At 41.0% G+C, this 104,966-nt stretch overlaps 10 protein-coding genes across 11 annotated transcripts; 3 read left to right on the top strand and 7 right to left on the bottom strand.

Annotated features, from left to right (window-relative positions):
- Positions 1-26,063: 26,063 nt before the first annotated feature.
- On the bottom strand, positions 26,064-33,236 carry prox2 (prospero homeobox 2). The gene is made up of 4 exons (XM_075448045.1): positions 31,689-33,236; positions 29,827-29,934; positions 28,246-28,440; positions 26,064-26,537 (listed from the first exon to the last, which is right to left on the bottom strand). Exons 1-4 carry the CDS (start codon positions 33,234-33,236, stop codon positions 26,370-26,372), a joined length of 2,019 nt encoding a protein of 672 aa, XP_075304160.1. The 3' UTR covers positions 26,064-26,369.
- Positions 33,237-36,183: 2,947 nt separating this feature from the next.
- On the top strand, positions 36,184-44,611 carry dlst (dihydrolipoamide S-succinyltransferase). The gene is made up of 15 exons (XM_075488017.1): positions 36,184-36,317; positions 37,282-37,315; positions 37,401-37,440; positions 37,611-37,672; positions 37,784-37,858; positions 37,944-37,999; positions 38,194-38,302; positions 38,395-38,568; positions 38,760-38,845; positions 38,976-39,073; positions 40,399-40,529; positions 40,918-40,991; positions 41,089-41,172; positions 41,297-41,464; positions 43,904-44,611. The coding sequence occupies exons 1-15, from the start codon at positions 36,255-36,257 to the stop codon at positions 44,036-44,038; spliced, it is 1,389 nt and encodes a 462-aa protein (XP_075344132.1). The 5' UTR covers positions 36,184-36,254; the 3' UTR covers positions 44,039-44,611.
- A 392-nt stretch (positions 44,612-45,003) lies between these two features.
- rps6kl1 (ribosomal protein S6 kinase-like 1) lies at positions 45,004-51,107 on the bottom strand. Of its 2 annotated transcripts, none has more exons than XM_075488015.1 (12): positions 51,027-51,107; positions 50,230-50,340; positions 49,880-50,045; positions 49,525-49,649; positions 48,662-48,754; positions 48,418-48,465; positions 47,890-48,022; positions 46,284-47,744; positions 46,112-46,201; positions 45,850-45,932; positions 45,661-45,756; positions 45,004-45,550 (listed from the first exon to the last, which is right to left on the bottom strand). In XM_075488015.1, exons 3-12 carry the CDS (start codon positions 50,013-50,015, stop codon positions 45,440-45,442), a joined length of 2,376 nt encoding a protein of 791 aa, XP_075344130.1. In that variant the 5' UTR covers positions 50,016-50,045; positions 50,230-50,340; positions 51,027-51,107; the 3' UTR covers positions 45,004-45,439. The 2 variants fall into 2 exon arrangements, with proteins under 2 accessions (XP_075344130.1, XP_075344131.1); XM_075488016.1 differs by lacking the exon at positions 51,027-51,107 and adding an exon at positions 50,848-50,920.
- A 1,532-nt stretch (positions 51,108-52,639) lies between these two features.
- On the bottom strand, positions 52,640-54,375 carry olfm4.2 (olfactomedin 4, tandem duplicate 2). Its single transcript, XM_075448733.1, has 5 exons — positions 54,319-54,375; positions 54,050-54,217; positions 53,748-53,960; positions 53,520-53,661; positions 52,640-53,433 (listed from the first exon to the last, which is right to left on the bottom strand). Exons 1-5 carry the CDS (start codon positions 54,373-54,375, stop codon positions 52,640-52,642), a joined length of 1,374 nt encoding a protein of 457 aa, XP_075304848.1.
- Positions 54,376-56,304: 1,929 nt separating this feature from the next.
- olfm4.1 (olfactomedin 4, tandem duplicate 1) lies at positions 56,305-58,051 on the bottom strand. Its single transcript, XM_075448651.1, has 5 exons — positions 57,998-58,051; positions 57,748-57,915; positions 57,448-57,660; positions 57,213-57,360; positions 56,305-57,137 (listed from the first exon to the last, which is right to left on the bottom strand). Exons 1-5 carry the CDS (start codon positions 58,049-58,051, stop codon positions 56,305-56,307), a joined length of 1,416 nt encoding a protein of 471 aa, XP_075304766.1.
- A 396-nt stretch (positions 58,052-58,447) lies between these two features.
- On the bottom strand, positions 58,448-62,298 carry lrrc74a (leucine rich repeat containing 74A). Its single transcript, XM_075448652.1, has 13 exons — positions 62,196-62,298; positions 61,749-61,942; positions 61,566-61,673; positions 61,374-61,467; positions 61,102-61,151; positions 60,920-61,001; positions 60,628-60,713; positions 60,361-60,555; positions 60,172-60,267; positions 59,885-60,028; positions 59,609-59,713; positions 59,371-59,456; positions 58,448-59,063 (listed from the first exon to the last, which is right to left on the bottom strand). The coding sequence occupies exons 1-13, from the start codon at positions 62,296-62,298 to the stop codon at positions 58,448-58,450; spliced, it is 1,959 nt and encodes a 652-aa protein (XP_075304767.1).
- A 624-nt stretch (positions 62,299-62,922) lies between these two features.
- angel1 (angel homolog 1 (Drosophila)) lies at positions 62,923-75,812 on the top strand. Its single transcript, XM_075448210.1, has 10 exons — positions 62,923-63,007; positions 63,500-64,225; positions 64,367-64,581; positions 64,674-64,743; positions 64,835-65,277; positions 66,084-66,225; positions 66,350-66,460; positions 66,570-66,603; positions 66,795-66,958; positions 67,075-75,812. Exons 1-10 carry the CDS (start codon positions 62,941-62,943, stop codon positions 67,233-67,235), a joined length of 2,133 nt encoding a protein of 710 aa, XP_075304325.1. The 5' UTR covers positions 62,923-62,940; the 3' UTR covers positions 67,236-75,812.
- On the bottom strand, positions 69,621-74,920 carry vash1 (vasohibin 1). The gene is made up of 7 exons (XM_075448211.1): positions 73,985-74,920; positions 73,529-73,617; positions 73,067-73,123; positions 72,603-72,677; positions 71,885-72,266; positions 71,146-71,255; positions 69,621-70,955 (listed from the first exon to the last, which is right to left on the bottom strand). Exons 1-7 carry the CDS (start codon positions 74,204-74,206, stop codon positions 70,883-70,885), a joined length of 1,008 nt encoding a protein of 335 aa, XP_075304326.1. The 5' UTR covers positions 74,207-74,920; the 3' UTR covers positions 69,621-70,882.
- Positions 75,175-77,966, bottom strand: fcf1 (FCF1 rRNA-processing protein). The gene is made up of 8 exons (XM_075448212.1): positions 77,868-77,966; positions 77,348-77,412; positions 77,123-77,194; positions 76,888-77,036; positions 76,285-76,357; positions 76,077-76,164; positions 75,563-75,657; positions 75,175-75,439 (listed from the first exon to the last, which is right to left on the bottom strand). Exons 1-8 carry the CDS (start codon positions 77,868-77,870, stop codon positions 75,391-75,393), a joined length of 594 nt encoding a protein of 197 aa, XP_075304327.1. The 5' UTR covers positions 77,871-77,966; the 3' UTR covers positions 75,175-75,390.
- On the top strand, positions 77,948-90,673 carry arel1 (apoptosis resistant E3 ubiquitin protein ligase 1). The gene is made up of 22 exons (XM_075448209.1): positions 77,948-78,012; positions 78,848-79,068; positions 79,318-79,486; positions 80,541-80,761; positions 81,341-81,412; positions 81,679-81,905; positions 82,063-82,300; positions 82,400-82,569; positions 82,732-82,912; positions 84,778-85,022; positions 85,133-85,210; positions 85,292-85,433; positions 85,527-85,648; positions 85,773-85,848; positions 85,962-86,071; positions 86,169-86,348; positions 86,658-86,783; positions 87,289-87,418; positions 87,526-87,584; positions 87,671-87,760; positions 87,846-88,021; positions 88,422-90,673. Exons 2-22 carry the CDS (start codon positions 78,921-78,923, stop codon positions 88,522-88,524), a joined length of 3,063 nt encoding a protein of 1,020 aa, XP_075304324.1. The 5' UTR covers positions 77,948-78,012; positions 78,848-78,920; the 3' UTR covers positions 88,525-90,673.
- The last annotated feature ends 14,293 nt before the right edge of the window (positions 90,674-104,966 follow it).

Genomic DNA, 104,966 nt, shown 5'->3' on the forward strand with positions numbered 1-104,966 from the left:
TGTTACTATGTGTGCCTGCAAATGCATATATGTAAATAGATGGGGTGTGTCTGCATAAGTAAGTGAGTATGTCTGCGTGTGCACATGCGAAGAAACGTTGTGTGCTTGATTTTATTGGCGGCTGAATGCGTGTGCATGTGTGTGTGGCAGTGCCTGTCTCACCAGTAGCTCCCCTGTCCTATCTCCTGACCCCTCTGTGTTCCTGCTGCCCTGCTCTGTTTGTGTTAATTCCTCTACATCTCCAGGGTGGCTTACATTAGAATATCTTAACCACTGGGCTGCATTAGCATAGTGTGATGGATGCCGCTGAATCTCCATGCCAGATAATGTCCACATTTTGCATTTTAAACTAAGCTACGCTATGGACGTGCTATCCATTTTCACAGGGGGAAATTAGGTCCTGGTGGGAGAGCGCCTGGCACTCTGTCATCCCAAGCAAAGCTCCCTGCTCGGGTTTTATGACACCTCTGGGGCACCATACAGAGACAGGTTGAGGGTCATTGTCTAGCACTGGTCAGCTGTGATGTCACATAAGCACTTAGTAAACTTGGGTGTCAGCTTACTTGACTTGTTTTTTTAAAAGCTTTCCAAAGTTGGGGATGGAGTGTATGCGTAGTTTGCAATATTCATGTATTTCTGTACATCCACCTGTCCACCAGTCTCCCTGCAGTACATGCTGTATTTCTTCTCATGGACGTACTTTCCAGTGAAGCGTGATAAATCATGCATAATTTCCATTTTAATCCTTATAGCCCAGCCGACAACTTGTGTGCATATGTCTCGGTGCGGTCAGACTGCTTTGGCTGTGAGGGGGTGTTGATTTCCGTTACAAGGCTGTCTTGGCCCCCGGCAGTTGATCAATAGGAATAAATCAGTGGGCTCCTTTATGAGACATGAGATAGTTGTACATTTATAAGTCTCTTTATGAGATAAGATCTCAACACTCAAGCTTGCGTCACACACAGTGACACACACTCACATGCAGAGTCAAGTCATTGATGCTTATTAGGCAACAGAATAACAGCATGTCTGTATACTTTGCTCGAGGTGGGACATTCCTCAATAAATATCCATAGACAGGTTATTATTTTTTATCCTTATTGACAGTAATAACAATACTCAGATGGGGAAGTGCCAACTTCTAAATCTGACTGCGTTGTAAAGCAAATGAATGGCAAATTACATTGGTACTATAATTTTAAAGCATAATGTTGCTTTGCAATAAAACAACTGGAAGGTGTGCTTCTGTGTAAACATGACCCATATCAGCTGAAGGATTTGCTCGCTGATAAGTCATCTCCTTGCATTTTCCTCACACAAGCATGAAAGGCATCGCTGTGCAGCCTAATAATTCTGTAATGTTCTGCTAATTACGTTTGACTAATTATGTATCTTTTATGTGGTAATTTAAGCTGGGAGTTTCCCCTCCTATTACAATATAAAGTCTTGGCTCTGCTTCATTGATCATGATTGGAAACCAAGGCCTTCATTTTCTGTTTATTTTCTAATTAAATATTAGCTTTAACCATGCAGGGGGGGTGTGTAATTAAACTGATTCGCCCCCCCTACCCATTGACCACTCCAGAATGTGATCAAGTGAGACTCAATGTTTAATTAGATGCTTGGACATTAGTGTTTTTTTTTTTAGGTTGGGTAAACCAGGCAGGATGCTTTCAACACCAAGCACATTGACTGAGCTCAAATTACATCCGCCTTTAAGTAGTGGATTGATTGGGGAATGGTGGACTGCCTTTACGAGCTAAGTGTTTCTGAATAGAGCTGCAGCACATACCTCTCTCTTCTGTCCTCTCACGCGCCCCGTGAAGAGAGCTCCACTGGAATGGAGTGTGGAGTATGTGAAAAACAGGAGAGATAATTTAACAACACACGTGTAGATGAAAAGGCGGGGGCCGGTGCTCTGGCAAAGACAGGATGTCTCAACACTAAGAAAGAGAGAGGAGTGTGCAGGGAAAGGTGTGTGTGTGTGCGCGTGTGTGTGTGTGCGCGTGTGTGTGTGAGAGGGGGGTTGTTGGAGGTAGAAAGCAAAGTGCCACTGCGCTCTTGTTCTCTTTCTCCACAGATGATGGATAGCAACAGTAGGGAGAACAAAACCAAGCATTCCTCATGCTGTCACCACAATGAAACAGGGACATAACAGGATTTGGTCACAATGCGAGTGGAGCACTTCAGAGAGATGCCTGGCCATCATGCCACTTCTACTAGAAGTCAAAGACTCCATCCATCATGCATAACGTCCCTTTAGCATTTGACTGGGGCTGCTGCTGCTGTCTTCCCAGTCTAACACATGAGTGTGTGATGATTTTTTTCACTTGCCCATTGTTTTTCTGTTGTTATTCCAATGTGGAAAGGGCTTTGGGGGGTTGAATAACATTTGATATAATGTGTCATTCAGAAAAAGCTCATTTACTGGTATAATGAAGTAACTGAGAGATATGGTGACATGCAAAAGTTTTGGTACCCCTACTCATTTTCTTTTCTAATATTTTCAGTTAGGTGTAGTAACAGGCTGAAAGTAAAAAAAATGAAATGCTCTTTTCAAGACGTTTACAAAGTAGAGGAGGGATATAAAGTGGGAATTCAAAGCATATTCAAGTAGCTGTTTTAAAAAACGCCTTCTGAAATATTCAGCAGAATCTGGAGGTGGAGCAGAAGGTAGATGGGATAGGCTACATCCACCCTGAAAAGTATAAAACAGGTATGGAATACCAATAAATATATAAATGGAACAGGTGTGCACCGTTGTATTCTGCAGCCACATCTTCACAAACAAAATCTGAAGGAAGACTTTCCTGAGTCCTCACAGCCTGATACATTTTGGAAGCAAGTGGCTGAAGCTAAAATACAACATTTTGACCACAACTGGTGAAGTATGCCTGGAGAAAAGGGGATGTGGAATTCCAATAAAATAACATGTCTCCAAATGTTAAGCACAGCGTTTGGTTGATCATGCTTTGGGCTTGTGTTGCAGTCGGTGGCACTTTCACTTGTAGAGAGGACAGTGTATTCATGTAAACAGTGAGTTCTAACTGCTCACATTATACAGTCTGTAAAAAATCTTAAAATGAAATTAGGATGATCCTAAAAACACCTTACAATCCACAAAGGCATTTTGCAGAAACAGTGATTAAAGGCATGGTTGGTAATCCTGTTCAGAAACACATTTTGTAATACTGGGTGAAATGGTCCGTCTGTCCTGAGAGAAATCTATACAAGATGTATTTAGAAAAAGGGACGAAAATAATCAGACCTCTGTGGCAGCTGCAGGACTGAGAAAAAGCTGACCAATCCGAGATCAGCGGGACTGTTGCGCCTACGACAAACCAATCAGATGCCTCTGCTTTCTGCCTACGCCCCCCTCTGTCGGCTCCCTGCTCCGTGTGCGCATGTGGTTCTACCGGCTTTGGATGAAGCACTGACGGAATGGGGAGGGGGGGGTGGAGCTTAGAGGAGGGGACACTTTCGAATCTTGTTAGCTCTCTTGCTAGCTCTCTAGGATTACCTACCATAGCTTTAAATATCCCCGAGCAATAATTGAAAGACTTGGCTTTGACAAGTATTTAATGCTGTGATACTTACCAAAGGGGGTATAAACTGTGGTCATGCAGGAAACTACGTTTGGTCACGTATCAACTAATGTATCATCTGAAACTTAATTCCTTTTTGTTTAGCCTAAAGATTGAAATCTGCTCTATCCCATTTTCAAAGAATTCAAAATATAAGCAAGGCATTGATCTTGCTTTGCAAATCTATCTATAACTTTATCCATAAACTATTTTAAAGTAGATTTTCAGGCATCAAGAACAGCTCATTTAACATGCTTGAACAGCATAAGACACAGCTAAGGGGCGAGGATATACTTGCTTTTTGACTGCACTCACGTAAGCAACCTACTCCTTTGGTAAACAGGGGTCATGGAGACAATAAGGGATGTTAATATTAGTTTTATGTTAAGATGACAATAGACAAAGCAGCAGCAGCAACATTGTAGATGCTGTTTGAGTCCCCCAATTCAGGGAGGCTGGATATCTGTACACATTTGCCACTACACTGCCTCTGCTGGTCTTCCCCATATTGCATACGCCTTGCATTGAGTTATGAGGACTTGCACAACCAATTCTCGAAACAAACATAATGCGTGAAGTAGCCATCATAACCACACAAATGCGTTATTAAAAGCAAATGTACTCCTGTCCTAATTCTTGCTATGTGATAATAAATGGGTGCATTTCACTACGTCTTACAGCCTCTTGATATAGACATTTAGCTCCCTATTATGTTGGTCAAAACATCCGTGTTCAATGTGCAGTCACGACGATTTAAACATTCCACAGTGGTGATATGGCAAAAATAAGAAGGTTGGAATGGTTTAGACAGGCGTGTGAGTCCAAGCAACAGTCTTTTTAATTTTTTTGATTCACTCTCATTGAAAATTAATTTGGGTTACAATTAATTTACATGGGTAGCTACAGTTTTCTGATGAGAGTGGGCTAATTGTGCCTTGATAACTGGTCAATTAGTTGACATAATAAAATTTTGGGCTCTTGACTCTCACTCACTGAATGTAAGAATAAAGTAATTCCCCCTTTTATCACACTCTCACGACACATATCCATTTTCTCACAGAGCAAAAAACGAGAGAGCAGCACTATGCAGCAAAAGGCAGGTTTACAGACCAATCAGAAGCTAAGTGAGAAAAATTTGGTGTAAGCGACTGCTGGTTAATTCATGTACATGTGACTCCAGGGTTCTCAGAGCTGTGTACCCTGGAACCTGCATAACTTACCAGAGCTGTTGTTGGCATCCCTTATATAGTAATCATTTGCTTTTTTTTTTGCTTTTTATATATATATATATATATATATATATATATATATATCAAAGCTGTAGAGCTTTAAATGTGATCTGAATTAAGTTAAAGCTAAGCATTTCATGTACAGCTTATTTATTTTGTTCAAGCTCTGTTGACCCTTGGCTGATATTTCTATTTCACATCCAGGAAGTGTAGCTGTAGCAGGTAAGTCCTCCCCCCGTGTCCAGAGCATAAAAATCTGCTCTATCTATAGTGGTGGGCTGTGCTCCTGTCTGTAACATGAAGCCCCCCAGTCACACTACACAAAACCAGGACTATGGGGGAGGACAGCACCTAGAGTCAGGCTGTTGGCTGGCTGGTATTTGGTGATAAACCTGATTGTGCAATGTTCCTGTATGCGATCATGTGAATTTTTGCTGTGAGGAGCAGCAGCGGGTTGGAGGGTGACTGGAAAATGAGGGATTGGAGGAGGGGAGTGTTGAAGGGGGAGTTGCATTCTCAAAATTAAAAGTTGTAGCCTATTAGTTTGTGTTTGGTAGCTGAGCACGCGCCCATGCCTAGCACGGCTACTAATAGGAAAAGATGTGTGGAAATGTATGATTTATGGTTGCACGCAGGCAGGGGTGGAATAATTTGGTGCAGAACGGGTACTTACTGAACGGCAACAACTCGGCTACTTATCCGTACTTTCTGGTGATAAATTAGCTCTTGTTTAAAGTAGCCGCAGACCCATTTTTCATTTTGATTACTACACTTGATATCTCTTTCTTTCTTACTCTCTCTTTGTCAGCAGTGGTTCGTAGCATTTCTTGTATACGGTTTGGTGTATGGAAGATGTGTGTGTGTGTGTTTTCAGCTACTGGTCCTTAACCCCTCAGTGACTACACACTGCAGCACACTTCCATGTAAAAACAAGCTAGCGTTGTTCATTGTGAAGAGACCCAATATGGTCAGTGTGACATGGCTTTTCTCATTGACCATGAGGTGTCCTGCTGCCAGCTGGATGGTGGGCTCCTGTCAATCAGCGGCTGACCCCTGCTGGGACCTTCCCTTGCACAGACAAGGTTCCCATTGATCCCTCCCTCACCCCTCTGACAGGAAGCAGCTTCAGTGGGGGATATAAGCAGGTAAAATATTAAGTTATAAGTCAGTGTCCAATCAATAAACAGAGCCAGGACGAGGAGCAGCAGGGCCAACTCCCCACAACAGGGGCCCCACTAGCCAGGGGGTAATGTGATTGAGGTCTGTGGATTACCCCAAAGACCTGCAGGCAGAGCCGAAACTACTTTCCAGCTCCCTGACTGGGGTATCACACTGCGTTAAGTGCCAAGTCTTGCAGCACTAGCTGGCACCCACTCTTCTTGTCCTCTGTTTGGCACTGCCACCCACGTCTGTGCCCAGGCAGAGCTGGACACTCTACAAACAGCATAAATAAAACATATGAGAGCTGTAATGAGAAAACAGCTACGGAGCCAAACAGAGTCAGAGTTCAGTGTCCATTGATATACACAGACAGACAGCTCGAAAGGAGTCCGGCACAATTACAATGGAAGGCTACAGATCCAACAGCTCCACCTTTGGTTTTCACTGAGTGCTGCAGTGTTACATTGATCACATATCTGCCTGTGTCTTAAGTCGATTGTCCTGAGTAGCTTGCTCAAATTGGTGAGTCTCGCCCTGGGGTTGAGTAGCTTGGCAGGTGTCAGCGGTTATCTTGGTCTGTCTTCTGTGGACAGGACAACTGAGGAGGTGGAGCTGAGCCCCTGTCAGCCGCCTCCCTGTTAGACCTGGAGGGGCTGGGGCATAGGGGCAGTAGGGCAGCTCAGAGAGAAGGCCTTTCTCCTGCAGGGCTGCATCTCCAGGGCTTGCTCATCCAGCCCCCTCTCCACTCCCCTCCATGCTTGTGTTTCTGACTGACAGCTATCTTCCAGCTGCGGGACATGCACTCCAGCAACCCACTGCTGATAAAATGTTAATGTAATTAACAGATAATGGCTGTTGTTTTTAGCTGTCAATACTTGGACTGGGAAGGGATAAAGGATTGAAGCTGTACAAAGTCACATTCAGATATCTGCCAACCATTGTAGAATTCAATTATTTTGGCAACGCTTCCCCCACCTGTCTTCAGCTGCTAACCTCCACACCACCATCACAGTGGCCCTGTTCCTTCCATTTTTGCACAGACATACACATCAGGTTGACTTTTTGTGATATTGACAGTATTTTCACTGCGACAATCATAGGGTTATATGATTAGAAGCCAGGCATGCTCGATAGAACAGCTATTACAAACTTTTTCGTATTCAGCCACATCTTCCTTCTTGCTTCTTTTAGATCATAAATCATGTGACTGAGGCAGGCAGCCACAGGCCTCCTCTCACATCGGACAGCACATTGGATACAAACAAACCCAGCTAGCCAGCCTGCCACAAGACAAATGTATTTATATTTGTGACCAAAAAAACACGCCTATCAGGACATGGTCAGTGCTGCTTTGGACATCTCCTGCCTGACTACTCTGGTATTTTAATAAGTATCAAGCCCAAACAAGATTAGGTGATTCCAGTTTACGAAATGTCAGTAAAGGCAGCACTATCACTCATAATAAATGGGCTTATGCAAACAGTGGGATTTTTGCCATGCATAAGAGCTTGTTTGGTGTGCACCACGGTGATGCTGTATGCTGATATGCAATTATTCTAAAGAGTATCAAAGTTCAGGTGTGAGTCTACCATCTTGCTGTAGCATTGGGGGATGCTCTGAGCAGCTACAGATTACCAAAAGAATATTCCATGAATAAAGAGGAAAAAAAACTTGGGGTGATAAGGGGGAGCCTGGAATATGATAAAATACATTCCATAATGGATGGTTCTCCTCGTATTCATGTTTTGTTTGTGGTCCAGCTGTATAGCTGATGTGAGTGATAATTCTGCAGTCCTACCCTCAACTGAATATACTCCAAACAATGTCAGACTTGAACTTTGATCAGTCCATCTAGAGTGTTTGGGATTCTGCTCGCTAATTAACCCAGTTTGTATGTGCTAATGACACCTAATTATCATTTGTGTAACAAGATTGCTCTCGTTGCCATAATGAGAAAAACTCCTTCAAATGTTGCACCGCTTACAAGCAGCTTTCTGCTGTTATTAGCAGAGTGTTTATGCAATCACATCTAATTGAAGTGTTAATTAAATCAGGATTTACATTTTGCTGAACAAAGATGCTGAATAGTGGGAGTTTACAGCTAAGGCTAAGAGGCTAAACACACCCTTCCTTGCTAATCATGACGGTGGGACACCCCCCCCCCCCCCCCCCCCACACAACACACATCCACAGCAAAAGACAGACATCATCTCACCCGTTCCCTGGCAGCATCCAGAAGAAGGAGAACCAATCAGAGATGATTGGCACTTTGGCTGGCTAGTAAAATCAGACCTCTTTCTCTCTACAAACAATTCAATGATAATTGCCATGCACAAGAATGAAGGGCCGCTGGCTCTTGACCTTGTCCACTCCTCAAAATCCATGCAGTGGATGAAGGACAATCTCAAGTGACCAGATGCACACAAGAGAAAAAGAAAAAAGGAATATCAGTTGTTAGTATGCAGATATAGTGGATGGTGCACATTGTCAAGACATTCAGTAAATGTGATATGTGGAGACAGAGAAATGTGTGTCTTTTTTTAATTGCCTAAGAATTTATCATTACATTGTGACAGGTTAAAGAAAAGAACATGATAACTGATATTTTCAAATGCTGACTGATAAATTTGCAACATTTTTCCAGTTTCGTTTAAAACTGACGTGATTGAAAAAATATAGATACAAATTTGAGAGGAGTCAAAAGGCACATTTTGACAGCCAACAGCTGTAAGTTTACTCTGGTTGAACATAACGGAAATCGTTTGTACTGTAAGTACATAAAAAAGCCATCTGCTCAAGTTTACATACTTCACACTCTGTGACATTTAGTTTCTCAGAGTGGATGGACTGAAAAATTATTCAGCAGAGGCAGAGATATCATCATTTATATTCCTTGCATTTATCCTCCTTGTCAAAACCTGCCACCACATCACATATATTTTAGCCCAAGCATCAACTATTTGATCTGATCTTAAGCTGTGTTATGGTGGTGGAGCCAAATGTAGCCTTTATGGCATATGTAGAAGTAGTCTCAAGTTCTGCTAATAGGCTTATTACCGATCCTTGTTTATTATTCACGAAAGCAAACCACCTGTACCTTAAATACAATGAGAGCTACTGGATTACCTTACCCAAAATTCCCAAAAATATTAAATCCCACAGGCCATTTTTCTTTGCTGGCACTGAAATGTTTAGACATTTACAAATACCTTTTTTTTTTTAATATATAGCATCAGTTGTTACATTACATACTTTGTTAAGTTGTTATCTAAATATTGTCAAAAGTAAAAAAAAATGCTTAAATCAATATTACACAAAATTTTTGTAATTAATTAAAGATGATGAAACTATTCATATTAAAGCAAACTCCTTAATTTCTTGTGTTTTTCTGGCTGCCATATTTCATATTCTGCTGTGGTTTTACAATTTTTTTCACCTCAGCCTCCTTATCTGGCAGTTTCTTTGAATGTGGTCCGTCTCAATTCTCACAGTGTATTTCAAACTACAGGATTGTGTTATTCTTTATACACTTTATATACCTCCTAATGACCAAAGTGAACACAACAAAAGAGTAAGGAAATTTGAAAAAAAAAATGCAAATGAAATGTTCCAAATCAAGAAACAGTTCCAGGTTTGCATTTTTTTCATACATTTAGCTATTATCCATAAGGCTGATGAATGTGCTAAAGCCCATCACAGTTGCTGAGAGGCAAGATATTCCCAATAAGGATGCCATTCACAGTTCTGACATGTGGAAACTCATATGTGCACTACTATGGGTTATTTTGGTTGATGAATCTGTTTTTTTTGCACCTGAAGGACTTGCACAACTGTTGTGAGGATACAGTACTAACCCCTGCACCGCCATAACACGTTTCTTCAAACTATCTCAAATATATGACATTTAGTCTGCATTGGTTAAGGTATTGGAACATCATTAAAACATTTAATTTATCACCTTAAAACCATGAAATTGTAATGTAATTGTGCATTTTCACTGTCTGAGTTTTAAATTGATCAATATCCTCTTGCAAAAATTATAAATCCTACAGCAGGATGAACTGTAATATGTTTTCTGAAATGCATCACATGCACAATCACTTAAATAAGGCGATTGCAGTATTTCAGTAAGTGTTGCCCAGAACGCATACTCATTCACTACCCCTTCTCTTACCTTGCTCTGCCTCAGCAGGATGATCCATTTCTCTGTCTCTACGTTCCTTTCCTCCTCCTCTTCTCAATCTCATTTCATACCCTAGTCATTATGTCTCTCCCCCTTCTCCCATCCTGCTGCCTCTGAATAGGATCCATTGGCCCTGATTAATCTGCTGCATTTGACTTAATGAGAGGTCATTCACATATCTGATCACAATGGCTGCAATAATCGATGATAGATGGCCTCTTGGCAGAAATACCGAGGTGTTGAAAAAAGAAAAGAAAAAACAAATGAATCTGTTAGGACTTCATTAGATATTCCCCCTTTGCACCGTGTACCCGAGTGCGTTGCATTACCGAGTGTAAAATATCAATTTCCAACCTTTAAAAGCATCTGAGATCGCTTCTTTCCACTCCTTTGATGTTATAGTCAATGCCTGTAAGACAAGTGTCTCAAGTGTGTTATTTAAATTCTCAGTGCAACACTCTGGAGCTAGATGAGGTGAGTCTTGAAATGTGTGTTTGTGTGGGTTAAGACTAGATATACAAAAGGTCACTTAATAATATAGCTCTGTGATACACACATCTACAAAGAGACACATATTGCCGGCCTTGGCACACACACAGAAAAACCTTCAGTTAGGAGATTATGAATTGATTTCTTCCGCCCTGTAAAGCCTGTGTCTTCCTCTGTGAATGCAATAATGTGTCCACTTGACCTTTCTTCGTGCGCTCCTTTCTGGTGAATTGACTCCTAAGTGTTTGGCCCTGGCCTTTTCAGCACTATGGGTGTCCTCCATCTGTAGTGTGGCCTGGCAGACAGACATCAGAAGCCTGTCAGGGCATCACACTCACTGCTACAAATGCAAACATATTTCTCTCATGCACAAACAGCAGTGTTTGTGCAAACTGCTGAAGCATGACAGAGGATGCCTAGTTGCAGATTATTCTGTCAAGCAAAAACTGTAAGAATGAATGCACCTGCATTTTATTCACACTTGCAATACAGTGAGGTGGGAAACAACATGTTACATAAGAGTGCCACCTTAGATTAAACTTGGTTAACCTACACAATATATGCAGACTATCAAACTGCATTGCATATATAATATATAATTCCACACAGCATACGTAATATATTGTGCAGAGTGAGATGTGTATAGAGTATTTGCTGCCACTGAGTTTCCTGGTCTTTGTCCAAGTGCCATCTCAGGTCTGTGGAGTGTGGAGGCAATAAGAATGGTCAGTGACATCGTGGTCCTGGGCATCTGAACTAGCATCTGTTGTGGATGGGAGCTGCACAGCGGCCGCCCTGTCCTCGCTGTTGGCCTGACACCATCCCATTCTATCCACTGTCTGTCACACCCAGCCCCATGCAAAGTTAATTGTGAATTAGAGTGGCGCGTTGGGGCCCTCTCACTAAGCAGCCCCTAATGACAGGCAGAGAGACAGCTACACATGTTCGCTGGCTCTCCCTCTGGAGGAGGCTACAGATAGCGCTCCGGCACAGACACTGACCTGTCACGGTGCTGTCAGCAACCAGCCTGTCAGCCACGCAGCCCAGCACGCGGCCTGGCTATCCCAGGTGCTCGGCTGACAATCTCCGCACCCTGTTCTGTCGGCTTCTCTGCCAAGCCTGCTGCTGTTAAGATTCATTAAGGTTTTATTCAAAGCAGCCTTGGTCACTTCGTAATGAACACAGCTCAGTATGTGTGGGACACAAGGAAACAGCACTTTTCATGCTTTGAATTGCTGTTCAGAGTTTTCTTCTATCGATGTTGTTGAGTCATCTTGTCCTAATATTACACTTTTAGAAAACTCTCAGTGCTCTGTTCCACTCGGTCTCACTTGTTAAGATGACTCTTGAGGTGTGCGTTTTGTGTTTTTGAAGGGTTCTCTTGGTAGAATAACGGGGCTCAGCACAGACGTATGGAACACATGCACTAATATCTTCTCATAGGAGCCCAAATGAGCCATTACGGGAGCTAATCTGACAGGCACACTGCATTCAGTTCCCCATCTGCCAGACGTGGAGCAGAGAGCCACAGTTTGTTCCTCCTGACTGCAGAACTGGATGGGCCAGATGGAAAACACTCTCATTTAGAAGCAAGCAACTGACCATGGATGCAGAGATACAGGGAGAAAGGGGACAACCGGGAGCACAGTCACATCACAGACAAATCACCCAGTTATGGCACGATGTTTGGAGAAATCAACAACCAATTAAGCACTTTTATTTCCTAGGTTGTAGGAAATTCTTTCTCAGGAGGCTCATACACCATCTACTTGGAGAAGATGACCTTCCACCTCTGCTCTTTTCAAACAGTTTCTTAGTTTCTTTCCCATTCTTATACCGTGGAGATCAGGAGGAGAAAATATGAAGGGAACAAAGGGGCAATACAGGCGGCTGTCTATCTCATGGGGAAGAAGACATATAACATTAATGGTATCCGTTAACATCTCCTTAACCTCAATCCCCTTTGCTTTTGCAGCACCTCCTATTCCCTTCTTTCCCCCCTGCAGCCAACCGCAACCCACTCCCAACCTCACGATAGTTCCCTCAACCTCCACCCCCTCCCAGGCTCCGCTCCCTGGGGGCCTGTTTGTTTCCCTGCCAGGGGCACAGGCGGCGGAACACTGATGAGGTGCTCAGGCCACCGTGAAATGCGCCATAACCTGCCAGCGCAGGGGCCTGGTGAGATTGCCGTATTTACTTTTTAATCTGGCCGCCTTAATACATGCGATAAAAACTTTGTCACATTAGATGGTGACAGATGGGCCCGGAGATGTTATTACTGGTTGGGGGGAGGTGGGAGAAGGGTGGGTGTCGGGAAGAGCGGGTGAGGGCTGGGGAGCACAGGGCGGCAAGGGGTGGGGGGCAATGCCCCCAATCACGATAATTTTTCATCACCCCAATTACATTGTTGAGTGCGTCTCGGCGGTGGCATGTGCACACCCAGTCCTGCTGCTGGGAAAAGAGCGAAGCACAGAGACATAAATAAAGATAAAACGAGGTGCCCTAGGTCTTCTATCCCGCTGACTATTCCTCTGCCATCTCTCCAAACTGATGGAGGCCCTGTTTAAATGAAGGCTAAATCTTATTTAGATAAGAGAACTGAACTGCTGCCTGGGATGAGAGCATCATTGTTTGTTACTGATGGCTAGAGAGGAGGGGAGGAAGAAGGGGAGCTGGGGTAAAGTGGCTGGTCTTTGCATGTTCTTATGCTATAAGAGAGATTGAATGTTGTTTTTGTGTTTGCAAGAGTGCAGGCGTATAGACCACGTGAAGCGAATATCTGTCATTATACAGAGAGACAGGTCTGTTTTTTGTTTTCTAAGTGTGCATTTGTGAAGTCGGTCCCTTGGTAATAAAATTGTATCGTGGTATATGTATCCTAATGTCATTTCCTCTCTGGGGGCTCTCTGGGTGTGTATTATATGAACTACTATATCGAAATAGGCTGTAGCTGTTGTTTAAATTTTATTTTTATGGCCGAACATCAACATGTGTTTTGGTGTGTGTGTATTTGTTGCACAAGAATTTGTGCCACTGAACACGAAGCACTCAGCTGCCTCAAGCTGCACAAGTTTAGCAACTGTTTACCTTTTTAATTGTTGTGGAAATTTAATAAGAGTGTTTGTGACATGAATGTTGTAGGTAATGAGAGCTTGAGAGCAGCTGGGAGGCTACGGGCCTGCGTGTGCATCATTAGGAGCTCAGAGGCTCCCAGGCTCCACGCTAGCGTAAGCCACTAATGAAAAGAATGTAGTCACAGATCTCATTTTTCAGGCAATTCTTGTGTAAACTGGAGATTTTCCAGTGTATGCACAGTGGAACAGGGGCCCCACATAAATCACACAGGCTGGCTGCCTCCAGTAAGAGACAGAGGGGGTTTCAAGCACACGCTAACCACGCAGACATATGCTGCAGGAAACTGGGAATCTACAATGGCACAGCTAAAGGGAGAAGCACTCACAGCACCTACACCTGTCTACCCCTGCACTCACTTCTCCCCATTCTTTTCTAGTTCTCTATCCATCTAAACTGTGCTGTCCAACAGCCCAACCCCCCCGACACACACCCCCTCTCCAACATCCCCTCCTACCCGCAGGCAAACCAACCACCAACGGCTGCACGCAAGCCATTGAAATGGGTCATTTTTTAATTAAATACAATATTAATTACTGTGAGCATCATTACCGATATGTGAGATTTGACTAATTAGTGTAATAGTTTTGGAGTCACGCTCATTAAATATGAAAATTACAGCAGTAGAAAGGATTGGTTCCGTGATCAATCTTGTATGGACAGAGAGGAAATGATTTAGAGAATAGCTTTTATTGTACAGTTAACTCCATTACAACCTGCCAGACAAGAATAAAGAGAGTGGGGAATTTGGTCGATGTTAGGTTTCACACAAGTGCTGCCTTCGGGTGCTGGCTCTGTCTCTTTTCAAATGCAATCTTTTGCCTGTGACTACAGAGACACTTGCCAAAGAATACAATATCATCCAGAGAAGCCTCAATGCCATTATCACCCACTCAATTAGGACAGCTGCTAAATGGGATACTCTTTGATCCTCTCTACCTGACACCCTTTAAGTTCATTACACTTAAGTCTGTTAGCGTTGCACCCAAAAAAAGAACACATCTTTATAAATTGGCAGAACTGAGATGTTCTGGGGTGCTGGGATTCATTTAGAGGTTCACCCAATCTGAAATATCAACTGTAATTGGACACTGAAGGAAGACAATGACAACATGAAGAAGAGAATCATGTTGAGATGTGTAAAAAAAAGAAAAGAAAATAGACTGTTGTACAAAATGAACAGTTCTCATGCTAGAAATGCATTATGGATGGTCTCCAAGGTGGCCAGTGGGTACTGAGCTCCACTGTTATTTGTGTTCATCAGGGTCTCTCTCCGCTGCTCTGGTAAACACATTGCATAGGACCACAGCCAGTGCATAAGAGCTGAACAGAGCTCCTCTATGTCCTCACCATGTGTACTGCTAAACACTGAGCAACAGAATTTGGCCCTTCTGCTGGAGTGGGTTTTGTGTGTTCAGCATATCAAAGCTGTGAAAATAACCATGTTTGCACTGCCTCTTCTCTTTCCAGGTGTTCTTTCATATCTGGGCCCTCAGACCACATGGCAACTAGTTGTGTGTGTTGATCAATATGGCATCTGGGTAAGGGGAACACCCCTGGCTGGCACTGCAAGAGTGTTAGTTTCAATAGAAGTGATGGCAGCTGTGGCTAAACAAGCAAGTCACAAAGCTGATTCAATTTCTAGTCTCATGTGAAAATTTTAACAGATAAACGCCATCAGGAACAGTGATAAGCAAAGATGCCTTTTTAGTTCTTCTTTGATAAATTATTAATATACTAATTCAAAGGATAAATCCCTATTTTCATCCATAATTGAGTTTATTTACATAACTCACTGATCCATCATCAAGCATTTTAACAATCTTTTTCTGTCTGTATTTTCTGCTAATTTTTTCTGCTTTTTGCTCTCAGTTTCAATGAACTGGTGATATCCTCATGGGGTGAAACTGCCCATTGCTTATGACCTTGCACATTGAATGTCTTTGTGAACCTCTTGTATGTACATTTCCTCCTCTTTGAATATATGCAATAATCCTATCTCCAGCCACATGAATACTGGCCCTCCATATTATTGTAATGCTAACCTCCAGACTACATGCCTGATAGCCAATTCGTTATCACAGCTTTGGCTTTTTTATGGGTCTGGTGTCTCTTTAAAATGATTGCCCCTGTTTTGATCTGATTAATTTTGTGTGAGCACAAACAATTACTTTTCATCTTTATCTGCTCGAGGAATCACACTTTTTTATGGGCATCATTTATTACAGGTGGACAGCTACTTGTTTATTAGAATTTCAAGCAGCATATCGCAGCTGAGATCTCCCACGGTCTATATTTACATTTCAACTTCAGCTAAACAGGTATGACAAACACACATAGCAGCGGGCCAGCCGTGGCCACACTTCATTTTCATATTGCCACCTCGCAGGCCAGACGGACTGGACTTAATGCAAAACTTCCTGACATGGAGGCAGAAGGTGCTGAACAGGAGGGGGAGAAAGGGAGAGGGAAACTGAACGAGAAACGAGGTGAGAGAGAGAGATGCTGAAGACGTAGGAGGTGGTGTGAGCAGGTTGACTGAGTATGTATTTGAGCTTTCAGGTGAGTGTCCATCATTCGTGGTAAGAGGATGGGTTCATGGCCTCTGAAATCCATCCATGGCAAGGGGTCTTCACAGTGAATATAAATATATGTGTGTGAGCCACGGCCAGGGCCACTCTTGACAAGCCAACAGCTGTTAATTATGAATTGGCCTGCAGAGAGGGAGACAGGCTAGTGAATATGCAGAGCTGAAGGAGCGTGCAGAGCCCATGCAACACAAGTGTCAGACCCCCACTGCACTCAGAGAGGCAAGGGTTGACCTGGGTGTCAATCACTAGCACCGGCCAAGCAACAGGACTGGGATTACTTGGAATAGACCCAAAACGCTACGTTTTGGCTCACATAGAAATGAACTTTCTTGTTTGATTATAGTGCAAAAAAGTTAAGCATATTCCTTTTCTGACAAAAGTCAGATTATTGAAGGTAAAAATTTTGTAAAATGGTGACATTTTGTATGATGTATGATATCTGTATGATATCTCATAGTTTCCGGTGGCTGGTTGATACAGTAAGGGGCCATTTACAGTTTTTTGTTTTTTATTTTTTTTACTTGGGTTAGGGTTAATCCATTTGCTTGACCACCATTCAAGCCACAAACACAACCAGTTTAAAAGTATGAGTAAGTTTACAACCATTTTAGCAGCACTGCAAAGATGTAGAGACTGACACCTTTGCACAATGCTGACATAACATTAATATTATTGGCATTTGTTATGCCAACAATGACAACGGCATTTAAAATGTATGCCACACTCACTGTTTTTATTTAGCATGTTGGAAAGCTAACATTTGGTAATTAGCATTAATCAGGCTGACGTGCTGATGGAATGTCATTAGTTTTGCAGCTTTGTGCTTGGATTAGACCAAGTAAAGTTTTTATCTGATTCTGGCACAAGATTAAACGTTGAAAGAACAACTATGCAGTGGACGACTATACTATGTAAATTTCATGACTAATTTTCTGTGGTATGGAAAAAAAGCAGGATAGCTGACTGCCATTGCTAAAATGGTCTGGAAAATCCAGAAATAAGCAACAAGTTATATTTATAACTGTGATGGTCTTGAGTTTTTTGTTTTGTTTTGGGCCATACATTGCTCTAGAAATAATCATACAAATATATTTGACTGTAAATTGATTTTTACTTTGAGGAACTCTTTGAGGGAAAAAGCTGATAGATTACAAAGACTTCAGGGAACAAAACCCTGTAAGAATTGTTTTCAGGTTTATTTGTCACCCATAAAAAACCCACATATGTCCCATATTTTAAGTCACTGTAGTGAGCCCCAATGTGTACACACAAAGCTATTCACAGAAGGACCAGGGTTAACAAGGCCTGTGCTTTTAATGACAGAAATATCTCCAGGAATTATAATTAATTTTCCACTCTTAGCAGCTGAATCTGCGTTAATTTCCCCCTCAAGGACTTTTATAGATTTCATCATTAATAAAATCAGACATTCAATTAGTCCCAAAATCCAGATTACCAACTGTTTCATAACAGTCCTGGTCACATTTTTCCTTTTTTATTAGGTTGGGTGAAAAAAAGTTAAAACTAATTTCATTAATCTAATTGTCATAACTTCGAACCATCTCTTAATTAGTTCAAATTAATATGATTAATCACAATAATGACAAAAACTCATTCAATTACAGGTTTTCAATGGCAAGTGGATGTGTTGGAGGTGATAGGGGCATAAAGGATGAGGGCGGGAAGCAGAGCTGGCTGTGAGAGACGGGATTGGTCGTTATTATTCCGATGACTGACAGGTTATCAATCATCCTGCACTTTTAATAAAGGCTGTTGGAACTTCAGTGGAAGGCCTGGCTCAGTTGGCTTCTTTCTTGTTTTATTTCTTCAAAATCCTTTGGAACTCTCCTTATTCCTCTATGAAATATGATCCCTCTTTGAATGACTTGAGCTGCACATTTTAATGAAGAGAGTGGTGTGCATAAAAACAAAAATGGACTCATCCATATGTAAATAAAAAGATGGCAGTGCATATGCTCATCTCCGCTACCCCCATTATTGCAGAAAATTGCATACGTTTATGTGCTGGAATGATATCACTTTATTTTCATTTGTCTGAGCATTCATTGAGGCCGCAGATGAGTCTGCCCCCTCTTGCATGCCTTTCCATTTCTCTGCAGACATATGGATCAGAGAGATGCCTGCTGCTTCACTTTCAATCAGGGCCACCGATCTAACAAAGCAGGGGAGCAGAAGCATGTCACCATTTGTCACATGCCACCGGGGCACAAGCTGAGCAGCAGGTACACCCTCGGGTGTGTTAGGCCAGGAGGGAGTGCTGCAGCTGCCAGTCTCAGGCAGGTTCCCTCTTGTCCCATGCTGTCCCCCTGGGACCAGCCACCCGAATGTCCCCACTCAGTTGTCTGGGAGGATTTGACCTGTGATCCACCCATCTGGAGAGATGGCTGCATTCAAAGGGCTGCTTAGCTTCTATCACCCTGAGGAAGGAGTCAGATGATCAGCTAGCCCATCTGGGAATAGACATCCCCCCTGGAGATTCCAAACCTTGGAGTCCTAAAGATGCCCCTTCACTGTATCTCTGTTGGCTGCTCATTCACTGCATTACCACAGACAACCTGCTTTGATCCTTTCGCTTTGGCACTGAGCATGGGAATTCACCTGCCACCCCAGGTAAAGTCAACCAAAGCCCACTGGAGCGTTAAGCAAAGCATAGGACTGATACATATGTTATGTCTCTGTGACAGTGCTTATCATCAAGCTCAAGGGCTTCCATCCTTTACTCAGTGGTTATATCTCACACAGATTTGGATCCACGTCTGATGCATATCTTGCCTGACAACGTAGTTGAAAACCTGGAGCACGACAGACATGCAAAATTGCATATTATTTATACTGCAGCCTTTAGGTTTATGTGCTCTGCTGTGGAATTTGTTTACAGAACCCAGTGATTGGAGGCTACAGGACGTGTTGCAGAATCCAGTTAGTGGTGCCATACTTTCTGGGCGCTGTGACCACATGGGGCGACATATGGAGCTATTTCTTCTTTTCTCTCCAGGACTTTTTAGACATGTCAGTTGGGCCTTAATCATGCATTTTTCTGCATGAGGGGAGAACTGGAGTATCTGTGCCGAGCTGGCTTTTGTGGCCATGCAGTTAATCAATAGTGCCCAGCTTCAACTGTGTACACAACCCACATGCAAACAAACACACTTCGGGACAAACAAAGTAAGACAGATACACACATACAGTTTAGTTTACCTCTTACCCTTTTAGGAGCCTGTGCTTATTCTGTCTGTTATTCAGGCCACCATGCTCTGACCAGTGCCTTATTGTCATCATGCTTTTTAATTAGAGGAGAGTGGGAGCTGGTGGACGGGGGACCATACCTCAGTACTTCAGCCTTCCAGAGACTCAGGGACAAAAAGGGCATTTTTCAAGGTCTAAACCCACCCTCCCCTCATATGCACAGCCATCTCTGAGTCCCCAGCCACCCTTGAGAGGGAAGCATAGCCTTCCATGTGCATAAAGTTGAAATAAGCTGCAGTCTGTATTTTCATTGGGGAAAGTGAACCCAATTTACACACTGCTCCATTGGAGATGAGCACTCTACCGTACCCTAGCCGGTAATCTTGCCCAGATTCCCCCTTTGTGTCCTGCATTATTGTTGAAATAAATAACCTTTCACTGCAATCAGTGTGGGGATCTTCACTTAAATTATCACCCCACAGATAGCTCACTCATGATCTGCTTCTATATCCATTAACTATCCAGGAAAGTGATTTATTGGTGAAGGGTAAGAAAAAGGGGATAAGGAGAAGTGAAGGCATGGGTTTGGTTAGACAATAGTGCCCTCTACTGTTTACAAAGTGGACCAGAGACAGATAGGGGAATATGGAAACTGGCACTGATGCTCAACACTGCTGCTTTGTAGAAGGTTTGGAAAAGGATTCAAGTTAAAAGATACTGCTTCCAATTCAGTCTTAAAGTATGCAAATCTTAAACTGTCAAAAACCCAAAGAAAGAGAAAACTGAGTAATCAGTGTAAATACAAACAGAAACAAAAATAAAACACATATTAACACATAATCAAACACCACAAAAACCATTTCATCCAATTATCTACTACAAAAAGCACAAAAACACAGAGCCTTCAATCATAAGGATAGGCATGGACATAATGCCCTCTTTCAGTGGCAATTTAAGCTAGGGCTCCTGCACCTACTCCCCCCTCTTCATCACTCCATCCACTCCTCCACATTCCCTCCTTCCCCACACTCCTGTGATGTGTCGTTACACGCTCGGCTGGCTCCTCTTCCATGACAGACTGTTACTTCCTGGAGCGGAAACGCATTTGATTGTTAACATCTGGGCCATTACAATTGCAAACTAGGGCTCTGTACATCAATCAGGAAGTGATTTCAAAACAAAGAGACCGTCCTCCAATCAATCTATTGGGAAGCGGGGGCATTACATGCTCCTGTAATCCCGGCTAATTAGCGGGATAATGGGAATGAGATTTATGAATCTGCTGAGGAGAGTGGAGGTGCGAGGGCACACTCAAATTAGCAGGGATGCACGACAGCCAGGGCTGCAACAAGGAAGATGTGCCATTGTTTTTATCAACTTCTTGCTGCCTGGACACCTTTGGCATGGTGTCATTGTAAAAGGAATATTATAGAGTCATGTACACGCTCTGTGTGTGGTAGTGGTACAGTACATTAAATCTCTGTTTCAAAAGACAAGAACCAAGACCAGAGAGGCATTTCCACTTTCTAAATGTGTCTGTTAAACATCTGGTGCTTCACAAACAAAAGGAATCTGATGAACATAGTTTAAACAGAAGACTGCTCTAAGAAGTATTCATACCTATGGATGCTTACTTCAGTTTGTCTCCTATACAGACACGTGGTTCCCAAATCTTTTAAAGAAAAGAACATCTCCAAAGTAAATTTTTCTGTGCCCAACAACTGCATGTGCAGTCATGTGAAAGAGAAAGCACACCCTCTTTCCATTCTATGGATTTATGTACTGGGACAAAACAAACAAAAAATATCACCTCGTCCCTACCAGGTCTTAATATTAGCTAAATACAACCTCAGGTTAACAACACATGAACTGTTACATTGTCATTATTTACTGCACAAAAATGACCTGAAACACAGAAGCAATGTGTGGGAAAGTGAGTACACCCAACAGGTCGGTAGTTTGTAGAGCCACCTTTAGCAGAAATATATTGAAGTAACTGTTTTCTATATTATGTATCAGTCTTTCAAATCGATGTGGTGGAAATTTGACCCACACTTCTTTACAGAGTTGCTTCAGCTCATTGATGTTTGTGGAGATTAGTTTATGCAAAGCTCTTTAAAAGGCCCAGCTTTAGCATTTTAATCATGTTGAAGTCTGGACTTTGACCTGACCATTGCAAGACCTTGATTTTTTATTTTTTATTTTTACAGCCATTATACCATAGATATGCTGCTGTGCTTGGGATCATTGTCCTGTTGCTTGAGTCAATTTTGGCCAGACTCTGGCTGTCGGACAGATGGCATCACATTTGACTCAAGAACACTTCTAACAAATCTTGATAAATGGAGAGGTTCAAGGTCAACTTAATGACTGCGAGGTGCACAGGTCCTGTGGCTGCGAAACAAGTCCAATTCATCAACCCTCCAGCATTGTGCTTGACAGTTGGTATGAGGTGTTTGTGTTATATGTTGTGTTGGTTTTTCATCAAACATGGTGCTGTGTGTTATGATGTTATTATGACCAGGCCACTTTGCTCTCATCTGTGATAAGGACATTATTCCAGAAGTGTTGTGATTTGTTCAAATGGGCAAACTTATGACATTTTGCCATGCTCTGTTTAGAGCAAAGGCGCTTTTTCTTTGCAGCTCTTCCAAAGATTTTTTTTCTAATTGTGCTGTCATGAACTTTAACATTTAACATGCTAACTGAGGCTTGTAGAGTCTGAGATGTAGCTCTAGGGTTTTCTTCAGTTTCTCTGACCATGACATAGTCTGACCTTGGAGTGAACTTGCTGGAACGCCAGATCGATAGATCGTCAACTGTCTTGGATGTTTTTCACTTTTTAATAGTCTTTCTCACTGAAGAAGGATGGACTCCAAATTCTTTGTAAATGTCCTCATATTCCTTCCCAAATTAATGGGCAGGACCTGTTTCTCCTTTAAGATTGTTGCTGATGTCTTTCTTCATTGGCATTGTGTTAACACATGTAAATGCCACGGACCAGCAAATTCTCAAAAACTGTGTATTTGACTAACAGAAGCTGGCTGCTACCCTTATTTTTCCACTGGAACCACCAAGAGTGTACTTAGTTTTTCACACATCGGTTCAAAATGTTGGCTTATTTCTTAGTTATTATAGTAATTAATGACATGGTGTAATATGGCATGTCTTCTTTTGTTGTCTTAACTGAGGTTGTATTTACCTAATTATAAGACCTGGTAAAAACCAGGTGATTTTCTTACGGCATCCACTTACATAAAACCTTCGAGCTGTACTTCCTTTTTTTTATGTTTACTTTTTACATGACTGTATGGCCCTCTCAGTGGAAAAGCTCCCCCTCTGTGAACCACAGTCATAGAAATTAGTCAGTGTTGAGGTGAAGATGAAGGGGCCCTCATAATTCCAAAACTGATACGACATCCTGCGGCTTGCAGAACACAGTTTGTATTAATACATTTAGGGAGTGTTGAGTCAGTTGGGAAAATGAAACCTCACTCACTGGGGAGATGAATGAAGTGAGACTAGAAAATCCAACATTTGTATTTTATGCGTTTATTCAGGCAATGACTCTTTAAGGAAGCTTTCCAACACCATCATTTTTTTGGGGGGGAAACTAAAGAAATTACAAAACTGTGTATCAAAGACTATTAGTGAAAGGTATCGAGAAGAGCTATAATGCGAGAATGTGATACATTTTTTTGTGAGTAGATGAGAGGGACCGTTGAGCAACACTTGCTGTGTGGCAGCGTGCATGTGAGCCAGTGTTTCCCTGGAGGTGGCTATCTCGGTGGTACCCCAAAGCCTCTTCCTCCCCAGCGGCCCCAGGCCTGACCTTGCTCCGCTGGCAGGGGGACATCTCCCATTAAAGCATGCATTGTGATAAGGCCATTTCTTTTCCTTCAGCATCCCTTTAATGTCATCCCTGAAATATGAAGTCATTAAGAGATATTAAAACAGTGCTGACAAACTAATTAACAGAAGACATTATACGGGATGGGCTCGATTAATCCGCTTTAATTGCTCTTTTAAATGGGGGCTCCAATTAAAATTAATAAAGATTTACTGGTGATCACACCAAACTACACTAAGAAGTGGTTGTCTGAAGGGCAGCCTAAAGTCAGCGGCCTCCATTCTCAAGTTACAGTCCCTTTTGCTCTGAGCGCCCTCCCAGTGTTAGGCTGTCAAAAAGCCCATATCTATGAGCAGGAGATTAAACAGTGGGACTGTCCCAGTGCCCCGAGTCCCACGGCTCGTATTGTCTCTCGCTCATGAGTGTTTGATCTTGCCTCTGTCTTTCCAGGACCCTCCCAAGTAGACACCAGCTCAGTTTCTTTTTATCCATAAATGTTATGCCACACACACTGACTGCAACATCAGCCATGCTTCCCAAACACCCAAATATATAAAACACTACGATAACATATTTGTGAAAAAGCCTATGAGTGTACAACATTTCACAAGCTATATCAATGTCCACTGTCTTTAAGTTTTTGCTCTCAGGATTCTATCTGGAGCCTCTCAGTTTTTACTCAGTGACAAGTGCACCCCTGTGTGGGGATTTGTGTACATGACAGAATATGATGCTGCATACTAAATGGGCTGAAACCCTCATTTTTAGAGCATATTCATTTTTTTTCCAAACAAAGTGTAAAATTAGTTCAACATGTAATGAAAAAGAAAAAAATAATCACGTACTTTTAATTTCAGTTGCAGAGTTGATTCTGTTGAGGCACGCTGAGATGTGTGTGAGTTACTGCAAAGGTTCACTAGATGATGCTGTTACTCTTCTGTGAAAGTGTTCAAATATCACCAAGAACAAAGCTCTGATTTTCTTTGTATTCCCTCTTTCAGCATTAGACTCAGAAAACTCACAAACAGCAGCAGCATTTTTTTACATTGCTGTGAATTTCCAAAAGGTCAAATGCGTAACAAAGAGCATCTGCTCAAACCGAGTGTTTTTGTTTTAATTTGATCACGTTCCGTTGCCTTTTACTTTTCATTTCATCTTCATTACAAAGGATGCTCTGTTTTATCTGAGTTTCTCTAATACAGAACATAATTTCATATCGTGCTGTTTAAGTTGAAGCCTTGTCAGCCGGAGGCAGTTAAACAACTGAAGGCTTTTTATTTGTTTTCTTTCATTATATTAGAGGTTACCAAGTCTTGTTCAGAAAATGTCACACAACAAATTAATTTGAGCAAAGCACTTTGGTTCATTCAGAGGCATTTTAATTGAGTTGAGAATGTAAATCAATTTACTGAAGACGACTGATCTAATTGAAAAGAAATGTCTATTAAAAGATTAGTGAGGTTTATTGTCTCCAGTTTTTGTCGTTAACCAGTCCAACAAATGTTTTAATTTCCTTAATGTTATCATTTCTGATGTAATTGGTGCTTGGATGCTGAACAGGTTTTTCAATTAAATTTTTGGTTTTAGGAGCTGACATTGTAAAGTCACACAGTTACTGAAACTTCAATAAAGTACTCCATGTGTGATGTGTGCAATATGCCGTCCTCTTTATTCTTTTACTTCAAATGCATTTTGTCACCATTTGGTAAAAGTTTAAATTAACTTCAAAGATTCAATTAGTGGTGACACAGATTTATGGTAAATTTGTACTGACTTTTACTTATTGCATTTAATTTACTGTTGTGATTGTCTGGCTTATATAACGTCCAAAGAATCAAGAGTTGCCTTTCTGTTATTTTCATGACATCGCCAAACTTCCACGTGTGTTTGCCATCAGATTGCTCTGAGTATGTGCCTGGAAGAAAGAGTCAACGGGTTTGTGGAATTTTGCTATGGTGGCACAACTGTGATATGAGGTCACCTCGGGCATTAGTCATGAGGAGGGAATGCATTGTGGCTGTTTTTAAGACATGGCAGTTGTCTGCATCCGCAGCGGCCACACAATGAATGCAGGCCTTAGAAAGTTGACTTGAATTGGCTTCGGTGAACAATGTGAGCAGCATAGTTTGGGGAACATTTAACAGCTGGCTGCTGGACGTGGATTAGAGGCACCTTAGGGGCCCAGCACTGGGACGCAGTGTTTTCACTGGAGAGTTAAACATTTGCAGCCAAAAATAAAGCTTTCATCAATTGGATCTTGTTCCTTATAGACACCAAAAGATGCCACGTGCGGTGGTTATTCCCAAACAAAACCACAACACATCCGTTTTGTATTATAATTTAGTGCATCTTTAATTTCAATAATCATCCAGTACAATGCTTGTGAGCAAAATATCTAAAAATGATTGTACATTAAAAGACAAAAGCCTTTACACACGAAAACCGTGACGCATGCATTCAGTCAAGCTTATAATATACAGCAGAACTATGATACATTATGCAACATAGAACAGCAGTGCAGGTACATTTACACAACACGCACACACACACACACACACACACACACACAGCTATGAAATTAAATTCAAAACAAACTAATATTGTTTGACAGAAAAAAATCTATACTACAGATGATTACATCTTTGTAAACATTTTGGAAACACAACTACAAACTAAATAACTGTCTAAATACAAACACTGAAAAAAATCCACAAGAAATTTACTGTTTATCATTATTAGCTGTTAGAGCAGAGCACAATATTTCAAATTATTGATTTGTGACTTCTAAAACGTTGTGTGTGGGGTGTTTTTTATACATACGCAATCTATATTTCACCGCACCAAAATGTACTACAAGAAAAAATGAAATAATACTGTCAAATGACTCAGTTAAAAAAAAACTAATTCGTTCACCTGCAAAAAAATTCCTTCATCCACTTCAGCCTATAAGTAGGAGGATGTCTTGAACTCCTCTGGAACATCGCTGTCCAGCTTACAGATCACCTTGTAAATGGCCTTTTTCCAAGAGGGGTCCGAATCTTTGGCTGCGGAGATGGCATTGTAAAATTCATGCAAGGTGATTTCGGAAACCTCCAGGAACCTGTCGGGCACCTGGAAAACAAGAAGAATGCACTTAAATCATCACTGGCTCTAAATAAAACTTTATTCTTGCGTTCATGTACAGCAGTGTCAAAAAAAGAAGAAGATTTGTCTCAGATTTTCCAAAATATGTGAAATGAGGACCAGTAGTACTATACTTCAAACACTCTAACTGATGAAAGGAAGCTCATCTCTTTGTTGTCTGAATGAGTACAATAAATGCAAGATAGAAATCATTAACTTCCAGTTAGAGAGGCTACCTTGTTTTCTTAAATCTAAACTAAATACAGGGAGCTTTCTTCCAAGAGATTCTCCCCAACTCCAAGGAACAAAATATGAATATAATTCCACCAGGAATATGGCAGGAAGCTTAACATCTAAATGACTGTGTTCAGGCATGAGACTCCTATAGGAATAAATTAAACTGAGGAAGGGCTTGTTGTGGTAATTGTTACGTAAAAAAATCTGGGGGTGGTCCACACCTACAGCAGAATTAAAAAAAAAAAACCCACAGAAATAAATAATAAATAAAGTTTAGATACAAAGGAAGGTGGGAGAAAACCATCCCACAGCACTCGTTTCCCATCCACTGCCAGTTCACACAACAGTTGTTGGTATAAGTTATTTTTCTTTCCCCTCATCTCCTGACACAAAAGCATCCCTGGGAAAGGAATGTCTTGGTCCCAAGGTAAAGAAAACGGTCTCATCCCTTTCCCACCAAACAGCCTTCTCCCTCGGAATCCACAGCGTCTTTCTCAGCATTCCGCATCAGTAGCAATCTCGGTCTCGCTCAGGCGTACTGGTCCTCTAATCCTGAGTTGTTTTAGTGGGATTTTGCGGCTTCCTCTTCCCACAGTTTGATAAAGCATCTCTCTGGAGTTTAGATAATGGCCGTAAGGGCTGGCCAGTCACAGGTGCAGTGTGACACACAGGTCAACACACAAACATACATGACCACAGCCATATGGTGGAGGTCTGACAAACATCTGGGGGCTCAGATGCTTTTAATCACTCGTTTCACACTTTGGGTGTATTAATTTTCTGTTGGAGACTTAATGAGAAAATTGATACAACTCTTATATTTGTCTGGTAAGTATGAGGCTATGAGCAACAACTGACTGGCTTAGCATTTACTGAGTGCTGGAAACAGGGAAACAGTCAACTTCTCCAGATTCAACAAAATCAGCAAAATGAAACCTTTATCAATTAAATTGATAAAATATGTCTTGTTTTTTCTATTCTTCACAAAAGCAAACTAGCTAAATCAACAATATGCAATGAGATAGGAGTTTACATGTTTGTTGGCTTGACACACTTTCTTGTCTGAGTCTGCAGAGTAAAAAAAACAAAAAACTCAAGCATGCAACTTACCCAGAAAAATGGTATTATGAACAACATGAAACCGTCCTCTTCTAATCTATCTCTACAACAGAAAAAAATCCCTTGATCTGGATATTTAGATATTTATGTTCAGGCAAAAGTTGTCCCCGGATTATAAATGTGTGTTATTACAGAGGCATTCCTTTATGGGGCAGGGATGAAGAGTAGAACTCAGAATATGTTATTATTTAAGCAACTCTCATTTGTTCATCGCACAGTGTCCACAATGTGTAAAACCTGTTAATAAAAAAATAAAAAAATCTGCTGCATCTGCCAAACAATACAAACTGCAATAACAACAACAGAAAAAAGAGAGGGATGACTAGTAAGTGACACTTACATGGAAGTCATTGGCTTTATTGTAGTGCATGTTCAGTGCCCGGAACAGCTCTGAGTCCCTGCTAACCGTAATGTCTTTGACGTTGCTGATTCCGTCAACAATGGCCTGGCGGGCAAACTTCTCCATCTGGATGTAGTAGAACTCCCTGAAGTTACTGAACCACTTGATCAGCTGCGATGTGATGCAGCGATTGAACTGGAAATGGAGAGAAAATAGTTTTCGATTTCATATCATTTTGACCACATTTAGAGCAAAAAACCGAAGGGAGTGTGCTGCAACTACAGCCCCTTCACTGAGAAGAATCTGTCCAGCTGGAGGTGACGAACACCCAGAGGATACAGACATTGTTGCTTGTTGTTAACTTTAACTTTTACCCTAGCGTAAGGGGCAAATAATTACAGAGGCTATTCTTGTATTTTCAGAATACAACACAGGCTTCATTGAGAAGTTTGAATGCTTTCTAACAGAGATTAAAGGCTGTGTGATGCTTTGGGATTAGCAAACCCTCAGCATTATTGATTTAAAATCTGGATTTAGTATCGGTAGGACAAAATCCCACCTAACAGTCAGTCACTCTATGCAACATAAATTGCTCTGATCTTTTCCCACCACTGTCAGGGATGAAAAAACATCTGTCAGGACTTTGTGTTTCTAAACTCAGTCTTGACATTAGTCTTGTTATTCTATCTTGTCACCCAGAAAGACAGAAAAAAAATGCCTAAGGGCTGGGCAGGCATCAAAGACGCTTCTTCTCTCTGGTGTGGTGGGTGAGAAAGCGGCAGCATAAGGACAGAAGGAAGCTTCCCTCTCATTGACTCTGGCTGATAGGATGGAATCAGACACTGGGATTATGGGCTCTTTTGTTCAGTGCCACTTCCCACCACAGGATCGTAAGCTAGGAGGAGACGTTCACTGGGCTGCAGCAACAGCATCCTCCCCCTGACCCGGGGGGGTCATTGCAGATTGAGAAGCAGGGGCCCGCACAGGCTCAAAGATCCAGGAGACGAGATAGGAGATGTGATGGAAGTAAAGGCTGAGAGGTGTTTGGAGGAAATTAGAAGGGAGGCAGGAGCCAGGGAAAAAGAAAGCAGCAGAGGCACATGGGTTGAATGAAAAGAGCTAACAACGGGAGGACACAGCGAAGGAGACAAAAAGAGGATAGAAAAGGATGACAAGGCCAAAAAACACAGGATGTTGTGTTTAGGACCAGCTCATCACTGCCTGGTTGCAACAGCACAAGTCTCTAATACCAACTCTCTGTTGACACTCAATAGCAATGCCTTTCCTACAGAGTCCTTTGTCACTCCATTTGCTGACTGGAGAGGCTTTTTTAAAGAGAGAATGCCCCTGTATCTCCCTCTGCCCCCAGGACATACTAGCAGCTCAGTGGCTTTGTTATTTAAACCCTCTGCGTTTTTGTTTATCTCCTCCGACACACTGCTGATTTTTTTTCTGTCCAAAACGCACAGTGACAGGTAGACACGAGGGGGTAAAAAACACTGCAAACAATTTTTTTAATTGTTAACACGTGAAGATAAAATGATTTTTTACGTTTTTTTCCCATATAAAAATATAAATTACCTTGACATCAGGGAAGAAGGTCTTCAGGACATTGGAGCTGGGGTAGCGGGTGTAGAAGAACATGAGCTTTGCCTTCTTCAGATGACTCGGAGTGAGACCCTCCTGGATGTTCACATTAACGTTAAGAAAAAGCTGACAATTAAATCTAACACACGGCTCACAGTCATGTGCAAAGTGATAGTGGACTAGAGTATTAAGTTGCCGCAATCTTCGGCTAAATTGAATTTCACTAAAGAACAGCTCGGCATTAACTAGGGAGTCAATAATGATCCTAACATGTGCTTATTGGCAAAACAGAATTACGAATTAGATTAGGGATTTTTAATTAGAGAGTGAAGCACTTCATGGCTGAGAGTTAGGACAGCTTGTTTTGAAATGTTTTGAAAGGAGATGCTGATTTTCAGATGTAACTAGGTTGATTTAAAGACAACATATGTCGCTGTATTTTGTTTTTCTGAAAAGCCTCGCAGTAATGATAGAGTTACAGATTAAACACATTTCAAATTATTTCCTAGCTTGTGCCCAACATTCAAAATAATTTCGTAATGAAGAAATCAATTTACTATTTGTTCAACATGCCGTATATATTGAAACATATATTTCCTTTGCTGCGGATTTTAATATTTGCAGTTCTTTCACAGGTTTTCCCCCCTGTGGCAATGAAGGTGTGCAGGACCAGTTCCTCTGTAGCCCACCGCCTCGCCTTAGGCCACAATATCTTCTTATCAGGTCACCACACAACACATTTATCAGGGAACCCTACCTTTGAAATAAGGAAGTTTGGATGAATGATTTATGTGGTATTGTTCAAAGAGAAGCAGAGCTCATTGCACTGTAAAGATAAAGCGAATCCTGAGAGGTACCACTAATATTCCTCTCTGAAACCTTGCAATGGGAAGCTAGAAAAGACTCATCACCCCATAGGTTCAGATTTAGGTATATTTGCTGCATAATGAGCAATATCAAGGTATTTTATCTTTCAGTTCTCTTGATCAAGGAATGATGGAATGTAGGAATTATTTTAATCCTGTTAACTGAGGATGTCAGTAAGAACTGAATCTAAAAAAACAAACAAATACAATAGTCTCTTTGTCTCCTTAAAAAAACTACTTGGTTTACAGTGAGTTTCTCTGAAGAAAAAATACTGTTATCTTGCACTCTGTTTCAATCATATACCTTCTGACAAAGGTATCCAACAACAAATGCTCAAGACAAGAGCTCAAGTGCTATGGTTGGGAGGCACTTGTGGTTTCCACCAGCACTCAGATGTGACCTTTTAGATGCACCCCTATCACTCTGATGATGGAGAAATAGATCCTGCACCTTTTCAAGTCTGAAAAAACTACGCTTCCTGAAACAGAAACCGAAGCTTTCTCTGCCTTTGAAAAATTGGCTTTTGTTCCTGGCAATTCTTATCAAAGCCTTGTATTCCTTTTTATTTGTCTTTTTCTAGACTTAAAGTCATTACTCTGCTCAGATTAAAGAAGATGCTATAATTTTCCATGGGGTAAGCAAGATCAAAGGAAAAATTCTCCTTGAAGTTGGTTACTGAAACTGCCCCTGTTGAAGTGAACCTCAACCAGCTATTGTTCAAATAGAGGAGCCGAAATATGGAGAGTTATACTATAAAATAAAAAGGTAAATATTATGTATATAAAACACTATCAAAGAGTACACATTATTACAGTGTCACATAAGGTTTTCACTGCAAACCGTGCAGACATATTAAATGAAAAGAAGATGGATAAATAAATTCTAAAACGTTTTCATTCAGTTTTCTACATCGCTATATGTTCAACTTTTATATGTCAAATACAAACATGTGACTATCTATTATCTGTATTTAATAAAGCAAAGGATATGCTGAGGGACATGTAGGGGTTTCGTTCTGCCATGCTCTGGAGGTCCCCACACTCGATCTTGACGTGGGGGAGACACAGATTGTCCACTGCCACTGCCCCCAGGGAGGAGGGACGAGGATGGTGACCGAGGTGGCTGGATGTCACCTTCGACCTCATGGCGATGGTGTCCCAGTCCACTGAGTCTGGGGAGGTCCTGTCCATTGACGGGGGCATGCAAGCGAGAGCCCCAAAGTTGGTATGCGGCCCATACTTGAGAAGGTGCTCCAAAATGTGGTTCTCATGCAGGGGGGTGCTGTAATTGAACTGAAAGGGCGTCTGGTGTACAGGGTAAGGTCTTTTCACTGTTGGGGTGACTGAGCTCACAGTGGTTACAGTCGGCTTACGGACCACCAGTGACAGGGCCTCTGTCTGGTCCTGCGGGCTTTGACCCTCGGAGTTTTCATAGTACTCCAATGATCTGGATTTAACTGCGGTCTCCTCGGCTTGGGGCTGATCAAGGGCGGTGGTGACCTGCTGCCTCTTCCTGTCTGCACTGACACTGATCTGCACCTCTGGTGATGAGCACTGACGCTGCTGAGGGGACAAATCCATCCCTGTGGAGGACATCCTCTTAAACACCCTGTCCACACAATCATCAACAGCCCTAGAGAGCTCCTGCTTCAGGGTTTCCTGTAGGGTCTGACTTTCTTTTTGGTGAACCAGGTAACCGGCTACTTTCATTTGGTCCTTACAGTCTGCAGTCACCCTGCTGTTCTTCCTCTCAAATTCATCTTCAGTACTCATGTAGAATGACTCTGTGCTTTCCCCCAAGAGGTCATGCTCAGGATCGACTTCTGTTGCATCTGTTTTTTCACATTCAGGATCGTCCTGGTTGTAAACTTGCAGAAACTTTTCCTGGAGCTGGCGCAGGAGTCTCTGCATGCTGTGGAGCTGCTCTTTTAACTTATGACACTCCTCTTCCTTTGTGTTGCAGCTATCACCGTTGCTACTGCCGGATTTTCTGCCCACCTGTCCAGCAGCACTGTGTTCCTGGTGCTGAGGCAACCTCTGCTTACGTTTGTTCTCCCTGTATGATTCTCTGCACTCCCTGGTGTCTCTGGCGCCTGTGTCAGACCTCTCAGTGTCTCCGTGCTGCCTGCTGTTGGGAGATCCAGCCATGACCCTGATAATGTTCTCCACTCTAGCTCTCTTGGCCTGCAGGTGATCTGTCATTGGATGCTCTCCATCTGGGCTGGCTCCCGTGGAAACATGACCACTGGGGGATGCAGCCTCCACCGTGCTGTCCTTTGAGGAGACGCTGCTCTCGTCCTCCTGGCCAGAGTCAGCGGCAGTGGAGCTGGAGAGGTAGAAGTGGCTTTCATCCAGTGCCCTTTTGTTATGAATTGTCTTGCGAAGGAGTTGAGAGATGATGGATCCGTTTGAGTAGGAAGCCAGAGGCTCGTCATACATGTTTCTGCGGAAGCAGGGCAACATGACATCAGGTTTGTCGTCCTCTAGGCAGCTTTCACTTGAGCTGTGCAAACTCTGATCAGGAAGACTGAGGTTCATGCTAAGTGTGGGTCTTTCTACTATACACGTTGAAAAAATTTAGTTGTGTGATACACAAGAATCTGAAAAGAGAGAAATTAAAATAAGACTCAGATAATAAATATTTTTTAAAAACTTGCAGCATATTGTTTTTAAATTCGGTATTTGCTCTTTCTTATACTGCCTTATTTTATAACTTAACAAATTCTTTTTTTTTTACTAATTTCACAACAACTTACAATGCAAAGTTGCTGTATGATGGCCATACAAACACGCCTTGCTTTGTCATACAGCTATGACAATGGCATTCAATGTCTGTTTAAGTTTTCAGCAAGAATAAAATATATTAATGTGTAAAATGAGTAAATGAACCTGACTGAAATAACATGCAATGCTGTCATTTTGTCTGTAAAATCTGAAATTAAATTTGTGATTTTACTTAACCTATCAAATGAATTGTTACCGTCGATGGAAAACGAAGGAGCCTTGGAATATTTCTAAGATCCTCAGTTTATATATAAATGAATGCTAATCTTTAATGGAGGAGTTTTTGTATCCTTTCATCTTTGGTTTGCAAAAATAATTAACCCAGAGGATAAAAAGAATTGTGATAGAGCAATGAAAGGTAAATTTCAGCTCATGGCAGCCATGGAGCTCGCGATAGAAATGTCTCTGTGCATGAATTATTTACACGAGAAACTACGATGAGAAGCTTTTTTTCAGGTTTTCATTTCATGGAACATTCTAATTAAAATGTCTAACCTGTACCCAGTTCCGTTATTATGCTCTTCAGTCCCTTTAATTTTGCATTTGACATTTTTTCTAAGCAAACAAGCCGAATTAAATAAAATAAAATCTACACATGCAGTAAAAGTGTAATACAAGTACTAAAATAAAAAGACTATACTATATATTTCATGGGGATTTGATGCCAGTAATTAAAAGAAATCAATAAGTTCAACTTATTTTTCTGTTTTCGTTACTATTGTACGGATACATGTTCAGGCAACTGTAAGAAAAAAACTGACTTGCCTTACAAATTCCAATGAGCAACGTCTTTTACAACACAAATAATACTAGTATTTCCAGCTCAACTATAGTAGTAGAAATGTTAAATTAACTAAAAAAAAAAGGATTGAAACTGATTTTAAGAACTGGAACCTAAAACCTATATCCTGAAGAGATACAAGAATATTGAATTATAAAACCTGGAATATTCTCATTTTTAAAAAGTAAATAAACACATCATTACTCCAGTAAAAAGTCAGTAAATATCTGAGACAGCAAGTTGCCAAGTGATCTGCAAGAAAGAAAGTCACAAGTGTAACTCCTTCTTATGGAAAAAAAAAAAAGCAAACAAACAAAAAACCACCACACTGACGTGCTGGGTTTAGAAACGATGTAAACTGCACGCATGCACTTTATAACACTTCTTTCGGTTATGCGGTTTAATCACGGTCTACAGAGACAGAGTGAGAGACAGCATTGGGACCTTACCTGTTGCACTAGGATGTGGTGCCGAGCTGATGGCCTGCGCAGACTGTGTGTTGGGTGGTGGGTGCATGAGAGTCGATGCATTAAAGCTGGGGCGTGGCCATGTGAAGGCGGCGAGGTGGTCAGTGGCTCATCAACACCCAAAACACACTCCTCTCAGAAGTGACAGCCTATTCGAGATGGTTCAGTGTTGCGTTTCAAAACGGATGCGCTGAAACCTACTCAAAAGATAAAGACGAGAGACAAGAACTGATTCATGTTCATAGCTCAAGTGTCTTGACAGAAAAAGTTTCTCCCCCCCCCCCAATCAAATAGGCTATTCGTGTGTTTGACTTTCACACAGGTAAAAAAAAAGACAAGAATGGATGGAAAATAGTTCTTTTAATAGTAATAGAAAAATCCTTACCTGCACTTGCTTTGTCATTTGAAAGGGTAACCTGGGACATCTGGAGGCAACGTCACAGATTCTTATTGATCTTGGAAATCCTGTGCAACGGAAGAAGGCAGTTGAACACATCATGTTTCAGTTGCCACTAAAAAGGCTTTTGCAGTACACTGAAAAAAATGAGGAAGAAGTGGTCTTTTATCTCAGCACTCAGGGTTGTGTTTTATATTGTTAAATTACTATCTGCAAGTGTAGCCGCACGTGTAGCACACTGGATCTGTCATTGTTCGGTGCTGGGTCGGATTACTTTGAAATGTAGTGTTAATAGGTATATTTGATATGTCTTTAAGTGGCCTAATCAACTACAGTATATTACAAGAAAAGGCAGTTTACCATGAATTATTTTGGATTACTTCAAAATCAACACATCAAAAAGGTCAGTTTTTCTCTTTTGACATTTCAAAACCTTTTCAATGCAAATAAAAGGTGTGTTTACTATTTTGCGTTTGCAGATGTTTAAATGAAATTTTCAATCCTAAAAGTGCAGGGAGGCGTGCTGTGTGCATTCTGTGATATATGCCTTTTTCTTTTGTGGAAGTTTTTGTCGCTGCTCTTTAGCCACATGGAGTACTTCGCTCTTTGAACACAAGAGGACACTTCCTCAAAACAGTAAGTAAAACGCAATAGATAATTTATCAATAACAAAAATCTGAGAGGGGAAATTACTTTGATAGCCTTTGGTAGTATATACTTAACATAAAAAGTGGTCACATAACTTTACAAAAACACGTTGACACCTACATATGGTACTGTTTCTTTCGTCCATGTCTTCATGGTCATATTTCAAATACGTTGTTAAGTTGGCCTAATCCATAGCAATTTAAGAAAAATGTTATTATATTTAAAAAAATGTTTCTTGTTTTTGTAATCTGAAAATGGAATCGCTTTTGCATGCAATCCTTCGCTACCCAACCATGGCCTTTATAGACTGATGGAGACATCTCAGCGTTGCATAATGGGTTATGCGCTACTGCCCCCCCTCCATTTGAATCACTTGGTTTATCCCACGCGGCTTCCTCCAGTCTTGCGCGTGCCCAGCCTATCTTGACGGTGTGACCGGAGTTTCCCTTCCGCTGACAGGCTGCTGTCACACAGCGACCATGTTATCTCATTCCCGGTGTCTCACCAGGAATTTTGGCCGTTCCCTCTCTGCCATCCGCCAGGTAGGCAACAAACAAATGAAACGTTGCCGCGCGCGACAGCACTCCTCGCTGTCTCTTCTGCGGATGAAGCTGCAGCTTTTGCGAGCCCAGCTTTACCCGTGCTAACGTTAGCATTAGCCAGCTCGCTGCTTCAGGCCACGGTCAGGCCGTAACATTGTGAGCCAAGGACAGTATGACACTTCCCTTCACAAGTCTGTGCAACAGTTTCTATTAAAGGTTTTTACGTCAATCTTTGAGGTGTTTGACCTGAGCAGAAAGTAGTTACCTCATGTTCATGTGAAGTCAATGTGTCTTTTTATTAATATAGATACATATCCTAAGATCCTGCTAGCCATACAAAGCTAAAAGTATGGTTAGGCTAGCTAGCCGCTAGTTGTCAGTATGCCGAGGTCATATTGTAGTGAATAAGAGAAAGCGTGCAGTGAAGTTAAGGTCATTCAAATATTGATTTAAATTTATAGTTGTATTAGATGTTTCATTGGCTGTATTAAAAACTTGCACTGTAAAGTCAATTGTCACACTTAGTTTGAGTCCAGATTCACTCCTAGCTTGCTGTTAAGGTTACAAGTAGATGATTGAACCTTAATGTAGCTGTTAAATTATTTGATTAGATATACCTGTCGTTATGTGTTTACTGGTCAAGATAAAATACCAGACTATTTTATCCACCGTTATGTTAGATAAATATATTGACTATGTCAAAGGTCACATTTTATCCGGTGGAAGGGACTTTTGACCGGCTTCACTTACTTTTCTCTCTGTTCCACTGACATTCAAGTGTATTCCCAACTGTTTCCCAACAAACATTGATAGTTGACTTTATGTTTAAGCTAATCAACATTTTAATGCATATATTTAGCACATTTACATTAAATGTTGTGACTCTGAAATGTAACTGCTTATGTTATATGCGTATGATATAGGTTGCAGATATTTTTTAATGCTTCTCTGTATCTTTTCACAGGGGAATAATGTGTTGGCTCGTCGGGCCCCAGCAGGTACGTGTGCTTAATGTTCAAGTGTAGGCTCACCCCACTCTCTTAAAAAGTTGTTAAAATGGTTCTCCTGTCCTTGCTTTAACAGCTCTATCATCTAGCCACCCTACCACTTTCAACAGCAATGTGTAAGTACACGCACTCGCTCAAGTAGAAATAAACTGTCAGAAATCAGAACATGTTTCACACCATGAATATGTAATAAGAGCATTTGGCTTTGACAGTACTCAGCAGTAACAGTAGCATGACAAAAACAATCAAAAACTACTTGTCTGATATTTGTTTCTTTTATCTTTAGAAAATATGATCCCCGATCCAATGTCTTCCAAATCCAGTACTTCAGGACATCTTCAGCCTACAGTATGGTTTAGCTTATCTTAGTTATTTATTTATACACATGTTTGGATACAAAGCGCCGTCACTGACGTGTGTGGAAGAAACAATCTTATTTGGCATGTCTTTGCTCTTCAGGGGATGAAGTTGTCACCGTCAAGACCCCTGCATTTGCAGAGTCTGTCACAGAGGGGGATGTGAGGTGGGAGAAAGGTAACGCTTATGATTGATAAACAGACATTAGTTGCTTTTAATACAGACTCATTACGGATTTTAAAACACGGTTTTATCTCTACAGCTGTTGGAGACACTGTCAGTGAGGATGAGGTGGTGTGTGAAATTGAGACGGATAAGGTAAAACAAATGTATAATGTTTGTGATTTATGTTGCGTAGCTGTTTTGCAATTTATTGTTCAATTTACTTGTTTAATTTACACTTCAGTAGGCGTGCTGTTGTTTGACACAAGCCAAATGACAAATATTTGATTGAATGCTTTCCATTTTGGTTTTAAACTTGAATTTTTAAAAACATTTTTCCATGCTTTTAGACATCGGTGCAGGTTCCCTCTCCTGCTGCTGGGGTGATTGAGGAGCTGTTGGTCCCAGACGGAGGGAAGGTTGAAGGAGGAACTGCGCTTTTCAAGCTTAGGAAAGGAGGTCTGTTGGACTGGATTTCCACTAAAAACGCAGGCTTCAAATGTCAAATTCAAGCCTGTTTGTCCCCTAACTTTTCCAGTTTAATTCTTTAGCTGGTGCTCCCAAAGCTGCGGAAGCTCCAAAAGCTGATGCTCCAGCTGCTGCAGCCCCTCCACCACCTGCTGCTGCCCCACCTCCCCCTCCTCCTCCTTCAGCTGTGGGCCCCATCCCCACTGCCATGCCCCCTGTTCCACCTGTGCCAGCACATGCTATGGACACCAAACCAGGTTGGTAGTCATCAGGTGGACATTTTGCGTCATGTCAGTGCTGATTTGCCTGACATCTGTTTCCTTAACCTCAAACTTGCATGATCTATCATTGTTAGGAAATCTGTTGGTGGCATCTTTCAGCAGTTCCACTAATATTCCATTTCTAGATGTAATGACTGCTTCTTTCCTCTTCAATGTCTTTCTCATAGTTTCAGCCATCAAGCCCACTGCTGCTCCGTCAGCTCCAGCAGCCCACGCAGACGGAGGGGTTAAAGCAGCAAGGACAGAAAGCAGAGTAAAATGCATAACTCATACTGTTGTGTTAGTTGTAGATGATTTACTTTGATTTGTTTTGATCAAATAGTAGTGTAGAAAAGGACATGGGGAAATGTTTACTGAGGTTAATAATCAAGGTGTTTTTTTAGGTTAAGATGAACCGCATGAGACTGAGAATTGCCCAGAGACTGAAAGAAGCCCAAAACACCTGCGCTATGCTGACTACATTTAATGAGGTCGACATGAGGTAGGAAATTCTCAATTAGTTGACCCACATTATTGAACCCTCAATGCTATTTTAGATTATATATGCACAATGTTCTCTGCTACCCTGACATTTAGAATAGTGGCGACTGGAGAAAAAAATTTGCTCTCATCTTTATACTTTTTTGTGGTTGGTATATGTCTATAACACTAGAGGCATATCCAGACCTCCTGGGTTATTTCCATATATATCAGAGTTAAAAGCCAAAACAACACAGGCACAAATGGTTATAGATTGGAATCTGCCCAGTAGGAAAAGCTTTTTGAAACCTTATATCCTCTTAAACACTGGAATGTAAATATTTGGTTGTAATTCCATCTAAAACGAAGATAAGAATTGTTAAAACAGGTTTTATTAATTTACAAGGAAATGTTATTGTCTGCACTTGCCCCCTGCACTGAAGAGGACACTTTGAGGATTTCTTTTCCCCGCAAATGTGTGGTGTCAGCTTTCAGCTATTCAGGGTTTTCTATGTAACCTAATTGGATTGACATTGACGGTCTGAACGAAGACTTCCCAGGCAAGGGCTCATCTGGAGCCGAAGGAACTAGTCAGAACAGGAGGCTGGAGCATCTGCAGGGGCCCACAGAGACCTGTGCTCTGAGTGGAAGAGCTGCCTCAACCGATATGGGCTTTTATGACAGCCCAATAAGATTTACAGGCTCTAGAAAGTGAAGATTTTTATCGCTTCTTCTCTCCTTTCTCGGAGAGTCTGTGTCTTGGGAGGGGCTAATTATGTTAGGGGAGAAACCCTAGAGCTTCAACAGGGTTAGAGACAGGAAAACAAACAATTAAAAAGAGAGATATAAGAGAAAAATGAGCAATAGTGAAACAATTAGCAGGCCCATTTCAATAACTTTATTCACCACCGGCTGCAGCAGCATTATTTTATAGCCATGAACAAATACGTATTTTTCCTCCTGAAAATTAGTGCAAAAGTACAACAATATTTTAAACCAATTTTTATGGATCTTAAGTTGTGTCGTCCCCTATACCTCACGAGCATGAGTCATAGATTGCTGGCTCAGAAACACCTGTTTGTTCTGCAACAAAAAAGTAACCAGCCTCACCAACTTGTTAATGGTGCTGGAGTACAAAATTGGCAAAAACAAACAGAACAGTCACAAAGTATTTAGCTTCTTAGAAGATTTTTAACGAGTCATTTTTAACAAATGAATGTAGAATTTTCTTGAGCCGGTATCCTATTTATTAAGTTTGTCAACCTGTTCATTCAACCCTGCTCGTTGTCTTAATGTCAGTTTTTTTTTGTTGTTGTTGATCTACACATTTCCTCTGTTTTTCTGCAGCAACATCTCAGAGATGAGGAAGACGTACAAAGACGCCTTCCTGAAAAAGCACAACATCAAGTTGGGCTTCATGTCTGCGTTTGTGAAGGCTGCTGCCTACGCTCTATCTGACCAACCTGCTGTCAATGCCGGTATAGAATTAACCACTTAAAAAAACTGAGCACCTTCAGTCTGCCAGTGTCTTTACGTGTTTGGTATCCTGTCATGGCAAGTGTGTGTGGCGAGGAAAATGTTTCGGTGTCGTTCATTGCCCAACCTCAAAACCAACTTATTTACTTCCTCTAGACTACCCTGACCTATTTAGATTAACCACAGTGAAAAGGGGGTGGTCCATGTTGCTGCCTTTTAAAGATCTATAATAGTCTGTGGGTTTTTCGGGCCACAACTCTGTACTTGCATGTGACAGAAAGTGGTTTACAAGAAAAGAACTTAGTCTTGGCAGTAAAATAGTAATGATTTATAATATGATCTGCAGAAGCATTTTCCTCTGTAAGATATTTATGTTTTCTGCGTTTCCAGTAATTGATGACACAACCAAAGAGATTGTGTATAGGGAATATGTTGACATCAGTGTGGCTGTAGCCACGCCAAAGGTAAGACAAATGGATTATGTTATACACATATAAGTGCTCGATAGCCCTTTTGTCTCTAAAATGAAGGCCAGAAAATTTAATAATCCTCCTCTTTCAGGGTTTGGTGGTTCCTGTAATTCGAAATGTGGAGGGAATGAACTTTACCGATATTGAGAAGGCAATCAATTTGTTGGGAGAGAAGGTAATATCTCATGTTACATATTGAGACATTTTAAGTGTGTTCCTCTGGTCATTCCTCATTCTTTTTGCCCACACTTCTAGACATTTCCTGATTATGTGATTGGATTGTAATTGTGCGTTTATAGGCCCGTAAGAATGAGCTGGCTGTTGAAGACATGGATGGAGGAACCTTCACCATCAGCAATGGTGGAGTGTTTGGCTCAATGTTTGGCACACCTATAATCAACCCGCCCCAGTCTGCCATTTTAGGCATGCACGGCATCTTCGACAGGCCTGTTGCAATCGGTGGCAAGGTTTGTGTCTTCACTGTTACACAGGCACCTGCGGTCCAGAAGGACCATATGATGAAGTGTGCTTGGTTTGATACATTTCCGTTGGAAATTTAAGATGTTTTAGTTTGTCAGTTTTCCCTGTTTTACAGTGATCTGATCAATGGTACAACCAGTTTAACATGTTTAACATTTCAACTTGTTCACAGATACTGAGCATTCAACTAGTATCAATGTTCTTGGCATGCTGCATTGGGTTGTTATGCTTGGGCTATAATTTTCCACACTGGTGATACAAACTTTGTTGTAGTTGTAACACAAATGCAATCACTACATGTTGATATGGGTTAGGGTTAAGAGTAGATTGCGTTGGCAACTACAGGTTATTTCCATTATTTATTTATGCATTCCTCAATGTGATTATAGTGTCAACTTAACACAGACGTAGACCACAGTGTGATTTCACAAGATCTGTTCCGTCTGACTATGATGCACAGAACTCATATTATTCAGTTTTATACAAATAGAAACAGAAAAGGACTACCGTATTTTCCAGACTAGAAGTTGCACTTTTTTTCATAGTTTGGCTCGTCCTGTGACTTTATATCAAAATAAATGTAATTTAACATGTTTTTAAATGTTAATTCATACTGACTGACATGAACCAAGGCGTAAATATTGCTATCTAAGTAAGTGCGATAAGTCAGGTACCTAGACAGATGTGAAGACAATTTAGAAAACAAAGACAATTTAGGAAACAAATAAGTGCATAAGGATGGTGCACTTGTGGTCAATGGTGCAGTTACTTCTCTGCGTCTTGGTACTTGCCAAGGAGATGAATATAAATGACTTTGCAGGCGGGCCTTCTTGGTGTTACCGCTTCATGCAACGCAACCGCCTCTATCAGAGCACAGATCAGTTTCTTGTAATTTCTAAAAATTTTGTTTAGTTTTTCCTCTTCACGACGTATTTTTGACTGATGCGACTTATAGTCCGAATGGGCTTATATTCTGGAAAATACGGTAGACGGAATATAAAAGTGGGAACTTGGATATTATGCAGTAGTTAGTTTAAGTATGTTGTTTCCATCCATTGAGATCAGTGGCGGGCCGTGCATTTCACACATGGGCCTTCAGTATGGTCGGCAACTGTAATTAGGGACACCTCATTCGTGCGGGGGGTCTGGGGGTCCGCCCCCAGAAAATTTTGCATTTCTTAGATGCAATTTCCTGCATTTTTACAAAATTGTGTCCCGTTTCAGCTCAATACAGAACCGTACTTTTGTTTCTAAATACGGGACGACTCCGTATTTCAAGGGATTGTTATTGTTGGCAACCCTTCAGTGGTGCTCTGTCTGAATCAAATCCACCCCTTAATAAAGCCTATAAAACTACTACAGCAACAGACACTCCCAACAATACAACTTGCCGTTTTCCTCGGAGCCCGTAAGCCAGGGGTATCGTTCGTAATTTGCTGATTGAAAGTGGCGTACAAATCCTTTACCGGCTTGTGTTAGGTTCGCTAACTTCGGAGTTAGCCGACCTTTCTTTACGATGTCCAGCTTCTCAGTAAAAGTCCTCCGGGCAAATGGCTGCAACAATAAATTTGCCACCAAATCAATTTCTCCTCCTCCTTCAGCCATTGATGTTTTGTATAAAACGGAAATTTACCTAACAACTATTATTAATAGTTGTTAGGTAAATTATTAATTAATAATAATTATTATTATTATTATTATTAATAGTAGTCTATTAATAACTCAACTATATCTTATAAAAGCTCCTCAATATTCGTGAATTCAATAACTCGACTAGCACTAGCACTAAATGTATTTTTTGTAGCATCAGACGTCATGTCAAAATCTACCCAATTATCGAATGTGATTAAAATGACGTTTCCATATGTCTGCTTAGAGCCAATCAGACCACCTACGCCTGCAATGGGCTGTTGGGGGCCGTAAGAGACAGTCTAATAACATTGGTTCGGGGTTCGCTACACTGTCTTCTACATTCTAGATGTAGTTAGGGCCAGCAGACCCGATTGTTCTGGCCTCCCGGCAGATTTGTTTGCCTGGCAACCAATGATAGCTGAAATATGATTGGTTAAATGCGTCAATATGAAAATACACATCTGGCAGCAGCGCAGCCAGGGGAAAGGAAACGGATAGACAATAAAATAGTAAGATATGAAATTAAATAAAATACAGTAATAATTAAGAAAATCACAAACAAATGTTCATTTTATTTTGTTTAAGATATTGTTTAGGCCAGCAGAGAAGGCCTTGCAGGCCCTGACGGCCCACCACTGATTGATATGTACATTGGATTTATATATCAAAACAAGCTTATTTATCATCTTCATCAACTTTGACCCTCAAGAGTAATTCTTATCAGTTCAGTGATACCTTCACTTCCTTGCGCTCCAGTTTGGTTTGATATATAAGGACCTTTTTCTTTTGTCTAGGTGGAGATCCGTCCTATGATGTATGTTGCCCTGACATATGATCATCGTCTGATCGACGGGAGAGAGGCCGTCACTTTCCTGCGAAGGATCAAGTCGGTGGTGGAGGACCCCAGGGTGCTGCTCCTTGATATGTGAACCTTTGTCAACTCCAGGCCCAAACAAACAAACAAACCACCCCACACAAGCAGTGGCTGTTCTCACATGGTGAACATTACTCTAACTGCAGTTCTTGTATTGTCGTATTGGTTAACTAGGAAAAATGGATTTGTGGTGAACAGTTGGGTTGTGCCATGGACATTTGTAAGACTGGATAAAAGATCTGGTGGCGTTGTGGAGGAATATCAGCGTCTGGGTATTTCTGGTGCTGGTCTTTAGATCAAAGAAAAATATACTATAACTTGTTCGCCATATGTCATTTTCTACATACAATTAAAGAAATGTTCCACTTATTGTGTGATGACATGCAAGTACAGATAAAACTGCATATTTTGGTTTTAATGTTTTGGTTGAGAGAAGAACAATGAGCACATATTGGGCTAGAAAACAAGAAACACTATGTTTTAAAATCTCCAAAGTGAAGAAATCCATAGGGATTTTATGCCATCTAGTTCATGAAATACCAGTATGAGAAACAATTCTCTTTTTGCTGTGTAAGAAAGACTATTTAAGAAAAGTTTTAAACAATAAAAGGTTCACTACCCAACTGTAGTTTCTGTTTGGATGTTTTTTGTCCTTTCATATCAGCAGTACTGTACTAAATTAGCTAGCTTTTACTTGAGACCACTTTCAAAAGAAACATTTGAGCTCATAAAGAGTGAAGCAAGAGAAAACCAGCTTGATTCAGTGTAAGGTGTGACCTTAAGTGCCTCTATAGACACTTGTAGCTGAAGAAAAGAGCTGACCACAGTTTATAAAAGTTCTAATTATTATGTTATTGTCATTTCTTAATCCATGACTAGAGAGGCGACTGAATTGGCATATTCTGGGTCAGCTCAATTCAGCCTTTTGACTTGCTTCTGAGTTGCTCTATACTACAGTGAACCATTACTCATTTATCATGAGTAATTTTACACCCGGATGTGATAATGAAATCTGATTAATTGTAACTCAAACAAACTTTATTCATTGTTATTTTTCCAGGATTTGTAAAGAAGATAAAACAATGTATTGCCTATTATACATTTCTTTCTACAATAATTGATAATATATAGTTGAAAGAATTGAAATGGGCCCGTTTTTGGTTTATGTGGCATTGTGTTGACATGCATGGTAATTATAAAGTTCATGTGTAAACGTTAGCTTTCAAAACTGCATTAAATGCATTTTAAGTTCCGTTGTGCACTTCAGATTTGAAAAGTAATAGATAGGTTTCCCCCACCCCTTTGGGACCACTTTTATTCAGCTTTCATTAGGTCCTTCTCTATGAGAAGCACAAAATGAAGTTGAAATACGTGCCACATCAATTCTCGCCACAGTAGGATCCAGTAGTATTTATTTTTGAGTCCAGTGAAGCACAAATGGATGAGACCAGTTCTGCTAGCAAGTGAGAGCCTTCCAGGAGACTCCGCTGAAGAAGGGATGACACTTGATGTCACATACTCCTCCACCTCCAGAACCCAAGCGATAGCCAGCATCAAACTGAAGCAGCTGTGGAGTAGAACAGCATCCAACAGTAAGATTGAAGGCCAGTTGGATTTTTATTGACCAAGACTTTTAGAAACAGAAACTCTGCAGATGTTTTGATCCTTAAACCTAACCTCAGTGAGCAGAGATGCTGCTGCAGCACTCAGGTGGTCTGGGATGATCAGCTGGGTGTGGGAGTGGATTCCTGCAGGATGGAGCTGCCACAGTGGCTGGAGGAGCATATATAATATATTTACTTTAAACAGAGTTTGTAAGAATGGTGCACAGTGCAGAATCTCTGTTAGCTCTCTGTTTTAGCTTACCATTCCTGTTAGAAGTTCGAACAGCAAAGCCCCAAGACTCCACCAATCACAAGCTTCTGTAACCCTGGAAACTCCACCAATTTCTGTGAGCACACGGTTAGCTAAGTTAAGTTCATGCTTTAAAATTTTTGAAAATGTGTTTATTTTCGTGTCTTTGCATTCCCTTGTTATGCAAAGTACTTGGAGCAGATACATTTTGCCACTAGGTGGCAGATTACACCAAGAAGTTGGCAACGGTGTCAACATACAGGAACATGTTTACCTGGAGCGCAGTACATTTGTTCCATGGCTTTGGAGCTAATCTCTGACTGAACTTCACTCCACTGGCTGAAAAACGTCAAACACACCTTTCCTGTGAAGACATTTTTCCAGGTTAAATTCAAAAGTACTGAGGTTTTCTTCATGTTTTTTTTACAGTTACTCGATTGACTCACCGTTGCCCGTGAGCAGAATGTTTCTCGGGTTGAGATCCCGACACAGGATGCCTTGTTGATGCAGACTCTCCAGGGCCAACAGGATCTCTGCCCCCCACACACGTACCTCTGATTCTGGAAGCCCCCAGCAGCTCTGCATGTTCTTATCTGCAGGCTTGGAGGAATTGACAGGGAACCGAGGCAGGTGGCACCAGCCATCCACCTCTATGATCTGGTCTTCTTCCTGCCTGTCTGGTCCATCTGGTTTAAGAAAAGCGCCCACATCCTCGCTCCTCTCCTGGGGCATGGCTCCGAGAGGAGCAGAAGAGAACCAGCTTACACATGATTTCTCTTTTTTGATTTCTTTCCTCTCTCCAGGACTCAGAACCTCACAAGTCATCTCTACACCCTCTTTTACTCCACTTAAAGATGTTTCGCTTATGTATTTGACCCCTGAGAGGCCCAAAGGAACACCTGAAAATGTGCTTTGTTTTTCTATGCTGCTGGGGTAAAGGGTAGCAGGGAAAGGCTGAGAACTTTCCGAGGTGATCCTTGTGTCTATTTCATCAGAAACTACCGCCCTGTCTGTGCTCTTGATGACTACCATTCCATTTCTCTCCTCTGCAGTGGGGCTGCTGCTGTCTTGCTTAGACTCTGTAACTACTACGGCAGAGTTACTGCTTAAAAAAGGTCCATGGTGATCGCCATTAGTATCCCATGATGCCCTGCCACGCATTTGGGTTTGGCAATGGAGAGGGAGATGCAAAATGGCAGGAGAGGAACTCAAACTCTTATTTTCACTGTTTGACGATCCTGTCTTTATAAACGAGGTCTGGATTGTATGAGGTGCAGTTTGTGCAAGTGTTCTTGTTAAATCACTGTCAGTCACTGCATAGGGATTTATTTTCTCACAGTTGTGTGCTGGATCCGCAGCTTTCCAAGCCTCCTCAAAGTCAGAGCTGCACTCTATCAGTCCTATCCCGGCTTTTTTTGGGGAGAGGTCTGACATGACATCAAGAGCTTGACTGACACGAGCACAAGAGAGAGGAAGAGCGGGCTTTTCCTGAGTTTCGCTGGAGTGCAAACACAAACTGGGAGCTGGTGGGTGAATGTGGGTGCTGACCTGCGTCCTCGTGGGGCCAGTGTGCAGACTTAACCGGTCAAGCTTGGTATAAAATGATGCTGCAGAGCGTGTGTTCTGTAGACAGCCTGTCTCCTCGATATAAGAATGAGTCCCGCAGCTTTCCAGTCGCTGCTGAGTCTCATCCCACAATGTTGGGAATTCCGTATCTGGGCTCTCATCCCTTAATTTCTCTGGAATCACTGACGTACTCCTGCTGCTGTGCTGGTAGTCTGTGCTGATAGTGGGTGAGGTGTAGCTGGTCTTCATTTTGATGCTGCATCGGCCAGAGGTGAAGCATTCTGGATGTTCCTTGGCCTTCTCATTTTTCAGCTTATTCAACTTGGAGAATAGCCTTCCACCTAGAAGAGTAGAAAAAAATATTGATATTGCTTTCTAGCGTTTTCAATGGTATAGAGTGGAAATATGCTCAATTTCAATGTTTCTTAAAAGAAATACATGTGCACAGCTTCAAAATGAATCCAAAAATTGTTTTATCAAATCCACCTTTGACATATTCAAGATGCAGGTACACAGCGTCCTCACTGACATAGTATCTCAGCAGCTTGACCATGTATGGAACCCCTTGAGGAATGATGGTTGGCTGGTCCCTGCTCTCCCAGCTTGATTTGACCAGGCTCTGCAAAAGCACATGCATATAATAACTGAAAGGCTTATGTACACTCTCTTTAGAGGAGGAAAAATGCTTCTGAAATCATTAAGAAAAAAGATTAACTACGGCTTTGATCATCCATTTAGAAATGTGTGCTTGTATGTTACTTCCATTGTAATTTGAGGTGCACTTGCATTGACTAAAAGGGTGAGGGCTCTCAGGCAGATCAATGCTGGGTGATACTCAGGGAGACAGGATGGAGAGAGCTTCCATCAACTGGCTCCCTATAGAGTACAAGTACTGCTCGCTGTCAGACACCAACTCAAATATATCTTTACCATCAGTGGAAACCCTCCACTGAAATGATCTTTAAGTGTTGTGTAATATCCATTTACTTTTTAATTAAAGGAGAACATTCTTACCTTTACGACAAACATCTCTTTGTTGACCATACTTTGAACAATCAAGACCTTTGGAAAGAAAAACAACATCCTCAGGCTACTACAGAATAGCAGGTATTAATTATCACAGTATATTTCACTATCAACAGCTTTGGTTTTAGTGCAGTGGATGATTTACATTCAGCCAACACTTATGTTACAACAAATACGGTGCATTTACAGCAAATAGAAATTTAATGTATTGAAGAAAATATATTTATCTGACCTTATCACTGACTCCCACTACTTTACACATCTCCAGGTCTTCTACAGGTGAACTCAGGTGTCTGATTGGACGGAATCTCAGACTACTGTAGCCCTATTCACAAAACCCACAGAAGATGCCATCAGTTGTGCAAACATAACCAATCCCAATTTACCTTTAGGTAAAAGTATGAATGCAATACTGTTGAAACACTTCATCACAAGCAAATGTTCAGCAATAAAAGTGTGTAAAATTTGAGGACTGTGCCTGAAGAATCGAAAGTTGTAATGGTGTGGAAAAACAGCTCTGCAACTCCAAAATAATTTGATCTGACTTCATCACATATCATTTCTCTTGCATTAATTCAAAATCAGTATTTTACTGTCGTCATTAGATCGCTTTTTTGGTTTGTAAAAGCTCGGAAAATATTTAAAAAGTGATCGTGGTCATGGTCATTTGGTGTTTTTCCTTGTCCAGCCAACAGTCCATATTAATAGTGCTGTAAGATTTTGGTATTCTACAAGAAAAGTAACAATTGATTCAATTCACAATTCTGATACATTTTTGGCCCAATCAAAGAAGGATTTTAATCATGCTTTGTTGATTAAATGATTTATTCTCTGATAAAGTATTGTATAAGCTCTTCAAAAATCTAGTGTATCTACACATGTAAAGAGCGTATATACTGTCACACAATGCAGTGGAATAAAAAGTTCGATATTTCCAGTTGATATGTGCTGAGGCAGCAATATCAAACATAAAAAATTGGACCTACGTAAGTAAAAGTTCTTCAGGTTTTTACATAAGAGCAGTACTTGAGTAACGTTAGAAAGCCCTACATGTTTCAACAGCTGCAAGACGAAACAGAAGGATGATTGTCTTACGCCTAAATGAGAGCTCCCCTTTCCGAGGTTATCCTGCAGATGTGTTATAAAGATTTCTTCAGCTCTCTTCAGATACTGGGTTGTCTTCCTCTTCACAGCCTCCCGTCGATCTTTGTTTGGGTCCACTGTAAATCAGGCAAACTTGTTATGACACCAACAAAAAAGAAATTTGCTGCAGTGAGGTGAATATGCTAAAACTTGTCCTGTCGTACACAGCTGGCTACTGAAAATGGGTGGAAAGCAAATGAATCTGCGCTCAATCTTTAGTTTTTTAACTTCCTGTTTTTATTCATCTTCCCATGACCTGTCTTTCCACATTTACTGACTCACTCTTAAAGACCAAATGTCCACTTACATTGAACCCCGTTCAGCAGTAAGTCCACGCCGTTCTTATAGTAACTGAAAGCTGCTTCGTAGTCTTCATTGACCTCGCTGTCCAGTGCCATGCGGATCTGCTTGGCCGCCTCCACCAGGTAATCTCTCTTTGCCATTGTTTTGAATCTGTCAAGGTCCAGATGGGCCTATTCACGGCACAGATAGTTAAACTGCTGTTAACCAATCTGGACTAATAGTCAAGATATGAACGAGCTGCTTTATTAAATTAGAAACAGAAAGTGAATCTTAAACCTACGTAAGTGAATCACACTGCTGCTGTTTGGCTCTTAAAGCCTTGTCACACACTATAATGCTTAGTTTGGGACTCACCTTTGCTCCTGTGTCTTATCAACAGCAGGATACATCTCTGTCTTTGCTTGGTGTGGTCCTGTCACCCGTGACTCCAAGGCTCAGGTTTTTGCAGCAGGGCATGATCATCATCTGAATGAGTGGAAACAAAGAGTTAACCAGAAGAACAGGAAGTGAGTACAAGCTTGTTCCTACTATTTCGGATGAATGGAAAGAAACAGAGCTGCAGATGTCCGAGATGACAGAGAAGTGACTCAGAGCACTAAGGCCCATTATCTTGTCTCGCAGGGTAATTACATTATTTATCCTTACAGGATGACAAAAACCAGAATATCTGCCTTGAGACAGGAGTTGACCCTTATATTTGTGCATCACTGAAATGCACAAATCAGAAATATACATTTCAACAAATCAGTTGAAATGTATATTTTGTAATAAGAAAGTAAATTCGTTGTTGACAGGAATTTAGGAATATCCTGAACATTGTGCCACAAATCTTTGTAACTTTGTACAGCTGTGTCACCTGTATGGCACTGAAAGATATTGCTGATTAGAAAACAAGCCATGTATGAAAATCTGATGTTACTTTGCCCACAGTTTAGCCACAAACTGAAACACAAAAATCACATATATACACACCCCCATCCTGATCATGGATGTGACATCATATAAGCGGTGTGGGGAAACACACATAGCCATCTCCAGTCTCCTCCATTATTATCCATCATCTTTAGCATGTACTTCCATAGCTAGTGATCTAGCAGATCATCATAACAAATGAACGGACCAAAATCACGAAAGAGATGCACACATTGTACCTGATGTGAGGCGAGCATGGCCTGGACCCTCCACCCCAGCATCAGCAGCAGTGGAAGCAGCAGCGGTAGCCTGTGTCCTCGGCAGCTAGAACACACTCATCCCATGAGCAGGAGAGGAGGAGAGAGCACAGGCAAGGCTGCGGATTGGCTGAGCATGATGTCACTTTAGGGTACCATTTCACGCAAGGCGCTTGCTTCCCCCCTCTCATCCTGACAGATGCTGGGAGATTTAAAGACACAGTGCTGTTTTTGTGTACACTGAAGACTATTTCAGCAATGATTTATTACAAATGGACAGACTGGAGATGTTAGTTCACTATAAACAAATCACATTAAGAAATATATAATAATAATTAGTGTAATGTATACAGTGCACTTTTAATGGAAGGATGATCCTGCCCAGAATTCATAATCTGCTGGGTCTTGATGCTCAGTACCAGATAGAGCCAGGCTCCAACTGCAGCACAAAGAAAAGTCCCCCGACCACAGACACACCCCCAAGGGAGGGCTGATTTACAGAAGGGGGTAGAAACTCCAGCATGGCACTGACATCTGATCTTTGTAACCTTATCCAAAAAGCACAAAAGGGTGGGGGGCTTTTTCCATTAAATGGCAACGTTGCACCCATTCCTGAATGTTCATCAAACCACTTCTAATTTGCAGACTTTTGCTCAGGATTAAAACCGGACATATTTTTGAATGCCCAAATTTGATCTTATTCCAGAAAGATCAGATTTGTCACACAGATTTCTGTAGGAGACATTTAGTGTATCAATCACTGTGCAGCAGATTATGAGCAAGAGGCAACATTCTTGTTTTAGTTCATTTGATAAAATCGCTACATGTTGAAAAGGTACGTTTTTCAATATAAAAAAAGAACATTTGAGTGCCATATTCCTTTGACTGATGCATCTCCTTGCCCTATATCATACTATACTCCACTTTAAAGTGAAATATGTATAATTGATTCTGTGATAGTCTTTATTTCTGGTTAAGTCGAAGTTCTAGAATAACTGATTGAAAAAATGTTTTTAAGATCTTTATAAACGAGTCTAATAAACCTAAATGTGGACGTGTGGGGAAGCATCCAGTATTTTCTTTAAAATGGTCTTAACTTCACTAGTTTGTCTTCTGTTCAAAATCTGCTAATGCAGTTCACATTGACCAGTCACAGATGCAGTACTCATCATACAGCACCTTTACTTCTTTAAAGCTTGTTTATGAGAAATTAAAACGTGTCCCTTCAGCTTTTACATCTTTCATTTTGATTATGAAACTCTCGTCCATGGATTCATTACACAGTAGAGTTGTTGCTCTATCCAACCTCTGATCCAATGTGAAATGTACCATTGTCTATTTTGTTCTGAATAAAGACAAAGAAATAAGTCATGAAAGGTTTCCATGCACAAGTTATCCTGTAACTTGTGCATATGAATATACTGTACATTAAAGATGAACCACAATTTTATTAATGCTTCGGTTTGATTTTATTCAAGAAAAGAGAATAAAAGATGTATGCATTACAGAGCATAGCTTCAGTGGGGTTTAGATGCAAAAAGTGAAGACAGGTCAGTCGTATCAATCACAATACGCTAGATCCCAAAGTGATGGAATTATTCTTTGTTAAATCTCAAATTATACGACACATAATATCCATTGTTGTACATGTAGAGCTTCTGATCATACGGATTGTAGTCCAGGTTGCTGTATTTGTCCTGGAACTTCTTGAAGTGAATGCTGAGGTGTTTTTCCTCTTTGGTTTTTGTGTCAAATGCATAGAAGATCTCCTCAGTGGCGACATCCACTGACCTGGTGGCATACATAACTCCACAGACCATGAAAGCATTGCCAGCTGACTGCTTGAACACACCAGTGTTCAACTCATCCTCAATGCCAAAAGATTTCACATCTATCTTTGCAAGGACAATTTTACCTTTGCTCTCCTCTGTGGCATACATCACCCACAAGCCATTTTCATCAGCTGCAAAATCCATGTTCTGATTGATTGAGTAGACATAAGAGAACTTTTCACTTGCAGCTGGGATCACTCTGTATTCATATTTGGAAGATGTCAGATTCAGCTTGCCCATACTAAAGGGTGACCCGCGCTGATAATAAATGGTATAACCATGAACAATATAATTGTTGCCTTTACCCTCTGACCCTCCTGGTATGTCATGGTGTTTGAATGCATCCCTTAGAATCAGCTTATCATAGTCAGAGTACAAGTAGAAGTCATGCACTGTGGGAGTGTTATATCCACCATAGAAATACATATTCTCATAACCTCGAACAGGTTTGGAGTCTCTTCCCCAGCCACCGTACAGGTAGCTTGGAGCCAGATGAGCATTCAATTGACTCACTGTTGGTTTGTCGATGCTCAAGATTCCAGTGTGATTGCAGTTGCCTACAAAAGAAACAAAACATGTTGGCAAGTAACTGACATTATTTAAACTGGGCACAATTTTCTGTCATCATATGTAGCTGCCTTACCAATATCTGGCTTGATGATATCTTGGTCCTGTTGGCAGTCTTCCAGCTTCTTCTGTAGCTTAGCAAACTCTAAGCGGATCACCTCCAGGTTGCTCCTGTCATAACTCTCCAGTTGATTCACAATAAGAGTCATGTTGCGGATCTTGAGGAGAAAAAAAAAATCAAATTTTGTTAAATAAAAGGGAAAGTCTGTTACTTGCAAATAGATTGTAATTAAAATAATTTCACCTCATCGTGCAGACTATCAAACAGGGGCGAGGAGGAGTTGAGGGAGATTTTGAGCTGAGACACCAGAGCCTCAAATTCTCTGAGCTCAATCCTGAGCAGCTCAAAGTCCAACCTAATGTATTTGTCAGAGCTGCTTCCCAGCATGGACAGTCTAAAGGTCAGATCATCCAGTTCCTTCAGATAGATCATCAGCTTCCCCTCATAACTCACCATCTGAAACAGTGAAAAATCAGAAAACACAATAATAATGTCTTACATCATATCTTTTTCAGACTTTGTGCTACTGGTCAGATCTACTGCACCTTGTTCATCTGGATTTCCACCTCCAGGATCATATCCTCGCTGACTTGTTGCATGTGCTGAACCCGGTCGGCAGGGAAGGTGGTATCAGGTAGATACACATGACAAGCACACTGATCTGATGAGCCCACTGATGCAGTGACATTTCCAGACTCCCAATCCTGCACTGGCTAAAAGTCATAATGGAATAATAAAAAAAGAGAAAACCCCATGTTTACTATAATAAATCAGCTGTACATGGATGATTTAACAGAAAATATGGCTCACTTACAATCCAGGCCAAAGCAGGACTGAGAGCTGGTAGGAGCAGCAGCAGAAATGGCAACATTGTGTCTCACTTCACCTCTCAAGATTCTCCTCAGTGGCCTTGCTTAAGGGTTTTTAAAGACAGCCCGTATCAGATCATCATAAACACCTTCTATCGTCATATGATTAGCATCTTAGTCCAACACATGCACAGATGTTCATTCACAAGCAACTAATGGCAGATTATATCCGTGTTGGCACATAATAAAGTAAGTGAACACTGGGTGTGGATGAGAAACACATCATATGTTGTGGTTTCTTGCAGCACTATTTATGGTGTCTCTATTGAACTGCGACAATGTTACATGGAAGGAAGAACCCATATTACTACTATTATCCGCTATTTTTACAATCTTTCAAACTGTAACTGTTTGTTAAAACTGTCAGTTCTCAAGTCAGTATTGAGAAATGCATGACTGATATGAACCAGTTTGGTTCATTATATTGCTTCCTCAATCTTGTGGCAAATTGCATCATCCTATACATGGGACTAGGGTTGTGATTCCAAACATTACGACTCGAAAGAAAGAGATACTGAGCCTCTAGTGGACAGTGACTGAACAGCTCAAAATTTTAGCAAACTATTTTACATGATCAAAAATTACTGTTAAAAGAAATCAAATATATAAAAATAAGGATTCAGTGTTAATATGATTATAAGATTTACATGTTATCCGTTATTTTAATCGAAACAAAAGATAGCGTTGAATGTAGTGTCTGTTTTGTTGAGAGATAACACCACTGGCACATGATTTCTCACAAGTTATCGGTACCGTGTATTGTACATACAGAACAGCCAGGCTATATATAGGTCTATAAATTTATATATATGGCATCCGGCATAAAACATGTGCCAAATGGATGATGCGATATCGACTCACCATGGTGACCCCTGATACAGGGAGAGAACGAAAGAAGAAGATCTATATATATATAGATATATAGTTATATTTATATATCTATAGATATATATATGAATGAAGGGTGATACATGATGAATGACACTTTATTGAATAATTTGATGTGTCTGAAACTTATGAGTCACATGCCATAGTCTATAGAATGAACAGATCTTAACCATCTTCAGGCCAGCTATTTCACACCAGTCAAAGCTGAAGTTTACCCTCTATCACCTAGATTCCCCCCTAAAAAAATTGAATTGGTTAGATAAAACAGGTATTACTGAATAATTCTTATGAATCTGTTTTTTTTTTTTTTCATTTCTGATTTACAGTTTTGATTAGGAGGAGTTAAAAAAATGTTGCCAGACATTTTCACATATTGCTCTGTCCTGGTGACGAGACCGAGGGACCTCCTGCCATCTCAGAATTTTCTGACATGTATTTTATTCATATTGCCAAAGGTTTTTCAGTTTGGCTTTTTACAGTTGAGCAGTAACAGATTAGATCTGAGGGTGTTTTGTTTTTCAGGAGGAATTTTGTAGGAAAGAACTTAGGGATTCAGAAATGCATTACATTTGATGCATTACATTCAGCTGTATATATGTGTGGATTCTATTTCTTTTTTATAGATTATAGATATTTCATAACTAATTTATTGCTTTGTGTCTATATAAACAGTGCTTATTAAATAGTAAATAAATCAGAAATTAATGAATACATTTTCATATGGATGTCATTGTTTCATTTAATGTTTAAGTCATGTTAATATCATTCCATTATTCCAAACTGTCATTTTGTTCAGTACAGTTCAACAATTTTTTTGTGCAATAAATCAACTGTATTCTGTAATATTTTTATCTTCAGTCAGGAAAAACTTATAAACTGTATCCTTTACCATTTGAATAAGGACGAGCATGGCAATTTGGGATGCTTGAAATACTTTATTAACAATCAAGAAATGGAAAGATGATACAGAACAAGAGAAAAGTAAGACAAAATCATTGCCCCATGCATCTCAGGTGACACTTCAATAAATCACAGAAAATGATTTAGGTCACAAGAAAAGTTGGTGGTTCCACAGTGGCTTGAGCTGTGTGGTTAAACCAGAGATGGTAGTTCACATAGTAGCCATCATTGTACATGTAGAGCTTCTGGTCAGTGGGGTTGTAGTCCAGGTTGGAATACTTATCCTGGAACCTCTCAAAGGGAACACTAATGTAGCTCTCCTGTTTGGTTTTAGTGTCATACATGTAGAATATCTCTTCCATTTGGATATCAACTGTTCTGACTGCATAAAAAACACCACACACCATGAACGCATTGCTCACGCCTGGCTTATAAGTGCTAGTCTGCCATTCCTCCTCTATCCCAAAGGAAGCCTCATTTATTTTAGCAATGACCATCCGACCGCCGGACTCCTCTGTGGAGTAGGTCACCCACAAACTGGTTTCGTCCGCAGAAAAATCAAAGAACTGATTGGGAGAGTTAGAGTAAGAGAATCTGTTGCTAGCCTTGGCAATCACCCTAGACTCATATTTCATGGTGGTGAAATTCAGTTTGGCCAATCCAAAGGGATTCTGATTCTGATAATACAAAGTATTTTCACGTATGATAAAATTGTTTCCTGTTCCATACCAGCTGCTTTGTAAATTGTGATGGTCAAAGTGGTTTCTCAATATTAGGTTCTTGTAGTTCGTGTAGAACCTGATATCAACAATCGAAGCACTAGTGTACCCAGAGTACCAGTACATAGACTTTCTGTCAGGCAGAGGCTTTGAATCTTTCCCCCAGCCTCCAAATGTGTAGCTAGAGCTCAGATGGGCATTCAAATGGCTCACTTGGGGCTTGCTAACCTTGATTATACCAGTGTGTGCACAAGAGCCTACGGAGAGAGAGGATAATTAGTTATGAGTCCAAAGAGGGCTTTCAGCTAACATGATAGAGTAAATCATCTTACCAATGTTGGGGTTGAAAAGCTCCTGGTGGCGTCTTTCACACTCCTCCAGTTGCAGCTGCACCTTTATGTATTCCCGGCGGGTGACAAGAACCAAATTCTTGTCGTAGACCTTCTCCAGCCTATCCAGGGTATCCACCATGACTGTGATCTGAAAGATGACAAATGGTTTACCATTAGATAACCTTTGAAACCACTGTTGTGGTGACATTGAGCACGACTGCATCTCAGGACATACCTGTACACGCAGGGACTCAAAGACAGTGGTGGAGCCATTGATGGAGAGCTGCAGCTCTTTAATCAGGGCCTCCACTTGTTTGATCTGCACTGTCATCCCTTCCAGGTCGGCTTCACTGTAGTCATCAGGGTTCTTCTCCATTTGTTCAATGTCCGCTGTCAACTTTCTGATCTTTTCTGCAAACTCTGTCAGCTTGGTTTCATAGTCCATCAGCTAAAATGAATCCAGAAATAAAAAACATTTTACATTTTTTGTCTGTCACAACTATGCCATCACTCATTACATGTGCTAGCTGAGTACCTTGCCCATCTCCAGCTCGAGTTTGTGTGAGATCTCCACAGCGGTGTGCTCTACCGCCACCAAATCTCCCACAGGAAAAGTTGAACTGGGCAGGAAAGCATCACAGGTACAGCTGTGCCCTCCACCTGTCTCATTCCTGGCGATCCCTGCACTCCATCGGCCTACACCCTGAGTATAGGAGTTAGATATGAGTGCATCAAAGAATAAAGATGTATAATTTGAGTTGAATTTTAAGATATGCCATACACACCCCTGCAGCCATCGTGGAGCTCAGCAGGGCTGAGAAAATCAGAGTGCGACTCATTCTGGTGCAGTCAGAGTGGTTATGACTGAAATGGCTGGATCTTCACAGTTTAAATAGCTTATCACAACCTACTGCAGGATGCAGCACCTGCCTAGTTCACAGTATTGTTGGCCAAAGCACATGTCAGGATACACGCCTACCATTGTCTTTAGCTCTTAGAATTTAGATATGCAGGTGTTTGCTAAATGCATGTGGGTGTGTGAGGTGAGCTTCACATTTTATCTCATCAGATGGTCTGTCTCTTTCAGTTGCAAACTTTATTAAACACTGACTGATCGAGAAGCATCTGAATGCATCATATTAATTTTTAAACAAAAAGATAATAAATAATAATATTCCAGCAGTTGCATAACAAAGAAACCCAGCAAAAAAAATTAAAAATCCAAATGTCAGGTTTTAATATTCCTTGGCAGTTTTCTTAGGATTCTTTGAGTCTTTATCTGCATGTTTCTTTGCTTTCTTTTTCTTTACTTTCTTGGTATTGACCTTACCCTCTGGCTGCTTGGCATTAAGAGCTGGCCTGGACCTGGTCAGGCTGTTAGCAGTGGGACTAAGCTTGCTGTGGCCCATCTCTGGATCAGAGCAAATGCCCTGAGCAGAGATGGGCTTGCCAGGCGCAGAGTGAGGGGAGTCAGCCAGCAGGTTGGGTTGTGAGTAGGAGCGCATCGCCGGGGAGCTCGTGGGACGGTAAGGTGAGGTGCCTCCTAACATGGGCAGGTGGATGTGCTCATTACTCAGATTAGTGACAGAGTAGCGACTGCTGTTTGACATGACAATGTGGTGCCAAGAGCTGAGAGGGGTGGCTGAAAATGGTTGAGGGCCACTCGACTCTTCTCTGGCTGCTCCTGGGGAAATGACCATGGAGCTGCGAGGTGTGACTGCCTCCACAGCACTCTGAAAGGTTTTCAGGATGCGGTCACTCTTCTGCTTCTCTTTCTTCTGGCGGGACTCAACCTTCCTCAATTGGCGCCGTTGATTTCTCATCATTTGTTTCCTCGTATCTGCCAGTCCCCTGGACACAAACACCAGATAACAAGCTTACCTCTCTTACTGCTTTGTGGAGCCATTTTATTGCATTCCTATCTTTGGCATAAACAAACGTCCATCTTTTACAACATCATTTTTGAGGGTGTCATAATGAGTAAGGGCCTGGACTAATTCCCAGCTGATACCAATATCACAACTGTTTCAACAATAACATCAAACAGTGATAAGAACTAATAATTGTAGAAGCATCATCACCCAGTGTGCTCCAGCAATAAATCAATTTAGAAGGTCTATCAGTATGAGTATGATCAAACAGCGTGGGAAATGCTCACCTGTAGTCCACAATTCCTGTCCTGTCGCGATCAAGTCTCTGAATGAGCTCCTCAATCTGGTATCGATCCAAAGGAATGCTGGATTGCTAACAGTTTCCCACACACCAGCACAAACACAAATACACAAAGTGTTTCTTTAATCATGGATGATTTCTTGTGGCAATTTAGGTGGATATTCAACATCTCAGTAGCCTCTGCAAAACTCCCCACAGGTCTATATATTGATTAGTTTAGAAACCTGAACTGCCCTCCTGAAGTCAGCAACAGGGACTCGCATGGTGCCATCTTTGTCAATATTACGAAAGAAATCCCACAGGCGCAGCTTGCGGTTATCAAGATAATCCTTCAGAAACATTGAGAGAAATATATTTTAACTATATAAAACAAATATATACATAGAGAGACATATATCAATATTTTGATGTATATATGTATTAGAAGTCATATTAGAAAATTTATAAATATAATATGATACACAATACGTTTTCTGAACTTTGATTCAGACCCAACAGACCTGGATGATTTTCATTGGATCAACTCGTTTTGGTGGCTTCTTTGCGATAAAGCCTCCCACACCTCCGTACAGCACATCCAGACCGGGATGCTCCTGACATGTTACCTCCAACAGATTCAAAAAGTTCTCATCTACCAGTACATTCTGTTCAGATACACACAGAACACAGAGAATGTAGCATCTTGGTACTTCATTAAAACTTAACAGAAACCAGTCTTTTCTTGATTAACATGAACACAAAACTGAACTAGGCAGCGTGATGTGATGACAGTGCAGCTGTCACTCACACATATGTTGATCTCCTCCACGGCAGTTCTGGGTGTGTTCTTCACCAAATTGACCAGGGCCAGTGCGCCCTCTACTGTTAAAGAGTTATAAGCCAGCTACAAGGGCAAAAGAATCAAACATCACGTGACAGTATATATTAGGCCATGGTGACAGTGACTTTGTACAGCAGTACAACTTTGTCCACCCACCAGCAGTATTCGGAGCGTGTCATTGTATTCAAGACCCCTGCACAGCATGCTGACTCCCTCATTGGTGAGGCGGTTGTTGTTGAGGTTGAGATGCACCAGAGTGTTGTTGAATTTTAGAGCCTCTCCCATGGCCAAAGCTCCCTCATTCCCAAAACCGTTCCATGATAAGTCGAGGTGTTTTAACATCATATTCACCTAAACATGGACATTGTGATGGGTTGATGTTTACTCATAGAGCCAGAAATATATTTTGTTATACAGCCATACCTTTAGTCCAGCGCAAAAAGCCACAGACCCTTTCATTCTAAGATGATTCCAGCTGAGGTCCAGCACCTCTAGGCCTTCATTGTTTGCTGCAAATAATGAATGATTACAAAGAAAGAAGCAAACACACACATAAAGGAACAAAGAAAGAAGCAAAGAAACAGAGGACAACAGAAAGTGCTGTACACCGCACTGTAACAACACTGCTGTCACCGCTTCTAATTGTTTGTATGCAGTGATCTGCATTGCATTGCAAATCTGCAATAATATGAAAAACTAGTGAAATGTACGATACCCAGAAGCTGTCCTAAATGTTCTCCTCCTCTTCCACAAAACTCATTATGGCTCAGGTCTAGTTCCTTTATCCTGGAATTGGTCTGAATACAAAAATAAAGGTAAAGTGAGGATTATCAATAGTAAAAGAATGGCCATTTAGAACAAACTAAATGTAATTTGATTAGTTCATTGGTAACTTACTGACAAGGCATCTGCAAAATATTGTGCATCATCATCTGTAAATCCATTTCCTGCATGCAGAAAAAAAGTACCTATTTGAATATGTAAAAAACAAGATTTTAAAACCTGATTACCGTAACTATTATTACCAATAATTTAACTTATATTGTCAGAAATTAATGATTTAAAAAAATAACTGTTTGCCTTCACTTCATCCTGGAAACCACTGAAACATGAAAGCTTAATGGTCTCTGCATCACCCTGCAAGAGACAGACCCAAAAGTGTCCATTACCTGAAAGTTTAATAGATTTTAGTGAAATGTTGTCCAGCAACATTTTGGTTACATGCTCAGCTCCAGCAGACTTCAAATGGTTGTTGGACAAATCCTGAACAACAGAAAAAATATAAAAGCTGTGTGCTTGTTTAAGATTCCGACTTGTACGACGCTTGTGCCCCCTGGTGGTCCGTTTGCAGTATTACATACCAGGTGCTGAACGGTGAAATTAGCCCTCAACATCTCCACCAGGTATTTGGCTCCTTCAGCTTGAATGTGATTGTCTGCCAGTTCCAGAGTGTTAATGTGCATATCAGCCTAAATACAAAAAGCTCATCAGACCTATTAATTAAAAGAGTCTCTTTTAGTCACAAATTTGCACTCTCAACTCACCACTAATGCAATAGCGAGTGCTTTGCACCCCAAAGGTCCAAGCCCATGGTGGCTGAGTGTCATAATTGGAGAGCCAAGGTTTCGAATAAAGTAAGAGACTGGAACTACACCCACCAGCGTGCATGCCTGCACGTACACCTCAGCCACAGACATCTCCTTCTTGTTCTTCTTGCTCTTCTTGTTCTCTTCTTGTTCTTGGTCTATGAATAAGCCATTAAGAAGTGAGAGCCACTGAGATGGCCCTTGCATATAAATGTGTCAGTAACACTATGTCAAAAGAAGTCAGTCAGTTACATTTTTGGATTTTTTTTTCACCCATGCGAAGAAAAAAACTTTACATACTGTAACTGCAATATCTTATATCAATAAGACCTGCAAAATGTCAAGAACAGTTTTTACCCAACAACTTCAAGGAAGAGTCGAAAAAAATGTATTTAATGTCCTTACCATCTGACTCCGAGTCTTTGTCAAACTTGTCCCAATCGTGTGGTAGTGTTGGGGATGAACAGTCATCTTTCAGGCTGAGGGTCTCTAAGGAGAGTACAGACATTGCAGCCTACTGTCAAAGTTTATGGCTTTTTCCTTGCATCAATGTGCTGGATAGAAAGAAAATACACAGTCATATTTGTGTCGTTGCTCCTTTTAATGTGGCCTGTAAGAGCCAGTACTGTCAAATGAAGCAGTGAAGCAGGTAATTTTATCCCTCAGGTAATGTATCACGTAAAATGGCATTAACAATTTATGCCTCTGTGTAGTTACCATCTTGTACCCTTAGCAATACCATACAAAACATACTCAGCAGGACATAGGATTATAAGGTCCTGTGTTGAATTAAATCGTTTTGTATCAAATTAATTTTATTGAAAGTTGCATATTTGTCCTATTTTATTCTCTTTGTGTACATATATATGTGTGTGTTTTTATTCATAAAGAATATAATAGAACATTTTTTAATCCTAAACACACACATAAATATAAATAATATATAGATATATCTATATATAGACATATAATTATATTAGATATTATGTTATATATGTATATTATATATTTAAATAGATATAATAGATATAATAGATATATCTATATATAGATATATAATTATATATACCAGTGACGTTTGACTTTTGACCCTTAAACCTTTTACATCAACAGCTTCAGAGTGCGCATGTGCCCATTTCAGGAGAAAACCATGATTGGCAGCTTGATGTTTTATGTGCTCTACCCCTTATCGCGCTACTTAACCAGTCGACTCTCAGGTATATTTTTGCAGCATTTCGCAAGTATGCTTTTGTTTAAAACAGCTTTAAAAAATGACTGTAACCCTTGGCTTCTACGAGCTAAAATAAAGTTAAGCTCGCTGCTGACGGAGGAGTTTGGCAAGTGATTCAGTTTTTGTCGCCAGAAGGCTCAGTGTGACGTGAGCCTGGTTTTAAATCATGAAGTAACATACGGTTCGACCTTTTGTGAAAACGGATAGAGTGTTATGTTTTCAAAATGCAGCTTGCTAACCTGTGTTAGCTTGCACCTGTTGTTTTTATGCTTTGGGCACTCCGTGCGACGTCAGGACGCCACTGCATGCGTGCGTTTTGGCTGTGTACAGTATTTTATTTTTGATTTGGCAAAGTTTCACCGTTTAAACTGTCTCTTTAGTCACTGGTGACAATCAGTGATGCTCTTGAACAGAGCAAGGGGCTCTTAATCACAGTGTCTCTGCATTGCTGTTCTCTTACATTTGTTTTGTTTTACAGAAAGTTCAGAGAAGGGCCCCTCCCCTGCTGTGGTTAATGGCACGTCGGTGTGGGAAGGTGGTGCTGGGACAGTTGGATTCACCGAGTCTCAGACAACCTTGCCGGACCAGTGGGGGGAAACAAAAGGGGAGACGAAAGAGAGGGTAAATGAACAAGTAACGCAGGACAACAATACATGGCCCGACATGGACAAGGAACTGCTGACAGCTGTCCTGCAAAAATATCCAAAGAATAATGCAGCTTCAAGAATAAGTGGGGTGCATTGTGCACAGCAGGGAGAAGTACAAGGTCCCAAACAGGAGAAGCCAGACATGGAGGATCAACATACTTCTACTGAAGATATCAGTCCAGAGCAAGCACTTTTGGCACAAATAAAGTGCCTGCAAATAGAGGACGGCATACAAGAAACTGCTTGTACAGTTCAGGAGCAAATGCAAACCGTTAAAGAGTCAGTAACTCCTCTTGAGGCCACTAGAACGACAGAGTGCTGGGATGAATATGTAGTATCTACTGCAGGTGCTGCCTCTGATGGAGTGGACAGTTCTCCGCTCGTATTTGCCTCCCTTCTCCCCAACACTGAAACCTATCTTAAACTACCTGAGCAACATGATACACAAACCGGGTGGCACTTCCCCGTGGGGCCCGGTCTGACAGAAGAAGTGCAGTGCCCACTGTGGCACTTTCCTGCTGCAAGTTATTACCCTCAGATCGAGGTGCCCTTTGAAGGTGAGAAGAGTTTTTTTTTTTCGTTTTTTTTCTCATTTGCTACGATGAGATTTCTGTACACTCACTTTTCCATCGTCATCTATATGTAATTTAATATTCAGCTCTGTGTCGCCTTATTTTGTATGTTTGTCCTTCTCCCAGTTATGTGGAGAGTATGGGAGGAATTGGATGCAACGGTCGAGCCTTTAACGTTCAAAAAGGCCTCAATGGACTTCACTGTCATGTCCTACAACATCCTTGCTCAGGACCTCTTGGATACCAACCACCATCTTTACGTACACTGCCCCCCAGAAGTGCTGGACTGGAGCTACCGCTGCACTCTGCTTTTAGAGGAAATAGAAAAATGGGCACCAGATGTGAGTCAAATGGAACGTTTTTTTTTTTCTTTTTTTTCCAGAAAATTAAAAGAGCTACTGCTAATAACTTGTGTGCGTCCGTTTGGTTGTAGATATTGTGTCTCCAAGAAGTTCAGGAGAACCACTATCATGAACAGCTCCATCCTGTACTGTCTCAGATGGGTTGGTCACCTCAGACAAAACAGTGGAATAGCAATGGTGGGTGGTAATGTGACAAAGACGCCACTCATTTTCTCTTCATGTTGTTGTCTAGGCTACACCTGTGTCTACAAGCGGCGCACGGGTACCAAGACAGACGGCTGCGCTGTTTGCTATCGCAGCAGTTGCTTCTCCGAAGTTGCTGTCACTAAGCTGGAGTTCTTCAGACCTGAAACGGAGCTCCTGGACCGGCACAATGTGGGCATCGTATTGCTGCTCAGGCCAGTGGTCGCTCAGGGAGGAGAGGTGAAGGAGGAGGGCCCACCCCTGTGTGTGGCCAACACGCACCTGCTCTTCAACCCCAGGAGGGGTGACGTGAAGCTGGCTCAGTTAGCAATCATGTTGGCAGAAATCGACGCCGTGATCAAATCCTGTAAGGTCAAAGGTGAACACTGTAACGTTATAATGTGTGGAGACTTTAACTCTCTTCCACACATGCCCCTCTACCAGCTGATCGCCACCAATACACTCTACTACCAGGGGTTGCCAGTATGGATGGTGAGAAAACAGAATAAACAGCATATATCTGTGGGAAATATCCTGCAGCTCCCATATAACTTAATGTAAACTAGTTTGTTTTACTCACATTAAACTACCGTAAATTCCGGACTATAGAGCGCACCTGAATATAAGCCGCATCCTCTAATTTTTAAAAAGAAAATCCATTTTGTGCTCCTATAGGCCACACTGGATTATAAGCCGCGGGTGTCCACATTGTAATGTGAGATATTTACACAGAAAGATGTGACACGTGAGGATTTTTAAACGTTTAATTAAATGCTAAAGGTAACATAAACAAATGCATACTGCAAATACTTTTTTCCCCAGAACAGTGCCTGTAACCCCGATGGTTTTAACTTAAATACCTATCGGTAACGCACAAATAGGTGGCGGAAATGCTTTTTTTTTTTTTTTTTTGAACAGTGCCTGTAACACGGTTGGTTTAAAAAAAAAAAAATCATCTTATTCAGCCAGATTGATTGCCTTTAATTTGTGAGTACAAATGACCGATTTACAATAATTTAGTAGTGTAAGTGTGTGTGATTTATCGTACAATTTCATTGGACCCCTGTGAACTATTCGTTAATTTTATTGGTCTAATGTTATGAGGCAAAATGTTTCTGGTGGCATGAAAAAAAACGAAATATGAAAATATATTAGCCGCACCGTACTATAAGCCGCGGTGCTCAAAGCCTGAGAAAAAAGTAGCGGCTTATAGCCCGGAATTTACGGTAACCATTTCAGGTTTTGATGCTCTCAGCACCTGCCTCGGTAACCTTGTATCTATTTTTAATGTCCAACAGATATCGGGCCAAGAGGACCTGTCATACAAGCCCAGTTATCACAGACTGTTTGCTCCTCTGTGGCCCAGTTCTCTGGGAATCACTGACAACTGCCAGTACACCTCTGTAAACAATATGCTTGAGAGCCAGAGTCAGAAATTAGGTCAGTTTTAGAAGTCCCATTGGTTTGTTTGTAGAGCTGGTTTTGTAATCTTGATGTAAATGGAGGAGTTTCAGTCTGTGGTGGTGTGTCTTTCCTCTAACTCTGTTTTTTTTCTCTTGTGTAGGGAAATGTCAGTACAGCCATGACTTGATGCTGCGGCTGCGATATAGTCCAGCTGCATGTGTTCGTCCTCAGGACCTGAAGCTGATTCCAGGAGTGACCGACAACACGCCAGGTGGGACACACACGTGATACAGAAAGCTGAATATTATTTATAGTCGTCCTGCCATTTAAAGCTCCTGGAAACTGAAGACTCTTGGTTTTCTTTTTGACGTTGTGAACAGATGCATCGAGGGAAGATCATCATTATGAAAAAAGGTCAGTTTAGCTCCAGGTCACTTGCAATGATACACTTAGATGTTCAAGTTATCTTATTGATTCGAATTATTCATTCGTAAATATTCTACCATTTCAAATCGGTCATGTCACAGAATAAATCTCTTGTTTACAAAAGAAGAGACTTCATTGAGGGGAAATTAGCTTGGTCCTAAATGTGATGTTTTTCACAGGTTCAGACACAGTATCAGTCATCGGTTAGACCTGGAGTCGGTCTATAAGCACGTTCTTCCTGGCACCGGCAGTCCAGAAGTTACAACCCTGCACTCCGAAGGGGGAGCTACTGTCGACTACATCTTTTACTCCCCCAAACGCACCCGTGCCTCTGATCAAAACGGTATGAGGACAGGTTTTACAGTAGCCAAATATTAAATTTTATGTCTGCAAAAGTTATGTGCTACTTCATATAGCTCATGGGCTATGTTTTTATTTTGTCTTTGATCTTGTCCATAGCAGCTGGAGAGTTTGCAGGTAATGGTCTGAAGCTTATTGGTTCTCTCTCCCTCCTGTCTGAGGATGTCTTGTGGTCATTGAACGGACTTCCCAGTTACATATTCCCCTCTGACCATCTCAGTCTGGTGGCTCGATTCCAGCTGGACCTTAATGCTTCATGATAGGAAAGCAGATGTCTGAACGTGCTACCCGCTGGGTGCTGAACGCCTGTGTTCCACTGTTTATTAGATGGCAACAGAAATGACACTACTTTTTTCGTTTAGTTAGAAAATAAGAATGTTTTGCTGGATTGCAGGGTCTTTTTTTCCTGTTTCTAAATGTTCATAAAGGCACAAGCGCAGTAGTTTAGAAACCAGTCACTACACATGTAAATCTAGCCCTGCAGTACTTCAGGTGGTTATTGGACATAAAAAGGTTCTTGTGTTTCTTTGTATTTCCTCACTCTTGTTATCAATCAGGATTGATCCATCAGTGCATTTAGCACAGTGTAGAGACAGCGTGTCGAAGGAAACCTAAAGGCTGTCCATTTTTTGAGGATAAATTACGTTTGTCAACATTTATTTTAGTCAGTAACTGATTTGTATCGTTGTAATCTGTAAAATAAGCTGTCAAAAATGCACATTTTTTAACAAGGAAACAGCAAATATAAGCCTTCTGAATTGGAAATGGTTTGGACTCCGCTCCAAACGAGGAAAGCAACAACAGCAATAAAGAGACGATTAAATGAAATTGAATTAGAAAATGAAAAAAAACAGCAAAACTACCATAAACTTTTATGTATCGTCAGCCTCATGTCTGAAGTGCGTCTCTCCAGCTCCTTCCGTACATCCGCCCTGCTCAACTTGTGTACATCTATCATTAAGTGTTTCCACTCTATCTGCTCCATATGGTGAGGGTCGTGGGACACGTACTGGCTACTGGCACAGCTGTGTGGTCAGTGAACAGACTTTCCAATCACATATTCCCCTCTGACTTGTGGTTCACTTCTGGCTACAAAAGATTGATAGTTTTGTAAAGGAATAAAAATGATGGCTTGTGTTTAAAGAGGAAGAGAAATAATGCATGTTGATATGCAGTCCTCTTCCCACGTGGTTAAATTACGCAAAGCTTTGATTTAGGTATGATGGCACTTGTTTAGTGTTTGTTTAAAAGCGAAGCCAGTGAAGATATGCTGGCTACTTCATTTTGCTGTTGCAATTATACTCTTCTTTTTTGAAAAGAAATATTTTTGTAAATAGGTAAAAGTATTGAAAAAATGTTTTTTTATCAGTGTGTGATTATTATTTAGCTCGGCTATATGATTTAGACAGTTCAAGCAATCCGGTAACATTAGATTTTCCAGTTAGTGTCTGGTTCTGTGCATCCACCCTGGTTTAGTGCCAGTGTTTTGACCTAAATGTATGCCCTTCCCCTCCCATTCCCACTCTTCTGGGGTGCTTATTTTGTCAGTGTGCATGTGTGCATGGTTGATGTGTGACTGAATAATTCATGCACGTTGTTGGGTGTAATACACGATGGCACTCAGTAAGGAATACTTGAGTATTGTCTGTAGAAAATGTTTTTCTTTTCAGTTGGACTTTTTCCCTTACTCATCACATTCCTTCATGCTAACACAATGAAATCATCTGAGTTTAAAACTGATGCAGAGAGGAGTGACGCTGTGCTTAATAATCTTCCATGTGCTATCAATTGTATGGAGGAAAGTAAAGCAGATCGGTAGGCTTTTAACAAAATAGGGCATTATGCCTTCTTCATCCGTAACTCATAAGCACGAGTGCGCGATATGTTTGACGTCTTGAATCTTCTTGATGGCAGTAATGACAGATTTGGATATCTTTCATATGTTTTTCTTCATAACTTCAAAAGGCAGCTGTAGTAATATTAACAAACTCTATTGTAGGGACCTATGCCATATCTTAAAACACTCTTGGCAGCATATTAACTGACACAAAGCTCTCTGATATATATTTAGCTCTTACACCAAGTGGATCCTTGATATCTGTTTTTAATTCAATGCAACCCTTACGAGCTGCTTGCTGTGCTGTGAGGCACACATCCATCCATCCGTGGGGGGCCATAAAACCAGCAGAACCCCTTATGATAACTCTTGCATAGCTGTTTTCTACATGACTAGAAAACCTGGCAACACCTCAACAGTATGATTAAGGAATCATTTCCTCTGTGTTTGTCAACCAGGTCCTATCCATTTGTAATGTGATGTAGTTCGATATTGTGAGATCTAACAGTCCTGCTTGATTTCAGTGTGTTTCAATTCTCTGGGGCTTGTGCTTCCCTTTTATAGAGTTGTTGGCATTGAGTTTCTTTTGTATAAACCTAACAGGGGTAGTGTTTGGAGCTCAGTCTGCTCTCATCATCTGCCTCAGTGCTTAAAGCTGCCCTTCAGCTCAGGACACCCTGTGCTCCAGTTGGAAAAAGTGGTTGACAGAAAACTGGCGCCATTCCCCGCCTGACACCCAGACAAGTAATTAAACTGTACCTTCTCATTAACTGCATCTACATTTCAGGGTTTTTGGGGACATGTTCAAATAAGGACAGGGTATATAAAAAAAACTAGAATTAAAAAGGAAAAAAATATATATGACAATAAACAGAGGTGACTATTTATTAACTTGTAAATCAACTGTCTTTTGGTACAAAACAACTGTGTTACAGAGCACTGAAATGAAAGTAGGCAACACACACTGTACAGATAAAAATGCTGACAGTAGCAACATTCAAAACAGTGTGTGGTGAATATGGGGCCTTTACTAGTGATCACCAACACTGAAGGTAGTATAAAATGACAGAAGTTCTAATAAAAAATACAAAATCCAGATAAAAGTGCTGTAAACAAACGTGTTTACATCTTTGCTAACATGGAAGCCAGCCACTTGGTCAGACATAAGGCCAGTGAAAGTTGCTACAAATAAAAGGAACAATACAGAACGGGTATTACACACATAAGAATAGATATCTGGTTACCTTACATCTACATCGAATGCAATCTAGGTCAGTCCGTAGCTATGCCATCAGTCACCTTGATAGTCCATATGAAAGCTTTTATATTCTGCAGCTTGAATGATTCATGATCATAATCCACAGATGCTTTCTTTCACTTAAAATAAGCAGCATGCTAAACATGCTATCCTCTGGCAGTTGGATATCTGTGTTACAGTTTACTTCCTAATGACTTGCAAGAGCAGAATCTGCACTGACATGTGTTTTGCTTATACAATACAACTCTTGAGCTGATAAATAAAAAGTCTTCTCCTTAAGTTTTCATACAAGGCACAAGGGCAGTGGTTTATAAACCAGTCAGTACACATGTAAATGCCGCCCAGAAGAATCAAAGTGGATTTATATTACACGACTTTACACACTTACAGTACGATGATGCAGATTTCAGACAAACCTAAAAGCACAGAGACCTGTGATATGGCCAGTAGTACATTATACTGAGCAGTCATTTTTCCCAGCTTCAGGGGAGCATCATATTACTTTGTTACGGTAGAAAAACTCCTCACTTTGTTAAAAATGCTTACATATTACTACATGTTTACCCCCTCTTTTTATTGGGTTGGGAGCACTGCCAGCACCAATTACTGTGTACAGTGACTTGTACATAAAAAAGCCTGTAAAAACATAGGAAAGCTGAATGAGGCAATTGTGTCAGAAAAATTAGTTGCTGGTGACCTATTCAACACTGCATCTTGTGAATAGGCCAATGTGTTCAGAAATGAAGCTACTCCCTAGCCCCATGAAACAGGTTTGTGGTAATTCTCACAGGCAAACCAACAGAATTCTTCCCTCAAACACGAATCTGGTATCCATTAATATCTGTTGATGATTTTTGTTCCGAAACCTTTTTGTCTCCAGAGGGACTGCAACAAAAACACAGGAATGTTAGAAAAGACACGGGGTTTGTTCATGTATGGAGGAAAATGTGACTAATTCAGGAACTAGTTCTTTTGCCAACGATCATGAGATTGCTGCAGTCTAAATATGTTCCAGTGACAACACTCACATAAGTGGTGATTGTGAGTGTATTTTCCATCAACTAACCAATCTTACCGTCTCTCTACTCGGCTGATCCTCCGGATGGGGCTGCTTGGTCCTCTGAGGGGCGATCCCATGCTGTTTCTTCTATCTTTGGTGGGAGAGGGAGGTGCTGGTTTTCCTATCTGCAAACACAGTTTGCAAAATAAAACAAATTCATCTGAATTTCAATAACTTTTAAACATCACACGGGTGAGTTAACAATGCTTATGACCTTCCTGTCCCAAGTGCCAGCTGCTTAAATCTGTCCTTGTCTTCAACGTGAGTGTGCAGAGCACTCAGTGTAAAAGGCCGGCTATTGATGGATTGAGCAATCCGTGCACGATGCACAGCAGCACATTAGTTTTATTACTCATGATGCTCTGCATCAAGGCTGCCCTCATCATCCTAGCATGAGAGGTGATGAGAGAGCAACATTTGAGAGAAATAGCCTCTCAAACAACAGATCAGCTAAGTATCACTTTGCATGAAGATGGAGCCAGTCAAAGGAAACCTAATGAGCAGTGAAGGGCAGTACATCCGCTGAGGACAATTTTTTTTTTCTAGTCATGTAAGAGCGCCAATAGTTTGCATTATTGTAGTCTGCATAATAACAAAAAGTAGCATTTTCAACATAAATAAATAATGACAAACCAGTGTCTACTCTTGAATAAAGAAGAAAAGGGACCACACCAATAATCAGCAGTAAGACATTTTTTTAAAAATTAGCAAAGCAACACCAAATATGTGATATTCTGACTAAACTTTGAAGTACCTTCAGCCTCATGTCTCGGGTGTGTTTCTCCAGCTCCTTGCGTAGTTCCTCCCTGCTCAGCTTGTCTAAATCTAGTATTGAGTGTTTCCACTCTATCTGCTCCACGCTGTGAGCGTCATGGGACACGTACTGGCCGATCTTGACCTTGCGCAGGGTGTGCCAGTAGCCCCTGTAGGCTCCTTCAAATTCCTGAACCAAGTCCATTAGTGTTCGGAACTCAAGGGGCTTGAACATGAGGTCCTCCCTTCGGCTCATGCCCAGCGCTCCAAAGCGTCCCCCACTATGAACTCCCAGTACAATGTGATAGAAGTGGTTCCCTGAGAAATGAGACTTAAAGCTGAGGGGGAAGCGTTCCACACCCGGCATGTTGTTGGTGAGGTAACTGCATCAAGGAAAGTCAAGGAAATGGGAAATTCGATCTTTAATTCATAAGTATGCCTTTTCTATTCTTCCATATTGGCTGATGTCAGACAAAACGTTCAACTTGTTACTCATGGAGAGGACACAATCGTCTAGATCCAGACAGGTTTCCATACTGTGAAGAGAGTCCTTCTGTTCCATCAAAAAAATATCTTGTGTCAAATTTGAAGAAAGTTTTTCTTTTTTCTCGTCAGACCGCACACAGAAAATCAGAAAACATTCTTTGCAACCAAACATACAACAACCAGAATCTGAAGCATTAAATGTCATGAAACACACTGTGTGACTGTAAAGATACATTCCCAGGATCACCGCCTCCAAACATTTGATTGGCAGAGCCTCGCGTGTCATCTCCTTTGCAATGTCCATTAACCTGTGCAAAAACAGTTTAAAAAGGAGAGTTTTTCAAAGTAATTCTGACTAAACAACACAAAAACACACCAGTGAATGCACAGCAGAGAATCAAGCAAGCAGACTGTCATTGATTTCATGCAGTCAAACGAGAACATTATCCATGAGTCAGGGAAATAAAATCTAAATCTAATAAAGTGAGGTCAGGAAAAGTGTTCCAGGCCTCTGCTGAGGGACATTAGCTCCTCACAAAGCTCTGTTGTAAACCAGAAACACAGCTAATCCGTATGCATCAGCCATCACTGGCTAAACCTTAAAAAAAAAAAAAAATCAACAAACCCCATCCCTGTTATCCTGTGACTGATGCCATAAGCCTTTAGAAGGATTGACTTTAGAGGAAGATTTGCTTACGCAGTCAGAGGACGGCTTTTCTTAATCTCAAAAAACTGTGTTCCTGTGTGATTGTACCTGTAAAATACAGTTAAGGTCATACCGTAACGTGGGAGAGCAACTCTGCATACACTGAGTTTGCTGAATAATCATGAAATTATTCCTTCTCTGCCTGGAAACCAAGCTTTTAGTTTATACTGAATGAAGTATCTACTCTGGCCTACTTTGAATGTCTAATGATTCATGACGCCGCAACAAAACAGGACATCAGTGGGATTCTTTAAGTATCCATGTACTCCTACATTTCACAAAATCTGAGTGTAAAAGAAAGTTTTCTAATTTCTTTAATGTTTATTTGCACAGCGGGGGCCATTCTTTTACAAAAATTCTTGATTACAACACATAAAAACAGTAAAAGCACACAACTAAATGCACTAATTTGTCACCATGAAGATTCTAAGCACCATCTTGGTCAAAGGATACTGCAGTTCCCTGATGTACTTCTGTATGGCTTCCAGGCGTAGTGGGATAGCGGTTGTAGGTTGGTATGTAGGCACACTTGGTACTGGAATCTGTGGGACAAACAGCTTCATTGCCACATTACAATCCCAATAGTCACTGCAACTGGTGAATGGAGTCTTGTCTGACATCTATGCTCTCCCATATTTGGTATAACAAATGACTTGAATCAAAACTCGAAACTGCATTAGAAAACACTGGGCAGCAAACATTTAAGTGTGTGTGTGTGGGGAGGAGCAGATTTAGAGGTATTTGAGAAATAAGACTCTAATCCAACAATTTCCTTCAAAACAGATGTAAATCGTCTTTCCATTATGTGAAAGTTTCAGATTAATTTTGTAAAATCAAAGTGATGTGCTTTATTATCTGCTGCAGCTGATTAAATATACTGTAAGTCAGTTTTCCCATTCGCCCCTTTACCTTGGGCAGGTCTGTGACACCTCTTATCTCCTTCGCCATCGCTTCACCACTGGGGTGGATTCGAGCCACATGGCGCCACATCCTCTCCCAAGTCTCCTCATCCACTGGGAGGCCTCCTCTATTCACATAGAAGGGCACCCCTCCATCCCTCAACTCTTCTTCACCTTCATCCTCCTGCTCCTCATCTCTCTCCTCCACTGAGCCCACTGTGGCCCTGAGCATCCCTGCTTTACCAGGTAGCCAACAGAGTGCTGGAACAGAAATGTCCTGAATGATGTCTTGAATCCTTTCACTTGTTAATCAGCTTGCAGGTTTAAACAGGTTCCAACAGCAGATGGCCAACTCATGTCATCCAGCAGATTATGGCATCAGTGTGTCTCACAAGGAAGTCAATGCAGTTCTAGTTCAAAGGAATGTGATCAAGACTCTCTGAAAGGTAGCTCAAGCAGGGTGAATATGAAGCCGTGATTTAAAATATGAACAATTCAAAAAAATAAATATTGGATAAAGATACTTTGCGGCAAGTGTTCAGCACTTTAGAAAAAATCTAGTAGACTGTAGGTCATCCAATAAGCAGCTCTTCATGAAAAACAAATAAAGCGAATAAATGCTGATGTAAAGCCTTTCTTAATAACGCGCCTGTTAATGTTTATTAAGAGGCAAAAAGAAACCTGCAAATATAACGCCGTTGCTAGAAGCCTGGCTGCAGGCAACAAAGTATTAGAAAATCCTAATTCCTTGAACCGTTAGAGGTCATTCACGCCACCGATGTCCAGCAAATAATTGCTTTATACGATCCCATCTATCCGACAATCCTTACACGTCCAGTCCGGGCCCGTTTCACCAAGATGTTTCCTTCCAAGTCAGCCGGTTCATTGTTCCTGCAGATGCTCTTCTTGGCTCCCGAGTCCAACGAGCCGCTCAGACACTCCCCGAACTCCGTCTACTGCGCATGCGCGGTAACAAGTGATGCATTTAAGTACTCCTCGTAAGATGTCAATCTGGGATCCGCTAGATATCTCTATATCAGAGCTGTTATCAAAAACATGTTTTTTTCAGTAATGTTTCAGTGAATTAATCAAATTTCTTTAAAAAACTTTGAACCAACTATTAGATTATTTTTATCATGGTAAGCACCCTCGCTCACAAATGCCTATATTTGACAAGTTGGAAAAGAACGGAAGACAGCATTTTGATAATTCATTTATTCACTCAAGAACAATTTATAACAAAATGTTTCATGGGAATAAAACAAAATAAATTTACAAAATGAAAGGTGATCAAACCCACCCCATACTCAGCAAATTACATTTCAAAATTTTAATATTTTGAATGAACACAAAAGAAAATAAACACTCGACAGGAATCTTCAGTCTATTTACAGGTCCACCTCAGCTGCAGGCATATTAAAACCTTGGAGCACCATAGTCATCAGGCATCCGTTCGATATTATACCTGTATTTAAAAAAAAAAACATTGAGTCAGCAATAAGCATAAATATGATTTGATGTTAAAAGAACTACGAGGAGTGAGAACATGCACAAAGCTTCCAGATGAAGCTTCTATTTGGAAAGTTACCTGTGGTTTGAGATGTACATGATGGGCACTCCTGGGATCTTCCTTATTCTTCTCTTAAGGTCTCTGTCCACAGTAGCCAGGATGTAACACTTGTGCTGCAGAGACAGTTTTTTATGTTAGATATGAGATATGTTACAGTTGGTAAATGTGTTTCTGTACAGAAAAAGCGAGATATGCCCACTCTCATAGCCACAAACGCAACACCCTCATTGAAAATCTGTGTTCGTGCCAGGTTGTGTGTTTGCAATATCAATTGTAGCCGGAACTGATAAATACCTGCATGTATGCAAATTCTGATTAGACGCTGTTCCACTGCACTCGAACATCAGATATTGGCAGTGTTTTGACCATAGTAAAAGGGGCTGTGGTGAGTTTTATTTTACCAAAGTGTCTGCAAATACTTTACATCACAAATACAAACCCTGTTACTCAAACCACAGTTTTTAAAATCACTCAATTAACACTAACTTTCCATTGCATGTATGTAAATACACTGCATAGTTAAGTAGTTTACCTGTGTTACCCTTTGGACTAAACAGTCATCAGCATATGTTCCCTTGTGTGTGCATGGCAGGCGCTCAAACCTTGGATCCTTGGCTATCCTGCCAGACAAAAGATTAAAATAACAAAGACAAAAAAAATGTTACGGTTAAAAAAATAAAAACAAAACAGAAATAACCTGGCATTTATGCCAAGTACTTATTTAAGCCCAAAGGTTGTACCTGAGTGCAACTCTATATTTCATTCCAAGCTTCTCAATCTCAGCCATGACACAGTCTGTGATATATGGAATACCTGGAAGGGAAAAAAAAAGGGAGCATGAATTTTCTGTGTTATTAATGACAGATACTAGATCATTACATGTAAAGCCCAATTCGCACGGGATAAGTATTACCTATGGATCACTGGTAATTCGCAACTAACCCCGCACCTCTGTAATTTTTTGTGGCGCATTCGGACGGGACAAGCAAAAGTCTGTAATTTACTGAAATCACCTACATCATGAGCGGATATTCCGTAATTGTCGTAACTTCCTGTTTTGCCCCGTTGTACCTGGTTGTACACATAGGTTGAACACACAGGTGTGCGTTCAGACGGGACTTAAATTACCACAGGACGTCTGTGTTTCGCCGAAATACAGTAGGTAATTCGCGGCGGAATTATTACCCCACAAATCACGGACATGGCGCATTCACACAGGACTAAGAACTCAGACATTCTCCGCAATTATTCCGAATTACGGGGGGTCCATAGGTAATACTTATCCCGTGCGAATTGGGCTTAATAAGTCATAACATAAACTTTAAAATACAAATAATACTTACATTTGGCATACAGGCAGTCCATCATTGACTGAACAATGTCCAGCTTGGCCTTGATGGAGAAGTTGATGAAATTGGTGTCAACTAGAATATGGTAGGGAGGGCCCAGCTGAGTGTTGTACTGGAAGAACAGGCATGATGGATACTTTGTGCTGCATAAGGAGTTCAGATAAAACATGTCAACAGACCATTAATAACAACAATGGATACAGCTTATTCTGTCTTCTGGCTAACTTACACTTCTCGTTCTTTAAGCTCTGAGGGGTCCTTCTTCTTTTTCTCTTTTGCTTTGGCACGGTCTTTTTCTTTTCTACAAAACAAGCAACTAATTAGTTTTGGCAAAGATCTTCAATGAAGTAATTTGTCATGCTGAATTAAGAGGAGAATTAGGCTGGACGGGGCTGAAAAAGAAGGTAAAACCAGAAGTAAAACAGGAAAATAAGCAGTAACAAGTAAGACTTACATTCTATGATCTTTCAGATTAATCATTCTCTTCATTGCCGCAAACTTTTTTGTTTTCTGTTTCCCCTAGATTAAGGAAGTTAAAACACACATAAATGGGTTACAAAACAAAGACCTCAATCAACAGCAATAATTGTTTATGGGTCAGTAACAATTTGTTGAAAGCAAAACTGAACAGAAAATCAAGAAGTGGACATCTACAATTTTTTGACTAAACACCGAAACCCAAATCAGAACATTTCAAAAGACAAACCTGTCATCGAAACTAGATAACGGTACGATAAAAAAAAACTTTAAAAAAAAATTACATTTTAATCAAATAGTTAGATTCTTCTTCTTTTAACAGATGTTACGTTAGCGGCTTATGGTAAGTGGCAGGCTAACTGTGCTAACGTTATCTTTGCTTAGCGGCACGTCTGCCAAAAACACCGAACAATTAACACACAATATATCTAACTTAAGCGGGAAACGATTATTAAGACAACCGTAACCCAACTGTAACACAGTAAGAGATTATTTACCATGCTTTAAAATTCTGTATACAGCTCTCAGTAGCTGTATAAAACTTGCTTCCTCTCCCCTCGTGCAGAAAAACGATAACGTCATCAAAAATCGACGCTTTTCTGCGCATTTTCCGGTTGCTATGCTAACGCCTATTAGACGAAGGTAAACGCAGCGTTTAGCAGCCTATATTAATGGCATTTTTGCCTTCCCAAAGTGTAACTTTGTGTTTCTGTACTATTGCAAATTATATCTCATGAACGTTTGGAATGTCCGTCTTGATAACCACCGTGGGCTAACATCTAGCTTTCTGAAATAACGCTGAGATTGTTGGCTAACTCTGCTAGCTGCTAACATTGTGTTGTCTCTAGTTATCCAACGCTACTGTAGCAGTTTGTCTGTACAATGCTAACCATCGCCTGACGTTTCACCTAGCATTCCAGGTATCAATGGAAGAGCGAGAATCGATGATGTTGCAGTAAACCTGTTTATTTTTCAGTTGTTTTTCCGGTGTTCTTCCTATTTTAAGGTCAATCAAGTAACGATGAACTCCGCTACAGCTAGGTGTTAGGATACGTCTTGTATATAATTGTTTGGTTGTTTTTTACAATGCAGCAATTGGCATTTTTGTAAACGTTTTGAAACCTCAGCTGGCGAGCAGCGAAAGCTCATCCTTATCGGTCCAATGCAGATGTACTTGACTGTTGTCGGAAAGGATTAAGAGTGCAATTAGATTTAGATTGACCTGGTTTGTTGAACTCTAATAATCAGGGTGACGAGACTTTTATCACCATTCTAGCCATATTTTTCATGTAATGTTATTTCCATACTTCCCTACACATAACTATTCATGTTTTCTTAGCAAGGAAAGGTAACCGCAGTGCTCTTGTGTGTGAACGTTTTCATTTTCACCGTTGTCGACATTTGTTGATGACTTAAGCTCTTTGTTGTCTACTTTGATCTAGTTGTGTTGAGGTTTTTTTTTTTTCTTCCACTCTAGGACATTTAAGTAGCCCAGTGGCAGTTCTCCTGTGTGCACGGATGGGTCTGAGTGAAGGCTGAAAGATGGTCTGATGGACCGCCGTTTCTTCTTGACCTTCCTCTTCTGCTCAGTGTTGTGGATCTTCTTCTGGGAAGTACGCTGGAAGAAAAGGAAAGAAAGTCAGATTGAGGAATGGCTCCAAGGGCATAGCCTCTCTCAATACAAGCATATATTTGAAGGTCAGTGGGTTACAGTTTTCATGTAATATATTCCTAAACAATATACCATAGAAATATACTTGATGGCCCTAACTAGGACGCAGTAAGCAGTGTTATCATCAGAGGATTTGCTGAAATCCCAGTAAAGTAAAATGGTCATACTTAGTTGGGCTTGAGCTGCTTTTAATTCAGCGAGGTTGTGTTGTTTTGATTCTTAGGTTTATGACATATGAATATTAATACTTAAAGAGATGCAAATGTGTCATCCAGATGTACAGACACTGGAAGAACTAAGTCTGAGTGCACTGAGTCGTCTTGAAGAGGTGGTGAAGGAACAGCAGCGCTGGAGGGAAATTGCAGAGGTTCACATTCAACTCCTACAAGACTTTGCCTTCCGGGAGTGGCTTTGCTCCCAGAACCTAGAGCACTACTACCAAATGTAAGCAATGAAAGTTCTTGACGTGAACATTTACACCAGTGTGGTATACATTTGTGAACAGCCTGTCATTTTTAGAAAAAAAATTACTTGTTTGGATATCATACTCTGTATATGGATAGTTTCTAGCAGGTTTGTCATTCAAATTTATTGAATTGGTTGTAATCAGGTTTTATAAATGATAGCATGAGCTGTGTTTATATGTGTCCTCTTGAGGGCAGCCTCTCCATTCATGCTTAGCTGATTTTGCTGACACTGGAATGTGTGGGCTGCAGTATTTCAGAGGGTCACTGCAGTAAAAAGTATTCTTTAGAGACCGTTTGAGTTTGAGACCCTGCAGCAATGCAGATGCTTATTTGTGTGTATGTGTTAGTTGCTTTTCAACATAACCAATGGCAGGAATCAGTTACGGCTTTACAAAAGCAACAGCCCCCTTCTTCTGAAGGTCAATAATATTTCAGAAACAAATAGAGTAAGGTTTCAGTGGAATTTTGTCTGGCTTCTGACGGGCCAGACGGGTTAGATTACTGAAGGTCGTCACGCCTTTGATCTTTTTGATTCACTGGATTTGAATTGGGCTGTGCTTTTGATTCAGTAAGAAACTGTAAAACGTTGACACATTGAAAAGTATTATTCTTGGTTTATAATTTGAGGAAAACGAATCAAAATAACAACATCTGTGAGTAAAATTGGATCTTTTTCAGACTTTGTCAGCCAAAAGTATTCAGGAAATGGGGAAGTTGAATTTGCAGATTTACACAAGCCTCTTTGTTTTCAAAAGAAGTTCAGATGCATCATAACTCTTTCTCTTACTTCTCACTGTTGAAGTGAAGTGCTTGTTCAGCTGATAAGACTGTGGTTTCCATAATAAACTATTTCACACAAACCAGTGTTTGTTTTGTGTAAGCAATTGCCTGTTCTGTGTAGACTGAGCAGCAGGACACGGAGTTAACAGCTGCCATTGTGGAGATGCATTTCTAAGATGTAAAGAAGATAAGTATCCGTCGTCACTGTCCATTATCTGCTTGACGTACTTTCACATTTGCTTTTAATGCAGACTGAAGACCTTGGGTTATATGAATCTGGAAGATCTATCTCAGTTTGACAGCCAACTGCAGCTCTCTCTCGCCGCTTGGGGTTACTACTACGAAGACTACATAAAACTGTCTACAGGCATCAGGATCCTCCAGACCTCCAGGGGGAGTCGGGACCAGGACTACGAGATCCGGCTGGTACACAGCCTTGCTGAGAGGCGTCTGAATGAGAAGTGGTCGTTTGGTAAGATTCTGATAATTTTTTGCCGTCGAAGGCTTTTTTACCACAGCTGGAGATTATCAAGATGCATGTATCCAGTGAATAAACATAAGATTGTGCTGTTGCTATTTGTTTTTAAGTGTTTTCACAACTGTTATTACTGGAGTCACAGATCATTCAAGTGTGGTAATGAACAAGTGTTGTGTTGCCTAATTTCTGGGCGCAACCCGACATTTAATCATTTTTTTTCTCTCAGAAACTCAGCGTACAATCCCAAAGAGGACAGATATATGATAACTTTAGAAAAAAAAGTTCCGCCCTTGTTAGCATACCTAAGGTTCAACCATTGGTTTTGTTGCCCAGTATTCTTTCTCAGAGGGTGTGACTTTCAAATTCCAAGCAAAGCCATCTATATCCAACGATTTCTTTGCATATGTTGTTTATTTCGGAAAAAAACCCGAAACATTTATGTACGGTATAGTTATATATTCACAAAACACAATTTTCCAAGGGAAAAATTTAAAGCCGTTAAAGTTCATCTGCTAACCCAGAACAGGAAGTATTCACTTTATTTTTTTATGAATTTTCTTGTTGTTTTTTCAGCGGGAGCTTTCCTTTTTGGCTGTACTGTGGCACTGTGCTTCTTGATAAGGGACCTCATGTTTTACGTGATTGGTAAGACCGGTATTAGCTGTTTGGATGGGGGGAGGGGTGTGTTGGGCTGATATTTACTACTACTACTACTACTACTACTACTACTACTTGTTCTTCTTCTTCTTGCATGAATCAGCTTTTAGAGGTAGTACTAATTATGTTTGAATGACCCAAAGATTTCCTCTCTTTGCCTTATTTTGGTAGTATTCAAAAGTATCTAATAACCCAATGAACATCATTACTGTCAGCTCTATTTGTTTTCTGTGTTTCTCTGCTTCTTTCGGTAGGTGGAATTACTGTTTCCATCATTGCGTTCGTCTTTACCATCAAGTTCCTCTGTGAGCTTGCTGCAAGGGTTGTCAGCTTCCTGCAGAATGAGGATCCAGGGCGACGGGGAGATCGCAGCATCTACGACTACGTGCGGGGCAACTACCTGGACCCACGTTCCTGCAAGGTGTCATGGGACTGGAAGGAACCACAGGAAGTGGGGCAGACGATGAGCTTCAGAGTCCAGGTAATAGACCAAATGTGTTGAGGCTAAAAATGTTGTGTTGTTTCCAGGTGTTTCTTTTTCACTAGGAGCATGCTGCTTTTTCAAGAATGTTTGGTTAGAAAAACTAAAGTGCAGAAATGATTTATTTTACACTACTTTTGTACCTGTGTCTTCTCAGCTCTTCTACAAGAACGGTCAACCTTTTCCAGCCCATCGGCCTGTGGGACTGAGGGTCAACATCAGTCACGTTGAACTGGCGCTGGATATCCCTGTCACACAGGAGGTTCTACAAGAACCAGAGTCCAATGTAGTCAAAGTGGCCTTCACAGTGCGCAAGGCTGGGCGTTATGAGGTAGCTGTCAAGCTAGGGGGCCTCAATGTGGCCTACAGCCCCTATTACAAGATATTCCAGCCAGGTATGTTTGTGACATGTTTTCTCGGGGCCTGATATTTACACCCACAAAACGAGATTTTCATTTCGGCTGATTCTTATTTATTTCTCTCAATCTCTTCAGGTACAGTTGTTCCGTCCAAAACCAAGATAGCCTACCATTTCTCTACCTTGGTGCTAACAAATGGCCAGCAGCACACTTTACAAATTGAACCGAGGGATGAGTATGGAAACCCCACGAGTAACTCCACGTCTCTCACAGATGAAACCAACTACAGCGTCCACGTGCACTTTGTAAGGAAGACGGCCCTTATTTTCTGTACAATTTCTACTTTATTCAACTTTTTTTTTTTCACTGTTCAAGTGAAACCCAGCACTTCATTTTTACCCCTCTGTTAATACTTGCTGATACGTAGTTTTTCAGTTCAGCTGATACTTGGTTTTCTGCTTTTCCAGCTCGGCACAGTGGATGATGACAGTTTAGAGGGCTTCTACAGCAAGTCAGTTTCCCTAAACAAGCAGCAGTGCCAAGTTCTGCTGAGACTGACCCTGAGGAGGACGGGCTGTTTCAGGGCCCGGATCTCCTACAAGCACCAGCCGCTCAGCAATGGGGAATTTGACATAATTGTTCTCAGTGGTGAGCAGCTTTCACATCCTGAAGAAAACACACACACATTAACCTAGAACAGTGGTTCCCGACCCATTTTTCCTGGAACACAAACACACACCCCCCCCAACCTCCCCAACAACTTGTATCTATGAAATAGTTGCACCCACCTTCTCACTGCACACATGTGTGTGAATATCAGAAGAATAATCTGCAAACTTTTATTGACCCCTGTTTTCAGAACAGTGAGTCACATTTTCCTAGATATCAGGTGTGATGTTTATGACAGCTTGTTACAAACTTTTGTCTTTATTACAAGGTGCTGAAGTCTGTCTCTGGCAGGTTCGTACTGCTCGACAGGAGAATGACCTAAAATTGCATGTTTGGCAAATCTGAGTATAACAGTGTGTCCTTTTGATAATCCAAAACCTTTGGAGTGCATTCCACTGTATATTTTTCTTTTGCACTGAATCCGAAGTCCAACGATTCCTTTGATAAGTATGCATCAGTAAAACAAGACTTAATTTCCTCACAAAGCACGATGTCATGCTGAGTAAATGTGTGTGTAAATTTGCACGCGCGGTGTCAAAAGACTGTTTCATCTGAAGTGGAAATTGTTCTGGCTCCCTTTTTAACATGTCATCAACTCTGTACTCCAGTTTGAGCACGTTTTCCACTGCATGCTGTTCGTTCCGGACCCTGCATCCACTTTTTGGTCTCATTGTTGAGTGATTTTTGACCACGAGGAATGTGGAAAATCCAGGAGTTAGTTGTGTGCACAGCAGGGGTCGCGTTAATATATTAACGGAATATTTTTCCGTCGTTGACCCTTTTTTTTTTTTTTTTTTTTTTCAAACGGTGACGGAAACCTCTGAAGGCCATCTGTCATTTTGACCGATTGCAATTAGCACCCCTGACCACTTGGTGGCGAATGAGCATATTAATCGTCTCTCTTGGTGCATGACCTTGTTGGCTTCCTTCGTTCAGAGAGTCTTGCCGACTGATCACTTCACTTGGAGAAATGTTCCCTGATTTCAAAACTTTGGCTGAAGTTGCGCTTGTAATTCCGGTGTCCAGTGTGGCAGCAGAGTGCCGATTCAGAACAACATCAAAATAGCCATGAGAAATCGTCTGTCCGAGGCAAAAGTCCAAAACCTCATGACAACAGCCTCTGCCGCAATCCCACTTGAGACATTTGATAACGCACAAGCGGGCACGCAATTCAAGTCCATGCAGACCAGGAGGAGGGTGTGAGGGTGCGCGTTCAGGCCACAGCAGGTGACCTGTTCACATTTTAAGTGCAATCGTTTGATTTCATTGTCCATATGTAGCTACTGGGGCCACAGTCTGATGGCGCGGTGTGGATGCTCTGTTCAGCTTGTTCGGACTGAATATTAATTAAAAATGAATGAAAATGAAATGCTATTGAATATGTCATTATTATCACAAGACAAATACAACTTGGAACAAAACCATTTAAACTTCAGTACTTATAGTTTGGGTAAAAAATAGATGAAGGGATTTTTACGACCCTGTCAGTCAAAATGACGGACAACGGAAAAGTCTAGCGCAACCTCTGGTGCACAGAGTTGTAGGTAAATTCTTTCTTTTTTTATTTTCTGCAATCCCGTTCAACCCACAAGTACTCGTCGGTGTGATAACCAGCTTACCTTTGTATGTAACAGCAGTGTTTGATGTGCTTCTTCCTCATAAAATCCAATAAGTGTGTTAGGAGTTTGTGCGTGTGCAAATCTAATTTTGACAACCTGTTTGGAGTGAAGACCTCCCACCCCCTCCTGCAAACCCCCCAGGTTGGGAACCACTGACCTAGAAGCCCCTTTCAAAGTTAGCCTCTATTTTCAAAGCCTAATAATCAGTTTCATTGTACATTGCAGAGAATGAAAAGGCCTGTGTGGAGAAAAACGTGTCCACTCCAGGAATAAGCATCTACTTTGAGGCATACCTGTACGGCAGTGGGAACTACAGCAGCTCCTCGTGGCAGTTACCGGCCTCCTCTTTGCTCGCTCCTCAGAGGAGGCCCTCCATGGGAGAGGAGGAGGAGGAGCATGACTCTCCTGTGGAGGGACAACCCGAGAAGGTGAAGAAACCAAAAAAGGTCTACTGTTACATATCGCCAAAGGTAAGTGAGAGAGTTATTTGTAATGTGTGAGTTATTATTTTTACTGGTTCTTCGCGAGCTTTTTTTGAGATCCAGAGAGGATATATTTGACTTTGGCTCTTGTCCAACAGCAACTTTCTGTCAAGGAGTTCTACCTGAAAATAATTCCCTGGCGCCTTTTTACCTTTCGAGTATGTCCAGGAACAAAGGTAAATTGCACTTGCGTAAAAATTCTACACGAAGCACCATTTCGACTCGGTCACACAGTTGCCTGAAATTTCTCTTTCCAGTTTACCTATTATGGTTCTGACCCGGTTCATAAGTATCTGACTCTTGTCGTGGATGATGGGATACAGCCTCCTGTGGAGCTCAGCTGCAAAGATAGGAACATCATGGCTGCCACCTTCATTCGTTTCCTACACAAAAACATTGGTTTGTTTGAATCTAATAAAGATCTTTAGCTGCAGATGATAAATAGCTCATTATGGAGACTGTAGCAGTAATTTGTGATGTGATTGTCTTAAGGCGGCTCTGAAACCTTTCAAGATAAGGTGAACTTCTTTCAACGTGAACTCAGGCACATCCACTCCAAGAGACCTCGCACCAAAACCTGCCTAAAAATCTCTCGACACGCCATTCTAGATTCAGTGAGTGCTGCCGAGTGGCTGCATAATAAAGCTGTTTCATGAGCTAAGCATTCTAAAAATAGGCATGTAAGCTCAACACTGCTGTTAACCCTGTTAAAATGTTGACTTTAATTTGTTTTTCCAGTCGCTAAAGGCTACGAGGAACTTTTCAGTGTCAGACTGGAGTAAGAACTTGGAGGTTGTTTTTCAGGATGAGGAAGGTAAACAAAGCACTTGACTGTCACTTGGTGAACTGGGTTTGGTAAATGTATGAGTTCCAGTTGGGTGCAGAACAAAAAAAGAATCTTGTGGTGTCTTTGATGTGTTTTTGCAGCTCTGGACTGGGGAGGCCCTCGCAGAGAATGGTTTGAACTCATTTGTAAAACACTCTTTGACACGTCAAACCAGTTGTTCACTCGCTTCAGTGACAACAACCAGGGCCTTGTGAGTTATCCTTTTTACCCACTTCCAGATTCATTGCCAAGTGTCCTCTTCAGCTCGATACAGTTTGAGAATTAAGAGACCATCTTTCATTTTCCAGGTGCACCCAAACGCTGACAGGCCCCCCCACTTACGTCTGAAGATTTATGAGTTTGCCGGTCGCATTGTAGGAAAGTGCCTGTATGAGTCTGCTCTGGGTGGAGCCTACAAACAGCTGGTCCGAGCTCGCTTTACACGTTCTTTCTTGGCTCAGATCATAGGCCTTAGGATGAACTACAAGGTATGGAAGATTACCACAGACGAGACAATTGTCTTGAAGTTGGAACACCCTGTTTTTATTGTTTATCTTAATGTGTCAGCACTCTTGTCTCATCACTTTAGTGTTCTTCATAAAGCCCGGAATTGCGATTTGTTTCTTGAGATTATTCATGTCATGGAAAGCAAGCCATCGTGTTGTGCTGTTTGTCCAACGCACTGAGATTTCAAAAAGCCCACCCAACCGTCTTTACAGACCCCTCAAGAAGATGAAATGCCATGTTTGTTTAAAAATGTAATTCTCCTGTGGTTTCCTTTTGTTTTCCACATGCAGTACTTTGAGACGGATGACCAGGAGTTCTACAAAACTAAAGTCTGCTTCATCCTAAACAATGACGTGAGTGAAATGGACTTGGTGTTTGCTGAGGAGAAGTACAGCAAATCAGGACAGCTGGAGAAGGTGAGGCAACGCTTTGGAAAAGAACCTCCCCTTTTATCCCCGATTCAATTTCGCAGGAGACGGGAGCCAAAAACCAAACAAAAAGAACCATATTGCTTGTTTGGCAAGAGTTTTGTTTTTCTTTAAAGATTTGGGAATGCTGAGTTTATACGAGTTTATGCATCCGCAGCTCTTTCTGGGTTTTTTTTCCCGACATTGTGGTTTAGTATGAAAATCAGTATCAAGTTCGACACAATAGCTGGCTTTGTATTCACCATGTGAACACTAATGAGTTTAATTACCTTTTTAGATACCTATTTTTAATCAAATAAATATGTTACTGCATCAAACTGCTGTTTTAAACCTTGAAACCCTCAAACATTTACAAATCAGCAGACGCCCAAACACCGATTTGACCAAGTATCTTAACTTTTACATGTGCAAATCTTCTGTCTGCGTCTTTGCATGAGATGCTGTTTTGTATGTTTCTTCCAACATTTATTTCCTGCCTCATGCTCTCCTGCAGGTGGTGGAGTTGATATCAGGGGGAGCTCAGATCGCTGTAACCAATGAGAATAAGATGCATTATCTCAACCTGCTTGCCCAGTATAGGCTGGCCAGCCAGGTGAGGGAAGAGGTGGAACACTTCCTTAAAGGTAAGGAAACTAACTCTCCTCTACTCCACCATTTTGTGCTCGTTCCTTTCATTCAAGCTCTCCTGTTATGTGCATGTAATGCAGTGTCATTTCCTGATCAACGGCAGGTTTGAATGAACTGGTTCCAGAAAATCTTTTGGCCATATTTGATGAGAATGAGCTGGAGGTATGTGGGATCTTTGTAATTAAATGCCGATGATCTCTAAAATGGCCATCTTTTAATCGTGTTCGCATTCCTTTTCATCTCATCAGTTGTTGATGTGTGGCACGGGCGACATCAACGTGCAGGACTTTAAAGCCCACGCGGTGATTGTCGGCGGATCATGGCACTTCAGGGAGAAAGTATGTCATGGAAATTCCTTGCCTTATCTTATCATCTAGCGGCAGGACCCTGTCTGAAAGTGTTGTCCTGTTCTTTTTACCACAGGTGATGAAGTGGTTCTGGGCGGTGGTGTCCAGCTTCACCCAGGAAGAGCTGGCGCGCCTGTTGCAGTTCACCACCGGCTCTTCTCAGCTCCCACCTGGGGGATTCAACACACTTTGTCCCTCCTTCCAGATCATCGCTGCTCCTACACACAGCACTTTGCCCACTGCACACACTTGGTGAGCAGTGTGTCAATTTTCCATAATTCTTGTTATATGTGGCGTCCAAGCGTGAGATTGTACTTTATTTATTTATTTTTTTAAAGTTTGAATTGTAGGCTGTGCCTTATTTTCACCTTCATATTAGTATTTGTGGTGCTGAAGTGGATTTTCATGGTGGCGGAAGGATGATGTTCATGGGACTCTGTAGTTTATTTTAATAGTGTCACTCAGCAACAGTGATGCGTTTTTAATAGTATTTACAGCACAGTGGTGCAGGGGAATCTGCCATACGACACTTGCAAGTACTTAGAAAATACAGGATCAGCACATTTCTTTTGACAGCCACAAATGTTAGGATCATTTGCAACATTATGTGTAAATGTAGCTGACTCTCAGTGTTCTTTTCCGTCCCGTCTAGTTTTAACCAGCTGTGCCTCCCTACCTACGACTCCTACGAAGAGCTGCACAAGATGCTGAAGCTAGCCATCAGTGAAGGCAGCGAGGGCTTTGGGATGCTCTGACTTCGCAGTCACCGGCACTGTGGTTCCACTCGTACCCGTGGAGACCAGCACTGCTCCACTACCCTGGTTTCCTGCGTTCAACCCCATTTAACAGTTCAGCGTCTTGGCCCCCCACACACATTCTCTCTCATTCTGAGAGAGCTATTCAGGAAGTTCCAGAAGACTGTGCTGAACGTGGGACTTAGTCAAATGAACTCTAGTACTACTGTATGTATACAAAGTATCTCCGGTTACTTTCCTTTTTTTTTTCTTTTTTTTTTTTTTTTAATAAAAGAAAAAAAACAAAAAATAACAAAACACGGACGGCTAAAAAAAAAAAAAGGTAATATTTTGGCCGGTTTCATTCCTGAATGCAAAGTTTGCTTAGCTTTATATGTTGAGAGACAAATGATGCAGGAACAAAGGCTTTGAGTCCTATTAGATAACAGCTTCTTTTGCATTTTTCAAACTGAGAAACTCCGAAGTGCAACGGCAGCCTCCATGTGACGTGGGTTCCACATGCATCCACAGCACTTTGGCCTTAAACGATCAGGGACTGATGTGTGTATGTAAATATATAATATCACACTGTTATTTCAATACTTGTACATATTAGTGTGCATACATAGGCTTTCATCTTATTACCTTTTTGATTTGACATGAAAGGAGAAGGGATTTCATTATTGCTGCACGTTTCCTGGGTTGAGAGTTAATTTTCTTACACTTTTTTTTTTTCTTTCTTTCATCTTTGGTCTGGTGAAGAGGGTTTTAATGCAAGCCAAGTGATTTCTATCGTCTCTGTTTTTAACTTATTGAGTTTGGAGGAATTGTTTGTGTTGACCCATATTGTTGAATGTTTTTGTTATGTTTTATAACCTGCCTTATTGATGCCCTTTGCCCTTTGAGAGGTGCGTAGGGGACAGAGACGTAGTTTCTGTTTGTGCATGCAGGGGTCACTGCAGATGGGAGTGTTGGGTTGGACCTTGGATTCAACCATTTATAACCAACATTTTGTTAAATATGCTTTTTACTTTCTCATTCACAGCCTTTGATGGGTTTACCTCAGAATCTGACACCTATGCATCCTGACACAACTGTGAATGTTGTATGGAAACGCATGCAGATACAGTTTGCTCACAGTAGTCTCCTTTCAGTCTTCACCGTACAACCTTTAGCCGTATATTCCCTCATCCTTAGAACATGAACATGGTAGGTTGGAGAATATATTCCATTTGTTTGTTGTTTTTTTTTGTCACTTTGTAACACTATTTATTTAAAATGCTGTTAGTGTTGTCGATATCCTGAGCCAACGGATGTGTTTTCTTCTCCCATTTATGATTTTGTTGAAATTCCTTTGCTGTTAAAGAGTTTACATGATCATTAGCCATGTTGTAATGTGTGCTGCCAGTCAGAGTATTTGTAGAGCATTTAGGAAGAGAGATGTTTAGACACAAAGCGAAACAGAAAATGCTAATGTACAATACTGATTCCTCTCAATAGTAATGTGATTTGAATAGGTTCATGTTCCCCACAGAGCTCTTTAAATGCAGTTTCACACCTGCGTTACTCCGTGTTGCCGGTAATTTTGGCACGGCCACTTACAGATTTGACTTGTCGAACAGCAAAAACATCACACTTAGATGGTAAGCTCTTTAGCCGGCCTTTTGCAGTGTTAAGAGGATTATATAAGGATTTAGGGACTTGTGCTCATTTGGGTTGTGCAATGTTGACTTGATGTATTGAGTTGAAAAGTGAAATCATTTTTCTGACAATATTTCATCAAAGGTTTACTTCCAGCATTAAGACCAACGGCGGAGATCATATTTATCAGACTCAGAGGTAGTGTAATCGTTATGGATATGACATGTACTTTCTAAACAAATGTGAACCAGGTCTGTCCTGTGGTTTATGCTCTTGTTTGATGTTTAGCTTTTTCACAAACAACCATTAGTCCGTTTTATGTTTGAATGGGTTTCTGGGTTGGATGACCTGAGTATGACTTTTAGCAATGTAGATATTGTGAAATAATTGCCTATGACTTTAAAGCTGAAGGTACCCTCCTTTTTTTTTCTTCTTTTTTAATGGCAAACCTCTGGTGATGAATGTTTTAAAAAATTCTGGTTTGCAGCTCCTCTGTTTATTTGAATAAAAACAATGAAATTGATTCTTATCTATTTTAGCTGCATATTTTGATGTGTAAAATTGTGAGTTTAATTTTGGAAGCTCGGAGAGATACTGGGTTTATATATTTTTTTAATTGCTCATGTAAATGAACATTATCAGTCTCCCATATTGTTGTGGGGGAATTTAAGACCACTGATCTTTACAGTGTTTATTACTACAACGGTTTGTGGGCGTCTCTTCATGCACATTTTTCCTAAGATGCCAGCGGCTTTTTAAAAGAAAGGATAATAACAGTGTTATGTGAAATATGTTGTTGTCTATTTAAGGTTGTATTTAAGACCTGGTAGGAACTAGATGATATTTTTATTATGTCCAGATGCAAAAAAAAAATTAGAATTGAAAGAGGGTATACACGTTTTGACATAACTGTAGCCATTAAATATAAGCTGTAAAATGACTTCCATGAGCAGGTGAGTTCATGTTTTAGACACAAGGGGGTGCTGGCTCTGCATGTGACATAAACTCACCTTAAGTGAGCTCATGTCACATGTACATTTATCATTCTGTCATCCCTTGGGACAGCCCAGCAACAGTAAATAATGAAGGGCTTTCCTGTCTTCAGCTGACCATCCATATTTTAATTCTTGAACACATTGACCGGACCAGATGGAATCCCTTCCGCTACTGACGTTTCCCTACACACTCATAACTACCTCATAAACACAGGAAAATAAACATACTTTCATTCATTCAAAACTGCTGGGTTCATGTTGGCTCCAGGTTTAATGAGGTCAGTCTCCTCTGAGGTCTATTGTGTATGATGCCGCTGACAGTGAATTGGAAGGCACTTGGCTCCCTTCCCTCCCAGCATATGGATGTGTGGCATAACTGACAGCTATATCATCACAGGATGTGAAAGAGGAGCATTCTTTGTAGACTCAGTGTTTTGTTCCATAGTTAGTGTCTGATATTGTTCTCAAATAAAAATTCATTTTTAACTGCAGTGCTGTGAACATGCAGGCCACATGGCCCTCCCTTCACACTACACCCACATGTTCCTGGCGCGACTCCTCACATTGTGGTCTGAACACTATCAGGAACCGACAAAGGCATCTTGAAGCACTTGGAAGCAGGAGTCCAGTTATTTGGTCTTGGCATGCACCTGTGGATTTGCATAATGGTCTTGCTCAAATTTCCCAAGAGGAATGCTTGCTGAAAAGGGACAACAAATCAGAAAGTCGTCCTCCAGTCCTCCTTCTGAGAACCTGAGAGAGACCACTCTGTAACAGTGTTGTGCATTCTTGTGAGTTCATCTAATGATGCACATTTCCCAAGAAAGCATATTTTTCTGACAATTTTTCCTTGTACTATTCCATAAACGGCTCCAGACCTGACTGAAGCTTGGATTTGGGGTTCAGGGTTGCCAAGTTCCTGGGGGAGTCGATTTATGGGTGGTGTACAGAACCTCATTTCCCACTTCTGAGTCAGGCACTCTGATTCAGAGGAGATGTCCATCAAGTCCTCTGATCAAAGGTAATTGTCTACAGACAGTGATCTTTCTCAGAAAAGACAACACAAATGTGGCATTTCTTATGCATCTTTACAACATGACCACTCTTCTTGCTGTTAAACAGCCATGGGGTTGTCTGCTTCCCATTCCAACATGAAGGTCCTCATTACCTGATTGGACATTGTTGATTAACTGCCAACTGTATTGGCTGAAGGTATTTATCATCTGCAGTGATTGGGACAATTTAGAGGCCAGTCTTAATCAGAGTTGGTGAAGGACAGGAGAGTTTTGCTCCAGCAGCAGGCCTGGATTAAAGTTAGCCCTTTACTGTGCAGCATAATGACTTCACATAACATGCAAAAGGTTTCTCAGCCCTGGGTTCAAACACTGGAAAAGATCAGGTTTCAACATGTGCATAGATGCAAAGTCTGCCTCCAGAAGGTGCAGCACAAAGAGGAGCTCCCTCCCTCTATCCACAGTGGCTGACCACTAAAAGGACTGTTTGTCCAATCAGGGTCTTAACTGGCTCACGCTATGATTGGTGACAGCGTGGTTCTGCAATTGACGTTGTTGAAGATTATGAGGGAAACAGCTGTAAGAAATACACATCACAGTGATGACAATGGTCTGGCAATGAAATGCAGCACAGGAATGTATGGATGGGACCGCTGCTGATTAAAGAGATTCTTTTCCTCCCAATCTCAATCTCCAACCTCTAATATTTCGCAGAATTTGTGTTGCTCCTGATTGATTATCTGTAGATTAAAGTGCTAAAGTGCTATTAAAGACCTGCATATAGACACCCAGGCTGGAATGTGGCAAGTCTATGTTGAATAGCAAGCGTAAGTGGCCAAACATTAATGCAAAAGCCTCATTCAAATAAATTCTTTTACCTGAAACAGAACGCCAACACGTGTTTTACTTTGAAAACTACAAGAAAAACCTCCAGCTGAGGCCAAAGAGACAACAAACTTTCAGCCTTAAGAGGTCTTGAAAAACTGCTAGCATGGAGATTAAGAGTCCCCCAGCTGATAGCTGTCTATGTTATATATATGATGTCGAAGAGAGGCTTTTGATTCATGGGGTTAGTTGTCCTGCTGGGATATGGAGCTGTATTATTATTATATTCAGTGTGTTGGGGAAACATTTCTGTCCTTATATTTCCTCTGTGAAGATAGGGCCTCAAATGTAGATAGTCCAACTGTTTGACAAATATCAAAATGCTGCTCCACCCTTATTGTCAGTACAGAGTCACAGCAGCATATATGAATTTGCTGTGAAGAGGAATTCATCTTGACGTCTGCAGTGCAGTAATGATAACTGCAGAGGGAATATCATCAGCCATGCTAACAGCACGGATCTGGTCAAGTCTTTCAGTCCCCCAGTCTGATTCGGACTGAAATATCTTTACTACTTGATGGATTGCCAAGAACCGTTCTACAAACATCCATTGTCCCCCAAAAGTTGTTATTCCTTACTTTGGTGATCCCATAACATCTCCTCTCATTACACCATGAATGATTTATTTTTTAGTGTACTTTCTTGACAGCTGTTGGATTGATTGCCACAATATTTGGAACAGATGTTCATGGTGCCCAGATGGTGATTCCTGACTACTTTGTGTCCTGCTCCACCGTCAACAATGATTTTTCTTACAGTATGTAACATCTCTGCACCTACAATAAATCGACTGGCACCAGAGTTCGTACATTGAGACATTCGTGGCTCCCAAAAGATGAAGGTCATGACGGCATTTACGCTTAACGCCACCATGAGAGTTGTGTTTGGGATGTTGAGTCAGAACAACTGCTGTATTTATGGATTGCCATCACATATAATACTTACATTTATTAACTTTTTATCGAGCGCACTGGTGTCGTGGTGCTCAGGGAGCCTGTCCAGAATATTACGAACAGTTACATTTAAGACTGCTCTGCCATAGTAGTTCAAACTAGTTCAAGCAAAGATAGACCAGTAACATTTTCACATTGACACTTTAAGGTGCTAAATGTGAAAAAAAAAAAAAAAAACTGAAAACATAAAAAATATCAACTGTTACCAGAATCAGAAAAAAACAATACCTTTGATGTTCTTTAAAACCTGTCTCAGTACTGAGATACACCGCTAAAGATAATTTGGAGACGGACCACATTTTACCGCTTGGTACCACTAGATTGGATAGGAGTCATCACAGTGCCTGGTCTCTCCTAGAGCAAGAGGAGGAAGAGGAAGAAGACTAAAATGTACAAAGTGACCACAAAATTTGCACACACTCGATTCTTCCACCCGACTTATCTGTTTGTATCTTTGTCCCCTGTCACCAGGGATGCTGACAGAGGAGATGAGGACAGTCATGAGAAGAGAGGAGGAAGAAGGTGAGGAACCTGTGTCAACTTCACTGCTGCATTCTTGCTTACAGCTTCTCCAACAAGCCTCCTATTTCTATGACCCTTTCTCCTTCACTTGTATTTTAGTACTTGAGACATCCTTCAAAATATTTTGCTGTGAACGATGTCACAAGGAGGAGGACAGAGGAGCTAGGAAAGGAGGAGGATGGAATGAGAGAAATGAGATAAGCCTAGAGTATAGAGACAAGTATTGTGGATGCCTCTTATGTTGTAGCTATAAATTTCAAACAAATGTTTGTGCTAAAATACAAGCTAATCGTATTATGTAAACTGCATATGTGTAAAGGTAGCTGCATGACCAGCCTGGACAGTATGAAAGGGAAGATCAAAATAAGCATATTCTCATCTTACGGTAGGCGTCCACTATTCCGGCACGTCAAGCCGTATCCAACGCATTCAGTTCATTTTCAATGAAATCCGGCCGATCGTTGTCGCCGTGCTCGCAAAGCATGCTGGGATTCCGGCACGGCGAGCGGCGGACCTGCGGCACGTCAAAAAGTTGGGCTCGGCCAAACTTTATGCAAATTTGCCACGGCAGACGGAGTGCGTTATCCAATGACAGTAGATCATGTGATCTCCTGTGTCGCAGCAGCAGCAGCAGCAGCACAGCAGCTCTCCTCGCTCGCAGATCCGGATCCATGGTACAATATGAAATAATGTTCCATTGCTGACGATTTATACACATTAATTTCCCTCCAAAACTCAAATTTTTAGATGGAGAAACTTCGGTTGGTTAAAATCACAAGTTATTTACTTTCCCCCGGAGCCATACACGCCCCACACACCCAATGTAGTAGCAACACGGCGACAACTAGGCATCCAATCCGGCGAGTTACGTTGACGTGCCGGAATAGTGGACGCCTAGCCTTATTGTTAGTCGGGAGAGAATCGACAAGTTGTTCCACCTCGTTGTCACATGGTTGGCTGAAAAAAACAACAAATCCCAAAATTGTATGACCAAAACATTTTGACCCTAATCTGACTATAGAATGAGAAACTACATAACAATGCTTCTTCAGTGAACCTCTCTTTACCCCTCAGTCAATCCATGGAGCTCAGCTGTCTACAAGAGATTCTTCCAGCAGGATGAAAAACTGCATCTGTTAAGGTCACAAGATCAAGATCAAAGTCAGTGTCATAACTACTGACTCCCACACTTATCTGGACAGAAATAAGAAATACTCCAAAGCTTTATTGGCAAAGACAAGAAATAAGCATGGCTGACATTGGCCTTCTTTCCAACCACAGCTACTGCAAGTCATAAGCTCCAGGCCACTGAATTGATCCTCAGCACTGTGGCCAAACTTTGTCTGTGAACACATTCTGCTTGACAGAATGGTCATATTTGCCCAATTATCTCCACAGAATGAAACAAGGTGCTATATTTGTGGCCTTGCCTAACCACTAATCTGTGCATTAATGCATACTTCTCAAATTTGTGGTATATTAAGAATCCTTAGCAAATACCTATGCTTTGAAGAGCTGCTGACAAAAAGGCATAAATAAAATCACACAAAAAAAAGAATCCTAAAAATAATAACATTCATAAACACTTGAATTCCTTAACAAAGTTTATCTCTTTAGGACCCTGTCCTGCTTCACAAAAAGTAGTAGAACCTTAGGTGTTCTACAGTGGCCACCACATGGCTATGGCTTTGTAAAACAGCTACCAAGTTGATCTGTAGTTTCAACACTCCAGTGTAGAAATTGTACAATTGTAACTCAAAAGGGAATTAATACATTTACATCTTCGTTACTTCGAGGATGAGGTTGGAGGACAGTTTTCACTGACTGTAGCCTCGCGAATACAACAGTAGTAGCCACATCTGCTCAGCATATGTGCAACTTTGTTTTTGCATATGAGCAATACAGTGTCAGCGAACAGTGTGTTTACAGCCCAAGATACACATATCACCTTCACCTCTGAGCTATGAAGTTGAATCTGTGGATAGATAAATAGTTAAACAGGAGCATCAAAGGCAGGATGTTAAAAATGAGACAAATAAGTGTTTTTCATTTGCACACGTTTCGCTTAGCTCAGGGATGCAAGTGTGTGACAGACTAGACTGGCACCACACACACCATGATTTGGAAAATTCTGTTAATGGTAATAAAAAGGAAATGCCATCGGGCGGTGAGTTAGGGATTCAGATGAAAGAAAAGAGAGGAAGAGTACACCTGCTGGAAACTGCTGATTGAGGAGGAAGTGCTTTCCTGTCTGCTGTGAGGATTTCTGCCAATTCATTCCGAACAGTGATGCTCAGCAGAGTGGGGACCACCCTGGTAAGCGAGAGGAACAGGGTGAGGCCCTGTTCAGACTGACAGAAAGATTGACCGCATCCTATCAGCTGCTGTTTCCGGAACTTCAGATAATGGCAGGTCACTGCCTACACCCTTTAAAAAAGAGACGACATACTTTTAGCCTGCTTTCATTTCAGCTATGTTCTCATAAGTGGGATATTCACATGCCTCTTCCTCAAGGTCCCTTCTGAGCAGAAAATGTAGATTTAATGCATGCAATCATGGTGAAGAAGTAACCTATAATGACACTTTTCAGGTTCCACATGCAACACAGCTTGAAGAGGAAATTATGTAACTCATCCAGGCCTTTTTCTGCCCTCTGTGATAGTATAGTAGGTCATGGAGGGAGTCTCTTCTTTTTTAAGGGTGTCAGCACCCAGTGGGAAGCTAAGGATACCATCCAGGGCACTCTGGGGCAAACATTAAAGGCTGAAAACTCATGAGCGAGGCCATGGACATAACAGCAAGTGTTTGCTTTGCTCTGGGTGTGAGCTGTGCAGGGAGCTGCCTGTATATATTTTTTTTCTTTCAATTGTGACCAGTTATACAAAGCTTTGTAGAGCAGCCCTATTAAAGGGATAGTTAGCCTCTTTTGACATGAAGCTGTATGACATCCCATATTAGCAATATCATTTATTAAATGTGACTTACTCCCTGCTGCGTCCTGTGAGCTGAGTTCTGGCCTCGTTTTGGCGTTGACGAAGGTAGTCCGGCTAGTTGGCTGGGGCTTAAAAAATAAAGCGTTTTGCTTCTCAAAACAACATGTGTTCAAAAGAGTAATACATTTGCATCACAAAAGCGTTCACTCAGAAAAAGTAAGACCTCACAATCGCTTGGCGCTATTTTCTCTCCCTTCATATCACTGCGTGCATCGGTCATACTCTTCGGTCTGCACGGTCTACACAGCATTGCACTATCCCTTTAAGGGGTCATCATAATGCCATATCGAGAATATCAGATATAAAAGTATCTTAACAAATTGAAATTTTCAGCTATCGACCACATATGCAAAATGAAACAAACACACCTCAGTGTCAGAACCCATTTCAAAGATTTCTGTGATTATTTTGAGCATTGTCGAAGATAGCAATCACGTGTATTTTCTGCTATAAGCAGGAGAGTTAATTTTTTCTCCAAGAGGAGGGTCATGTGATGCTAAAACAAAGAATGCATTCATGCTTTAAATGAACGGGAACAAAAATGCAACTGATTCTATAAAGAGAAACCTTTTCCAAGAGAGACAATCTGTTACAGTGAAAAGGCTGCATGAGGTCAGTCAAAGAACATATTCCCGTCTGATTGACAGAGCAGAAAGATGCTGACATTCTTGTGATCGAATGGTTTTGTTTGGACAAAGCTGAAAAGGAGGGATACAAGCCCACAAGTGTCACTGTCCAGGAAGTGAAATCTTCTGAACATGCACAAAAATGTAAATCGTTATATCCTCTTCCATTGAACTGTCATTGTAATCAGTCAGATAAGCTGTTAAGATGCATTTCCCCACGTTCACTGTTTCTTTCCCAGCGTCACTCTTGCCAGTTTGTCAACATTTTTCACAGACCTGATGGAATCCTCCCACTTTTTAAGTAATCCATTCCAAACCGCTGTCATTGTTTCAAAGCCCTTTGCACAATGAGCCAACTGCTCCACAAGGACTTACAAATTTCGTCAGATATCCAACAATGTCCGTGGACTGCGGTTGAGATGTTTTCCATCTATTGAATTAATCTGTGATCTTGTTGCAGTCATTACAGAATGAAACAGCAAGATTTTTGTGGCAAAATAAACACGACATTGACCAAAAAGGTTTTACATGGTAATAAATACATAATCTAACACTTCTCACAACTCACAGACACCCTAAATTTATTCTCCCACAAATATAAAAAATGTCCATCTTTTGCCTAGATTGAAAATGACGTATTACAGCCTGTTATGCAACTAAATAAGTTTCTGGGTGTTTGCAACAATGAGACTGGGCTATTTTCTGTTTAGGTTGGTGATTAACAAGACCCAGGTTGCTTCCAGATGTGACTTGGACTCGTACACACACACACATACACACTGAGTTCCTTTTTTTGATCAATTCTCCAATAAAAAAGTGACCCCACACAACACTATCCATCATCTTCAGGGATGATGCAGTGATCTAATACATAGATCTGATTTCTTTCTGCAAACATGAGATCGTTCTCTACACTAAATGGTGGACAGATGGCCGAGCCTCTGCAAACAATCGCAGCAGCGATTGCCACACTATTAACTGGTGAGATGAAAACAATAAGCCAGTGGGAAACAGTAGTTGGGATGATAGGAATTTAACCATCATAACCTCTAATATCAGCAAGGCCTTTAGTGAAAAATGTTGTTGACTGTGTCTGTATTAGCTGCTTTCCTAAAACACTAAAGAATGTGTTTATTCTCAAAAGGAGGCTTAAAAGATTCTGGATCAATCTACGAAACAACAAACAGACCCTGGGTTGTGTGTGAGTATCAGCTACATGTGCACAACTTCCCTTCCATTCTCCTTTTGCCCAGAATGAAATCCCCCACTACCTTAGAAAAACCTAGTATAGAACAAAATGTGCAAGATATCAAGCTAAAGTTGCTCTGAAATGTATCTAAACATCCCACGCAATACAGACTTATATCAAGGTCTGTCATGCAAGTCTTTATATCATATTATTCCTTATCTTATCTGCAGTTAAGTAGAAACAGTTGAACGACAGTTTTATGACTTTGGCATTTTGTTAACAGCCTAATTGTTACCTCTGCTATCGTGTATTTTTCTACTGAGCTGTCATTCTGTTTTACTCATGTATTAATTTACCTCTTCCTTGAATAAACACTGATCTTAACCGTGCCAAGATGGGGAAACGAGGCTGGGTGTTCGTTCTACAAGGAGAGCACCTGGGGTCTACGGAAACAACTCTGAATCAGTTATCAAGTTGAAACCACTCTAATGACAGAATCGTAAAGTGCAACTTTGATTTACTCTTGTGTATTCATACATTTCATATGACTGGTGTTTCGCACCTCAACATTTGTCAGAGAAAACCGACCAATCTTTCAAACACATGTATAACCCTAAGTGTTTTACAGAGCAAAAGCAAAATTTAGACAAAATCAGCATAGACCAGCACAGCGAAAAGGGAGATCTTTTAGATATTTAGAAGCTCGGCCCACAAGGGATTTGTATGTAATGAGAAGTATTTAGAATTCAATTACAAACCTTACAGGGAGCCAAAGTAGAACCTTGTGGAACACCATAAACAACTCGTGCGGAAGACACATACCGGTAATTAACATTGGTCCAGAAAAGTATCCTAGATCTCAATTAAACTTTTAAGTCTTTTTAATAAGATTTTATGGTTATTTGTATCAAAAGCAGCCCCGAGATTTAACTGAGCCACTATGGACACAAGACCACTGTCAGTAGCAACAAGTAACTTTAATTAGTACAGTTTCAGGACTACAGTAAACTCCAAATCCAGACCAAATCCAAATCATACAAGCCATTTTTAATCATGCTCCAAACTTGTGGACTCAGATGCACGACTCAGACAGACAGTATTCCAAAATCAGTGTCAGTTTAATAAATCCAAAGTCTAGTACACGGGCAGGCAAGAGCATATAGGCAAAGGTACAAAATCATCTGGTCAAATCTCTGGTCAAATAACGTGAAAGTTAGACTTAAAATAAATGCTTGAACGAATGACAATATTACTAGACGAACACGCAACGAACAAGACAAAGGCTGGGGTAAAAGTACACTAAACAGAGGGGAAGACAATGATCCACAGGTGAGGAGAATTAGGATGACGACAATATGACTGACAGGAAGTGAATACCAAAATAAAGCAGGAACAAAGAACACACACATAGACCTGACATGACAATTTCTCTGCAAATAGGTAATAAGTTGTTTTAGGACTATATTTTAAGGAATTCTATAAATAAAAGGAAGGTTAGTAGGTCTATAATTGAATAAAACGTCAGGATGAGGAGGAGACTTTTTTAACAGTTGCTTGATCAAAGTTAGCTTAAAAGCCAATGGTACATAGCCTATCAAAAGAGACTGATTGATTTGATCAAAAACAGAAGTGTTGATGAGATGAACAACCTCCTTAATCAGTGGAGTTGATATGAAATCCAACAGACATGCTGATGGTTTAGAAGAACTGAATGTTGACTTCAACTCAGGCAGATCAATGAGAGGAAGGCAGTTAAAAAGCATTTAAGTTAGGTCTTTCAAAATGTTCACATTGGACTCGTACCAGCTGTGAGATGTGAAAGATTTATTTCTCCCCAAATACACAAAATTTATAGGTGGAAAAGTACATAAAAGGATTACTGTTAAGTGCCATGGGAATACAATGTTCAACAGCACAAAGTCAGTGGAGCCACAGTAGTTAAAAAAACTGGAAATACTTTTATTTTCTTTTTTCGCTGTAAATTGAATGTTGTATGTTCTCAGGTCATTTGAACTGGGTGTTGAGGAATATTTGTAGGTGTTTGTGTAAGCTTAGCTTTTTACCGGACATTAATGAGACATGGGTTCTCTTATTCAACTCTTGCAGTATCCATAGTTGTTTTAGCTATAGATGTAACATACAAACTTCTCAATCACTACTAAAGAGTTTCTTCAAAAAAGGTTTAAGCAACAGGACTTTCATTTGTATTGCAGTATTTCAAAACTGTTAAATTGCCTCTTCTTTCTTAGCAACTGTCACCTGCAGGAGAGTAATTCAGTTCAGACAGGCACATCCAAGAAAATGTCCACTCACAAAGTGCCTAGCACATGTAACATACTTTATTTCCTGGCCTGATGATAAATAATGTACAGTATAGGTGACCACTGGGACATGTACTACTGGGATGTGTTGCTCATGATGCCATGCAAAGTCATGAGGATCAGTAGGATAAGTAAACTCACCTCTTCTGGCACTGGAGGCTGTTTAGCAGCATGTCTGTCTGCAGGCTTATTAAAACTTGGCTCCCTAATGAACATTTGCCCTTGAAGCCTGCTGAGTGCTTAGTGCTGCTCAGGAGACGGGGCTCTGGATGCATGGGGCCTCTCTTCCTGCTCCCTACTGAGCACCCGGTATAAAACTCAGCTGTACCGGTAGCAGGGGTAGAGTCATATGAATACTTTTACATTACAATGAACTGGAATGTTAACAAAAGACAGTCCAGTGGATAACTTCTCTGCTTGTTCCATGGTGTTTTATTTTTTGCGCAAGTTAATTTAACGAGCTAATGTGGAGAGCTGTTTTGTATAGTTTTTTCACTGTCATCTTTGCTTCAGGTGAGTTAAATCCCACTGTGGCGACACAGGAGAGTGGGAGGAAAAAGCACTTCCACATGGGCTGGCTGAGTTCTTGCAACCACATCATGACTTCACACTCCAAGATGCCAATTTATGTGTATGCATGAGAACTCTGGACAAAGTGAATGTGGTGTCAGATTGTAAACAGAGTTGCCCAATAACAAGTCCAGCCCAAAGCCGGGGTGTGATTTACGAGCTGGGCGGTAGACATCCAGGAACTAAAGCCAACTTAACAGACTATCTATCTTTCTAAAAAAAAGTAGGAAGAAAAATACTCAAGAAATCTATCTATCTATCTATCTATCTATCTATCTATCTATCTATCTATCTATCTATCTATCTATCTATCTATCTATCTATCTATCTATCTATCTATCTATCTATCTATCTATCTATCTATCTATCTATATATCTATCTATATATATATATATATCTCCTTACTGAACCTCTCTGGTTCTGCATTTGACAAATGTTACAAGAAATTTCAAAGGACTTCAAAGACATTCCAACAAAAATGCCATGATGAATGGAGCACTTTTCCCGAACATCTGTCGGAGGCCTCGGTTTCTGTCTGCCCGGAGGGCTCTTGCAGACAGGTCAGCGTAGTAAGACAGGGTTCCACCCTGAACCTCACACTACTTCTTCTTCTTCCCCTCTGTCCATCCTCATGAATACCATGCTCATAACAAGGTTTCATTGATGAACTGAAGTTTAGCCCCTGTTGAATGCTGTTGTTAATGTTACCCTATTGACCCTAACACTAGAGGGATGCCCACCCCGGTGATTCATTTTCAGTGAAAGTCTGTGACAAAAAGCACTTTGAAGTAATCTCAGCTAATTGTTGACTCACAAACCCCCCCTTTTCTTTGAGAATTGTTCGTGGTACACAGAAGGTAGGTTATAGCAGGCCATGGCACTTGTTCTGACTAAATGGACTATAGGCAAATGGTTTAATGGATTGAAAAATAACAAATTTATCATGCTTAATAGGAGGCTATTCAGGTCAAATTGACCTCATGCAGGGGGTTAAATCGCATCATAACTTTCTGGCGCTCGACCTTCACTGTTAATTGGGGGCAGTGAAGAAGATTTTTCTTTCTTCTAACTTGCTGAAAAGAGCACATGATTCTCTGCTTGCAGCTAACCGAGCATGAGGCCTGTGCAGTGGGACCAGCAGTCAGCAAAAATGAGCGTTACACGAGTGCTACGGTGTGGTGAAAAAACATGAAAACACAGACAGGAATTATTTTGGCCCATACCTCAGCTTCATACCAAACTGATGTGCTGTCATGTTGGAGGCTGGAAGGCACGTGTCATCGGTGAGTCAGCCACCAAACAGGCTGTATGCTTCATCTATTCCCAGCAGAAAACGTAAATAGACCATAACCTGAGTTACTCAACAGGATGCAGGCTAAGAGCAAAACAACTGACAATTTAGCTTTTGGTGGTGTATGTGGGCAGACTGTTGAGTGTGCGGCTTAGTGATCAAACAATAAATTGTTTTCAATTTCTGCGCTGCTTGTTCCCTCAGAATAACTTTTGAGATAGAAAAAGATAGAAAAAAGGCATTTTTATATTACACAAAATACATAATACTGCCTGTCTGGGATTTTTGCATTTTTGGCCTCAAGAAGAAAGGATTTTTCTATAAGAATGCTGCCTTACAAAAATCTCAGCCTCAACTTGTCCTAAATGGTACAAAAAAAGTTTAAAAATAGTACTTTTTTTTACATTTGAGCAGATTGATCTTATGTGTGAAAACTGCACACTCTGGATTTAGATTACTTGGGAATCAGATTGGTGCCAGACAGTTGGCATGAACTCAGAGGTGCCTGTCTCGCCTTTGCCCCAATTTCTAAAATACCTCGTCTAATGCTGCCTCTGCGTCACTATGTTCGTCTGTTATGAAAATCTGTTGAGAATAGCCATCAGCTTTGGGTGAAGTGTGGGGAGTAGTTTGTTCCTCTGTGGTAGTTGGGGCGAATAAGGGGTAATTGCAGCAGATATCCATTTCTAACCTCCTGGTAAAGCTGCTAATGTGGAAAATGCTTGACCTTAATTTTCCATGGTCGGTCGGTGGAGACACCGTGAAACAGTATCAACGGGGACTGAAGCTGTGAGGCTCACATCCATCTACCACCCCGTCAGGACAAAAAGCAGCAGAGCAGGTCCAGTGATCACCTTGTGTCAGAGCCAGGTCACTGCCATGAAGACCAGGAGCAGTGGAGCGCCTGATGCATGGGCCAGTGGCTGGAGAGGCCCACCGAACCCATGGTTAGAGGCCAGGAAAACTGAAAGGGAGGGGAGAAAAAAATAGGGAGAAAGCAGAAGAAAACTGTTGAAAAACAAGTTTGACTGATCACACATGAACTCTTCCCTCTGCCTTTGATTATATGATCTGAATACTGAGAACTAACATCTCCAAACCAGAAAAAGTTGTGATGTTATGGAAAATGAAAAAAGAGGGAAAAAAAGAGTGACAGAGGGAACCCAGTATAGTTCATGATTTGTTTCATGAATTCTTTTTTTTCTTGTCAACAATCATCTATTTTTCATGCCTACAATACATTCCAAAAAAGTTCAGCCCTTTTAACCACTTTGCTATGTTTCCATCACTTTTAAGTACTCCATTAGATGAAAAGTTTTATGTGTTATTCTGTCTCATTCTTCCTGTGAACATGTCTTGTAGTGTACACCAGTAGAATTAGTCACATCCGCTTTTGTTGCTCTAAAATGTCAGTGTACTTTTCTGCTATAATGCTGCTATCACAGAAGTGTAAATTACTTTTG

Source organism: Odontesthes bonariensis, chromosome 17 (assembly GCF_027942865.1).
Source record: "Odontesthes bonariensis isolate fOdoBon6 chromosome 17, fOdoBon6.hap1, whole genome shotgun sequence".
NCBI lineage: Eukaryota > Metazoa > Chordata > Actinopteri > Atheriniformes > Atherinopsidae > Odontesthes > Odontesthes bonariensis.

Bases quoted from the DNA above. Each gene is read 5' to 3' on its own strand.
- prox2 (XM_075448045.1), bottom strand. From the start codon at position 33,236: ATGAACCTCAGTCTTCCTGATCAGAGTTTGCACAGCTCAAGTGAAAGC. The intron at 29,935-31,688 runs ATATCCTTTGCT...GTTAATGTGAAC, and splicing joins ACCCCTACATGTCCCTCAGC to ATCCAGGAGGGTCTCACTCC. The intron at 26,538-28,245 runs GTAAGTGTCACT...CTTGTTTTCCAG, and splicing joins ATAAAGCCAATGACTTCCAT to GTGCCCGACAGGTTCCTGGA.
- lrrc74a (XM_075448652.1), bottom strand. From the start codon at position 62,298: ATGTCTGTACTCTCCTTAGAGACCCTCAGCCTGAAAGATGACTGTTCA. The intron at 60,268-60,360 runs GTGGGTGGACAA...TTGCCCTTGTAG, and splicing joins ACACGCTCCGAATACTGCTG to CTGGCTTATAACTCTTTAAC. The intron at 59,064-59,370 runs GTGAGCATTTCC...GTTTGTGTCCAG, and splicing joins ACAGGAATTGTGGACTACAG to GGGACTGGCAGATACGAGGA.
- angel1 (XM_075448210.1), top strand. From the start codon at position 62,941: ATGATTGGCAGCTTGATGTTTTATGTGCTCTACCCCTTATCGCGCTAC. The intron at 64,226-64,366 runs GTGAGAAGAGTT...TCCTTCTCCCAG, and splicing joins GATCGAGGTGCCCTTTGAAG to TTATGTGGAGAGTATGGGAG. The intron at 66,959-67,074 runs GTATGAGGACAG...TCTTGTCCATAG, and splicing joins CCGTGCCTCTGATCAAAACG to CAGCTGGAGAGTTTGCAGGT.
- arel1 (XM_075448209.1), top strand. From the start codon at position 78,921: ATGGACCGCCGTTTCTTCTTGACCTTCCTCTTCTGCTCAGTGTTGTGG. The intron at 79,069-79,317 runs GTCAGTGGGTTA...TGTGTCATCCAG, and splicing joins ATACAAGCATATATTTGAAG to ATGTACAGACACTGGAAGAA. The intron at 82,913-84,777 runs GTGAGCAGCTTT...TGTACATTGCAG, and splicing joins TGACATAATTGTTCTCAGTG to AGAATGAAAAGGCCTGTGTG.
- olfm4.2 (XM_075448733.1), bottom strand. From the start codon at position 54,375: ATGTTGCCATTTCTGCTGCTGCTCCTACCAGCTCTCAGTCCTGCTTTG. The intron at 54,218-54,318 runs GTAAGTGAGCCA...TATGACTTTTAG, and splicing joins GTCCTGCTTTGGCCTGGATT to CCAGTGCAGGATTGGGAGTC. The intron at 53,961-54,049 runs GTGCAGTAGATC...TCACTGTTTCAG, and splicing joins TGGAAATCCAGATGAACAAG to ATGGTGAGTTATGAGGGGAA.
- vash1 (XM_075448211.1), bottom strand. From the start codon at position 74,206: ATGCTCAGGGCCACAGTGGGCTCAGTGGAGGAGAGAGATGAGGAGCAG. The intron at 73,618-73,984 runs GTAAAGGGGCGA...TTTGTCCCACAG, and splicing joins GTGTCACAGACCTGCCCAAG to ATTCCAGTACCAAGTGTGCC. The intron at 70,956-71,145 runs GTAAGATTGGTT...TTTTTGTTGCAG, and splicing joins ATCAGCCGAGTAGAGAGACG to TCCCTCTGGAGACAAAAAGG.
- dlst (XM_075488017.1), top strand. From the start codon at position 36,255: ATGTTATCTCATTCCCGGTGTCTCACCAGGAATTTTGGCCGTTCCCTC. The intron at 37,673-37,783 runs GTATGGTTTAGC...TTTGCTCTTCAG, and splicing joins CAGGACATCTTCAGCCTACA to GGGATGAAGTTGTCACCGTC. The intron at 40,992-41,088 runs GTAAGACAAATG...CTCCTCTTTCAG, and splicing joins TGGCTGTAGCCACGCCAAAG to GGTTTGGTGGTTCCTGTAAT.
- olfm4.1 (XM_075448651.1), bottom strand. From the start codon at position 58,051: ATGAGTCGCACTCTGATTTTCTCAGCCCTGCTGAGCTCCACGATGGCT. The intron at 57,661-57,747 runs GTACTCAGCTAG...GATTCATTTTAG, and splicing joins TCGAGCTGGAGATGGGCAAG to CTGATGGACTATGAAACCAA. The intron at 57,138-57,212 runs GTAAGATGATTT...CTCTCTCCGTAG, and splicing joins GCTTTTCAACCCCAACATTG to GCTCTTGTGCACACACTGGT.
- fcf1 (XM_075448212.1), bottom strand. The intron at 76,165-76,284 runs GTACAACCTTTG...TTTGTCTGGCAG, and splicing joins AAATATAGAGTTGCACTCAG to GATAGCCAAGGATCCAAGGT. The intron at 75,658-76,076 runs GTAAACTACTTA...CTGTCTCTGCAG, and splicing joins TAGTCCAAAGGGTAACACAG to CACAAGTGTTACATCCTGGC.
- rps6kl1 (XM_075488015.1), bottom strand. From the start codon at position 50,015: ATGGCAAAGAGAGATTACCTGGTGGAGGCGGCCAAGCAGATCCGCATG. The intron at 47,745-47,889 runs GTGGATTTGATA...CTACTCTTCTAG, and splicing joins GCATCTTGAATATGTCAAAG to GTGGAAGGCTATTCTCCAAG. The intron at 46,202-46,283 runs GTGAGTCAATCG...ATGTCTTCACAG, and splicing joins CATTCTGCTCACGGGCAACG to GAAAGGTGTGTTTGACGTTT.